This window comes from Chiloscyllium punctatum, chromosome 11 (assembly GCF_047496795.1).
Source record: "Chiloscyllium punctatum isolate Juve2018m chromosome 11, sChiPun1.3, whole genome shotgun sequence".
NCBI lineage: Eukaryota > Metazoa > Chordata > Chondrichthyes > Orectolobiformes > Hemiscylliidae > Chiloscyllium > Chiloscyllium punctatum.
Genome location: NC_092749.1, coordinates 47,781,601 through 47,893,934, shown reverse-complemented (window position 1 = coordinate 47,893,934; position 112,334 = coordinate 47,781,601). Strand labels below are relative to the sequence as shown.

At 40.6% G+C, this 112,334-nt stretch overlaps 1 protein-coding gene across 2 annotated transcripts; it reads left to right on the top strand.

Moving 5' to 3' along the window:
• The first annotated feature begins 1,683 nt into the window (after positions 1 to 1,683).
• tgfb2 (transforming growth factor, beta 2) lies at positions 1,684 to 98,030 on the top strand. Of its 2 annotated transcripts, XM_072580762.1 has the most exons (8): positions 1,684 to 2,223; positions 2,412 to 2,765; positions 33,105 to 33,268; positions 85,707 to 85,839; positions 85,975 to 86,085; positions 89,787 to 89,964; positions 94,862 to 95,015; positions 97,595 to 98,030. In XM_072580762.1, exons 2-8 carry the CDS (start codon positions 2,420 to 2,422, stop codon positions 97,751 to 97,753), a joined length of 1,245 nt encoding a protein of 414 aa, XP_072436863.1. In that variant the 5' UTR covers positions 1,684 to 2,223; positions 2,412 to 2,419; the 3' UTR covers positions 97,754 to 98,030. The 2 variants fall into 2 exon arrangements, with proteins under 2 accessions (XP_072436863.1, XP_072436862.1); XM_072580761.1 differs by having other exon boundaries at positions 1,684 to 2,765.
• Positions 98,031 to 112,334: the final 14,304 nt, after the last annotated feature.

Sequence of the window (112,334 nt, the reverse complement as noted above, 5' to 3'; positions counted from 1 at the left end):
TAGTTGGATAGTGAGCATCCACCTGTGTAGATACTCAGGCATTAGCACGGCCTTAGTGCTGCATCCAAATATTGACAGTTGGATACTATGATACTAGTGATTTAGAAGCACGAATGTGTTCCGTTAAATGCTGGGAACCCCAGGGCGATGCTGCCGGTCCTCAGCTGCTGGCGGGAGGTTGCTGGAGGAACTGGCATTTACTTTGTGTGACCTGTGCACTTTACTTCACTGCACGTTTCGGTCGGAGAATTCCAGCGGTGCTGCCGAGTCTGAATCACTTCATTTTCCCCTACGACGTGGAAATATTTGTCCAACTGTCTGTTGGTTTAGAAACCGGGCTACCCGTCCAACTGTCTATTCTAATTTTCTGAGTCACTTAGGTAGACTGTTTCTCAAGTGGCTACAATTGCCTGTCATGAAGCTATTCCGAAGAAAGACAGAGAAAGTGGCGTCCCCTGGGCCCTAGTGCCACTTCTCTTCCTTTAATTTTGATCATTGCTTCGCCAAGTCCCGTGTTTTCCGAGGCGAGTTTGTGCTTTGTTTTAGTTTTTAGAGCAAATATTAGTTACAAGAAGTCGAATAAGTTTGGAATGAGACAACAGAGCAATTGGGTTGCCTGTTCCTTTTAATGTTAAAATGCTTATGAAGTATCTGCAAGAATTGTGCATAACTCCACACAATAACACTTGGAGTGTGTAATATGTCCCTGAATGGAAAAGTTACAGGATGGTGAGAGAAGAGCCAGGTCTTCCTGACAGTCTTCATCTCTCAGCATGACTCACTTGGCTTGAAGCAGAAGTTCATCTTCAGTGGGTTTGTGTGGAAATCTCTCTGATCCCGTGCCCGTGCTTTGGAAACTCACAACAAAAAAAAGGGCGCGTATTTTCCTGAGTGATGGCGCTTGAGGCTACTGAAAAATCAGACCGGGTTCGGGGTCAGCACGGACTCTTAACAGCACGCATGTTTAAGGTGATAAGCACGAACTGCTTTCTTTAACCCCCAATCCCCATCTCCTGTGTAATTTCTGACAATCCATTGTTCCTGCAAAATGAAAATCGCTGGTCGGGTTTTCCAAAGTGGCAACACGGTGGAGGATCGGGAAGGGTACAAACATGTATCGATGCTACAGAGGGACAAGCTTTTAGACAAACGTGTCAGTAACAACACACACATACCCTTCCCCCAATATGTGGCTGTCGCGTTTAGTGTGGAGGGTTAAACAACTGTGCAATCTTACCTCACAGAAAAATATTCCGATCTATGAATGACCGGGAAGGAGGAGAAGGGGATGGAATTGTATCAAATCAAATCCCCCGGAAGGACAGTCGACATTAACTCTATAGATAATTTAATTTAATGTACAATGTAACTACAGTGTGCTTTAGCCGAGTCATTCAACACTGGCTTCGGTGGATTAGTCTCTTTCTCGCTCTCTCTCTCTCTCTCCCCAGGAAAGCTGGCTTTGGACAATCCAAGTGTGACTCCGATGGCCAGGAACGGAGTGGGGTGTTGAGTGAGTTTGTGTGTGTGTGGGGGAGGGGGGTGTGGGGAGGGGGGGAGACGGAGCGCTAGGAAGCCCCGCGAACCAAAATCAGGAAAATCTTCCATCGGCCGGAGCCCCACGTCACTCCATGGAGGCAACACGTGGTAAAGTGAGACATTATAAAGGTCTCCCTGTGCAGCCTGATGTTATCTGCTGGCAAGTCGCTCACTGACACGCACACTGTACAGACTGTGCTTCTCTCTCTCACTCACTCACTCACTCACTCATTCACTCACTCACTCCCCGCTTGGGCTGTCAGACTAGAGGATGGAGCAGCAAAAATAACGGTTTGCCAAGGACAAGATTCTTTCTCATATACATCAATTTTTTCCACTTCTTGCCAGTCTTTTTTTTAAAAGAAATTGAGCTCAGTTTTTTTTTGACAAATTAATTATTCTCACCCCCTCCCCCTCGTGTGTAAGATTCTCTTCCCCCTTTAACTTCACCCTGGACCGCAGGAGAATTCAACCGAGAAAAATAAAGCTGCTGTTTTATTGACTTTTTCAAAACTGGAGAAAGCAGAGACTGACACAGAGAGAGAGAGAGAGAAGTTGAAAGAATTCCTCGGGACTGCGATGAAGTGAAGGTGTGCTGAGCCTCGGCAGAAGCAGTTTTTAGCGCTTGGACTGCAGCTGCACCCAAAAGCGAGTCACTGAACTGCACAGGACTTGAGAATCAAGGTTAAACAATAGCAACAAAAAGTGCCTTTCCTCTTTATGTTTTTTTCTTTTATTGTAAATATTTAACTTGTTGATTCTTTTCGCGTGACGGTCACAAGCTGCAGCTGACTCTCTTGTTTCCCTGGCCCTTACCACCCACTCTCTCTCTCTCTCTCTCTTGCTCTCTCTTCAACTTTCCAACTGCACAGCTTTGAAAATGCACTACTCCATTTTCACGGTTTTTCTCACGCTGGATTTTGCAATGATCGCCGCTTGCTTATCGACCTGCAACACCCTCGACATGGAGCAGTTCATGAAGAAGCGGATCGAGGCGATCCGTGGGCAAATCCTCAGCAAACTGAAACTCACCAACCCCCCGGAACATTACCCGGAGCCGGAGGAGGTCTCCAACGAGGTGATCGCGATTTACAACAGCACCAGGGATTTGCTTCTTGAGAAAGCGAACGAGAGGGCAGCGACTTGTGAACGGGAGAGGAGCGAAGAGGAATATTACGCGAAAGAAGTTTACAAGATTGACATGAACCCATTTAGCTACCCTGAAAGTAAGCAAAAGCAGCAACTTAAAAGAGTTTGTATCCCTTTTTGTCAGCCTACGGGGATTAATGTATTTATATAAATCTGCTTATTTCAAAAACGCCCCAGTTTGGCTCAAGATTTATGATTGGCAATGCTTTATTTAAGACACTGATAGTTGGAATGCCAAACCTGTGTCGACAAAAAGGGATGTCATTCCTCTTTAAGACTTAAACGTTTTTGCATGTACAACCGAATTTACAAAAGCGTTCAGTTGGCAGTTTGCTTTCGTGCTATCATTATGTAATATGTTAGATATACACACATGAGGAATGTGAAGTATTCGCCTATTTGAACACCACAGTTTGAACAGGGCACACTGCGTTGACTGGACAGTTTTTTTTCTCTCTCTTGAGTTGTTTATTTTCCTGTAGCGGTAAATTGGATTGTGGGCAGTATGCACGGTCGCCTGACCACGAACCGGGTTGGGCTGATGCCCCGCGGAAATCCTATCTAAAAATATTAATCAGACAATCTCCAAGCTGCTGTCTTCAGTGGAAATGGTGAAATTTCAAGACAGGTGCTGTGTAAATAAACACGGCAGGCAGGCTCAGGGATACACAATCTGATCGCCAGCTACCATTTAACCCATTCAGTGCTGAACGACCCTCTGCAACTTTTCAAGTGCTTACTTGAGAGAATTTCGCAGTCAACTTGCCCAGCACTTGTCCATTTCTGATACAGAATGTGGAAATCCACGCTTTTTTTAAAAAAAAAGACAACCTTTTATTTTTAAATTAACTAAAATTACATTTTTTGGCTTGGAAATAATGTTGCTGCTCTCCTGTGGTTAATTTAACGGAAGGATTGTGTGAAGAACGTACGTAGAAAATCTATAAAAATCTGTTCCACATCCCTAAATTGTCAAAGGAGATTTTTCAAGGAGGTCCGCACCAGAAACCAATCCGTAGAATTGTTGCAGACTGTGGTATGCTTGTTTTTGTTCCTGAAAAAGTTCCCATTCAGTGTTAAATAGCTGATGATCTATCCTATTAACAACGCAATATCATAGTTTGGACAACTCGAAATTTGAGGTATTCCCACGGTTCAGTATTGTAACCATGGTCAATGTCAACAATTATTAGGCCAGGCTTTTATCAGTTCAGACCACAGCTCTTCACAACAGAGTTTACCCCCCCCCAACCAATGAAGTGGGATGGCTATTTCTGTCCGGAACACGTGCACGTCCAATCATTTTGCACCCGGTTAAAGGACGGAAGTGGTCTGCCTCACAATCCTCAGGGTACAGTTTCACATACAGTGATATCCTTGGCCGTTAGAGAAATACTGTCAGAATCTCAGCTTGGGCTGAACGCCAACACCATTCCGCCCCAGCATTGGGTCAAAGGGATAGTGGTGAGATAATAACGATGGTATCAGAACAGCTTAGACATTCGTTTCCCTCTTTAAAAACTCAAAAAAAAGTTGCCTTTAATGCCCTGAATCATGTCTCGATTGGCTGGTGAATTTACATCTTCTTGCTGTTTATTGGAGGGCACCTTCCTCGATATTTCTAAACAACGAGGAAGGAGTGTGGTTTGACTCAGTGGTGTTTCTGCTTTGGCTACCTTGGTGAAGGAGACTGGCCCTAAATAGTTGTTGGGTCCGAATATGAGTGCAGCCTTGGAAGGGGAAAGGCGCTTGGGATAATAAACGAGAAATCGAGGCCAGACACTGACATTGTGATATACTTCGAGTCGCCCCGAAAGCAATCTCAAACCTTTCGGAGCCCGTGAGCTTCTTTCACTTCAATTCACGTTTATGGACATGTTTCTCTCCTTATAAATATTTTCAAACTCATTTTTATGGGGGGGGGTAAATCTGATTGAGAGTGAAAGTAAGTTCAAATGCAAACTCGTGCTGCAGACAGAAGTCGCTTTCTTATCTGTAAAGCGTAATGGGAAGGGGATGTCCTCCAAAGCGCTATGTAAATACAAGGTTTCCCTATAATTCCTCAGAATTTGGCGCACATGGTGCTAAACTTGTAACTTCTTGCTCCGATTTTGCATGCTGTGTGTTCCAGGTTCAAAACTCCAGAGTGCAAATGACTTGTTCCAATCTCCAATCTGCTGCCTGGGCGGTGGTGCAGAACTTGCACTGCCCCAGGACTGAGGATGTTTTTTTGCAGGGAACAGCAGTCTCCCAGTGTGAGCCTCAGTGCTCTCTGCTCTGTGCGCCTGGCTCCGGTGAACAGGCAGAAAGTGATCCAGTGCTTTCAGTTCACGGAATGAAGGTGCAGGACTTTCAAAACAATCGGGGTGGGGGTGGGGGTTAGTGCTCACCGCGCATGGGATATACACATGCTCCACTATGAGAAACTCAGAACATAGACTTCAGCTTCTACCCCCTTAGGGCGGCGAGCTGAGTGGTTACTCACTGAAAGCCCAACGATAGCCTGGGCCGGCAGAGTTCCAAGCTTCATGAGCCACGGACTTTGCAATTTTGTTTTTTTCTACGTGTATACTTCTCGCCTCCAATGGGCACCGTCATAAAATGTGTTAGACATCAGCTACTTGACACCGCCTCCTGTTTTCTTGCATCAGTTCACGCGGTAGTGAAGGGGACTGGAAGAACTGATTGTCGAATAGGCATTTAGACACATCTTCCTTTTAAAAGACTACACGATGTTAAAAGTCCACCTTTCAGGCGTTCCTTTCCAGAGTCCCTTCACCTGCTGCCTTTTATTTGTAACCACTTTAAGGCAGCTGGCACCGGTGAAAGTCAAGTCAGGATTCCTTAGGAAATGATTTTTTTTCAATACTGTATTTGTTCAAAACCTGTAACTTCACCACTTCCTAAGGAAGTACACAATCAACTGGTTCACTTTTCAGAAATAACTCTTTTATGCTGGCATTTCCTAGATTGAATTTAACCCACATCAAAACCCCTGCTGGTTTCTGCACTCGCCATGCTGTAGAATGTAGATCCAAATTGTGGAGCCCTGGTGTGTATGGCATACTGTTAGAATCAGCATAAAACAAGTGCAAATGCAGCACCATCAACAGGTGAAATAACAAAGTGTTATCTTCTGCCATTTCACCTTTTTTTGGAGCCTTTTGCCTCCACCTGCTGCTTCATGGTTCCCAGTATTATGCAGAGTGGGAGGATGTTTTCAACAGTTTTAACCTTTCTAAGTGCGGGGACTGTTAAAGTATTTCAGATGTACGGAGAACAACACTTTGGTTAGGTATAATACACCTACCTCTCAGCAAGTGTATTGTTTCAAATTATGGGGAAAATCCTGGTCAAGCTCCAGAACTCCCATTTATGTCAATATTAGATTCCTAAATACTTGCCATTCATTCTACTCCAGGGCATTTCATTTTATTGCATAAGTCCAGGAAATGTGAGGGATAGAGGATCCAAAGTAGATTTAATAGAGTGATACCTGAGATGAGGAATTTTAGGTACGCGTTTAGCTGGGCGAAACAGGAATTGAAGTGAAGGAGATTGAGGTGCAATCTGATTAAGGAATAAATGATTATAACTAATTTAGATGAAGTGGACAAAGAAAAGCTGTTTACATTAGCAGATGGTAGGCAGGCCAACAGACACAGACTTAAGGTTTTGGGCGAGTGGTGCAAGGGGTACATGATAAAGAAATGTTTTTAATGTAGCAAGTAATAATGACAATGATTTGTTTGCTTACAATGGCATTGGAAGATAAGTTATTTCAGAAGGACATTGGATAGGCATTTAAATGCAATAAGCTGCATCAGTAGAACTGAGTAATGGGCCTGACTGGTCTGTTGCACAGAGAGCAAAGAGTATGGACACAGTGGGCCGAATGGTGTCCTTCTGCACTGATATATTTTCTGTGTGGAGCTTGGTGATTTGCATGGGATGGAGCTATGTAAATAAGCAGCAGAGAGTTTTGGCAGCTTTATTTCAGAAGTGTTGTAAGTAATTGAGGCAATTTGCACATTGTGATGTATCAGCGGTAAACTGGTGCTAATCAGCTATGCACAAATTTTCTTGGAAAAATCTGGCACACTTCCAATTTTGCAATATAATTTCACTGAAACTTTCCAGGAAATTCCAAGCCATCATTCCATCCTGTGAACCTTCTTCCAACTCATTTTCCTCACTTTTTTTTCTTCATTATTATTTGGCTCTGGAGAAATTTTTAACATTTTAGACAACAGTTGTGACCAGCAGCTTCTAGCTGCTGGTGTACTCTACACATGATAGAGAATATTCACTGTTTTATAGGTGCTGCTTTGCAATCTGATAACTTATCATATATTTGTACTTCCTAGACAAACAATGCTAAATAATTTCTCAGATTTAAAAAAAAAGTTTCTTCTTATTTAGAATATCATTTCTGTAACACGAGTATAAATTCCTAAAATACCACTGGATTATGATTTTCACAGAAGGATTTATAAAATATCCTAAAACTCTGGTAAGATTCCCAGAATCTCATGGAATCTAAACAAAGAATGACTTCAATCTTTGCAAACTTATCATCCAAATTATAGACAAAGAAAGTGCTGGATTGAAATTTCAAAACATACAGATAAGAACATAGAAAAACATAGAAAAATACAGCACAGTACAGGCCCTTTGGCCCTCAATGTTGCACCGATCCAAGCCCACCTAACCTACACTAGCCCACTATCCTCCATATGCCTATCCAATGCCCGTTTAAATGCCCATAAAGAGGGTGAGTCCACCACTGCTACTGGCAGGGCATTCCATGAACTCACAACTCGCTGAGTAAAGAGAAGTTTTGGAATCCCACAGAATAAAAACAGCTATTCATTAAATTAGTCACTACAAATAGATCATAATTAAAATATACTTTGAAAAACACCAATTAAACAAGGGTTGCATTTACAAGCATATGTAGTCTTCAAGTTTCCTATGCAAGTTTGCAATGCTGTATGGCATTCTTGTCCAATTTTTTTTTGTTAAAAAGCACAGTATCACACAGTTGACAGCAGCAATGAAAACATTTGCTGGCTTGTGGAAGCAGGCTTAGATCCAATCTATGAGTGCCATTTTATTGAATGATTTGATTATGTTGCAGTGGTTGCCTTAGGCAGAAAACTTGATTACAGATGGTATTTCTGATTGCTGCTGCCTGTTTTCAAAAATATGCAACTATCTTAGGGTTTATATATTTTATAAAATACCCCAAAACAGGTGATATTCTAAACCTCATTTTAATGACAAAAATGCATTTAGAGCATGGAAACTATATATAAAAATGTTTGTTTCACTTGCCGCCCCCCCTCAACCCCATGCCCATGAAATCCCTATAAACAACAACTGGTGATATTGCAACATAGTTAAACAACCATCTGAAATAATTCAGTGAATGAAATTTAGATTGAATCTTTTCTGTGACTGGAAATTTGGAACTGTCCTAACTGTCTTTTTCTCTGAGGAATTTGAACTGAAGATGCACAATTTTGTTTGTATTTCATCCATGTTCAAGTGGTCTGTTGCAACTTCTGAGCACTTTATCATCTTAGTATTGAATCTTTCTAACATCAAGAGCAAGTGGACACTTAAGCTCACTCTCCTAACAAAAAAAGTACCAGGGAGTGGAGCTCTAGGCATGTGTGGAAACGTGTGTATTCAGTGCTCTTTCCTGTTGGGCCGTTATGACTTTCAGCCATGTACAGTATAATACATAAGTTGGGTATTGCTGGCTGCATTTTATAGTCTGCATTTATGGGTTTTATTCACTAGTGCAGCTCAACTGAAGGCTTGCCGAAGAGAAGTGACTGCTGGAAGTTCATTTTTTACATGTTTTAATATAGTTCCACAGGAGTCATTTCAAAATATACTTATTTAACCAAGTTAATTTAGGAAGGCCAGTGACTGCAACTAAAAAGTTTTCTATTCAGGAAAATTTTTAATCATTTGCTAATTTATCACATGTTACTGTCACAAAGTAGTTTATGGAACATTATTCTGATATTTTCAAGTTTTGTCAGTGAGGAGAAGATTTGGAATAAGTTATCTCCAGCCAGATAGTAATATCTATTGAAGAATGTCTTTAATTTGTTTTATATCACTGACAACATGTAACAACATAGGAGAATTGGTAGACATATCTCTAGAATCATCCAATTACATTCACTGTGAAATTTATTGATCTGGAAAATATTCAAGAATGCAGAGTTCTTTAAACTGAAAAACTTGGAGGAGGTTGGTAAATTAACTGATGTTAGATGCTGCCTTGACATTGTGAAACCATAAAAATATAAGACATGGAAGCAGAAGTAGGCCATTCAGCCCATTGAGTCTGCTCCACCATGTAATGGGATCATGGCTGATCTGATTGCAGTCAACTCCATTTTACTGTCCTTTTCCCAATAACACTTATTCCTTTACCAATTAAAAATCTGTCTGTCTCAGCCTTGAATATGCTTAATGACCTAGCCTCAACAGTCCTTTGTGGTAATATATCCTGCAGATTCATCACCTCTGAGACAAGACATTCCTCCTTATCTCTCTGTTTATGCATGATCCCTTATTCTGAGATTATGCTGTCTGCTCCTATAATCTGCTACAAGAGGAGACAACCTTTCCATATCTAACCTATCAAGTTCCCTAAGAATCATGTATGTTTCAATCATTCTTCTATGTTCCAACAAGTACATGAATCTATTCAATCTCTCATAGAGGCACACAAGGCTACAGCAAAGAAAGTGCCTTTCAGCCCATCAAGTTTAAAATAATTCCTCTTTACCCCCCACCTCCCCAGTATCAGCCAAATGCCAGCATATGTTTCCTTTGATAAGCAGCCTAAAACAATCCTACTGATGCTGTCCACCAACGTGGACAATGACACCTGGATCCTTCTCCTCCCAGTCCAAGTTTCTGTCCAACCTGAGAAGCTGTCCTTAACCCAGATAGGCAGCATAGCTTTCAGTACCCCTGCTCATGGCTGCAGAAAACTGTACCTATTAACCAAATTATACTGTACCCTACCATAACTGCATTACTATTTCTTCCCGCCACTTGAATGATTCCCATTATCAGGATGCTGAAATCTGTTTGCTCACCCTTCCTGCAATCTTCACTTTCACCTGCTCAACATGCAAGAATCTTGTAACTGCTGGACAATTGCAGAGGTCGAGGCTCCTGAATTTTAACCTTCTGGATCCCCATACCTGCCTTAGCGTCAGTCGCACCTTCCAGTTTCTGGTCACAGGCGAACTTTACCTGTTCTGAAAGGTGTGACTGTTCTCTGGAGCAAAGTGTTCAGGTAATGTTCCCCTTCTCTGATATGGTGCAATGTCTGTAGCTCAGGCTCCAGCTCCTCCACGCAGGTCCAAAGTTCTCCGAGCTGCAAACGTTTACTCCAGATGTGTCTGCTCTGGATCACATTGGTGTCCAACAGCTTCCACATGTTGCAGCAGCAACACAACACGCACCCTGCCATCACTATCATATTTGATTTAACTTTGTCAATTATTTACTTGAGACTCCCTGTTCTTTATACTTCCCTGCAATGATATTTCCTTTTTATAAATTTAAAGGAGGAAAGAAAGACACTCACCACTATCCCTCTGATTCCGGATTGCTGCTACTTCACAGCAATATACAGGTTTTGATGTTTATATTGAGTTGTCGAGAATAGTCATGCTTCCACCTTCATTGCTTCTTTCCTACCATGTCCTTTCCAGTCTCTTAAACCCACTATTCAGAGTGCCATCTCTTCCAAACTGCAGTCTTTAGAACCTCTTTCATAATTTGATACTTGTCCATTTTTGATAAGGATGTTTTAGACAAGCTTTGACAAAATATGAAGGAAAACTGATGTGCTGAGTGTAGAACTTATTTATTAATGGGTGCAGCATGGTAAAACACATATGCAGTTCTCTGCAGAATTAGTAATACTTTTAATAGTGCCAAGCAGAAAAAGTACAGTGCAGTAGTCAGACATCTTTCCCACCATAAGGATGGAGAGATTGAGAGTGTGTCACTTCAGCCTGGTTTTGCACACCTACAAGTGACAGGTCAAATGACATGACCTAAGGTACTAAAAGTAGTTTGGGGACTGAGGGCAGCCTGCAGACTGTAAGAATCTCTGGGCCTGTGTGTCTAAAAGGCTTGGGCTCATTGGCCATGCAGCTTGTCAAACTGGGTGGTTGGTGTGCAAAGCAGCTAATCTGGCATGTGAACCATGCCAATTGTCAGGCTAATTGGCCAATGATTGCTGGGGTCTAACGAACAGCTATCATTGAGCCAATGGGATGCATCAGATTCCCCAGTCAGTGAACTGCTTCCTTTTTTCCAACGATGTGTGACTCATGTTGTGGACCATATGTTGGACAAGTGGACCTGTTTGGAAGTGCAGGCTACTGAGGACAAGTTCAATGAATAAAAATAAAGTTGCTGGTGTCTCACACCTCTCACCTGAAGGTCCTTCTCGGCCATCTCGCTTAACGGTGGTGTATGGTCCTGTGTTACCTGGATCAAACCATGTGGATCTAATATCCTGACCACTTACCTGCTCACACATGATGCTATTGGCTGATGATGACAACTTCACCTCCATGATCATCCTAAAACCCAGGACACCTTCTCAGCGTCAGACCTCCCTCCCTCTCACTCAGCATGTGTGGAATCATGGCTGATGGATCCTTCATCACCCGGCAAGGACCCTGACCTGCCACCAACCCACCCCTGGGGCCAGCTTTTCAACTAAACCGCCTCCCTATCTCGTGATGCTATATATGACATGGCTACCCTAAACCCCGGCATTTCAGCTTCCTGAATGATCTCCCTGACCTGAGGTCCTCCCTCTGACATATTACGGGAACCTATATTTCTGGCTTTGTTTATGGTGAGGACTGTAGGCTGAGGCTTTATCAATAATATGTGAAATTCCAATAATGGGGACAGATTCTTACTTGTTCCATATTCTCAAATCTCCAGTCAGAATATGAAGGTGCAGGGTTTGGAGATTTTACGACACGATCCTTGTCTACTTCCTCCTCCAAAACTTCCTCCTATGTGTCTGGTTCTGAGTATTCTTCTAAAGGTTGATATTCATACGTTTCCTCCCGATCTCAGTCTTCTCTCGATGATGAGGGTTAGCGAGGCAGTCAGCAGATGTGAAAGAGAGAAAACTTGGAAATAACTGGGTATGAGCAAGGGAGTGAATGTGACCATTAGTGAGTGAGTGTGGGAAAGCAGGTGAGTGTGAATAAGAAAGACTAAATAAGTAAGTGGATGTGAGAGACACTGAGTGAATGAGAGTAGCAGGAGAGTGAGAGAGTAAATGAGAGAGAATCTGGAGAGTGGTTGTGATTTGGGCACACACATCTGCTTGGTTTGGGGGTATGCACTCTTTTTCCCTTCCCAAAAACTTATCCACACATGCACCAAACAAGGAAAGGAGAGAAACCCAGGCTGAAAGGCAACTTACATCTGAATCCCATCTTCAAATGTATTCCATCAAGACTAGTTTAAAGGCTGAGGTACTAGAGGTGAGTGCAGGGTCTGTGTTAGTGAAACTCAACTCCATATCTTGTGCAGTTCCCTCCCCCTGTTGACCACATCTTGGGGCTGGTCTGTATACCTCTACCTTGCTTCTTGAGTGATAAAGCCAAGAAGTTTTATTGGTTAGATATCCTGACTTGCATTTTAACAATCATTTTTATTAATTATTCATTTGACAATGAATGATTTTGCCTCAGCAAGTTGTATGTGGTTTTTGTTTTGCCTACCTGGGACTTTTTTTTGAAGTTCATGTTTAATGTTGTGCCAAGCCCAATCACAGGCAACAGCTGCTGGGTTTTTTTGCTGAAGGGAAATGCAAGACTCACAAGGCGCCTGATTGATTTTTTTTTGCAAGGCTGGCAAAAATCTAATAGAGGTGGGAAGTGTTGGAAATGCTGAGCACATCTGGCAACATCTGTGCAGAGAGACACTGAGTTCACTGCCCTTCCATTTGAATTAGTGCAGATCATGAACCTGAAGTCTTATTTCTCCCTTTCTCTCTCTCTCATCATCCTGCCTGGCCTGCTGAATATTTCCAGTAATTTTCCTTAAAATTTCCAGCATTGACAGTATTTTGTTTTTCTGTTATATTTTCCCCATTGGGCAGATATAAATACGGCTTGCTTCAACTTAAACTGAGAAAATATTTATCTCTCAATGCAAGATGCAATATTTCTGTTAACAAAGCCTGCTTGTGTGGATAAAAATAACAAATTTGATGGTACTAATTTACTGGAAGGTTTTGCCATTTTTAAAACTTGGAAGTAAAACCAGGTGTTACGTGCCAACATAATATGTCACTGCTGGTTCAACATTTTTACATTTGTACAGAGGATTGTTCCTTGTTGTGCTTGTGGGGTTCAAACCTTTTTGATATTACTGCTGTCTGGATATTGCATAGAGTCAAAAAGGTGGAGCTGTAGAAAATATGAACAATCAAGTTGTGCACAATTGACTGACAAAGCCATGTTTGTAAAGTGTGTCATATTGCAATGGGGGAGCAGCAGGAGAAGCACCAGGGTCCATGATTACTCTCTGGTCTGGGAACATGTCACCCCTTGCCTGTATGTAGCATGCAGAAGCTGAATAAGTAAGAGGTGAGGTGAGGCGAGGCAATGCCCCAATTACACAAAACAAGTACAGGACTTTGGATCAGGTTCCTCATCACCACCAAACCTGGCAGGAGATGTCAGTGGGCTAAGGCTAATGCTCTGGGACATGGGATTTAATCCCACCACAATAGCTGATGGAGCAGAAATTCAATTGGTAAATCAGGAATTATAAAGATAGTCTCAGTATTAATGACCATATCATCAGTTGTTTTAAAAAGAGTCTGATATACTAGTATCCTTTACAAAAGGAAATCTGCCATCCTCATCCATTCTCATCTACATGGGACTCCAGATCCATAGCGATAACACTGACTTTTAACTGCCCTCAAATATCTAACAATTCACTTAGTTCATTAGTAATTTGGTATCCGCATACTAGTCTCATCAACAAGGCCTATCATCCCAAAAAAGGAGTTTGCTGCACGTAAAATGATTGAAATATTCACCCCAGTTACCTTTTCTTGTTTATATCGTGCATTATTTTAAAGGACTTATCATTCTCATGTAAAGTGTTTTCTCTGTGTTTCAACGTTTTGTTTTTCATTAAGAACAGTTACATTTGGAGAAAAGCAAATAGCATCGAGTATTCCAGATAACCAGTTTCAGTGTGCTGGGACAGATGGAATAAATATTTTCTCTGTCTTACTGCTGAGATAAGTGAAATGGCACAGTTTTCTTTCCAAGAAAACATTACCTAATTACCATTCAAAACTTGCCAATATATAGCAGGGCTTGTTCTTAAACTTTACTCCTTAATTTTTTTGCTTATTCGGTGCACTCACAATAAATACAAACTTCAACATTTTTCTTTCAGGTGAAGGGATATTATCAGGTTTTAATTATTAATGACCTGAGCTATAGAGAGAGGCTGAATAGGGTGGGGCTGTTTTCCCTGCAGCGTCAGAGGCTGAGGGGTGACCTTATAGAGTTTATAAAATCATGAGGGGCATGGATAGGATGAATAGACAAAGTCTTTTCCCTGGGGTCGGGGAGTCCAGAACTAGAGGGCATAGGTTTAGGATGAGAGGGGAAAAATATAAAAGGGACCTAAGAGGCATCTTTTTCATGCAGAGGGTGGTACGTGTATGGAATGAGCTGTCAGAGGAAGTGATGGAGGCTGGTACAATTGCAACATTTAAGAGGCATTTGGATGGGTATATAAAGAGGAAGGGTTTGGAGGGATATGGGCCGGGTGCTGGCAGGTGAGACTAGATTGTGTTGGGATATCTGGTCGGCATGGATGTGTTGGACCAAAGGGCCTGTTTCCATGCTGTACATCTCTATGACTCTATGACTAAAAGGAGCAATATTCCTTACAGTATGTTTAAGCCAGAGATTTCCCAAGTTGGGCTTAGGCAATCTTGGCACCTCAAATGGGGTCACAAACTAAAATGTTGGGGTTGTGTGACCTGAAGTAGTAATAGCTGCTGTGGTGCTTGGAATAAGTTCCAACAACCGTACTCTTCCTCCAGCCAGCCCTCATTCTCTCACTGAGGAGTTGTGGCAATTTTTATGCCTCTGTCTGGAATTACAAAGAAACAGGACTTAGGAAGCATAGTTTGAAGCAGTTATAATTTTAAATGAATAACAATAAGTGTTATAACATAAGCAATATTGTTTAAAAACACATTGTATTCCTTTTCATAAGATTATTCCTTGTCTTATTCGTAAAGAGTGTGTGCTCACTATGAAGATAAATGTTAATATTAGGGAATGTCACTAAAGAAGAATCTCCCAGTGGGCTTCAGAACCCCACTCTCAGGCTGAAATATTTGTGCGAAACTGGCATTGTATGAGAAGATTCACTTGCTGAAAACATTGGACTCCAGGTATACCCACAGTGCTGTTAGAGGAGGAGTTTCAGCCTTTTGACCCAGCAGCGATGATCGGACGGTGATATTGTTCCAAATTTCAAGTCTTGATGTTGGAAGGTAGCTTGGAGGGAAGCCTGTTTCAAAGTTCATTCACAGAATATGGATGTTGCTAGCTAGGCCAGAATTTATTGCCATTCTTTAATTGCACAGAGGGCAATTAAGTGTCAACAGCATTATTGTGGGTGTGGAGGCCACATCAGGTAAGGACAGCAGCTACCTTCCCTAAAGGACATTAATAAACCAGAGATGTAATAGTTAACATCAGATGCTTAATTCCAGCATCATATTGAATTCAACTTCTACTATCTGCCTTGCTGGGATTCAGACATGGGTCCCCAGAACATTACCTGTGTCTACTAATACCTCTAGATCATCACCTCCCCCAACTAATTGTGACAGTCTTCCCTCTCATAAAACAATTAAGTGAGACATACTGAACAAAAGCACATCAAAGCCATACTGTTGGATAATGGCTACCCTGATCAGATTACACCCAATTGAATAAAACAGTATATAAATTTCAGTGCCAGTGTGATGCCATGTTTGTGGACCATCTGTTCCAAAGACTGACAGACTATATCCAACAAGATGTTCCTTCTTCCATTTGTAACAAACAATTTGTTGACTGTACTCAACCAGTCTGTGCTTGCAAAACATGCAACACACTGTGCAACATTATGTGTCATTCTGCAATTCAACAATGTTTGCTGTATAATCCTGAGTGTGCAAGCAATTATATTAATAGTCAGAATACCATAAGATATAGGAGCAGAATTAGGCAATCTAGCCCATCAAATCTGCTCCATCATTCGATATGTTTCTCAGTACCATTCTCATGCCTTCTCCCACATCGTTTGATCCTTTTACTAATCAACAGCCTATCTATCTCTGTCTTAAATACACTCAATTATTTGCCTTCCATAGCCTTCCGCAACCATGAATTCCACAAATTCACCACTCCCTGGCTGAAGAAATCCTTCCACATCTCTGTTCTAAAGGGTCACTGCTTCACTCTGAGGCTGTGCTTTCAGGTCCTGGTCTCTCCTAATAATTTTGGATATCAGTCAGGCTCACAGTATGGTGAATACGTATATACTGGAGGTACACATATTAATAGAGTGGATCTTGCTCCTTACAGACAGAGCAGGTACATACACACTGTACCTATTTCAGTTTAACAAAATCAGTGACAGCCATTGACTGATTCATTTTTCAGGGCATTAATCTGACTCATTAAAGTTAATTGGCCTGGTTTAAAATTTAAACAAAGCCTTGCCGTTATTTCTCAATTGAATTCACAGTGATATTCTCCATGGCAATATTTCTATCAATCAGAGTCCTCTTGTCAAACAATCAGCACTCTCCTGTCACCTGGTATAAATGTTATTTTTTTCCATTTAATTGGTATTCTTGTGAATTGTCCTGATGAGCATTTGATGAAAAGCTTCAACAAAATAGGTCTTTTTTCAATAATACATAAATGCAAAAGTTGGTGTTACTAAGTGACTGCATCAAGTTGGCGCGAATAAGAAAGAAGTTTCTGAAATCAAAAAGTAGCCATTGAGAAAAGTGCTCAAGGAAAAAGAAAGATCCTTATTAGAAGATGTGAGGGGAGGATTAAGGTAGGGGTGAGGCAGGAGCAAGGAGCCCAGAAAAAGGACCAGAGCACATATGTCTGCCTAGGAGGTCATGGACCAGTGGCCAGTTCACCATACGTATGGTCTTTGGATGTGTAGCTGTCACTTATCCAGTGACCTTGGCTGAGTTTGTGCAGATATTGATGGCTTCCCATTCGTGTATGCTAATTGAATTTGCCTGCTTCAGGAGCAATGAGTTAGTGACCTTGTCCTTCCATGAGATGCAAAGGATGCATAGGAGATGACAAAGATGGAAACCTTCCTGCCTAGTGTACATTGTCCAGATCTTATTGTTGTAGAGGAGTGTTCTGAGGATGCTGCATAGTAAACCCTAGTTTTGATGTTCTCAGTTAGGTTGTGATTATTCATTCTCTCTTATTCAGTTGAAGCTTTTGTGATATGTGTGTTGATTTACGTACCAAGTGACATAGTGCTGCTGACTGTGGAGGCGGGAGATGAGAAGCTGGCAATATCCTCCATAGTCACATTAACAGGGCTGATCAATGGCAGTATGGCAATATCCTGCACCATGATGTTCTTCCTCATGCACGTGGTCAAATCAGTCTCTTTACACATGTGAGAGAAGCTGTCCATTTGCCACTGAATGTGTGTCTTAGCATGGAATACTAATACAGCATTAGAGTGTAGACAACCCTCCGTGAGGTCTGAATGCACTTTTATCTTGGATCTCAAATGGGCAAGGATGACTAGCTTTCTGTCTATTCTGACATCTTCTGTAGATGACCTGAAGATATATGATAGCAGCAAAGAAAAGGATGTGTCAAAGGACATCAGTATTTGATTATTCCCACTGTGAATGTTAAAGGCTTGTAATGTTGTGCTGTCCTAATTAATCTTACCCTTTACAAAAAGAGTATAATGCAGTGAGCCAGAAGTCAATTTTCTGCTGCTGTTTAAATAAACCACCTCTTCTTACATAGTTGAGAGTCTGGTGCTGGAAAAGTACAGCAGGTCAGGCAGCATCCGAGGATATTTCAGGCATAAGCCCTTCAGCCATTCCTGATGAAGGGCTTATGCCCAAAATGTCGATTCTCCTACTCCTTAGATGCTGCCTGACCTGCTGTGCTTTTCCAGCAACACATTATCGGCTCTGATCTCCACTAACTGCAGCCCTCACTTTCTCTTTCTTACATAGTTGAATGACTTGCTGTCACCAATAAAGACAATGTCTTCTTTGTTCATGGATTTTTCTCTTACTGCAGAAAATCATGCCAAATATAGATCTCCCAGTCCTGAGGCCACACTGGGAGGCAGTCAACAGCATGGTCTGGTATAGTCCCAAGATTCCCAGCAAGGAGATGCCTCAATATTTGATGCACTCACTACAGTTGACCCCGGTCATGTACAAGGGTCACAATCTACGCATCTGCTTCTCATGAGTCACTGCTCTTCCCTCTGGTAGAAACAGCAGTTTTTTCAGACACTGCCTAACTGCCAGTTCACCAAGCTTGATAAATTCCGGTGGTATATCATCAGCATGTGGAGGAAGTCAATTGCTTTGCTAATCTGCCCTGTTGTGAGTTTGATATTATCCTCTTCCATGATAGGCAGGCATTCTGTAGAGTCTAATTCTTCCTTGATGACAGAGTTCTCCCTAGGGTACAACTCAAGGCAGGGTTCCACCATCTGACCAACTGTTTACTGCAGTCAGTGATGATCCCCCCAGGCTTTGTTTTGAATGTTTTCATTTTTTTTTGTTGATGGACTTATTGCCTTTTTGATAATTTTGTACAGTTATAGCATTCCATGTGTCGAAGGACATCTGGATATTCTGGCAAAGTTACAAACTGTAGTTATTGACATGCTTTCTATTTGAGCTGCTATTATTGCATTCACTATCTTCTTTCTTGGATCTCTCTTACAAATAATGAGAACAGACCACTTGAATTCAATGACAAGTACCATCTCAATGATTTTAACCACAAAACAGTCAGCAATTTCCCATTCTTGTTTCCCATATATTTCGAGTGTTACTGTGGATGGTATCTCCCAGTATCTTTCATTTCCCTCATGCACTTTGTTTGTGAAGGCTTGAAGATACCAAGAATCAGCTAAGTTGAGGATTTGTTTTATATCTCAGCAGGCAGTACCAGTGATGTTGATGTAGAGACAGCATTTCAGCTTTCAATGAGAATCATGAAGTTTTGCACCCTAACCCTGGTGAATACCAGGTAGGGATCTGTATCACAGTATCTGTCAATCAGATTCAGTTGGTGCCAATGCGCTGAACTTCAATGTCTCCAGACACCTTGTGGAAAAGAAGCTTTGAGTTACACAAAACTATTAGCAGCATAGCACAAGTAGTCTCAGTCCATTGTCATTTATCTTTCCCAGATCATAACATCCAATGCAGGAGGGCCTTGTCTCATGCACTGTTACAACTGAATTCCCTCAGTGAGTAAAGATAATCTTACTTAGTGATTCTGGTGATAGCAGTGCCAGGCTTCTCATAGTACTGCTGTAGTGGAGCATACATTGGAGAATAAATACTTATGAGGCTAATAGCCCTGTTTGAGTTGAGATTCTGAACCATTTGTGGAGGGTTCCATCATCAATAGTGGCAAGTTACTTACAACAAAGCCTACACTTTGCTTACATGTTTCCTCTGAAGTCTTCCAGCTGTACAAGACACTGGTAAGGCCACAGCTGGAGTATTGCATGCAGTTATGGTCACCGCATTATAGGAAGGATGTGGAAGCTTTGGAAAGGGTTCAGAGGAGATTTACAAGGATGTTGCCTGGTATGGTAGGAAGGTCTTACGAGAAAAGGCTGTGGGAACTGAGGCTGTTTTCGTTGGAAAAGAAGTTGAGAGGTGACTTAATCAGATGTATTAAATAATCAGATGGTTAGATAGGGTGGGCAGTGAGAGCCTTTTTCCTTGGATGGTGAAGGATAACACCAAGAGACATAGCTTTAAATTGAGGGGTGATAAATTTAGGACAGATGTCAGAGGTAGTTTCTTCACTCAGAGAGTAGTAAGGGTGTGGAACAGCCTGCCTGAAATAGTAGTAGACTCACTGACACTAAGGCATTTAAATTGGCATTGGACATACGTATGTATAATAATGGAATGGTGTAGGTTAGATGGGCGTCAGATTATTTTCACAGGTCGGCGCAACACCAAAGGGCCTGTACTGTGCTGTAACATTCTTTGTTCTATGTTCTTCCTTTGCTGGTTGAACCTGGGATCCTTTCAGCGTTCTGCTCGTTGTGTCAGTGGTCTCTGGAAGACAAAGTGCATCTATATTCACCCTATCAGGTTCCTTATCACTTACTACAGTAAATGTGAAATGCACATTATCAACCAGCTATATTCTTCTCTCAAAGCAGTGCTTGCTGATGGAAGACTTAACTTCTTTTTTGCTTAATGTGACAGATTATGTCCACTTGTTGAGTAAAACTCTAATCTGTATTGAAGGAGAAAGGTAGAGGCAGATCAGTTCTTTATCCATTAGAGACAGTCAGATTTGAGCTGGCCAATGCTGACCAGTGGGTCACAATGGACTGTCCCACCAAGGAAGGCTACTTGAAATTCCCCTTCTCTCGACCAATAGACTGGGCTTATCGATTGTAACTTTCATGTTGTAGTGACATTCTGCAGCAAAACTGAAGTGTTCTCTCCAGGATGCAAGCCTGGGCAAAGCTTACGGAGACCTTGGGCAGCCCAAAGATTAGGTTGCCCTCGTAACCGCTCCAAATGAGTATAATGGAACACAAAGCACTGTGTTTGGGATGTGCTTGGTTTCAGGAGTTGCTGGAAAGTTGCTGCCAAATTTGTATTTAAACCAGAAAGTGACTTTGGCAGCCAAGGCAGCATGGTGAAAGGCAGCAGAGCATTCATTGATGGAATGGCCTGTAGTTACTGCTTCATGAGGCAGGCAGGATGGGTCCCTGCAGAGTACCACTTCCTTCCCCCCCCTCCACCGCCTCTCTGTCTGACACCAAGAGGCCACTTCTAAACAGTCACACTGGGTTCATTGACACCTGCATCAACCCAAAGACTGACTGAATAATCTGAATGTGGAAAGGTAGCCCTGGTGCTGCCCCCATTTCACTGCTGCAAAAATAGTCCATAAAGGGATGAAGCCAAGAAACTGGGTGTCCCTGCCACTGGAGCAACTTTGTGTCCCCCTGCCAACATGTTTTTGGAGCAGTTTTGTGCTGATGATTTTTATGCTATCAGCACCAAAATGTTGACAGTCCATCAGTATACGTGGATTAATGGTCTAAAATGATATTTCCATAGACCAGCAGGTCCCTTGGAGCTGGTCTTGATCTGCCATAAATATTTTTTCCAGAAGCATACCATGAATCTCGTTATGCCACATTCCAGGCAAAGTTATGCTGGTAGAGTACAAGCAGGTTCAAGGAATTTCCTGGCCATAGTTTCCTCCACGTGATTGGAAATGTACTGTAGGTCTCAAGAAAATGAATTCTTGTGGAGTGAGTTTTCCTGAAAAGCAGCAGTACCGTTTACAGTCAGGAGGTGACTTACCTGAGTGCAGTTTTGGGAAATAAGTTCACCGTTTCAAAGGCAGCATTAGGACATTAGTTTGTTTACAACTCCAACTTATTTAAACGCAGACTGGGGTGGAAGCTGGTGATAGTGGATTAGCTGTCTGTTTTCATATGGAACAGATATTTGAGTGGCATGGAAAACAGGCAACCATTTCATTACCTCATATTTATACCACACTGAAACAAATTAATCCAGATACAAAAGGAGCAGTTTCTGGATTTGAAGCAAATGTTCCTTGCCACCAAGGTTGGTTCAATGGCTTATACGTAGCACTGCAAAGCGTTAACTTACTTGAGCAGCATCAATTGCAAATTAATTCCACTCCTTATGAAGGATTGTGGAATTTAAAGCTCCTCTTATTTTATGAGAAAGGTGTATGGAAACTAATATTGCCAAGTGAAGTTTTTGCAAAATAAATACCACACGACATTCTGCAACCCTCCCTCAAGTCTTATTTATGGCTTCTAAAATATTTTCTAATCAGTCAGAATGACAGCACGAAACAGTTGTCATCATTTGTGTGCCTATAAAGTTAGCTTCCATTGTTCAAACTAAACGTAGATTGAAACAACTCAGAAATCCTTGAAAAGAGAAATAGTAACAATAAAGATCTAATTGATTCAATTGATCTAATTGATAAAGCTCTAATTTGATTCATTTTCTCAACATAGACTGTGGTAACTGTGGCTGAATGTTTTTGAAGGGTAGTGCTACATGAATGAATCAGGCATGTTAGATATTTTTAAGTATGTCTGCACAGGTATCCTGCTTTATTCCCTTCATTTACCTGCAGCCCATCTGAATCCCTTCTGATGCTCCATGCTGTGTTGGGTAGATAAGTGATATGATATGTGATTCCCTTTAGTTTATCTTTTGGATCAAAACAGGTTTAAATTCTTGGATTTGATATTGAGTTATAATCTTAGGACTAGAGTAATGTTTGGAACTCACATGTGGGCCATGGAATCCAGCATATTATCGTGCCATGTGCTGGACCATGTATTACAGCACATTGGTGTAACAATACACCATACCACCATGGCAATAAGCCTCCTTTCACCCTTTAAAGTCAAATATATTTTTGCGTGTTACACAAAATAAACACAAAATTAGAACTTGCTGTTATTCCTGTTAGTAAAAACCAGGATAAAGCACAAAACTTCAAACCAGGGACTGAATTTAACAGTCAGCATGTAAATCCAAAATATGAATTACATAATTTAACAATAAGAAGTTATTATTAGCAACTCAATATTTGTTTTGAAAATGTCAACACAAATGTAATGACCGTGATGATTATGTGGGAATGCAACGTTTCCTATAAACTAAAAGATTAGACTTTACCAATAGGTAGATTAGAAAAAGACCAAAATCCACCTAGTTCATATTCTATCATTTAGAAATGTTACATGATACAATGGAATGGGAATATTAACAAATCTTGGCATCCCATTTCTATCAATCAGTTTGCTATAGACCCAAACATGAGGTGAGAGAAATCAGTAATGATGGAAGGTTTTGTGAGCCACAACTCAAAGGTTATTTATTCCTCAAAAGCATGCTTCAGTTTCCATATGTCATTCCTCAAATGATTCACACACCATTCAGATGCATCAATATTATGACAGAATTCTATCTATTTTGCATTTGAAATAAGATGTAAATGTGAATTATGAAAGATGAACTGTAATTTCACATTTTTCCCTGTTAGTATAACAGCACAGCAACATAAATCAAGAACAAGCAAATGAAAAGACTTGTATTTCAAAGTTTTGCTGAAAGAAAGAGACGTGGGGGCTAAATTTTGCCAAAGATTATGTTAAGTGTCAATTTCAGGAAGTTTCACAGAGGGTCTCCCTCCATGAGCTCTAGCAAGTTATCTCACATAATGTTCCGCTGCTCACCTCATTATGGATGCACCACGCCGGAAATCGCTCACTTGCACTATCAGTCTACTGACCAGCAGCAGAAGTATTGACAAGAACTTCTGGGATTTATTCCCCTAGTGCCATATTCAAACTCCAACTGTGCACCAGGTCAAATACTGCCAGCCACAAATAACCCTTCACACAGTGGGAGGGAAGTGTAAAAGCAAGGCTTGCAAGGCCACATAGTTGGTACTGGTGACACTTCATTGGACATAGATATGCGAATTCATAGAAGGTATTGCCACTTTATATTATCACCAACTTGTTTGACTGTTCTTGTAACTGCAGCTACAAGATTGAAGTTACAAGGGTTACCCATCCTTAGCATCATACCAGTTTAAATCTTTGAAGGATTGCTACTCTTTTCTTGTCCAACATAACATCTTGTCTTGGGGGATATCAGAGCATCACGTATTGTAAAGGCGACAAACATTTGTTAACATTAACTTTTATTAAACAAAAGGAAAAGCTAAGGAGCAGCTAATATAAAAAAAAAGCTGTATTTGCTTCTGGCAATAAATAGGGGCTGCATGCCCTTCAGCCAACAACAGATTTACAGTCAATGATTGATGACCTCTTCCAACTTATACCAATTGGATCCAGATATGTGTTAAGTTCTGTCTGACATCTTGTGCCTGGGCTGTCATAGTAAAGGTACCATTCTTCCTGCTCGATATCCTCATCTTCCACCTTTGGAGACTGCTTACACTCTCACAGCACCCATTATATTCCCTCCACTTTGGCAAAGCACAGCTTGCAAAGATTATGTGGCACACTACATGTCTGGAGTATACGACAACCCTCCTCGCCCATATACAGACCCAGATATCAGAACCTAACTTTCAGGAGGCCTGTTATCTGTTCTACCACAGCCCTTGGCCTTGTCAAAGGCAGAGTAACATTATATTTGTGCTCAGCCTTAATGAGGGGAACTTCTGTAACTCCTCCTCATCCTGTGGGGACCTTCAGCTACAAATTCTTCATGTAGAGACAGTTCAATAGCTGCTAGAGTTTGCTGCTGGCCTTGGGCTTACTGGTTCATTTGTTCTTCCTCAGTTTCTCTGTGCCTTCAGTGAGGATAAACCCTGCTGTGACTGGACCCATTACCCATGATTGCAATGAACCTGAGTGAGTGATATCAGAAACAACAGGGGTCTTTAATAAAGTGAGCAGTCAGCATTTGACTTACTCACATTTGGAATAGTCCTTGTTGCATTGGCACATGGAGGACCCTGACAAGGAGGGTTTCTGTCCATGGACTTCTGGTGTAGTGGACCTTGTTTCAATGTTTGTAACACAAGCCATATCACACAAATACAGGAGGAGATTGGAGATGTGGTAGGATTACTGAAACCATGCGCCAACATCTCCCCGCCTCCCCCCCCCCCCCCCCCCCCGGCCCCAACACCCATCCCCACCTCACCCAATAAAAGGCAAAATTCCATGCACGAGTATGTTGTTAAATATTGTTAAAGGTGAGAGGATATCAGTCTGTGCCTGTGTGCAGCCTCTGAGACTGTAGATTGTCTTTGTGAATTGTGGCCTTCAGGTGACACTCTTGAGGTTAACTGCAATTACTTCAGCCTCAAGAAGATGATTGTGATCATGATGCAGTGACAATGACGTGGTCAAGGCTGCTTGTGACCAGGATTTGTCATCAACACAGTTGGTTACTGATTGTGGTTCACATACAAAATTCTATGATTATAATGTCTTTAACCTGTACTGTGTAAGTGCTTGATAAATGGTATTGGCCCTTGAAGATCCTCAAATCACTTATACACAGAGCCGGCCCTTTCAGTCAGGAGGAAAGTTTACTCTGCCCACTCCAGGCATGGTGCGGCCATTTTTAATTCCCAATGTGCATTTGCAATTGCGATTGAGATGAAGATGCAAGCTAATGCCTGTCACACTTTGCAGAGTGACTAGCAGGCTCAGCCTGCTAATATAGATGATCTTCCGAAACCTTCAAATTCCTTTCTTCTTTGCATTTCCTGTCAACGCCTTCATTCCAAATGTTCTCACCCAATATTTTCATTTAAACCTTCATTTACCAACATTATCCCCTGAGTCCCAGTCCTACAGTTTAGTTATGCCAACTGTCATGATGTACTGTTCCCCCAATGAAGCCACGGTGGTGATGAGCATTGATAAAACACCCTTCCCACAGTAAACTGTGGCCTCCAATGCATTATAGTTTCTCACCCTTCTACGTATTGAGTTATAAGCCTTTACAGTTTGTGTCCACTCAACATCCCATTTTGTGTTCTCAAATTCCCACAATTGACTTTCCCACCACAGTAGTGTACCTGATAAACCTGCTTGACTTCAAGTCAACTAGAACCCATAGTCTGACTCTGTCCCACCCCCGATCAACTTGAAAGGAGAGGTCATACTGTTGCATGATAAAACCCCTAATTGAACACTGTGCAACTCAGTGACTGACTTACTGCTAATCCCCAGATTGTCTGCACTGATCCTACAGGTCTGACCATGATCCAATCCCTGGGCTAAAGTTATACAGAATTCCTGACCTCGAATGCCCCAAGTGACTGACTGATCACATTCAAGCACATGGACTGAGATTATACAATGCTCTGAACTGAATATGGCAGAACCCCCTGACTAATGACGCCAGATCCTTAACTTGATTGAAACCTGCTTCCTTTAGACTTTGACACATGGAAATGTATTCGAAGCAAATTCAGTGAGTTTGCCACATAAGCTGCGGGCACATGTCTGTAATTGTGATATTATTGTGAAATGGTGCTGTTGACACATAGCTACACCCTTGCCTGGCAACCATGACAAACTGCCTGCCTTTGTATCTGTGCTAAAGGGCAAAGCCACACAGGGCAAAGATGCTATGAGCATGAAAGTAGGCTCAAAGTGAGTGAGTGCTAAAAGAACAGGCTAAGAGCTCTGAGATGCACTGTTCCAATGCACAAGCTGGGTGCCTGTGTCTATGTAAGAACTGGCCTGGCAGCAACATTGCCACAGAAGGTGTCAGTGAATTCCAAAGTACAATATTGAAAGGGTGAACTGTATCATATCTGAGTTGGAGATGTGCCATGTTGATGTGGTAAGGCTGGTACATGTCCAGTGCCAACCAAATGAATGAAGGATGTAGATGGTTGCTGTTCGTGAAGCATGCCATGAGATGTTGGGAAATACTGACCAAGATGGAGGTCTGGATGAGCAAGCAATGAACTGGAGGTGCTTGGTACGTGCACACACCTTCATCTCAGGAGTGACCAACATTAGTTTCTCTACACTGTGTGGGAAAATAGCAAACTGCATTGAAATAATGAGGTTATATAGTCATCATAACTTATTTGGGTAGAGTGCACCAATAATTGAGACCCACTCTTCCATTAACTGTCACAAATGTGTAATAATCCAACTAAACCCCAAGATTAGATTCCCTACAGTATGAAAAGGTCCCTACAGTGTGAAAAAGGCCCTTCAGCCCATCCAGTCCACACCAACACTCTGAAGAGTAATCCAACCTGACTCATTTCCCTCTGACTAATGCACTTAACACTATGGGCAATTTAGCTTGGCCAATTCACCTGCCTTGCACATCTTTGGATTGTGGGAGGAAACCGGAGCACCCAGACATGGGGAGACTGTGTAAACTCCACACAGTCACCCGAGGCTGGAATTGAACCTGGGACCGGAATTGAACCTGGGACCCTGGTGATGTGAGACAGCAATGCTAACTACTGAGCCACCGTGCCACCCATAGATGATCAAAATGCATGACTAACAGCTATTAAGAACAAAATGAATTCACACTGTGTTACATAGAGTCATAGAGATGTACAGCATGGAAACAGACCCTTCGGTCCAACCCGTCCATGCCGACCAAATATCCCAACCCAATCTAGTCCCACCTGCCAGCACCCAGCCCATGTCCCTCCAAACCCTTCCTATTCATATACCCATCCAAATGCCTTTTAAATGTTGGAATTGTATTAGCCTCCATCTCTTCCTCTGGCAGCTCATTCCATACATGTACCACCCTCTGCGTGAAAAAGTTGCCCCTTAGGTCTCTTTTATATCTTTTCCCTCTCACCCTAAACCTATGCCCTCTAGTTCTGGACTCCCCCACCCCAGAGAAAAGATTTTGTCTATTTATCCTATCCATGCCCCTCATAATTTTGTAAACTTCTATAAAGTCACCCCTCAACCTTTGACGCTCCATGGAAAACAGCCCCAGCCTGTTCAGCCTCTCCCTATAACTCAAATCCTCCAACCCTGGCAACAACCTTGTAAATCTTTTCTGAACCCTTTCAAGTTACATCATTAACAGGAAAATAACTGTTTATTGTAAATAAACATAGTCTTTAACAAATGGCAAACAAAACGGATTAGTCATGAATAAGATGCAGCTTAAAATATACTGCATTAAAACCCCAAACACATAACAGATTCATCCATAATTGAACAAAGACAGACAGCTTGACACAAATTTTACATGTGGGAAAATATAAACAGGAAAGCAAAAATTCTCTGGTTCAAACATCCGTACCACAATGGCAGAATGAGTGTTTTAAATTGTTACTTTGATGTTTCTTTGCGTTGATGACGTAATGTTGTCTGCAGTTGAGTGATAGTTGATCTCCCATTCAATAGCCAGTGGGGTGGATCCAGGTGTTTTTTTGTATTCAAATGTTTTCTAGTCAGAGTCTTTAAGTTCTGTCTTTTGTCACTCAGAGAGACAGAGAGAGATGCTTCTTGTTTGCAGGCTTCAGGATGTCTGAGTGCACTGCAATTACAGGTCTCTAACAAACTGCAGCCAGACCATTCCAAAGGCTGTTGTTAGGCAGTCTCTCCTGAACTCAAAGGCTCATGGTGCCACTTTGTCCCAAAATGTGTACACCTGATTCTTCTGAAAAGTGCCATAATCCCGTGCAACTGAAATGTGCACCATATAATCCCAAATGATTTTCAAGTTTCAACAATTCTCCTGGTAAATTTTATTATATAGTTATGTACAAGAAAGAGGAGGGACTAGTTCACTAGATCCATATATCCCATTGGATATGAAGCTAGATTTCAGATCTGAAATTTGAGCTCCTCTTCTGGGGTACACTGGAGAGAAGATCTGACACAGAGACAGAAGTGGTATCATGAAACCACATGCTCTTTCACTTCTGTTTGGAAACAAACTATTACATTTTTACTTCTGATTTGTCCATCACTCAAACTATTTACTTAATTTCCAAAACATAAACTAGCATTTTAGACGAAAAGAACTAATTTTGGGGAAATATTGAAGTCTGTCCAGAAAGGGTTAAGTGTGTCCTTCTGTAGTGGGAACATGAATTAGTTTAAACTGTAATTTTGTAAAAACAAGCCAAAACATCTGTTAGCCAAAGGTGTTGTCATGGTGACCTCTATATCCAAAAACATATTTCATGTAGGTTGGAGCAACTTGCTATCCAGGCCACTTACATCTGTTTTTATTGGCCAGTTTTTGTTTTGAGGTCACCTGGACTCTGTAGACTATGGAAAATAATCCAGAATGTAGGCAATGTCAAGATTTGTCTGGCAGCATTTCAAAGCCTATATTTGAAGGACTGCTGCTGATAATTGTCCGTTTGTCTTGCTACCAGATATTGAGAAGAACATACCACACGCAGCCAGGAGAACAAAATGTTACTCCATCAATATAAAGGATGGCTTAAATCAAAATGCTATATTCCCTATAATATTCCCTAAAACTAGAAAGTTGGAAGAAGAGTATGGTGTTCAATTCCTCTATTTGTCTGAGATCATGGCTAATCTGTATCTTTACCTCATTTACCCTCAGTTCATTTTGTTCCTTATCCCTTAATATATTTCTATCATAAATGTCCCTGACAAAAATCTACAAGTCTCAGCCTTGAAAATTTAAATTCATCTAGTCTTAGCAGCTTTTGGGAGGAGAGAGACCCAGACTTCTGTTACTCATTGTTTGAAGAAAAGCTTCCTGATTTCACATTACCCTGGCAATACTCTGGACTCCCCACCAGGGCTGCAGACTCCTACAATAACACTGTTAATTTGTTATGTTATCTTACATTTTATTATCCTTTTGGTTTGCTTGTACAATGTTCAGACTCTGTCATCTAGTTACAGGACTTCACTCAGAGGCTGCATTGAGCTTAATAGTATATTCTGTTAACTGTACATATATTCCCTCAACTCTAACTTCAAATGTTGAAGGTTGAAAGGTCAGAAAAGAATGGATTGATATGTATGATACCACTTCTAGAAAGTTGGATTTGTGACTGTCACAGCTTGAGAAAGGAATATTTCCTGTGTTTCCTGCTCAGTGCCTTGTGTACTTCCAGGAGAAGTATATTGCTGATTGTATTGTTTCTCAAGCTGGCTATAAGTGATGGGTGTTAAAATTGCAGTCTCATATAAGTGATACCGCTTCCTCCAAAAGGTGAAACACTACTGGACATGCACATTATTAGGATTCAAATGGACTTACAGTACATATATGGAATAATATACTGATTCGGGGAGTTAGATTTGTTCTAGTGAGTAGATAGGATGATGTCATTGACATGCATTGGTTTCTGGGGCACTTTATCAATGTCAGCTGTTATACTGAAGCTGGCACAGTTCCTCGAACACTCAGCCACCTACTCAGGAAATGTTTCTGGAGATGCAGCAGCCAAAACTCTGTATAATTGGCAACTCTCTACAATGATTTTCAAGTCAAATTTATGCGTTAAACTTGCGGTGAAAATTCCAGATAAAGCGAGTCAAATATTCACAAAGGAAGACTTGAATAAGATTGCCTCTGCAGAAAAAGACTATTCAGGACTTCACTATAAATAAGATGGAAGTTTTGTTCAAGCTGAAAGGCTTAAACAAATAGATCCTAAAGCAAAGTTGATATTTATTCCAGTATGAATCGACAGAACATCTGAGGGGCACTGAAAATCATTGAAAGAGTCATTGGGCACGATGAAGATATCAATGGATTAGAAACATTTTCATTTTCAAATGTAGAGTCAACAAGGTCATAGCTCATTAATTTTAATTTAATTTTATGCAAATTAATGTAACAATTACCAAGGATAAATTGAGGATTGTCTCTATAAACTGACCCAAGTTGACAGCAGACAACATAGCTTTCTTTGGGCAATATTCTGCCAGATTAAATTCCTTGACATCTTTTAGGATATAGCAACCCAAATAAACAGTGCTAATTCCTATCACGTGCAAAACGTGATTGAAGAATCTCTTCATAATTAGAATCTATGCTATGGGGATTAGGATAAAACTAGTGTATGGAACAGAAATTGGATAATGGATACAGCTGCTTAGGTATTGGTTATTGGGGTATTATTGGGGTCGTAGAGTTACGAATTCCGCGAGGAGTCCCAAGGCTCAGTGTTGGGGCCAGTGTCATTTCTAAAATGTACCAGTGGTGTGGATTCAGAAATTCTAATGCAAGCTTGTCAAATTTCATGACAATACCAGAAGTAAGAAGAACAGTTATTGTTTAGAATGAACAGATTAAATTAAGTTAAATGGTCTTTAATATTGGTAAATAAATTGTGACCTTGTGGTGGTAAAGCTAACATTATTTTGCTCTTTAACATTATCCACAGCACCAATGTGATGCTTATATTTGTTACAGGTTTCACTTTACTTGACTCAGAATTAAGTCCTAATATTAATATTGAATTGTTATGTTGTTAGTTAACTTATTTTTTGAGGAAAAGGGTTGAGTTTACACAAACATATTTCATATAATAATTCAACAATCAGAATGGAGAGTAGACAACAACTGAAAGAACAGCAAATGCTGTAAAACAGAAACAAAAACATAAGTTGCTGGAAAAGCTCAGCAGGTCAGGCAGCATCTGTAAAGAGAAATCACAGTTAATGTTTTAAGTCCAGTGACCCTTCCTCAGAACTGATTGTAGGTGGCATCCTTAGCTACCATCAGTTCTGAGGAAAGGACACCGACCCGAAATGTTAACATTGATTTCTCTTCATAGATGCTACCAGACCTGCTGAGCTTTTCCAGCAATTTCTGTTTTTGTTGGAGAGTAGACAAACTGTATTTATTCTTAATTTCCTCTTGTCTTTTTATTTCAAAAATTCATTGGCTCTCTATTGCATACAGTTCCATGACTTCCAATTGTTTTTCAATATAGTGCCCAAGTGTTTATAATTTGTGTATAACATTTGGCATTGAGTATTAGGAGGTTACTATACAATGGAAGTATCACAAGAGAGTCTGAACCTGTCCATTCTAAGATTCATACACATATCTCCAGCAGGGGCCACTGGATAATTTGGGTGCAGGAGCCCTAATCTACTTCATGTTAATTCTAATTATATCATACCCAACACTCTCCCAACAGAAAACAGGGAATTCAGAACACATCACATCAGGGAACTTCCTATCCTGTAACAGTAATTTGCTGAACCACTGGGAAACTGATGGAAACAGCTTGACTTTGATCTCCAGAGATGGAGGCACAATATGTTTGCACCATTCAAACTCGTCAATTATGTTTGCAGACACCTGCTATTACTTATATTACTTATTTTGCTCTAATACATAAAGGTTTTGAAAATTACCAGGAGATTTTAGTTTTTAAGTGGCTCAAGTATTGCAGTGGTTATTACAAATTAGTAGTTATCAGATTGTGGGACACCTTTGGTTAACAACTAAACCAGAGGACGGCTTTTCCATATCCACATGTTGAAGTCCTTAAGATACACTACCATTTTTCCAAAAGAAAAGGGAATTAAATTACAAGACTGGCAGAAAGAAGCCGTGAAATCAATGCCATGAATTTTAATTCAAACCGTTTCCCAACAGGAAAAGAGAACATATGTATGCAGGATAATACACAGTTGAGAAAAAGTAACAAGCTAGTTACTAAACTGAAGAATCCAGGTAATGTCAGAAGTGGCAAACGCGCAGCTCAAACTGTTCAGGGATTGAGCTGAACCTACAAGATTAAATTACAGCCTTTCACTTAATTTCTACCAATATTATTTGTTACATAATACTTTCTTCACTAATGCTTATGTTAATGCCTGATATCTTACAGAATGCAGTCTGTGCTGTTAAAATGAATTATTAGTTTGGCAGTTCCATTAGAGCAGATGTTTTATTAATATCCTGACTAACTGTGATGATACATTACTTGTGAAGTACTTGCTATGTGTTACACGGAAGGGCAAAATAAGGGGCCATTTAGAAGTTCTGAGGCAAAGTTATGGGGAATAGCGTCTTGTGTATTAGTGCTGTAGAGTTAAAGTATTGTAATAGTAACATTTTATTTTACAGTTCAGCAGTACAAATAGGTTTAGAGTGGTGCTGGAAAAGCACAGCAGGTCAGGCAGCATCCATGGAGCAGGAAAGTCGACATTTCAGGCAAAAGCCCTCCATCAGGAAAGGAGGCAGGGAGCCTGCACGGTGGAGAGAGAAATGATGCCTACTTTACATGGAAACCTGAGGCTTTTTACCCTCTGAAGCAAGTTGTTATTACATAATGCCAGGTTCAGAATGTGAAAACTATCATAATTGAATGGTTTATATTTAAATGATTGTTTACGAAACCTGGGAGCAGGGGTCATACACGATGCAATATGCAGGACATCTCTGATAACTGACTGAAACTAATACTTTGTATCCTGGCATCAATAGTTTTTACACATATACAAGCTGGTCTTTGCTGATATATTGACTTGCCATTACTCTGTGCTTTTTCATGTAGATGTCATCCCGTCCCAACAATATAACCCATACTTCAGACGTGTGTATTTAGATGTCACCTCAATGGAGAAAAATGTTTCGAACCTGGTGAAGGCAGAGTTCAGAGTGTTTCGTTTACAGAATCCAAAGGCGAAAGTAGAGGAACAACGAATAGAACTTTATCAGGTCATTTTTCATTTTCATTACGTTAATGCATTTAATGTTTATTTTATTTATAGCTAATTTAAACGTTTAGTAATTGTTGGATGTCCAAATATTGTGTATTAATTCATTGCGTAACTTTTGGAGAGACTTTTTATTGGAGAGAAACAATGTGCTCTACATATATGTATGTCAAATATTGAAATTATGTCTTTGGCATTTGGGGCTTGCTTTTATAAAATCTCACCAAAATATCCTAAACGCCTTGGAATTATTTTGTGCTGAGATTAGGTTGATGCATGATCCCAAGATGATTCAGCATAATACTTGGTAGCTGACTGGGGCGGTGATTAGCATTACTTGACATTTCTTAGTGAGCCATGTACTGCAAGACAAGAGTTTTTTTGTATTTCCAGCATTACAACCCCTCTTCTATTTTCATGATTTGCTGTAACTTTGAGATACGTCACTTTGGTATTAATGTGAGTCAGCAATCTGCTGTGTTACACTCAAAATGAAGAGACAATTGTAACATACAACAGTTGGTTTATTCTAATACTTAAAACGTTTAGAGCAAGTTTGTTTTTACTTCAAAGACTAAACTTCACTGAGTGCACTTCAAAATGCTGCCAGATTACCAACAAAATATTGCTAAAAAACTGTAACGTTTGTGGAAGGGAGTGTGTAATGCTACCAAATGTTATCTGCTTTGTACCCACATATCCCATCACAGCTTTTTGGCTTCAACAATATAACAACACATGTTCATTTCTCCTCTTTATCACAAGTAGTGAATGTATGGGGCAAACCAGCAGCGTAAATTAACTTAGGTGCCACTGCAATCTTCAGTATGACCAACTTTTTCTATGTCGTAGACAAAAGTCTTAAGTTTTAATTTATTTTCATGAACAAAAAATGAATTGTTGAAAAGCCTGAAATCTCATGGACTAAAAAATGACTTGTCTGATTTAATTATTTTAAAACAATGGCACTGGGATTCAAGGTTGTATTTAAGGTTATGTTTTGAATTGTTGATTTATATCCAAATTGTCAACTTTTTGGTGTTTATGAATTTTTAAAATATGACCTACTATACATTCAGTATTTGTGAGTTTTCAAGATCAGTATTGATGTACTGATATTTAACTAGTATAATATGGATTTACCAAAATATAAAGACAATTTATGAGGCAGAATGAGATAATAATATTTGATATGTTAAATATGATTTTCTCATTAAGCTGCGAGCCATGCTGAATATGATATTGAGAGTGTAATTTCTCTGTTCACAGTACTGGTCATAGGGGAGGGTATTTGTGTGTGTTCTTATGATATTCCTATTACACATGAGATTTAGCTACATTCATCTTGTTATGACTGTAAATGCTGGAGCAGTATGTGAAAGTAGAATGTCAGTATTGCTTCCAACTTTGGTGTTCCTAGTGAAAATGGTAGTATTATGGTGGATTAACATTGTGTCCACTTGTGTCAAACATAAAGCTGGTACACATCAGAAGCTGTGGCATGTGATGATGTCATTAGCTACATCAATGCAGCTGTCAAGATGCATATTAATTTTTGTCTGAATAAGTTTCCTTGGAAACACTTGCAAAAGTTCCTTATGTTGAAAATATGATGCAAATGCGAGTTTTTGGGGTTACTTTCAGCCTAAGGCCATATCTTGGATTAACTCCGATAACCAAGAAATGAAGAAACTATTGTGTAGAGTTAACAGCGGCTTAAATACAAAGCAAAATGGAACTGTGGCAGACTGGGAGAGCTTTAAAGCAACCACTTTATTATCAACAACTTGCCTTTATATTACACTTTCACCATTAGAAAACACTCAAAGGCACATCCCAGAACCTTTATGAAACAATATTTCACACTGAACAATGCAATAAGATATTAGGGCAGGTGATGAATGGTAGGTTTTTAAAAGCATTGTTGAGGAGGAAAGAGATGTAGAGAGGTTTTGAGAAGAAATTCCAGAGTCAAGAGACAAGGCAATGGAAGAAGTGACTACGCATAAACAACGAAATGTAGATGTGCAAGAGACCAGAACCAAAGAGGCACAGAGAGCAGTGGGGTTGCTGGAAGCTACAGAGAGAAGGAAGTGCATGGAGGGTTTTGAAAACAAGAAAGAGCATTTTGCAATCAAAACTTTACCTTTCCAAGAGCCAAAATTGGTCAGTGAGCACAGGGGTAAGTAAGACTTGGGCTGAGTTAATATACACGCAGAAGTGTTTTGGATTAAATCAAGTTCTTTTAGGGTTGATCAGGACAGTATTGGAATAATTGAGTGCACAGAAAACATAAGCCATGAGCTATGAGAAGAAGTACAGAAAGAGCTTATGAGGAATTTCAAGGCTGATAATAGAAAAGTTTCAGATGTAGGGCACATGGTTTATAATACAGATTCACCTGAATAATACTGGAAGTTAAAGGTTTATATCATGCAGACATGTTGCACAAACTAGGGGCTGATTTTCATTCAGGTTGATAGTGATAAGACCATGCCCCGCAGTTCCTATTTGCATGCCCTGACTATCATCCCCTCCATGCATTTGCAAAAGAGCTGTGGTAAGGAATAGACAGTTGATCTCCCTTTTCTAGAATGCAGCTTTGGAAAGAAGATCTGGAAGCAAATGGAGTGATTTTTGTCAAGAACCATCCCAAAGAGCACCTGTGACATGTGATACTGGGCTGTTATACAGATACACATCAGGATAAAGATCAACAAGCAGCTGTAATACTGAGCTATCATACAGATGCTCACAGTGATAAAGATCAACATACAGCTGGAATACCAACATCTCACTAAAAGATGCTGTTCGGTCTGCAGAAAGTCTGCTGGCCTATCGGTGCAAAGGCTGCATCATGACTGGGTGTTGCAGATTGGCCCATTCCATGGTCCAGTAGGAATGATTAAAACCATGATTTTTTTATGTGGATGGGTACAAATTCCCTGCCCAATTAAGGTGAATTCTCAGAACTGGCCATCCAGTTTGAGGAAAAGAGCCAGTGGAAGGCGGGTAACTGGGGCCGGGGGTGCTTCAGTCAGAAGATGCACTCTCAGAAACTTCTCTTAGACTTTATCTGAAAAAAGCAATAAAAAGCCAAGTTACCACAGTGGAGGATGGGAAGGCGTGGCTTGTGGGGTTATTGGGCCTATGTGTTGCAGCTGTCAGCTACACCCTCACTCAAGTGTGGACAAGCAGAGCAGGCTGGGGATGGTGGGGGCTGGGGGGGTGAGGCAAAGACATTGGCTTGCTGATATGTATCAGCTTCCAGGCAACTGATCCACTCCTTGCCATGTCTGCAAACAGGAGACTGGGAAATTGCAGTTGTCCTCCTCAAGGCCTACTCAGCAGACCTGTCAGTTAGCCAAGTTGTCTGACTTTCCAAGGCCCTGAATCCACATTCATCAGAATGATGTTGAGAACAGGGTCAGGATGTCAGCATGGTGGCTGGCCTTGTAATTTTCAAGTCTTGCTGCTCAGTTTCTGACGTAGTACAGCTTAAAAATTCAGCCTCTGGTTGGATTTTGTTGAGAACAGGAATTTGAGGGTTGATTTAATCAAGGTATTGGAAATGAAGACAACAATTTGCTAAGGTAGGCAAAGGGTTAGTTTAATGAGGAGAAAGTGAGGACTGTAGATGCTTGAGATCAGAGTCAAAAAGAGTGGTGCTAGAACAGCACAGCCAGTCAGGCAGCATCCGAAGAGCAGGAGAGAACCTGATGAAGGTTTTAAACAGCCCACCACAACATTGGCATCCCCTGCAGCTCCCATTGCGCTATTTCCAGACGGGGCTGACCAGATTCCAGTTTTCTCTTTCCCCCGGAGTGAGAATGCAACCTTTTGGGTAAGATTTTTCAGAGTTGGTTTTGGTAGTTGGAAATTTTCCCGATTCTGCACATCCAACAGGACAGCAGAAGTATCTGCTTGAATATGCATATGCATATGCTTGAAACAACGCCTGACCAGCTGTGCTTTTCTAGTATCACACTGAAGAAAATTATTGGTTAGATAACCTATTTCATCTGGTGGTAGAAGCCCTAACAAGGAGAAACAATCCTTAGGTTGGAGCTGAAGTATTTAGATGTTAAATCATGAAGCACTTCTTTATACAGAGGATAATAGGAATCTGGAATGTTGCAACAATCCTTAAAGGCTATGGATGCTGATCAATTGAAAACTTGAAGACTGGTTTGCGAGATTTTTCTTACAGGATCCAGATGAAAGGCAAATAGATAGAGTTGGGGAACTGAATAACCTACTCCTTTTCAAGTATTTCTGAGCTGATAACTATGACTGACCTGAGTCCAGCAATGTTCATTGCAAATTTTCTTTCCTTCCAATTTCACAATTATATCTGTACACGCAACAAATGTGGAGAATTGGAGTGTGGGCTTTCTCCTTTGTGATTCTGCCCAAAATAGCAGGGAAAATCAAAACAGCTAAGCCCCTTGCCCTAATCCGTAATCCTCAAAGGACTTTCTCCTGTTGGCCCCACTTACCCCCTTGTCCCAGGGTGGCCATGGGAAAGGTGACAGTAAAGGCCAAACTTCTGCTGTCCTGTTGGATGTGCAGAATCGGGAAAATTTCCAACTACCAAAACCAACTCTGAAAAATCTTACCCAAAAGGTTCCATTCTTACTCCGGGGGCAAGAGAAAACTGGAGTCTGGTCAGCCCCGTCTGGAAATAGTGCAATGGGAGCTGCAGGGGATGCCAATGTTGTGGTGGGCTGTTTAAAAAGCCTGTTTGTTTTTGGACCTATGCACTACAGGCAACCTTTACAAGCTTAGGAGAGTGGGAATGCGGGCATTGGATGGCAAACATGGAGGCACCAAGATGGGATATGATCTTGGTTGAGAGGGTGTAGTATTGCTGATCCACACAGGTCATTCCTTGAATGAGAAACTCACCTTCCTATCATTTCACTGAATTTGGTGGTGAAATAGCTTTCTTACCCTCTCCTGCCTTCCACTTCTCAGCATATTGTGGAAGTGGATCGAACCCTTTCATTGTCATTTAATTATGGACTTAATGGACCTAATGGCCTCATAAATACTATATTCCCCTCCCCCTTCCCTGTATTATGGGGACCAGACCATGCAAGTGTGTGAGCGTAGTAAGCCCCCAATAAAGAGTCACCGTGGGATTTTCCTTGGTGTTAAAAAGCAGGGGATTTAAATGATTTGACAGCTTGACAATTCCATCCACCTTGTGTATCGTTTATGCACATTCATGTCTCCTTTTAACAAGTCAGAAGTGCTAGTTGAACCTTTCCAAAAGGGTGTCTAACATCTGCAGAAAGACTCCTTCGGTTTAAAGCTTGTGACCTCATTCTTCAGGAATGTGGGATGAAAAATGCTTCTGACTGAAGACTGCTGTAGTTTTACTTACGGAAATGGCCAAAAATGTGAACCACCCCTGGTCCCTTGCTTTCCTCCTGTCTCCATGAAAGCTTGGACTTAAGTGCCAGGAAACAAGTGTAAAGGGCACCATTGTATTTCCTCCAGTAGAGTGACAGGATCTTGTAGCTGTCTTTCTCCCTCAAAACATTCAGCTGTTGAAGACCTCATTCTTAACAAAGGCCTTCTGAGGAGGCTTTCATGCTGCATGCTACTTTTGTTACATTTCCAATCCTTTTAGAGTTCTTTTGACCTCTTGTTCCCAATGCAGTTCTCTTAATTGCTTTGGTGATCCATCTTGAGGGAAGATATCCTGCCAAGAACCTGTTGTGTATATTCACTGAGCCCCATGGAAGGGTGTAGCAATGCACAGCATGTACCTGCATGCATGTGTACTGCGATGATGCACCAAAGGAAAAATGTGGGTGGCCGAATAGCTGTGTAGCACAAATGAACAGGCCAGGATATAGCAATATGTACCAAGGGAATTTCCGCGACCACTTCGGAATAATGACAGCATGAGGCGCAGCCTACGTTGTGATTAATTAGTGTCTCTGTTAAGCATAGCGTTATAAATCTGCCTGGAAATTCCTAAAAATGACTTCACACAAAATTTAGGCTGACCTCATTGGTGCATTGTATTAAGAATGCCATGAAAATCTTAGTAGCGTATGCCAGCTTCCTTATTTTCTCTGCATGAACATGATTTTAAGCATTCAAATTAGCACATACAAATAATTGACATGCCAGGGCTTCTTCAATGTTTAGTGCAAATCATTTTGATCCATCAAAATGCATTTAGAGACACAAAAAGATCGTTTTTCTCTGGGTGAATGGAAAAGGTTAATTCACTAACCATGAAACGCCAGAAATAACACCTTGGGTCCCACTGTGTATGAAATGTTATGGTAGACTTACTGCCCACATAGAAGTGGTGTAAGTTCAAGAAATTTGCATAAATTGCACTCTGGTACAGAATTGGGGCTCATTTAGTGAAAAACAGAGATTTACAGCAAAGATTCTATTGAATCAAAATAAGAGATTGAACTAATTTGGAGTGGAGTAAAAAAGCACTTAATGACGTACCCCTGAAATTTCTTACCTTTACACTTGAAATTGGCACTACACTGTGATTATGCTGTTTCTCTGGTAAAAATTTACAAGGCACGCTTTATATACATTAATTGTTTACAAGGAGCCATACAGTATAGGAGGGCATGTTTAATATGTTTTCTCTCCTGTTTATTGAATCTTAAATGGTCCTGTACGAGAGTTTATTTGGATTTCTTAAGTTTTGTACTTTTTATTGCAAGCTCTATCTTTAAAAGAATGCACTCATAAAGAAACTTGAAAAGGTTTATTTTGGAACTCTAAGATTTTAAACTTAATGGCCTCGTGTTTTATTGTGGATTGCTTTTACCTATTTTCATAGAAAGAAAATTACCTCAGATAGTGATGGCGAGACTTATTGATTTTTTTGGGCTGCTGTTTAATAATCTCAGTTAAGTCCTCTTATGTCAGTGCAGGAGTATCACAGTTTCATGTTTAGGTTGGAAATTGGAAAATGTCCTGATGTGATGCTGAAAATATAATTAAATCTTTGACTGCTGGATGGCTCTGTGCCATCAATATCATTTTATACTTTAAAAAAAACTAAAAATGGCTCAACAGCACAGTGATGACTTGGCATTGTGACAATATAGATAGTGGCACAGAATGATAGGATGTGCACAAATAGAAGCAGAGTAAGTCTTTGAATCTCTCAGGCCTTTTCTATCACTCACCTCAAACATTGGCTTCAAATTCTTGAACTCAGTCTGAATGTCAAGGTGAAATCGAGAACATAATCCACACTCCACACAACAGACAGGGTGGAAACTTTACAAGAGAGTCACTTGAAAGGTTGTAATTTTGCTGGTTTCCCAATTATTTGCAATTGACTCAAAACAAATTCTTTGGCCTTTCTCTCTCCTGGAGAATAGTTTACACAAGTAAAAAACATTGAAAGAAGTCAAATACTCCAGATGTTACAAGTCCATAGTAAAAGCAGAAAATGTTGGGAAAAACTCAGCAGGTCAAGCAGCATCTGCAGAGCAGGAGAAACATCAGATTAACGGTTTTAAATGTTACTTCTTCAGAAGAAGGATCACTGGACCTGAAACGTTGACTCTGCTTTCTCTCCACAAATGCTGGCAGACCTGCTGAGACTTTCTAGCAATTTTTAGAATTGTTTCTGATTTCCAGTTCTTTAGGTTTTTAAAGCATTTTACTGACAATGGAATGGCAGGAACAAACATGAAATTCCAGGAAAACAGTGGGAGCTGTGTCAGAACAGTACTGGAGTCAGGGAGGTTTTGCCAGCAGTGGGTAGAGGTCTAGGGGTGGCTTGTTTTAGCCCCTGGACGGTTCTGCACAGCCCTTTAGGAAGCCATTAGCAGTCAAATCACTTGACCAATCCTTGTGTCTTTAAAAGCACTTGAGAGCCTGATTTTCACCATAGCTTTGTAGTTCCATAGCTCATGCATGGTAAAACGCAGCACAGTGTTTCACTTTCATGAACTGTTGTTATAATTCTAACAGCATCTCCAGAAACCTCTGACTTTATTCAGCAAAAGTTAGTGTTCTTCTGCATTTACCTTTCCTGCTGCAAATTCCCCACTCAGCAAAAAGAAAAAAGGATTCTGATCACAAACTACATTGTTTCCGAATGTCCATAAGGCTATTTTTCCAGTCACTGGCTAGTTTATGTGCAAGTGGGAACTGGGAGAAAAATAGTCAATTCCACATGCAGCAAGTTTAATCTCTAACGCTGTAAACAATATAAAGCAATGAGGAAATCCAGCAATGTGTTGTGAAAGTATTGCTTATGTGCTGTAGTATAGTGCATTGCAGTCGACTAGAGTTTTCAAATCAACAGAGCTTTTATGACTGAAGAACTGGCATACTAAACAGTGTTTCTCTCCAGAAATGCTGCCAGGCCTGTTGAGTTTCTCCAGCGTTCTTTATGTTTGTTTTAGTTTCACTAACTTTTTTAATGTAAATCTTGTTGCGTGAATAAAATTTTAAACTATGACTTAAGACTTCGCTTCAAAAATGTGTATCATGCGTTTAGTCAGCCACAGATCAGTGAAGGCTGCCTTGAATCTTCCCAGAATGTGCTGCAGTGCAACCTATTAATACACAGCTCTTATATTATCTCATTTCAAGAGCTTATACATTCAAAACTAGTTTAGCTTTGTAATTATATGTTTCTAGGAAGCTTTTATTTTCACACAATAAAAGTTAAACAGTATCGCTATCCTTTGTATTGGAAGGCGAGATAGATTCGCTGCAAATAGCAGCTCTGCCAAAATTGAATTATGTCAATAATACCACTGACAGCATGTCTAGAAAATTCTAAGATTACTTCTTTTAATAAAATTCATTTTCATGGCAAGAGAAAAACACCTTTGAATAGTGATCTCTATCTGAAAAAAATAGGAGAGATATGAGGGTGGGCCAAGGCCTCCCAGAAGTGGCAGCATTCTTCACACTTTGCAGTTTGTTTTCACAAAGCAATCTCCTCATAAAATCAAATCAAAACTCTAATGTATTTTCAAGAGAAAGTGGTAGTCATTTAGGGTCAGAAAATTTGATCAAGAATCAAATATATTTTCCCAAGAGCCCCAGCCTTAAATGGTCCTGGGAGATCTGAACGTTTAGCTCATTCATAGTGGGGAAAAGATTTCTGAGACTGCAGCATTAGTCTGTGGGAATTGAAGAAGCTTTTACCTACTACAGTACACTGTATTGTGACTGTTGGATCATATACAGTCAAAATATGAATATAATCCAGAAGGGAGTCTGTTGGACAGTTTGAATTGATATTAACTTACAGCCTACATTCTACAGTTATCTGCTGGCAATAGCATTTTACTCAGCCTGGCATTGCTCTCCTTATCTACCCTGAAAATAATGATTTCCCAAAGCACAGGCAGTAAAGCTGATAGTCTCTCTACTTCTTGAAATGTGGAATGTATGAAGCCAGCCAGTATCTCAAAGAGTCAAGTTCTTGACTCCTAACCAAAAGACTGAATATTTTCATGAGCCCCTTTCACTGATTATTTTCTTTGGGAAAGTATTGTCCATTGTTAATGGGTTTGTTAGCTAAAGACACCATACAACATTCAGCTCAGGTGGGGGCCTGGTAGAATGTATTTTGACAATTAATTTTGTTGAAAGCCGTTATGGAAATGACTGCAGGTAAAATCATTCCAGCCCATCTTGTGTCAGTGGAATGGGAAGGATCAAATGGGGGCAGATGAGAAAATATATTCATTTTTAAAAAATTTAAAAGTCACATTTAAAGGATAAATATACATCCATTTTAAATGCAAAAGCATGAAATGTGAAGGTTTGTAAAGACTTTAGATCTGTACTGGGAACGTGATGCTCCTCAGACCATGTGCAAAGTAATATAGGCTGTGTTTCTACTGCAGTTCATGATGCTAACACAGTGTGGGCTAGAATCCCCTCTCGAATCCTCCTTGAAATGAGTGGGATCATGGTAGATAGTGAGAGGAAATGGGACAGTGAATTCAACTGACACTTTATTGTCCCAGCCTGAATTTTCTTAGCATGAACCCTGACAGAACCAGCCTTGGGAATGCTTTCTCTACCTCCTACATTTGAACAGGAGTTGTTATGGTGAGAGGAAAAAGGATCGTGGATAGACATTGCAGATACCCGGATCTCTTCCTGCTGGCTTCCTAGGAAAGGTGGAAGTAGATTTGAGATTTGTGGGAAGTTTCCAAAATCCTTTCAAATGGTGCGTGAGGAGGGGTGGAAAACATGTGGTGGGGGGGGGGGGGGGGGGGAGTGGAGAGGGAGAGGGAGGTGGTTTAATAGAGATATCTTATCTCTCAAATTGAAAACCTATTCAAAGCTTCCATTCTTGAAGCCTCAAATTGCAAATCCATTCAATCCCTCAAATGAGTTAGTCCAATGTTCAGAGCCCAGTGGTATTTCCCATGCTGCAGTTGTTGTCCTGATGCAACACAATCTTATTTTCCTGTGGTTCACTGGTGTGCTCTCAACTGTTGTTGGTGATTGTGGGGGAATATTGTGATGAAAATCCAATGACCTCCAGCCCAGGAAGCTGGCAGAATTTGGGGTGGTCTGTTGCAGTCTTGTCAGGTGAATTGAGGAAATCTGGCCTTCAACCTGCATATAAAAGACTTGCATTTTTAGTTCCCTCCCCTTTAATAATAATTTCATAACTTTCTGACATGGTCAGTGAAAGATGAAGATAATGTGATCACCCATATTGCACTAACGTTGCTTCTTTAACTTTGTAGGTGGCAAAACTGCAGTGACATTCTTTTTCTTATCATTGTCATTGCGGGGCAAGTTTTTCCCTTACTCATTAAAGAAGGGCTGCTAACTTGTAATTAGTAAAAGCTATTGTTGTGAATTATTTTATTCCCATACACACACTAAGTAAATCAGAGCAAGAAGCAGTAAACAAACTGTTCTAACCCATTGTAAACTTGCAAACAAAGCCACCATACAAATACTCTCTGATATACAATGCCACCACAGTTACAAGCTCTACATGGTATGTGAATATTTCTGACTTTCCATGTGGTTGACTAACTGGCATGTTTACTGTTTCTTAATTGCTGTCAATTTCCATTGGAATTGAATCAGATCATCACAATGCCAATATTGAGCTCTCCTTTGGATTCATTCAAAGTAATAATTTAAATATTATTGTATTAGCAAGTGCCTGATCTTTGATGTGCACATTGCATTTACATAGAATCCTACTTGTCAATTGCAAGACCCAATCACTGTTGCTGTCAACAACCCTTTTGATAGGTAGAATCCTTTCCATGGCAGATTTCACATAGCAAGTGCCAAGCAGCAACATGAGAGAGGGAAAAAGCAAGCTCTATGATGGCTATGCAGAAGTGGATACTGCAGATGCTGAGATTAGAGTAGTGCTGGAAAAGGACAGCAGGCCAGGCAGCATCTGAGGAGCAGGAAAATCGATGTTTTGGGCAAAAGCCCTTTATCAGGAATGATGAAGCTGATTCTGATGTAGGGCTTTTGCCCGAAACGTCGATTTTCCTGCTTCTCAGATGCTGCCTGGCCTGCTGTGCTTTTCCAGCACCACTCTAATCTTGATTATGATGGCTATGTTTATTCTTTTTGCAGCCAATATGAATTCTCAGTATGAGGGGTGGGATGATTATCATCAAAATCAATTCTGAATGACTTAGAACTGGCAAATCCTTCCTAAACATTCCTGCCTTGCTTAATTGAATAATTAAGGGTAAACATTTGGGTTCAGATATTACTGGAAGGCATGGCAGCATTGTTGGATCTGGAGCCCAGGATATCCATGAGCTGGGAAGTGAAGTCATGAACTACCAGTCCCTCTTTAAAAACGTAATGGAATTCCCACCTGTTGCCAATGGGATCTTTCAACAGCCGCGCCAGACATAGTCCCATAATAGAGCAGGGCTAAAATTAAATGCTGAACCTGCAGAACTGATTTCCATTGGATTCTACAAGCCAGGATGCTCTGTCTATGACCATAAGCAGGGCGTTTCAAATCCGAAAACGTATTTATTCATGAAGGTTTCTATTCAGTTTTTATCCACGACCACCCTGAAAATACAGAAGTTGCCTTCCAGTCAGAGATTGATTGAAGTCAGGTTGGCTATTTGTAGTAAACTGACTAGGTGTGTGTTCTGCACCAGGGAAACAGGGAGGAGAATTTGTGTCTAATAATTCCAGAAGATAGACCCAAGCCACAGGAATTCTGTGAGAACTTAATACCTTTCACTTCGCCTGCTCTCCTTCTTCTGTGGTTGCTCCCTCTGTCTTTGAGCGTTGATACATCGACCAAATATCCTTCCCTTTAGCTTCAGGTTCACCAGAGCAGCTGTGTCTTTTATATAAATTACACTTGAATCCCAAATTTCTGAGAATATTTTTCTATGGATTGTATTTCAAAACAATTCCAATTCTTTGTGCAGTATTACAGCCAACATGTACAATAGGTGCCAACTGCAAGCATTTTAGTTTACTTTAAAAATCCACTACAAAATGGTAACAATTTTACAGTGTTAATGACTGGGCAGTTAGCCCATTTCAGATTTTGATTTAGACTCGAGGTTACAAAACTTTGGTATTGCCAAATGTGTGTGTTAATGAATCATACTATAATCAACCAACAGGCATCCAAAATACATTCATTTCTCTCCTCCACACTTGTACCAGACTGCCTAGCATTAGACACACATGCAGATGTTGACACGCACACATGCTCAGACATGTAAACTCAGACACACACTCTTCCTCTCCTGCAGAGTGTCAGCTTTCCTATATTATATTATTGATTGGAAAGATTGATGGGATGTGCTGAGGCTGTGAAAGGTGCTAGGCAAATGTACGTCTTTTTTTTTCTTCTCATATTGCTCCATTTGTTGCAATGGCTCCAGGCACATAAATACAATATTTTTGTTAGATTCATGTTGGATCATTCTTTTACAAGTTTTTAAGTTTTGTTTTTAAACATTTAAGGAAGTAATTGGAATGGGGCTTGAAATACTGTAGTTGTTTTCATTGAGGTTTACATATCTCCCTACATTCAGTTTCTCGGCCCTTCAATCATTTGCCAATGATTTATCAAGATTAAAAAAAGGCCAGACAGTCAGTCCTGGCACATGTATCCCTCACACAGTGGAAAAGGTATTGCATGTGTGCACCACATTGGCATGAATTGATTCCAACTTTGAAGAAATATAATGGAGGCATGTGTGTCCTGTCTCGCCGTACAAACACTTGGCTGAATAATTACAGGACCAGACTCTTAACTCTTCAGTCTTCCAGTTGTCCCTGAATTGAACAAAAGCTAATAGTACACATCACACTGCAAGTCCATTGCTATTTACTTAACAGACCATTTAATTGCTTTAATTCTGTATATTCTTCTTTTTATTGTGTTTTTTCTTTCGCAGCTCCAGCTGTCTTCCCTGTGGAATGTACTACAGTATTACAGCATTCTTTTCTCAAACGGTCTCAGCTGTCCTTTTGTGGAGCTTCCTAGTTTCTGCTGCTGGTGTTGCCACCCGTCCAGTTTTGGATTAGACAGTTCTGTTTTTGAGTAGGCTGTCCGGAAATATCTAAGATGTAAACCAGACATCAAAAGTCTGATTTTTAAAATATAAGTCCATGTTTTCATACATTTCCATGTCTCATAACGTGGAGCCATTAATTATTAAGGTTATTAAGGATACTTTCATCACCAACACATTGAGTCTCTGAATTTAAACTATGGTCCCACGCTCTCTCCTGCCCCAATTCCACCCCCTGTCTGGTTTTGAACTTGGCAAAGGATGACTTAATCTGTTTAATTTGTCTAAAAGGCATCATGAGAGCCTGTTTCCTTATATCATTAACTTCTTGTTAGGAAGGAAGCAAACTTCACGAATGCACTAAACAAATAGAGTACTTTAGTTAAGAGTGTTCAAGGTGTAAGTCTTCTGTTTTTAACCACAACTATTCCATATGTAACTAATTTTAAAATTAGTATGGGGATGACAGATCTTACACTGTATGAAGCACACACCATAAGTGTATATCTACCATCTATACATATACTCCAGTTTCCTAGCTACAGGTACTATATGTTTAGGCTATGGATGCAGACTTCCTGTTCAAATATGTCAATTTATCATGCATTGAGACAGATTTCCTAACTATCGACTGGTGAACAAATGAATTATACTATTGTAAATATTTTTTCAAAGGATCAAAACCTAGCATTTAAACTAAAATCCAGGTATTTAGCAAAATAACCAACAAAGAAGCATGAAAAGAGAACTGTTAATCAACAAGCAAAAGCACATTCAGCTTTCTAAAGATTTGAATCTAAACCAGAGATTCTGTGGTTACGGAGTCTCTCACTGAGAGATTCTATCCATGCTAATTTAAAATTTAACATTATCTTTCTCCTTCTGTTCGATACAGCATCCTGTAGTGCAGGGAAGACTGGGAAGTGCACTCAGTTCAGGTTCTGGACTGTGGTGAGTTAAAGAAAAATGGAAACATTTTGAAACATTCTAATTTCCTTCACTAGTGCTATTTAGGGAAGGAAATCTGACCTACTTATCTGATCTGGCTTACATATGATTCCAGACTTATGGCAATGTGATTGAATTTTAACTGCCTCTGGGCAATTAGGAATGAACAATGAATGCTGCCTCAGCTAGAGATGAGCATATCCCATTAACTAATAATGGAAATTGGCCGTAGTGGACTAGATTTTCACAACCAAGACAGATTGGGGGGAATCCCCAAATGGGTAAACAAAAAGAAGTCTTCTATTTAGATAGCCAATTCTTTAATAGCCCCTTTAAACTAATAAGCTCTGAACTCAGAGCCATGTGCTGAGATATTTGAAACTCAGCCAAGTCTTCATTCTAACATAATATTAGCCCTTGGTTAAATAACAACAAAGTACTCTATTAATAAAGCATGACCAAATGGTAATCAGTTTTTCTAACTTCACCAGATGGCCTGTCGATCAAAGCAGTATGGCAAAGTTTTTTTTATTTTTAAAACTCTTGCTTTTAAACGTCTTAAACTCTTAAAAACCCAAATTTTTCATGTTTGTGAGTGGGAGAATATTTTTCATTATGACACTTAAACAGACCTATGTACCCTTCAAGGATATATACATTTACTCCAGCAATTCATAACAAACATTTGGCATTAGACCTGTGAAGCAGCACGAATGACATCTGTTTAAACTTTACATTAAGTTGGTATGGCCCTAACACAAACAGAAATTGCAGGTGAAAATGAGCAGATCTGGCACTATTTGTGGAGAGAAAGCAGAGTGAACATTTCCTGTCCAGTGACCCTTCATCAGAATCATATGGCTCTCCTGGGTTTTTGACTGTGCCTTTGTGAATCAAGTTTGGCCCATTCCTCCACTGATTAAAAATTGGATCATTGGAAACAGGGAAGGATTTCTGCATCCAGGACTTGCCCATCATCTTTTAGATCCACAGGGGCTACCTGCCTCCACATAAATTTGGCCCCTCAAGTTAAGGAGGAAAAGAAATCAGCAGGGATTCCCACACCCAATTGACAAGCGGTCATTGGAGCCAAGCTCTGCATAAGTTGTTGAAACACAGAATAATGCTGATTTCTTCTGCTTCCTTTTTAATGTGTCTTTGATGAGATTCTGGAGGACAGCAGCTGTCCATGATTTTGCAATACCTTAAAGAGAGAAGAAGAGAATTAAGAAAATTTTAGAATATAAATCACTCTTACTCATACCCATCATTAAGTGTAACCTGTTAAAAGTTAAATATTGACTCAGCAGATTCAGACTAAACTATATTTTTTACATTACATTTCGGGGTTATGATTTTGTTAGAATAACTGCTGCAGAGGTAGAGTCATACGGACTTGAAAGGCCCTTCATTCCATCACATCCATTCTGGTCAAAAACAACCACCTAATTTATATTTTAATGTAACAAACATAGGCAGGACTTATATAATTAGTGGTAGGGCTCTGGGTAATGTTGTAGAACAGACACCTAAAGGTTCAAGTACATAATTCTTTGAAATTTGCATCACAGGTGGACAGGGTGGTTAAAAAAGGAATTTAGCAATCTTGCCTTCATTGCTCAGACCTTTGAGTATTGGAGTTGAGGCGTCATGTTGACGTTATACAGGATGTCAGTGAGGCCTCTTTGGGAGTACTGGGTGCAGTTCTGGTTGCGTTGCTATAGGAAGGATATAGGAGGGTTCAGAAAAAAAATTACCAGGATGTTGCTGGAATGGAGGGTTTGAATTATAAAAATAGGCTGGGACTTTTTTCACGGGAGTGTAGGAGGTTGAGGGCGACATTATAGAAATTTATAAAATCATGAGGAGTGTAGATAAGATGAATAGCAAAGATCTTTTCCTAAGGTGAATGAGTTCAAAACTAGGCAGCATATTGTTAAGGTCAGAGGCGAAAGCTTTAAAAAGGCCAAGAGGGGCAATGTGTTTGCACAGAAAGTGCCTCGTGTGTGGAGTGTAACTGCCAGAGGAAGTGATGGATGCAGGTACAGTTGCAACATTTAAAAGATATTTGTATAAGTACACGAATAGGAAATGTTTGGAGGGATATAGGCCAAACACAGTGAGACTCTTGAATTTGGGAACACTGTTAGCGTGGACTAGTTGGATCGAAGGGTCTGTTTCCATGCTGAATGACTCTGTAACTATTCTAATCCTGTTTTCCAGAACTTGACTCATAGCCTTGTATGCTATGGCATCTCAAGTACGCATCTGAATACTTCGTAACTATACTGAGGGTTTCAGCCTCTACCAGACAATGACTTCCAGATTCCCACCACCCTGTGAATGAAAATGTTTTTCCTTCACAACTCTAAACCTCTGCTCCTTATCTTCAATCTATGTCTCCTGATCTTTGATCCCTCTATCAAGGGGAAAAGTCTCCTCTTGTCTACCCTCATAATTTCATATCTCTCAATCATGTCCCCTCTCAATCACCTCTGCTCTGAGGAAACAATCCCAGTCTGTCAGATCTCTCTTCATAACTGAAACTCTGCAGCCCAGGCAACATCCTGGCAAATCTCTCTCTGCACCTACTCCAGTGCTATAACATCCCTCCTATATGTGGATTCCAGAACTGCACACAATACTATTGCTGTGACCTAAACACCATTTTGTATAGTTCTAATGTAGCCTTCCTGCTTTTAAACTCAATGCCTCAGCTAAAAACTGCAAGTATCCCATATACCTTGTAAACCACTTTATCCACCCATCCTGATACCTTAAGGACAACTAGACATGTACACCAAGGTGCCTCTTGTGGCTTGCCAGAATCCTCCTGTTCATCATGTATTCCCTTTCCTTGTTTGTCCTGCATAAGTACATCGCCTTACATTTGTCTGGGTTGAATTCCATTTGCCAGTGATCAATCTGTCTGATCAACACATTGTTACTTTTTTCTTATGTTGCTATTGATGTTGAGCATTCTAAACTTTGCCCTAGGAGTGTGTTAGGTGAGGAACCTGTTTTAGACTGTAGAGTCATTCTGTAAGCGAACAGAAAATAGGTTTGCCTGTGTCAAAGAGAAACGTGAAATTACTGGCCAATGTGCCACTAATGAATATTTCTGTAAAGACCATTTCACAATTTCTATGGTTCCTCTTGGAGCATCATTAGTTGGTGGGTGATATGCTGGTACATTACATTTAACTCTGATGGTACTCGGAAATATTTCGGACTCTTCTGATGTGAACTGTAGACCATTATTTGTTTGACAACACAATAATTGCAAACAAATTTATTAAATCCACAACAGATTTGGTTGTTTTGGTATTAGACAAAGACACAACATTTATCCGATAATTATACATATCGATGAAAACAAGAACTCTTTCTCTTTCATTTCAAAGAAATTAATGTGTCCTCATTCCCAATGTTTACTTGTCTTTGACTGTTGAATGAAAGGACGATTGATTGAATCGTATCTAATTCTGAGATACACTTCACAATGTTTTGCCAAGTCTTCAATTTCTCAAATAAAACCTGAAGAACTGTGGATGCTATAAATCAGAAACAAAAACAGAAGTTGCTGGAAAAGCTCAGCAGGTCTGGCAGCATCTGTGCAGAGAAATCAGAATTAATGTTTCGGGTCGGGTGACCCTTCCTCAGAACTGATGGTAGCTAAAAAACTGTTGGTTTATATGCAGAAAATAGGGTGGGGGAGGGTGTTAAGGAGTAAATGATAGATAGGGATAGAGCCGAAAGAGAAGCACAGTTGAACAGACAAAGGAATGAATAATGATCTGGCTGGGAGAGTGAATAGCTGTTAATGGAAACTGTTAGTGTCTAACAATAGGGAATTTGCAATGGCAGACTCTGTGACAACAAGGCCTGATGTGTGGGGTTGGGGGCTAGGACATGTGGGACTTCAGGTCCTAAAATTATTGAACTCAGTATTGAATGCGGAAGGCTGTGGGGTCCCTAAGGGATAAATGAGGTGCTGTTCTTTCAGCTTACACTGAGGTTCGCTGGAGCACTGCAGCAAGCCTGAGAAAGAGATGTTGGCCAGGAAACAGGGTGGGGTGTTAAATCTGTTCATTGACAACTAAAGACGTGACATTGGTCGCCTTAATTTCTCTGTCCCCGTCACCCAATCTAACCAAGTCTCCCTCCGAATTGACTGCATTCCGTACACTTGGATCTAACGTGACTGGTGCTCTCAGATACCTCCTCCTATCTTCCCCTGGACCATGATCCCACCATGGAACATCAGACCATTGTATGAACCACAATCACTGATCTCATTTCATCTGGTGATCTCTCTACAGCCCCCCCAAGTACCTTCAAGCTGATACCTCTCCAGCCCCACACAGCTCACTTCTACCTCCTTCTTAAAATCCACAAGCAGGACTGCCCGGGCAGACCCATTGTTTCTGCCTGCTCCTGCCCCACAGAACTCATCTCTTCCTGCCTTGACTCAGTCTTTCTCTGCTGGTCCAGTCCTGCTTACATACATCCACGATTCCTCTGGTGTTTTACGCGAGTTTCAGATTTTCTAGTTTGCAGGATCCAGCCACCTCCTCTTTACCGTGGACAGGCAGTCCCTTTAAATGTGCATCCCCCATCAAGATGGTCTCAGGACGTCATCCTGGAGCTAAGGCCTGAACTGTCTCCACCCACCTCCACCCTCCTCCACTTGTCCTCACTTTCGACAACTTCTCTTTTAACTTGTCTTATTTTCTTCAGGTCAGAGGGGTGGCTATGGGTACGTGCGTGTGCCCCAATTATGACTGTCTCTTCACGAGATATGTGGAACATTCCTTCTTCCAGTCTTATTCTGGTCCCCACCCGTGGATTCTCACAGCTAGCTGGGCTATACATCTTTGCACCCTGTTTCCATTTCATTCTCCCAGTTCCTCCACCTCCGTCGCTTATGTTCTAAAGAGGCCAACTTCGATAAGGGAAACTCCAAAATGTCCACCTTCTTCCTCAACTGAGGATTTCCCAGCACCGTTGTCGATAAGGCCCTCTACCAGGTCCAGCCTATATCCCGCACATCCGCCCTCACCATATCTCTTCCTTCCTGCAATAGCAATAGGTCTCCCCTTGTCTTTACTTACCATCCTACCGGCATCTACATCCAGAAGATGACCCCTCCTGTGAGATAGATTAAATTAGATTAGATTCCCTACAGTGTGAAAACAGGCCCTTTGGCCCTACCAGTCCAACTGACCCTCTGAAGAGTAACACATCCAGACCCATTTCCCTCTGACTAATGCACCTAACACTATGAGCAATTTAGCATGACCAATTCACCTGATCTGCACATCTTTGGACTGTGGGAGGAAACCCACGCAGACACGGGGAGAATGTGCAAACTCCACACAGACAGTCACCTAAGGCTGGAATCGAACCTGGGACCCTGGTGCTGTGAGGCAGCAGTGCTAACCACTGAGCCACCATGCTGCCCCATGCCACCACCAAACATAATTCCTTCCCCTCCCTTGTCTGCCTTCCGCAGTGACCTTTCCTTTTGAGACACCCTGGTCCACTTTTCCTTCACTCCCAACTATGCCCCCACAGCCCCACAGCATCTTCCCCTGCAACCGTCAAAGGGTGTTGCACCTGCCTATTTATCTCTTCCATTCTCAGTATCCAAGGGCCCAAACACACCTTCCAGATGAAACAGCACTTTACCTGCACTTCTCACAATGTAGCTAACTGCATTCGCTGCTTGCAATGTGGTGTCCACTACATTGGAGAAACAAAGCATCGACTGGGTGACCACTTTGCCGAACATCTGCATTCTGCCCAGAAAAAAGTTGCCTGCCGCTTTAACACACCACCCTGTTCCCTGGTCAACATCTGTGTCTCAGGCATGCTGCAGTGCTCCAGTGAAGCTCAGTGCAAGCTGAAAGAACAGCACCTCATTTTCCACTTTGGGGATCCTGCAAACTGCAGAACTCAATACTGAGTTCAATAACGTTAGGACCTGAACTCCCACATGTCCTAGACCCCAATCCCACACATTGGCCTTGTTATCACATATTCTGCCATTACACACTATCCATTGTTAGCCACTAATGGTCTCCATTAATAGCTATTGACCCTCCCAGTCAGATCGTTACCGAATCCTTTGTCTGTCCAACTGTTCTTCTCTCTCTTTGGGCTCTATTCACACCAATCATTTATTCCTTACCCCCTCTCCTTACTTTATCTCCTACATATAAACCAACATTTTCCTACCTACCATCAGTTCTGAGGAAGGATTACTGGACCTGAAATGTTAACTCTGATTTCCCTTCACAGATGCTGCAAGACCTGATGAGCTTTTCCAGCAATTTCTGTTTTTGCTTCAATTTCACTGTCTTCGTTTGGATAACCTCTGCTACATTTTCCATACAGATTATACCTGTGTGCATTTGATTAATGCATTTTAATAATCTATCTAAACATTGGCAGTTGGATAACTCATAAACTCAATAGCAGAGAGAATTACCGTGGGGCTGTGGGGCATTCTTGGGAGTGAAGGAAGAGTGGATTAGGGTGTCCCGGAGGGAAAGGTCCCTGCGGAAGGCAGACAAGGGAGCGGAAGGTGTTATGTTTGGTTACTCAGTTCATTTCTACGTATAAAATAGTCATAGAGTCATAGAGATGTACAGCACAGAAACAGACCCTTCGGTCCAACTTGCCCCATGCCAACCAGATACCCCAACCTAATCTCGTCCCATTTGCCAGCACTTGCTCCATCTCCCTCTTAACCCTTCCAATTCATATACCCATCCAGATGCCATTCAAATGTTGCAATTGTACTAGTCTCCACTACTTCCTCTGGCAGCTCATTCCATACACACACCACCCTCTGTGTGAAAAAGTCAATCCTTAGGTCCCTTTTATATCGTTCCCCTCTCACCCTAAACCTATGCCCTCTAGTTCTGGATTCCCCCCACCCCAGGGAAAAGACTTTGTCTATTTATCCTATCCATGCCCCTCATGATTTTATAAACCTCTGTGAGGTCACCCCTCAGCCTTCGATGCTCCAGCCTATTCAGTCCTGTACATCTTTATCTTCACACTCTAAGTCAGCCATTCATGAAATAATTGAGCACTTCACTAAGCAGCACACCCTTGCGAATTTCTTCACTGACTTCTCCACTGGCATGTCATTTAAGTTTATAAAGTAATTAGCAGCTAACTCTGTCATGAAAAGTGAATCAGTCTTTACAGGAAATCCTGAAAGAACATCTACATTTACAAGATCTGCTTGACTTAGGATTTTAAACCAATGATTAATTTTATCTTTTGGTCCATTTTGTTCAAACACCACTTTTGTCTTCTTTTACCTCTTCCTCAATGACAGATGTATTCTTACTGATTCCTACTATAAATACATCAGCGCACCTGAACACTATGGGCTGAATCTTGTATTTTTTTGGAGGGATTTTGGCTAAGACCTAGCGAGTTCTGTCACCCCTCCATAACAAACTTGCTGCATTAACAAACTAGGCCTTTGCTATGGCGTTCCTCACGTCTGGTTCCTGCCCTACCTGTCATGTGCTGTTCAGAACATTGTGCACCAGCATAAGTGTTTGCAATCCGACATTGTCCCTCATCAGCAGAGTAACGGCACAGTAGCCACAAAGCTATGCTGTCCATTACATAAAGCTGGCATGGCTGACACCCCTCTCATATACAGTCCTGTTCTTTCACCCTCTTTGTTGTATACCAGGGCCACACACACTCTACCTGTCTGTGTCTACATCCCATCTGAATATTCTCTAAGACAGCTAGTCCTTCATAGATCACAGCTTGTCATTGTCCAGTAGAGGAACATCACATACAGGCAAATAATCATACAAGTGCAAAAGTGAAAACAAAGAAAACCAATAGAGGCTAAAGTTTGCTGACAACACAAACCAAATTTCAGGATCATTATCAATGACAATTTTACAGTCCACATTGGTCTGCTGTACCCAGCTCACATCTACTGGAACCGGAAATCAATCAGGTTCTGTCTGGCTTATAGTGCCAGATGCAGCTGAGCTCTGTGGTGGACCATGACAGCTTCCACATTCCAGAGTCCTTGTTGTTCTCCTCAGGAGAATTACTGCAGGAAGATGTGGTGAACTCTGTCCAGTCTATACTGGAGGGCCCCTCAGATCAATCCATGTAGCAGAACAACATCTTCAGCAGCCCTACTGTGTACTCCGTCACGACCCTGTTGAAGGAAGGGAGATATTGTATCTGTGCCCCACATCAGTCAGGGCTTTGAGCCTTGGTCACAGTGGGTAGACCTTGTCACTCAGTCACCAGCTTTGTAAGGCCCCTCGACCATCAAATATACGTGAGAGAGCTGCAGGTATAAGATACATGCTAGGTGCCAGGTTAGTGGCCATTCACCTCCAGGAAGTGCTAATGGTGCTCACAGATCACATACATGAATGGGACCCCTTCAGTTGGTGAATTCCACAGTGTTGTGATATGGCCCAAAGTGTGCCACAAGGAATACACTGTACCCAGGAAAATCCAGGGTTCCCAAAGCTCACTGCCAAGGCTGCAGCACTGACCCTATCACTGGGGGAATGAAGTGAATTGGTGTGACCTCACACAGATAGAATTGGTCACTGTCATGATACTTTTGTGGGTGCATGATCCTGCGCTAGTTTTCTTGATAGTTTTCTTGTAATGGAATCAACAAGGGAACAAGCTATCCTAGCTCTGGTCCGATGTAATGAGACAGGAATAATTAATGCTGTCATAGTTAGGGATCTTCTTGGAAGGAGCGATTATAAGATGGTTGAATTTAGAATACAGATGGACAGTGCAAAGATAAAATCCAATACTGAGGTCCTGTGCTTAAACAAGGAAGACTACAATAAGATGAGGGAGGAGTTAGTGAAGGTAAACTGGAAGCGAAGACTTTATGGTGGGACAGTTGATGTACAGTGGAGGACATTCAAAGCAATTTTTCACAGAGCTCAGCAAAAGTATATGCCAGTGAAAAGGAAGGACTGTTAGATATCTAAGGAAATAAGTGAGGCTACCAAATTGAAAGAGAAGGCATACAAAGTGGCCAAGATCAGTGGGAGATTGGGAAAGTTTTTAAGATCAACGGAAAGCCTCAAAAAAACTATAAAGAAAAGTAAGATAGATTATGAGAAAAAATGAACCCTGAATATAAAAACAGATAGATCTGATCCAAACTGCTAAATCACCCTCAATCCTATGCCTCCATATTGTATGCAATAGCCTATATACCACATCAACCACTTTCCCCTCATCCACCTGTTTCTAGTAGCCTGTATCTCAGTAACTTGAGAAAGGATGCCTTGGTTTGAGAAGGGATTCAGAGGAGGTTGACTAGATTGATTCCGGAGGTGAGGGGGGTTGGCTTATGAGGAGAGACTGAGTAGACTGGGATTATATTCATTCGAATGAGGGGGCATTTTATGTAAACATACAAAATTATGAAGGGAATAGATATGATAGAAGTAGAGAGGATCTTTCCAATGGTGAGTGCAACTAGGAGAAGAGGGCATAGCCTCAAAATTAGGAGAAGCAGATTTTAGGACTGAATTGAGAAGGAACCTTTTCACCCAGAGGATTGTGAATCAATGGAATTCCCTGACCAGTGAAGTAGGATCATAGAATCATAGAATCCCTACACTGTCAAAACAGGCCCTTCGGTCCAACAAGTCTACACTAACCATCCAAAGAGTAACCCACCCAGACCCATTCCCCTACACTATTACTCTACATTTACCCCAACTAATGCACCTACACATCCCTAAACACTATGGACAATTTAGTATGGCCAATTCACTTGGCCTGCACATTTTTGGATTGTTGGAGGAAGCCGGAGCACCTGGAGGAAACCTATGCAGACATGGGGAGAATGTGCAAACTCCACACAGTCACCCGAGGCTGGAATCGAACCCAGGTTCAATTAGTTGAGGCTTCCTCAGTAAATGCTTTTAAAGCTAAGATAGATAAATTTTTGAACAGTACAGGAATTAAGGGTTATAGTGAGAGAGCAGGTAAGTGGAGCTAAGACCACGAAAAGATCAACCATAAAGTTATTGAATGGCAGAGCAGGGTCAAAGGGTCAGATGGCCTACTCCTGCTTCTAGTTGTAATGTTCTTATGTTCTTATTATGACCTAGAGATCCCACCCAGGAAGGGGCCAGTCGTATACCCATTCAGAGCCACAGTGACCTTCACAGCCACTAGGAGAGGATGGCCTGCCACTCCTGCTGCCCTCAGATCCCGCTGTAGCATCTGGCAAAGTCTGTCACTGTGTCCTGGGATGTGGGGAGCCCATACCTTCATTGTGTGTCACTCAGCCTTAACAAGTAGAGTCAGGCTCAATAAGCTCTGGGCCTCCTGAACCTTCCACGCATCCTGAAGGGCTACAAGACAGTGACTCTCCCTGATCTGGCTGCTCTTTGTCCTCCACGGGGACCTGCTGCTGTCCCTAGGCTTACTATTCATCCTGGTCCTTCTGCATCTGACTTTGCCTTCTGAGGAAGGCAGCCACGGAGACCCACTGGTGGTTGGGTCAGTGGAACTGACCTAATACAGAAACAAAAGAAATGAAAGAGGATACTAGATCCTAGAACAGTTATCAGTGGCAGACTCTACAGATGAGGGCTGCACACTTGTCCTCACAGTGTGACATGCTGCATCCCAATAACAAGGGACATGACTCCATCCTGCACCACCCACATTCAACTTCAGCCTCCTCAGCAACTTGTTGAAGGTGTTATTCTGGTTGAGTGACCACCATATATCATTGTAAAGGAGTGTCTGAGCATTCTGATACCCCTTCAATCCCAGACACAAATCAAGCACGAGTTTCACACTGTATTCAGTAGAGACCTTTTCGACACTTTCATGGCAGAAAAGCACCGATGTTGAGTGGCTGACAGAGGATCATGGGAAGCTGTATACATCATCATTCCCGTCAAGCAGAAATGGCCTTTTGGAACAATACTGCTGCTAACTTAAATCTTATTGAGACGCCCAGGTACACTTTGTAAGCACCAATGGTACTGCAATTGGTACTTTGTAAGTACCAATTGCAGCTCACCTTTGAACAGCATCTGACAGTGGAATTCTCACCCTGAATGCATTGCAAATGGGCAAATTAAATACAGCTGAGGTTTGCAAATGGCTGCTTTCTGTATTTGCTCCTTTAATGTTTTTGCATCCATCACTTATGGATCCGGTGCTTTGCATTCACAGAGACACTTTGCCCACTCTGGGTGTTGTCCCAGCCATTTTCCAGTAGCTCTTCACATTGAGACAATGACAAGTGATGGCGAGGAACACAGGTCATGGTGGACACCATCTGCCTGGTCACCAGTGCCCACCATAAGGCTCCATATCTTCTTCCACTATGCACTACCCATGCCCCCATGCAAAAGCCTGAATCCCATCCATTGTGATCTCCCCTGTCCCCTGAACCTCGACATTATGCTTTAATGATGCCGCTATGTTCCTCTGTGCTCTTCCTAAGGAGGCCACGGTGATAGTCACTGCCATCATCTCCCTTTTTGGAGTCTACCATGGCCATCTGACACTATTCCACAATTCTCCCATTCACTTTGAGATTCCCCTGAGACTGTCATTGTCCCCACCTATGCAAATGTCACTGCTTCCACTCCCCCCCCATTAAGTTGACTCCCCCAGCATTTTGGGTAGTGATCCTCTCTGCTGACCCTACAGAGCCTGACCACCCTCCTGAGCCTTCCTGAATGATTGGTAGATGAGCATCCTGTAAAACCCGATATCCAGGACTGTAGACTGTAGATGCCCCAGACTTCTGACTGACTTTAATAAGCACGCGACCAATCAGACCCCTGTCTGCTTGCTATGTTTGGAGCTCCCTGACTGACAATACATGATTCCTCTGACAGTATTGGCCTACAGGACTCTCTGCTGCCTATTTCCTGGACTAGATTAATTACAGTGTGGAAACAGGCCCTTCGGCCCAACAAGTCCACACCGACCCACCGAAGCACAACCCACCCATACCCCTTCACCTAACACTACGGGCAATTTAGCATGGCCAATTCACCTGACCTTCACATCTTTGGACTGTGGGAGGAAACCGGAGCACCCGGGGACACGTATGGGTCCCAGCTATGCCTGTCTCTTTGTTGGCTATGTAGAACAGTTGATCTTCCGTAATTACACTGGCACCACTCCCCACCTCTTCCTCCGCTACACTGATGACTGCATTGGCGCCACCTCATGCTCCTGTGAGGAGGTTGAGCAATTCATCAACTTCGCCAACACATTCCACCCTGACCTTAAATTTACCTGGACCATCTTTGACACCTCCCTCCCCTTCCTGGACCTCTCCATCTCCATTAGTGATGACCGACTTGACACTGACATTTTTTACAAACCCACCGACTCCCACAGCTAACTGGATTACACCTCTTCCCACCCTATCTCTTGTAAAAATGCTATCCCATATTCCCAATTTTTCCGCCTCCGCCGTATCTGCTCCCAGGAGGACCAGTTCCACCATAGAACACACCAGATGGCCTCCTTCTTTAGAGACCGCAATTTCCCTTCCCACGTGGTTAAAGATGCCCTCCAATGCATCTCGTCCACATCCCGCACCTCCGCCTTCACAACCCACCCCTCCAACCGTAACAAGGACAGAACGCCCCTGGTGCTCACCTTCCACCCTACCAACCTTCGCATAAACCAAATCATCCGCTGACATTTCCGCCAACTCCAAAACGACCCCACCACCAGGGATATATTTCCCTCCCCACCCCTTTCCGCCTTCCGCAAAGACCATTCCCTCTGTGACTACCTGGTCAGGTCCACGCCCCCCTACGACCCACCCTCCCATTCTGGCACCTTCCCCTGCCACCGCAGGAACTGTAAAACCTGTGCCCATACCTCCTCCCTCACCTCTATCCAAGGCCCTAAAGGAGCCTTCCACATCCATCAAAGTTTTACCTGCACATCCACTAATATCATTTATTGTATCCGTTGCTCCCAATGTGGTCTCCTCTACATTGGGGAGACTGGGCGCCTCCTAGCAGAGCGCTTTAGGGAACATTTCCGAGACACCTGCACCAATCAACCAAACCGCCCCATGGCCCAACATTTCAACTCCCCCTCCCACTCTGCCGAGGACATGGAGGTCCTTGGCCTCCTCCACTGCCACTCGATCACCACCAGACGCCTGGAGGAAGAACGCCTCATCTTCCGCCTCGGAACACTTCAACCCCAGGGCATCAATGTGGACTTCAACAGCTTCCTCATTTCCCCTTCCCTCGCCTCATCCTAGTTTCAGGCTTCCGGCTCGGCACTGTCCCCTTGACTTGTCCGGACTTGTCCGACCTGCCTAGCTCCTTTTCCACCTATCCACTCCACCCTCCCCTCCCTGACCTATCACCTTCATCCCCTCCCCCACTCACCCATTGTACTCTATGCCTCTCTCTCCCCACCTCCACCCTCCTCTAGCTTATCTCTCCACGCTTCAGGCTCACTGCCTTTATTCCTGATGAAGGGCTTTTGCCCGAAACGTCAATTTCGCTGCTCGTTGGATGCTGCCTGAACTGCTGTGCTCTTCCAGCACCACTAATCCAGTATTTGGTTTCCAGCATCTGCAGTTATTGTTTTTACCAAGCATAACAAGAAGCCTGTCTGAATATTCTTGAAAGACCGTTGGCTATGACTGAAGTACCAACATGCTAACAGGCATGGCATGGCAAGGCAAAACATGGATGCTAAGTGAAAGGGTGCTAAGAAAGCATAGGAACAGCTTGTGATGCAGCCTGGTCCAACCAATGAGCTGGTATCTATTCATGAGTGCAACAAGTCCCTGCTGCAGCCTTTCAATGTGACTTCGAGGTGCATCCTGCATTGCAAGTCTGTACTTCCTATGGCTTGCCAGGGTATAGGAGAAGTGTCATGATGGTCTTGTGGGGTTGGTACGTTCTGATGTCAGTGTCCATAGCAAGGGGATACATGAGGCTGGGGCCTGTGAATAATTAAGGAGAAGCACTTTGATTGCATGCAACATGGAGGTTCTTTGGAGCAAGCAATTTCATGTCAAATTGTCTCAAAGTGTAGTTTGTTTCTCTAGTTTGGTGAAATAGAATATTAAATATGAATGATGTGAGTGGGGCCTTCAACTAAGTGTTTAACAAGCAATAATCCTGATTTCTTGGCAACTTGCTATTACCTGGTAAAAAATCCACCATTGTGAAAAGCATAAAAGATGGAGTAAGATCATTTTTAAGGTGGGCTTCACTAGACTTCTCATCTGATTCTGTCACAAATATCACATGATGCTCAGATCTCTATGAGATTCTATCCTACTTTCTTCAGCCATTTCCTTGCCCCTTACTACCACCAATGTCAAGTAAAGTGATGCATCACTATATTCTACCCCAACACTAACTTCCTTAAATACTGGAGTGCTCTAATTGAAATAACAATATGCTTCACAGCAAATTTGCATAAGTGAATGTGATTCCGGGACATTTTGTACTCTCCTTCTAAAGTAAAAGATGTTGCTGCAGCTGTATCAACAATAAACGTTAGTTGCGAATTTAGACTTCCATTTTTCCCTCGGCCAATGATTTATATCTTCAGCCCTTTTAGTCTCATCTTCCATGTGCTGTTTTTCTTGCTCTTTGACTGAATACAAGTCTTGATCTTTCTGCTTGATAATGTCAACTTCTGTTTCCTTGTCTGTCATATGTATTTTCAAACTTTTACAGTCCCCTGAATTAGCTTTAGATCTAACCATGATTTAATCTGGTGCGACCTGGAACTTGATTTGGAGCATTACTGTTTCCTCTCTTCCTGTACACTGTCTGGATGTGATTGACTTTCCCACAGGCGTTCCACAGTGAATAAAAAGGGGGCATTTAAATTGTTGGTTGCTGTCACAGCAACAGTAGCGTCTAAATTTCTTACTACGAACTTGAATGGTGAGCTGAAAATGTGTTGCTGGAAAAGCGCAGCAGGTCAGGCAGCATCCAAGGAACAGGAGAATCGACATTTCGGGCATCAGCCCTTCTTCAGGTGACACCTGGATCTTGCTGAAATCCTAGGATCTTCTCTACCAGCTCTGGAAATGAACTCAGTGCAATTTGCAGCTATCTTTTTCTGTCATATCTCATGGCTATGCCTTTATCACAGGTCACCTTCCTCGTGTGCTTATTGGTTTTGCTTAAAAGCATGGCCTGGCTTTTATTGTTTTTTTGGCTTCCTAAGGTTGATTTATGTTTTTAAAACATAAGAATGTAATCTACAATACTCTCATTTGACAAGTCTTTCCTTTGATAGAACATCATTCTCAGTTTAATGTCATTTTCAGTCATGGTCTCTTGTGAGTTCAGAATTTAATTAATTTCAGCATATTCCACTGAACTGGGGTCTATCCAACAACAGGAATTAAAATCTGTCTCAAAAGCATCACAGTTAGGGAAACATTTACTCTATTCTCATCTCCTAATTTATCCACTTGCTGCCAAATGTAAAACATTTATTCATAATTGTACCATTTCTCTTTGTAGTGATTGAATTCCCCCATTGTCTCAAATATGTCTTCAGAGCTATTTTGCCCATTATGTATAATGTTGACTCATTGCGTATCTGAAGACAATGTGCAACAACAGAGACCTCTTTCAAATTGTCCAAGCTCTCTAAAAAGCAACTGTAGGAGTTTAAAAACTGTCATAATGTTCTTCAGTACTTAATTTCTGAAATGAAGTGCAGAAACAAATTCCATCCCAGTTCCATCACCATCTTTCTGTTGTATTGCAGAGAGAAAAGCTCAGCAGCAGGCAGGCTTAAATGAGCTAACTTTATTTGTACCTCTCCAGCAGGGAGGGCAACAGAGAGTACAATACAATAAATACTCATACCTCACAATACACTACTGTGTCAAGCACAATGTAATGAGAGCAGTCACAATTCCTTTCATCTATTTTACACATTTTACTTTCATTGCACCGTCAGCACCATTATGAAATCTGCTGTGACCTCAGGCGAGATTGCCAAATTTAAGTTACAATCTCTGACCAGCCCACTAAATGTGTTGTTGCAATCTATTCAGGGACCAATAAACTTAACTTTTGTCTACTTTAAAAAAAGAGATTCCAGGAATGTGTTCAGAGAATAAATCCACAAGGTTCCACGGTTAAAACATCAATATGTTACTATAGGAGTTGGAACAGTCTTAAAAATTCCAAAAAAGTGCTAATCCTAACACCCAGAATCAACATATGTCAAACATAGGCAACACACTCTGATCAAACACACTCAATGCACACCAAGCATCAAATGTGACCAAGACAGTCCTGCAGATTTGTCAGCAATTCCTCTCAAAACGTAATGCCACAATGGGTCACCAGGTCCCAGTAAACCTCACAAGGGTTTGCAACTCTGCTGTCCTTGCTGATCTGTCCTTGAAACTGTCACAGAGAATGCTTTTACCTCCAGTGACCACCCTCCTTTCCTGGGCCTATAATTCCTCTGATTACCAACTTACATGCCAGCATTGCTCACAAACACTACTCCAGCTCTTTGCCAACAGCCAGTGCCGCCAAGTCAGATACACCTGTGTTTTTCCCTGAGCTCCAGATTCGGGCAGTTGTGACAAGTAAACACTGCCTTAGGAGCTCTTCAAGCCCCACTCTCTTAGCAGCGTGAATTTCTAATGCTGTCATCCAGTTCTGAGAGAGGGGAGAATGAATTTGGGAGGTAGCAACACGATCAAGGAGCTTGGTAGATTGTAAGGACTGAGGGATCAAGTGGTTCTTTTTTGAGGATAGGGAGGATGGCAGCAGATTTAAAGGAGAAGGAGCTATTTACAATGCTAGCTAACCGGGGAGGGGGGGGGAGGGGAGGCGCAGGCTTGGAGCGTGGGTAACCAGTAGTTTAGTGGGAATAGCATTAAGGGAGCAGGAAGTGGAGGAAGTAGATTTAGAGAGGCCATGAAATCAGATAGAAGAGGAGATATCTGATGTGTGCTTGGTGGAGAGCACTGGGGAGCATTAGAGGCGGAACAGAGGGGTGTGCCAGGGGCAGCTGATCAAAATATATGTAACCCATATAAGAGAACTGTTCACCTTACCAACCTCTGTTTTGCTGAACCATATCCCTCCCACCCCCAACCAAATCAATGAATTCCAGAGTGTCTAACAGTTAAAGGACAAAACTGACAACACAATCCTTTGAACTAATGATATTCAATAGCTGAAAATTCTACAAGTGTATATTTTCAAATCCTAACCTTGCGCGTCCATAAAATTAAAGTTGCTTCTAATTCCTAACATGAAGGGCTGTATTTCTTCATGTATTTCTGTACCCTCAACAGGAACTAAAGGAGTTTAATAGCCTGCACTGTGTTTGAAACAAACTCTCACCTGTGTTTTACCCTGGAACCACCAACTGATGAGTTGGTCACCATTCAATTAAGCACAATGGGCAAGCTGTTAAAACCTGAGAGCTAATCAGAAGCCTTGAGGCCTCTTGTGGCACAGTGGTAGCATACCCAATTCTGAGCTAGGAGGATCGTGTTCAAGTCTGACCACTGCAGAAGCATCTAGTAGCAAAAGTATCTATTATCCTCATCTGCCACCCTTTGCCTCAACACCAAAGAGTTAAAAACTGCTAATCCGAAGCCTGTCTGTATAAGAAGAGCAGTAGAATACCACTCTAAGTACGTGAGGGAGAGGGTGCTTCAAACTCATGGTGCCCTCTCCCAAACCTTCTTAAAACTTGTTGAAAGATTGTATTTGCAACCCGGCCATGTTATGTGGAATTGGGCAAACAGGCTAGTGGTAAGTAAGCCATTCTATGGGATAACCAGCAGCTACTGCTGCACCCAGACAGGTAGGGAAGAGCTCACAGCCTGTCTGGAGTACTGCTTTCCATTGTGTCTTGGAAACTGGATGTTGAATGGAAAATATTAGTCAAATACTTTAAGTTGGTCTTCACTGGCCACTAACATACTAAATAATCTATCTGCTGCCGAATGGTTGGGACGGGGGGAGAGTCCTTCTGTTGACACCACTTCTAGGAAAAAGCCATGGGACTGAATGGAGATAGGGACTCAGCATGCCAGCTAATGGCACTATTTTTAGCACCCACTTTGCATCTGAACCCATCTTGGTAGTAACTAAAATGCCAGTCTTCAGAATCTGTACCTAAAAAGCAAGTTTCATTGGACTTCTAAGATACTTTCAGTCCCAGTGAGTGAAACAATTTGAAATTGTTCCCGAGTAAATGTTGCCATGAAAGATTCTCAAGTGCAAGATTACATGGTTTTGACAGCTCATGTATTTCCAGTTTGGAGAGGCTTTCTGTGGAGTAGACAAGAAGAGCGTTCAGGCGGAAGAGTTCATTACGAGCATACTCTCCTCATACATTCCTTGCTATGTTATTGTCAGGAGAAGATTTTCTGTGAAGGAAAATCTGGTTGACTTTTGTTGACTTTCAGTTCAGCAACTTTACATTTGTTTTCTGTGTAGCATTCCAGTTCTTTTGAGACCATGTCCTTATGCGTCGTAAGAATGAAATGCCAGGAACGCCATTCACATTAGGAAAAAAAATTGGCTGTGTTGTGATTCTCAGAAGGCAAACTCTTTGTATGTACAACCGGCCACAAATATTCATACATGGCGATGGTGTTTGAGTGAATATGCCAAAACAATTTAACTCCTGAGGAACTGAAATATTCGAAATTCACTCATGAATGAGAATGGTGGGAAAGTAAGGCTTTAATTTCTATAGCTGAATATTGTGGAATGAAGGAATGATTTAGAATTCTGGGAAAATTCTGAACTCAAAACATTGTTTATGTGAGTCGAAACATTCTTTAATTTTGGCACAACAGTGATACTCGAGGCCTCAGAACATGCTGGGTGTTCTACAATCAGGAAGGTTGCAGAGATAAAGTCTGACGAAATGAAATAATTGTTACTATATCAACTCTGACACTCTCACTCCCCTGTGTGTGGCTCAATGAAGAAAGAATACCCAGCCAGTAAAATCAGTGAGGAAGAATGTCAGTCAAAATGTGAAGTATGACTGGCCCCATTCCCAGTTGAGAAAGCAGACAAAGTAATCTGCACCCAGAGCTTCACCGGAATCATTCAATCTTAGCAATGATAGAAATTTAATTCTTTTCTGGAGGTCACAAATCAAGAAATGTATATATGACGTTATGTTGAGTTTGTACAGGATGTTGGTGAGGCACTTTTGAACTACTGTGTACAGTCCTGGCCATCCTGCTATTGGGAGGATATTATTAAATTGGAGAGAATGCAGAAGGTTTACCAGGATGTTGCCAGGACTGGAGGGTTTGAGTTATAAGAAGAGTCTGGATAGACTGGGACTTGTTTCACTGGATTGTATAAAAGATAAGGTGAAGAGCAAAGGTCTTTTCCCAGGGTAGGGGATTTCAAAACCAGAGGGTATATTTTTTAAGGTGAGAGGAGAAAGATTTAAAAAAGGAATTGGGGCTAGTATTTTACACAGTGGGTGGTTCGTCTGTGGAATGAACTTCCAGAGGAAGTGTTAGATGCAGGTACAATTACAACATTTAAAAGCCATTTGGACAAATACGTGAATAGGAAGGGCTTCGAGGGGTTTGGGCCAAATGCAGGCAAATGGGACTAGTTTAGTTTTGGAAACTTGGTCGGCTTAACTGAGTTGGACCAAAGTGTCCGAATCCATGCTATGGATCCTGCAGTGTGTCACATTTACAGGTACCAATCCTGCCAGTAATGTTGTATCTTCTGGTTACAAGCGCTGCTGGCTTGTGAAAAACCTTTGTAATTGTTTGTGGGATGGAATAGACTACTATAGAATCTTAACAAGAAGAAGCCCTTGTTTTAAATGGCAGGATATACTTTATTACATGATAACAATAGGCCCAATTAACATTAATTAGTTAGACATAAATACAACTATCAGGAGCTGGATATGTCATTGCCTGTCTCCATTAGAAAATTGTACAAGATTAACTGTTTCTCCATCAAAATCTGTGTGACATCATCAGACTCAGTGAAACTACTGCAACCTCAACACAAACTCTTTTAGAACTATTATCAATGGATGTGTTGTTTCCAAATATTTTAAGCACAGCCAGGTGTAGTTGCTTTTAAATATATACGAGTGCCCAAACATATAATAATTGGCTTTCTGCACTGAAACAACAATGTGTTGCACTTAAGTGACACTTAGCTTAAGTCCTTGAGGTAGTTGACAAAGGGAGACAAAGGATTAGAAGATTTTGATGAGGTCATCAAAGGCAAGGCATTGTCGGTTTTTGGGGAGGACAGTGAGTAGTAGAATCTTTCAACATTTCATTCTACCCATCTCTTGTCCTTGTAATCTCAATTCATTGTAATGTCAAAAAAGTAATTTCATATTTAATCTGCCTTTCTAAGCCTTTTGTTTAAGAAAAATCTGTTTACAAAGCAAGAAATGTAAATTCCTCCAGTGGCCTCTGACAAAAGGCTTTAAGTGGCCCTTAATGTCCAGCCTGGAGCTACCCAGAGGCACCCTTCTAGTTGGCTAGATTTCCTGAATGCCCATTCCAGTTCTGGGAAAATGGCCTGAGGAAGGAAAAATGGCAGGAAGCTACACGCTATTTGGCAGCAAGAATTTTCACATTTGTCTGCATCCATACCCACTTCCATCTTGGGATGAACATCCTGACCTCAGTGTCAGCACCAAGCATACTCAGGTCGAGTAAAGCACAGCAGGAGATAGGCAAAACTAACTCTACTTTATCCCAGTCGCAAATGGGCACTCTTTATTACACGAGTGTGATCTGTTCGATTTTTAGTAGATTTTTTCACGAAAGTCGCAGTTAATGCTATACTTGGACTATAGTCCCATGGCCACTATGAAGTGACTTAAACTGCCCAAACATTTTCATGTATGAGACATTTTAAAGAGCCCAAGTGTCACTAGAGTCATTGTAGAACAGAAGAAGGTGAATCAACCCATTGAATCCACTCTGGCATAAGTTTTATTCTCCCAAAGGTTCATTGACTTAATGGACTATTGTTTGATCTGTTGCACCAGTCAATTCCCTACGAGTGTTTTCTTATTTTAAAGCTACTATTAAACCTTCATCTAGCTTTCTGTTAGCTACGCACAGTCCATTTGGAGATAAAAGCCAGTTTATACAATCCAGATCTTGAAAGAAATTCCCCTGAGTTTGTTGAAATTTTGAGTAATGTTACTATCTGAATTTCCATTCCAATATTCTTCTCGATGTCTTTAAATGCATGTGAGAGGTATCAAAAATAATGATTAACACCATTTGCCCCAGAAATTGGTGCGAGGTTGGATAGGAGAGTATAGAATTGAAGATTGAATAAAATTGTATTAACACAGGAAATCCACTTTGCATAGAAACCTTTTCAATCCAGTCCATTTATTTATTTATTTAACAATATGATTTTCACTATCATATCTTTATATTCTCTTTGGTGAACATATGTACACACTTTATAGACAGCATAATTTTGACTCAAATATCTTCAGGATATTGTATGCAAATCTGCTTCCACTGGAATCTAAGTCATGCATGTTATTATTTAATTAAGCTATGAGTTTAAAAATAATGCATTTTTAAAATTAACAAAATGATAAAATTATACATTACTTATTTGTATTCCAACAACAAATGTTGATGTGTGGCTTTCTAACAACTCAGAGGTTCATTACGTTGTCAGATATGGCACTGAATTCTAAGCACCAGGATAGTCCTACAATAAGATCCTGGATTCAGTTGAGGAAGCTTATATTAACCAGTTAAGGACAGGTCTATCACAATTAGCATCAGGATTTTGAGTTAAGGAGAAGGAAAATCATGCCTACGTCGACTAACTGACTCCACCTCGGAGTATCTGTGTGCGAATGTGAGGGTGTGGACAAGCTTGACTTTGATAGACTCTATTATTGAAACATCCAACAATCAATTGCTGATTCCACATAGGAAGAATGTGCACTAAATTCACTGCTTGAGGAGAGATGGGGAAAAAAGAGAAAACAGTCTTTAAAATAAATGATTATTACCTAGCTGCATAATAAATAACCAAGACCAGATTGGTGTAAAACCTTTGTGCTCATAGGTCTTATGCCAAAATGGGATCAGTGAGTCAATTCAACTTCTTCTGTTCTATAATGACTCTAGTGACTCCACGAGATCCTTACGATGCCAGCAAACTCCTGGATTAGATTTTTTGTTCCTTAGGCGAGGCCAAGGATGTAATGTATGATGTGCAATATAGCACTCAAGCTGCAAAGGGAGGAGATAATTCAAAATAAGTTAACTGATTAAATAAAATCATCACTGAATTTGGAAAGGTACTGGATCAATTGAGGAAAGGAAGGTTGAAGGTTGCACGGAGTTCAACAGGTTAGACATCCTGGAAAGAATGGGTAGAGTTAGGAGAAAATGTGGTGGGTCTCAATTTCAACACAGAAAGGCAGAAAGAATAGAAAATCTGTGCAGGATGATGAACTTTGAACTTAGGAGGAGCAGAAGACCTATTAATTCACTTTCAGCCATCTATTATCTTGTTGTGAATGACTTGTACTCAAGCACTGATAGTGCTTTGTTTATAATGTGTGTGGTCTGGGTTGCAGTCTAAGGCTACAGGATGACTTCATAACCATACTTGCAAGCATCAAGAGTTTGGCTTCTCTTTTCCTTCTCTTCTGACAGCACAACTGTCTTTATAGCTTGAAAACTCTCAAGCTCTGCTTTCTGCTCCTGTATGAATGGCTAAAAAGGTTGCCATTACCTAGGAAAATACTTTGAGTGAAATTTGAAAAGTTGCATGTGCTTGGAAGTCAAGTGCAAGCAGCTTTGGACTTTGGTCGATACCTCTCTCTTCTCTCTTATGTAGGCTGGCCACACGATTTAGATTTAAACATGTAAAGAAGATCAGTATTGGAATGTCACTAGTGCCCAGGAACTGAGCTGCATCTTAAGTCAGCACCTTCAAGAGAGAAGAAAGTTGATGTGAAAGTCCCTCTAATTTTATTTCCTATTAGGACTTTTTTAGGATGTTTTTCGATATGTAATATGCACTGTGTAATACTCCACAAAAAGACGAAACCAGCTTTCTTATCTTATAATTACTTTCTTTTAACACAGTGCACCAGCCTGTCTGTGAGCTGATCTTTTTATTCAAGTAATTCCAGAGATTATTTCAGTACCCATTTACTTTAATGAAAAGCACGACACAGGCTGTGTCTTAATACCAACCCGCAAGCCTTTATAATACTGTAATATCACTTTCCTGTTCCCTAAGTTTAGATTTTTGCCAAAAGTAATAGAGATAGAGGCCAATAACAACATTTTTGCAGTTAGTAAATGTAAAAACATGTGACCTTTAAATACAAAAATGAATACTGTAAAGAAAAATATTAAACACTGTGGTAATGAATTAAGATAATAGTTTGTGGTGTCTCTCTTCATCTCCAAACTCTGAACTTGTACTTCTGTACATAATTCTTCATCACTTTTTTTTTCTCTTTCTGGTCTATTTAAGTTACACTTTGAATTTTCTGTACTTTTTTAGTTGCAAATATGAAATTACTGAAATCTATATGACTTCTCTAATCTGAGTATGCCTGAAAGTTTTAAGAAAAAAGGGAGGGCTGCAGATGCTGGAGATTAGAGCTGAAAACTGTGTTGCTGGAAAAGCGCAGCAGGTCAGGCAGCATCCAAGGAGCAGGAGATTACTGAAGAAGGGCTTATGCCCGAAATGTCAATTTTCCTGCTCCTTTGACGCTGCCTGACCTGCGCTTTTCCAGCAACACATTTTTCAGCTCTGAAAGTTTTAAGACCCTTCCTTTAGACCGTTCCATTTTTTTTTAAGGTTTGGAGGTGCCGGTATTGGATTGAGGTGTAGCAAGTTAAAAATGCCACAACACCAGGTTATAATCCGACTTGTTTATTTGGAAGCATGAGCTATTGGACTGCTGCTCCTTTGTCAAGTAGCTACTGAAAGCTAGTACTTCCAAATATACCTGTTGGACTATAACCTGGTGTTGTGGCATTTTTTTAAAGGTGCTATATTTGGCCTTCTTTGTTACACATTATAGGTATAGCATCTCAAAACCAGCAACCTCGGGACTGGGTCCATGCTGGATGTCAGACCTTGCTGGGTCAGCTCAAGTGTGTGCAGTGGTGAGGGCATGTTTCTCAAATAAGGAATCCAAAGGACAATTTGGAAAGAAATATTGTAGAGACATTGTAAGAGGCAAGATAAGGCAGAGCATTTATGGGAACTGCTTCAGATCCATCAGTATTACTTTTCCAGAAGCACGGTAGCTCTGTTTATGCATTCAAATGGAGTTCCCGCTGAACTTCACTGAGGGGTTAATGGTGGAGTGGGAGTAGCTCCAAGGGATTTCCCAGCCACATAATTAAACCAAAGATGTCGGTAAGGAGGGAAAGTCAGATGACATCCAATTTTGGACATTGCCGTTTCTTGAGAGCAAAATTTGTGGTTCTGTACCATCATTTTATAATTAAGGCAGTGATGCGCTGTATGTCAGCTTCATTAATACAGATGCACCATAGAAAATTGAAAGCTTTGGGTGGTGATTATTTTCTCTGCAACTATGGAGGTTACAAATGCAGACAGTCAAATATTATAAGAGGTATGTTCTCTTGTTTTTGGGCAGTCGAGTTTATTTCAATGCTAGTATTTTCCAATTCGAAGCTTTTAATGGAGGGTGGCTTTGTTGCAAAGAGATGCTATTGATGAGACCTGCTCCCTAAATCACCAATGCTAGGATTTCGGACTGGGCGGCGAGAGTAATATGGTAAAACCACAGGGAGCCATATTGGCTCCTGATATGGTCTTGTCTTCAGGGTATTTTACTGACAGTGGGAAAGGGAGTGAGGAGACTGCCTACTTCCAGAAGGTGGACAATTTCCACAAAGACCCAAATATTGATCTGTTTACACTGCCATGTGTGGGGACCTTGCTGGCTAAATGAGTTGACCTCCCAGTTGCAGCTTAGGGCAGGGGTGGGTGTGTGTGTTGGAACAAGGGTGAAGCAGGGAAGGCAGGTCTCACTGCTTAAATATGATGTTGCTCATGGTGCTCCCATCAGACATAGGAACCTCTTTCTCTTATTTCTTTTGTTTACCATCTGTTAACTTGATTTCTCCTGTGCCACCTCTCATGGTGACACTGCTGAGGCTTCAGAGGTGTCAGCCCTCTAATTGCCAAAATGAGGAAAACTATTCTTCATTACCCAAAGACATGGTAAAAAGTTAGAACAGATTCCATTACCTGCAAGGGTGGAATTGTGACCCATGTTTCATCAAGCCGTATCTTTGCATCTACTCCCTTTGGTGAAAGCAAGTCTTCAATACTTGATACTATCTTGCATCCGACCGCCACTAGAGTCTCCTGTGCCCTTTCTCTAATGTTGATCTGCTGAGCTATCAGTTAAGGCTGTCATATTATAGCAAATGTTACTAAACACCTGTGCTCTGAGAGGGATTAAAAATCTTTTTTTAACACATATTATCCCTACATATCAATAGCAATCCATTGTTCTGATGTCTTTCCAGAAAATATTTTCTAGATCAGAGAACAAATTCAATGTGGGATCTATAATAAGTCGACTAATATACATTTGAAGAAAAAGCTTAGAATTTCCACTCTATCACATTGTTGGTAGCTTTACTTACCAATTTAAAATATATATATATTTTTAGAAGAAATAATGCATTTATTTTTTCTTTTCCTTTTCCTCGCTTCATAGCTTTCCTGTGCAAAGTTATTTAAAAAATAAAAAGGAACATTTGAGGAAAAAATGTGATACTTAACCATGTGCATGTGTGTGGACATATCCATTTTACTTTACTGGAACAGACTGTGAGAGAGGGAATGGAAAATAGATACGTGAATGGAAGAAAAAATGGGACAGAAAAGAATTCCACACTTCCCTTAAAATGGTTGCTTTAGCCGTCAGATGTATGTACAGATGTTCTATTTACCATTCTTGAGTAAGAAAATGAACCAAGATTTGTTGGATTGGTACTGCAGCAGACATTGTCTGCTTAACAGATGTTTTTCTGAATTTCCAAAAATATGCCAATCAATTGGATATTTCATTATTTGACTTGCATTTTACCTGTGCTTCAGTGCATTCCTTCATATGAACAAAAGGGAAAGTACAGAGTCAGAGTGTGACAGAAAGAGAGAGCGAGTTAAAAATGACTGAAGGCTTAAAATAGACATGGCTTTTTTAACTCCCAGTCCCTGAAGATAGCACTGGGTGGTGAAACATTTCGCATAGGATAAGCGAGGCAGGCGTGGGGAGGTACTGGCAACATAAATCTTGCTACACCAGCACTTATAGTGTTTAGCGATATATACCAAATGCCATACTTGCTGAAATAGAAACCAGGCTTACTCTGAAGTTAAATTTTTCCTCTATTAACAGATCTTGAAAAATCACTTTTTTAACTCTTTACATGTTATTACAAGTCCATTCACTTTAAAGTTCAAAGCAGCCTTTCAAGTAGACATTTATACCAGCTTGGAGAAGCCGATGGTTTCTCGTTCCAGTAGATACACTGGTGGATCATTGAACATGTTTGGGAGGCAGTGGAATAATGTTGACACTTGGTGACCAATGACTTCATTTCAAAGGGTTTAACCATTCAACTTTCTCAAGTGGAAAGGAGGAAACAAAGCCAGAAAAAATTGGAAGTACATTCATACATCAGGAAGTGAGCCCAACATTGAACCTGTATGAGGCACAACATAAAGAATCACAGAAAAATATATACTGATCCCTGCCCGCAGTTTGTTATACTGCAGAACTGATACTTTGACATAAATAAGCGTAACATATAACTTTAAATTGACATCAGATCTGATATAGCAAATATTTTGAAAATATATTTATTCATAATAACATGGCAAATGGTAGGATGTTTTAATATCATATTAGTGTAATATTTATTGGTTGCACTCTTGAGGTCATGTTAATTACCAGATGTAGCAGTTGGATTGGTTTAATACTCACTCTTCATTGCACTTGACAGTCATTCAATTTAACATTCAATGTGTGGAGTTTGCATGTTCTCCCCGTGTCTGTGTGGGTTTCCTCCGGGTGCTCCGGTTTCCTCCCACAGTCCAAAAGATGTGCAGGTTAGGTGAATTGGCCATGCTAAATTGCCCGTAGTGTTAGGTAAGGGGTAGATGTAGATGTAGGGGTATGGGTGGGTTACGCTTCGGCGGGGCGGTGTGGACTTGTTGGGCCGAAGGGCCTGTTTCCACACTGTAAAGTAATCTAATCTAATAGTTCTTCATCTCCTCTTAAAATCATAGAGTCATAGAGATGTACAACACGGAAACAGACCTTTCGGTCCAACTCGTCCATACTGACCAGACATCCCAACCTAATCTAGTCTCACTTGCCAGCACTTGGCCCATATCCCTCTGAACCCTTCCTATTCATGTAGCCATCCAGATGCCTTTCAAATGTTGCAATTGTACCAGCCTCCATCACTTCCTCTGGCAGCTCATTCCATACACAAACCAACCTCTGCATGAAAAATTTGCCCTTTTGGTCCCTTTTATATCTTTCCTCTCTCACCCTAAACCTATGCCCTCTAGTTCGGGACTCCAACACCCCAGGGAAAAGATTTTGTCTATTTATTCTATCCATGCCCCTCATGATTTTCTAAACCTCTATAAGATCACCTCTCAGCCTCAAAGGCTCCAGGGAAAACAGCCCGAGCCTATTCAACCTCTCCCTTTTGCTCAAATCCTCCAACCCTGGCAACATCCTTGTAAATCTTTTCTGAACCCTTTCAAGTTTCACAACATCCTTTCGATAGGAAGGATTCCAGAATTGCACCCAATATTCCAAAAGTGGCCTAACCAATGTCTTCATAGCTTCCAAATACTTTGAGATGTAAGTTCCACTTATCCCTTTGTCTTTGTGCCATTACCAATAATTTAAGTTAAAGGTCATTTTTTTCCTATTTCTTCTGGTGTCCAATGATCTGCCACTCCACTGCCTTCTGACATTGTCCTCCTCTTCCACCATATTCTCCACTCAACTTTTCCATTGTCTTCCTCCTTCACCATTTTTTCTCTTCCCCCTCCGCTGCCTAGGTCTGATTATCTCCTAACTATGAACGTTGCCAGGTCTGAATATTGAACTTGATCTTGATTCCATTGCAGGGCAATGGTGGCCCACAGGACAGGCTGGAAAAGAGCTGGGGCAACCCTGCCTCAGCATTCTTGGGGGGCCTGAACAAATTGTGAGGCAGTGTTAAAAGATAATAGCTGATGGTTGCTATGATGGTCAATCCTGTCCTTTCCAGGAGATCTGGCAGCTTTTTAGCAACAGCAACATCACTGGGAGGGCTGGGCAACTCATAACTGCATTCTTGATGAAGGGCTTCTGCATGAAATATCGATTCTCCTGCTCCTCGAATGTTGCCTGACCTGCTGTGCTTTTCCAGCACCACACTCCTGACTCTGATCTCCAGCATCTGCAGTCCTCACTTTCTCCAACTCATAACTGTATCCAACTTTGAGAGGCAGCATATTCACCAACTTTGGAAGAAAGTGGGGGTAACTGGGGCCAGTTAGACAGATCCTGGCAATGCCGTTTGGCACTCTTTGCTGCTGTGAGAGGACTCAGCAAAGTAAGCAGTTTCCTCACAACCTCTGAGCTCACAGACAACTTCCTGTGTTCACCAGGTGCTCTGCTCTCAGGTTAACAGCCATGGATAAAATGGTAAGAAAAGCAGAAGAGGCACTCAATTGGTCACTTAACGCTCCCATTAAGTTTGGACTGGAAGGTGGTCCTTCATTTTCCTTGTCACTGACAAACTCCTACTGCTTCATGAAGGCAACAGACATCAGCCTTCTGCTTCGTTTGTTATTATACTGACCTGTTACCCAATACCCATCCCACTCCCAACCTGCCCATCCCTAGAGGTTCCATAAAATTCAGCCCCATGTGTGATATTTAGAAAATGGGGCTTTTAAAGATGCCCATAATGGGATATTTAAGGCCTCAATGCCTGTTTACATTTCAGCTGCGCAGAGTCAGGCAAATTCCTGTTTCCGTGAACCAGATCTTGAATAATCATTACCTGGATGTTGGATTCTCTGTCTGTGGTTAGGAAGCAGGGTGAACTGTGCGACATTGATGGTGGCAGCCTACATGGAACCCAGTGCAGACTGTACTGGGGATGGAGTGATGGTGGGTGACAGGCTTGCCTCCAATCACCAAACAAAAACCTGTACATAATCAGATCACACCCCTCCACAATCCACATTACACATCAATATTAGTACAGGTATGGAACCCTTATGGCTCCTCATGCCCTCAAAACAACCAATGCACCTGCACCCAAATCCCATGGCCATCATAGTTCCACACCAATGCATGCCTCTCTACCCCATAGACATTTATAGCCCCATGCCAACTTAATACCAATTCATGTCCATCCCCCACACAGCTTCATCTCCCCTTCAAGCTACCATATCAATTTGTCTTGTATACACCATGGGCCACCCTCAGTATCTATGCAGCGATAAACAAAGTAAATTTCTACTCAATAAAATGTCTATTGTCGACTTTAGTATATTAAAAAATCTCATTCAAAAAAATCACATTTACTGTATTTACATTCTTTAAAAGATATACTACCTTAAAACAAACATACTGCCTTAGAACAAACATTTCATTAAAGTGCGCAACCTCTTATAACAACAAGCATTGGAATTCTTTTCGAGTCTCACTTCAAAGAGTCTATAACCACTCGCAGCTGTCAATCAAACTGTGAAATGGCAGGCACCCTACAGTGATAATGAATGGTTGTAAAATCAGTCAGTTGGCAATAACTCAGTAATGGAAGACCTGAGGTTTCTATCAACAGACAGAATGAAATAGCAAGTATTTTATATTTTTGTTTGGAAAATTTGAAAAACAGGCTGCTCTCCTATCATATTGTCTTGATAATTATGTTTGACACATTTGCATTTGATTTTGACAAGTCTATTGAGAGTTCCAATGAGCTTGACAGTTAATGAGTTTATGCATTTCTAATGTACATTCATGCCTACTTATAACCATTCTGAAAAGAGCCTGACTTCCTCCAGGGACACTTTTGCCTCCCATCAAAGTGCACCAGAGCCATATTCAAAGGGATACCTTCCCTCCCCAAAAATATGTACAAAGCATAGACTTGTTCATACCAGGTTTATTCTGTATACTTTGTGTTTCACAATAATGTTTCACAAATATCTGACTTGAATGAAAACAGCCAATAATTTAAATGGCCAGCTGTTTCTGTAAACCACAGAATGTGTGGTTGGCCCAGTCCTGTCTCCATTAACATAGGAAGTGCTCTGTTTGGGGAGGGTAGGAATGGTTTGGGAGGGGGAACTTGTGATTTGCAGACTCCTGCCCCATTTTTACCATGATGAAAAGGCTGTCTTTTACCATGATGAAAATGCAGGCCCTGCTGGGAATTTCCTGTCCATCACACCTCAATTTCCCCTGGCCCCTCCTGGGACCTGGATTTCAGGGTAATATTAACAGATCAGTAGAAAGTGGAATCTCAAAGGAAAATTGCCAGAGGCAAAATGCAACAATAATTTAGAACAATTTACAAGCAATACTGACGAGTAAGAATTCTGATCCTTTTGAGGGTAGTTTGCAGGGTTTAAAGATGTTTTAATCAAAACTGGTAGAACAAAGGATTTGTGTATGGGGGGTGAATAGTCATTAGACCTCCTGCTCTATGAACTGTGATTGGTCACACAGTGTCATCCCAGTAATTCGATTGGCTGTGCATTTGTGAGTGCCTTCCATTTTTTATAAATGTCCCCATCTGATAGGCAGTGGGTCTCACTTTATTTGAAACAGCAGCCTCCAAAACTGGCTCGGATTCTGAGTGAGATGGCAACGTGCAAAATCCTGCTCTGGAATTTCAATGTCTCTTTGTTGCAGCCCCATCCATCTTCATTCCCTTCAATGGGAGTCCCTGAACCAGTACAGGCCTGGTGCAACTGGTTCTCTATTGAACTCTGCCAGTCTCCCATTGGAGTGACAGCAGGAGATTACAAAGCCTGCAGTACTTCTGTCCAAATATTTGTACACTCTCTACATTGGAGAGCTCTTGGAGAGAAACTTGCCTGCCTTTGATACATGCAAACCGTATTAGGGCTAGAACACAAATTGACATTTGGTTTTGAAATAATTAACTGTAAATTCTCACAAGCTGCATGAATGCCCTCGAAAATTCCTATTTGATGCCAGAAGGAAAATGTCCAGTAACAACTTCACAAAAATAATTTCACGTAATGTTGATAATATTCTTGGTGAGTAATTACCGCTGTCTCAAATCCAAAGCAAAACCTCAAGCAACTAACATAATTTTTATTTCTCTAGATTAGAGAGCCAATAATATTCAGCAATAAGTAGGTTAGATGATACCATAGGGGCAATGTCACTGGATCAGTAACCTGGAGACCCAGCTTGTTTTCTGGGGATATAGGTTCAAAACTCACTATTGCATACATTCCAACTGTGGAGCTTAAATTCAATTAATAAACCTGGAACACAAAGTGTAATGGTAAATGGACCATTGAAACTATTGTCAAAAATCCATCTGGTTCATTAAAGTCTTTTAGAAAGGAAACCTGCTGTTTTTAAAGTGGTCTCGCCTACATAGGAATCCGGTTCCACAGCAATGTGATTGACTCTTAAATACCCTCTGAAACAAACTACGAATCATTCAATTATATGAGTCTACCATAAAAATTGGAACTAAGTCAGATGAACCATCTGCATTGAGCTAGACACTGGAACCAACAACAGTAAACCCAGCCCTGTTGACGTTGCAAGGTCCTATACTAACATCTGAGAGTTTGTGTCAAATATTAGGAGAGCTGGCCAGCAGTCTAGTCAAGCATTGGCTTGAGGTGGTGGTACAATAGTATACAGTTAAGATGGAATTCCGTTCTGAGCCCTCAGCATTGATTTCAGACCAAGAATCATGTTACTTGATAAAACATGGACAGTTCTACCTGACCAGCTCTCACCTCAACCGATTAATTAGTACTCCTCCATATTGAACGGCAGATGGAGGGTGGCAAATGCACAGAATATAGTCTGGGTGTGGGTCTCCAATGCTCATTACTAAGAGTAATACAATAGCTTCAAACTGACCCACTGGCCAAACCCTAAAGAATGTAGTAACTAGGCTGGATCCATAGCAGATGGGGAAAGAACAACAAAAGGGAGAAAGTTGCTTTATCTCTTCCTCACCAATCTGTATGTTGCACCTACATCTGTTCATGATAGAATTAGTTAGGGTTGCCACTACTCAGACTATGTGGAGATAAAGTCTGATCTTCACATTGAGGATACCCAACACTGCATTTTGTGACATTAGTGCTGCGTTAAATAAGATAGAACACCTCTAGAAAATCAAACTGGGCATCCATGAGGTGCTGTGGACCATTAGCAGCAACAATAATATACTCTGTAGCCTCAAGGTCCCAATCTACAGTCAGGCTGAGGAGCAACCCTGGTTCAGTGAAGAGTGCCAAAGGAGGAGCATCAGGCATACCTAAAATGAGGTGTCAACCTAATGAAGTTACAACAAAGAATCATTTGCCTTTCTGAAGAGCTATGCACCAAAGTTAATCACACGCTTAGGGGCTACAACATTGGCATTGACCTGGCAAATTGCTTAAATTTACCCTGTTCACAAAAAGCAGGATAGATCTGACCCAGTTAATTACTGCCCCCATCTACTCTCAATGACTAGCAAAGTGATTAAAGGGGACATTGATAGTGCTGTCAAGCTTCACTTGTGGAGTGATAACCTACTCATTGATGCTTAGTTTGGGTCTCACCAGAATTATTCAGCTCCTGACCTTATTACAGACTTGTCCTGTGATGGTTAAAGGTACTGACTCTAGAGACAATGTTGGAATATTAAGGCAGCAATGGACCAAGCCTGGCATTAAGAGGCTCCCAAGCAAATCCAAAGTCAATGGGAATCTGAAAATAAACTCCATCAGTTCAAGTCATAGAGAGAGAGAGAGAGAAGCTTTTATTTGTCATTTCTACTATATACAACTTATACAGTAAAAACGAGACAGCATTCCTCCAGGACCGAGGGTGCTACATGGACAGCACATACCATAATCATACTTGGCATAAAGTACATAAGAAGTGCAAAACACATAAGTTACAATCTAATAGAAGAATGATTAGTAATAGACATTTTTTCTAGCAGCAATTCAAAGTCATGCAAAGAACTTCAGATGGGGAAAGAGTCTAATCATATTATGTTAAGGAGCCTGATCACTTGGGGGAAGAAACCGTTGCACAGTCTGGCTTTGAGAAACCATATGCTCCGGTATCTTCTGCCAGATGACAGGAGGGAGCAGAGTTTGAGTGAGGGTTATGTGGGATCTTCCACGATGCTCTTAGTCTACACAAAGAGATATAGCTGTGGCTGTTGGAGGTCAATCACCTCATCTCCACGACACCTCTGCAGGAGTTCCTCAGTATAGTGTCCGAGACCTAACCAATTTCGGCTGCTTCATCAAGGACCTTCCCTCCATCATAAGGTCAGAAGTGGGGAGTTTTGGTGATGATTGCTCAATGTCCAGTACCATTCACAACTCCTTAGATATTGAAACAGTCCATGTTCAAGTGTAAAAAGACTTGGACAACTTTCAGGCATAGGCTGATAAGTGGCAAGTGACATTCATACCACACAAATGCCAAGCAGTGACTATCACCGCCAAGAGAGGATCCAACCATCAACTTTGATATTCAGTGGCTTTGCCCTTATTGAATCCCCGACTGTCAACAGCGTGGGGGTTACCATTAGCCAGAAACTGAACTGGACTAGCCATATAAATACTTTCACTGCAAGCACTGGTCAGATGCTGGGAACTTTGAGGTGTGTAACTCAGTTCTTGGCTCCTCAAAGACTGTTCATCATCTACGAAGCACAAGTCATGGATGTGATGATAATATGCTCCATTTGGCTAGATGAATGCAACACCGATAACATTCGAGAAGTTAATACTATCCAGGAGAAAGCCTGCTTTATTGGCTTCCTGTTCACCAGCCACAACATTCATCCCATCTACCACCAATGCAGTGGCAGAGCTGTGCATATTGTACAAGATACCCTACTCCTTTGACTGCGCCATCCAAACCTGTGACCTCCACCATTGTGAAGGAGAAGGAAAGCAAATGCATGGGAAACCACTACCTGCAAGGTCCCCTCTGTGCTACACACCATTTCTGGCTTGGAGATATATCACTGTTCCTTCACTGTTGCTTGGTCAAAATCCTAGAATCCCCCTGCTTAATAGTACTTAACCCACTTGAACCGCAGCGGTTTAAGACCGAAGCTGATTACTATAATCTCAAGGGCAAATAGGGATGCCCAATAAATGCTGGCCTAGCCAGCGATGCCCACATCCCATTGATGAATAAAAATAAATTGTTCTGCTGACAGAATAACATGCTTGACATAGTGCCTTTCCCCCAGTCCAAGTTATACCATTTTCCTCAAAGAAATTGGCGTTTAATAACTGTGTGATATTATTATTATGAAAAATAGTGCTTGCACCATGATAATACAGAGAAGGAATGCCTACCTTTTTAAACAAGTCCTGCAAAAGCAAAACAACAGTTACCTCAAAAAGTGGACTGTCGGTCTAACTCGGCAGTATTCCAGGGAATTGAGAGCCTGCCTCTTTGGGAAAGTCTGCAGGTAATTTCAGGCATTTAAGTGGCCAGTGGCAGGCCCTCTCCAGCATCAAGGACCCGACAGCCAGACCTTCTGTCTTTTTTAGAGCCAATCAGAAGTTAGTACCTGTCAAATGCAGGCAATGTCATGGGGGAGTGGTGATGGCTTCTGTCAGGAAGAGAACTCAGACTGCCTCTGGACCCATGCGCTGGTGAGTGAGGATAATGGGGCACTCATGGATGTGTAGGGGGATTGGCAGCAAAGGTGGAAGGATAATACTCAGCTGGCTCCCCTTTCCAAATGCTGGGTCTCTCAGTCAAGCACAGTGTGCCTTGGAAAATCTATCATAGTGGGAAGAAATCCTTAATTAGACACTAAATGTTGACTTGCCTGGAAGGTGGGAAAGCTGTCCAGGAACCTTGCTGTATCAGACTTAATTGGAGTTGAAGTGGGAAGCTGCCTGGGTTCACACAGAGAAAATTAAATTCCATCTTATGTATCTGCCTATTCTGTCTTCCCAGTTAAACGGCAGAATCGTCTGCACGGTAATAGCTGGCTAGTCCAAGATCAAAAATATCCAATCATACTTCTTCTCCGTGCTTGGCCTGCTGAATGCTGGTAGCTGCATTCTGCATTATTATTCATATGCTCTCCAGGAAAGGAATGGCTGCAGTAGAGAAGCCTGGAACAAGAAACAGAAAGCAAGTGATCTATCTGTCTTGCAGTTGTCAGCAACAGTAGCTTTTCCTCCACTATTGAGTATTTCAACTTTGCATAATATGCAGAGAAAGACAGAGAACTATGTTACTGTCATGCTGATTTGTAAATGTACTCTTCATATACATGTTTACAATTTTGCTACAAATGGTAAACAGTGAAAACCTTCTGTTGAGTTTGTTGGAAGAGGTACAGCTGGACTACAGTTAGTCAGTTGGATGAAATGGGTCGTAATCATCTTCAATGTACCATTCTTCAATGTAACACTATCTGATAAACCATGAAGGGTCGAGGAAAACACATTGTTCATAACTCTTTCTAATAGCAGGTTATACAAAACAGCCCTTTCAATTGATATGTCAGTGAAGTATGTTTTATGTATGATTTCAGGAAAAGCTAAGATTGCAGTATTTTGAATGGTCTCCTGTGAATATATTTCATTTGTGTTGTATATTCAAGGCTATAAAGATGTAAATATTACACAATAAACCACAACCAAAGACGTAAGATCTATTTGATTCAGGAACAAATTGCAATGTCTGCAAGATGTGGAGTAGGAGGATTGTCAATGCACAGCTGTGCATGCCTTGAGTATTTAATGAACAACTTGAATAAAATAGTTTGGAAATATGTATGACCTCCATGGATCTACTGAGTTTGCAGTCCATGGCAAAGGACAGGAGTCCTACCATCAGGTTTAATGTTCAAGGTGCTTGTCACAATTCAAACTTTTAAGATCTTAGAGCAGGTAGGTTATGCTGGAACTGCATATAACATTGGTTAGGCCACAGCTAGTGTATTGTATGAGGTTCTGGAACCCATATTATAGGAGAGATGGGATTGCACAGGAGAGGTTACTGAGGAGATTTACTGGGATGTTGCGCAGACTGGAGAGTTGTCATTTTGAATAGGGATTTTGAATAGACTGGGGTTATTTTCCTTGAAGCACGGAAGACCAGGAGGGCATGATTGAGATGTATAAAGTGATGAAGGGTAGACAGGCAGGAATGTTTCCAGTGTGGATAGATCAATGACAAGTGATTTACAGTAAGGGCAGGAGGTTTAGTGGGGATCTGAGGAAAATTTCTTTCACCCAAAGGGTGATGGGAATTTGGTACTCACTAGCTGTAAGGATAGAATCATAGAATCTCTATAGTGTGCAAACAGGCCATTTGGCCCAACAAGTCCAAACCGACCATCCAAAGAATATCCCACCCTGACACTTTCCTCCCTGACTAATGTACCTAACCTACACATCCCTGAATACTATGGTCAATTTAGCCAATCCACCTAACCTGCACATCTTTAGACTGTGGGAAGAAACTGAAGCACCTGAAGGAAACCCACGCAAATGGGGAAGAATGTGCAAACTCCACACAGACAGTCACCTGAGGCTGGAATCAAACCCGGGTCCCTAGCGCTGTGAGGCTGCAGTGCTAACCACTGAGTCACTGTGCCACCCCAGTAGTAGAGGCAGAAACCCTCATAACATTGAAGAAGGATTTAGGTGTGGCCTTGCGATGCCAAGGTAGACAAGTTACAGCCAAATATTGGAAAATGGGATTAGAATAGTTCGATGCTTGTTTTTGACTGGTGCAGACTCGATGGGTTGAAGGAACTTTGTCTGTGCTGTAGATCTCTATGACTACAACCCTATTCAAACATTTCAGAACTTTTAAATATACTGAGGAAAGTATATCACCTTGAAGTAAAAATAAATAAATCCATCCAATAAAGTCAGAACACTTAAATTTTGCTCTATCAGATTGTAAAACGTAATAGTAGTGGATGGGATTAGAGGAATATACTCTTAGAGGAATATACAACCATTCAATTAAATCATGACCGATCTGTATCTCAGTTCCATTTTTCCACTATTTATCCATATCATTCTGTACTGTAACCCAATAAAAATCTATTATCACAGTCATTAAAATTTCAATTCTCCTAGTATCCACATCAGACCTGGTTTCAGTTTTCCACCACCCATTGTGATAAATCTACTCTTTGGATAGGATTTCAATTTTTTTCAATATTGGCTCAGAATTTCACTCCCCACCCTGCTTTCCTATTCATAGTTTTGGAATTCATTATTCAAAGGCAAAATAAGATTAGTTGAGGACCTATTCACCTGAGATGTCTTAATCTGGTTGCCTCATAAATTCAGTTTAGTTCTACTGAAAGGTTCCTTTTGATTTCCTTCTCTTCACAAGTCAGCTTCCTGACAGGATTAGTTTGTTCCATCCAGCAAACCTCATTGGAAGAAATTTTCTACAATGTGCTCACTAAGGCGATACAGGCTGTCTGCTTGCCAGATTCCATGTACTGGCATTTGTATCAAAATTCTGGCCAGTAACAAAAATCTGTCCCATTCTTAGGGAAAATGAATAATCTTTGATTAAAGTGGATGTTATCAGAAAAAAAAGTTACCATTATTACATTCTTATCCTCAGATTCTAAAATCTAAAGAGCCTTCGTCTCCATCCCAACGGTATATTGACAGTAAGGTTGTACGGACGAGAACAGAAGGAGAATGGCTGTCATTTGACGTCACTGAGACAGTTAATGAATGGCTTCTCCATCGAGGTAAAGTGTTGTGATTTTAACTTTTCATTTTGTGACAATATTGTTCAAAAATATATTTTACGAGTATCAATTTTGACTTTATAACAATATGCATTATGCTGTGTGTTAAATTGTTCAATATTTTGTGTTTTGCAGACAGAAACCTTGGATTTAAGATAAGTCTACATTGCCCATGTTGTACATTTGTGCCTTCAAATAATTATATTATACCAAATAAGAGTGAAGAGCTAGAAGCCAGATTTGCAGGTAAATAATACACAATTTACAAATAATCTCACTTAAATTACAACATTTCATGCAGTCTATCCTGGGCAATGGTACTTCCTTCAGTTCTGTAAGTTGTTGGTTTCAGCTTCAATTGTCTGCTTAAGGCCTGTGTTGTAATTTCATGTAAAATTTCCTTTGGTCCTGTGATCTGTCATTTATAGCTGCCATTTTGGGTTTTACTGATAGATTGTAAAGGCTCTGGTTTTAATAGTAGGATTAGTCAGAATGACTTTGGAACAAAACCAATTCTACCTGCTAAAAACATATTGCATATGTAATTTTGAATGGATTTTGCAGCAAAATATTCATGATTTGCACTGAAAGTGTATGGCAATTGATCATTCACTACCAGAGAGATCAGGACTGAGAAATAACTATTTAACCTCCAGCTTGTAATTAAGAAGGTCTCTTAGACAGAAGATCCCTTGTAATATATTCAAATTGAACCAGGGCCTTGCCAGTGTCTGAGGTATTTGTACAAAGTAGCCATTTTGTCCTGATTGAACATTCATTAAAATTGTTTAGTTTCCTAAAAGGAAGAGGATCAAGTTTGAATAATGCCCCCAAAACATACCAACTCATACACTGATCTGTCAGAGAGAGTCCATGGTGGGGATTCTTTTGATACTTATGTAAAAAAACAGATCCTTTTTACAGCCAAGAATTTTTAAAACTTCTCCAAGGATTTTCCTTGTAACTGTTTTGGGATGAAGACATTCATTCTCCAATGTCAGCAACAACTACTTCTTAAAAACAAGAAATACATAAGTACTCGGAAAATATTTTTCCATTTTGTGACAGTGGGTCGAAGGTTCATGTTAATGGGAATGATTTGTCTGACTAGTTAGTTTACTACTATTGTTTTAATATGGCTTGTGTCTTTGATAAACAATAATTGTCCAGTTCTTCATAACATAAATATTCCAACAAAGCCAAACCAATGAATCAAAATTTGCCATTTAATAGCAGTGAGAAAATGGTAACAAAAGTGGACTAGTGCCAAAACAGTATCTGGAGAATAGTACTTTGATATTCTTAGATTAAAATGAATCAGCTACAAGCCATAATATAACTTATTAACATTTGACTTTGTCCATCATGGCACTGAGCTGTTTTTAAGCTTATGTTAGTCCTTTTTAAAACTCCATTTTATTGACTTAACTTCTCCATATCATTGCTAGGACCGCCACTGGAATTCAGGATTTTGAGCAGCTGTAACTGCATTTAGTACAGCACTACAGTAACATACATTACAGTTGCTGGAAAAATGGATCTTGCTACTGGAAACAGTAAGCATTCCAGAGATTCCTTAAGTTAACAGACCTTAGTTAGGTCATATTTATGGAATTTCACAGTAATGTAACATTGAATCTTTTAAGTTCTAACAATTAAGTAAAATATTTTAGTTACCAGGAGAAACACTTAAATCCAAGTGAAAATCTGAGAGCCCTGAACTGAAGTATTCAGTGGCCTTAATTAGTATAATCAATTATTGAAGTTATTTTCAAAGCAGTATCTAAATGGGAGTCCTGAGGAAGGACTAATGGAGAGCTTGAGAAATTAGCAATGACCCATTTAGCTCAGGTTCAGTGCCATTTGAGTTTCTTGCTTTCAAAATTTTAGCATGCTGTTATTTAATGTCAGATTTTACCCATTTAAGGTCTCTCTTGGGGTGATGAATCCTCTTAAAAATAAAGGCTGCAAGTCCAAATGGACCTAATGGACTCATTTTCTTCACTGCCCTCTGCCCAGGCATGTGACAGCCTAAGATAAATGTTCAGATAGTTATATCTACACCTCTGGTGTAGGCCCATTCCACTGACAACATCAATGAGAAGCAAACAGGGTGGGGACAGGAATACAGCTACAAAATTAAATTAAAAGACTTCTTTTGGGAAACTTCAGACCTGAAAATGTAACTGAGCTACAAAAAATGTCGCCCACTTACCTTTTGTCAGATTTTACAGTGCTGATTGGGTACCCTCAGATTTTCCAATCTAAGAGATATGAGGTAAAAGCTCACCTTTAAGGGGAACCAGTGAAAAGAGGTGCAGCTGAGATATTGAGGAAATTGAGGGCAAGACATTTTTTCACCTCATTACCATGCAAATGTTGGGCTTGCATCTCCTGTTGCCATTTGCACACTATGTAAGCACAGACTGTTCAATACAAATTTCTATATTTTAGCCAATTACAAACTGAAGCAAATATTAACATTCTGTTGCTGATTGGCAGTCCAGTGGAAAATTCTGCAGTTCCCAGTGGATTATCTGTCTGATTTCTGTTGGCTTAGTCTGGGATAAATCTTGCTCTTAAAGGGATATTTCTGCTAATTGCTAAGCACCTTCCAAGTTTAATCTTTTGTATGTCCTGAACTAGCTCCGATGTTAACATTGGTCTTAGCTCAGGGGTTGAGCCAGGGACAGGAAGAAAGGAGAATGACCCTTCCTCAACCCAAAACGTTAACTCTGATTTCTCTCCACAGATGCTGCCAGACCCACTGAGCTTTTCCAGTAGGTTTTTGTTTCTGATTTACAGCATCTGCAGTTCTTTCGGTTTTCATTCAGAAAGCTGGTCCTCAGCAGGTTTCTAAGGGGAAGGCTGCTGCTGCTGCTGAAGTTTCTGCTGCTGCTTCTCTTGTTGCTCAACAATGTTCAGAGTTGAGCTGCATTAGCTGCTCCAAGGCTGTGGAGAAGGTTGACAGCCAGACGATAATAAAGTCTAAGGGAGCACAAATGTTGTTCACATGTGAAAAATCACTTTTAAATCCAAGAAAGCAAGCTCTCAGGTTAAATTCTTTGTTTATTGCAAAAAATATACCTTTTTCCTAAAAAGACTATCCATAGTCACATACAAAATTCAGTCTGTTCCCCCATACAGTCTTTGCAGAGAGAAAAAAAGATATAAATGGCATATAGCAATTGCGAAATAAAGGCATTTTTAACTCATGCAGGAAAAATATCAGACCCATTCACTGAGGCAAGGGAGCAACTGTCATATCTTGGTATTTAAAGGCTTCTCAGTCTGACTATTTCATAGTTCCATTAACTGTAACTGTGCTTGGGTTGTTAACCCTGGTGATTGCCATGAAAACTGTGCATTGGTAGTTAAAGCGAGAATCCAGGGTTAAAGCTGCAGACATTTGTATATTTAAATCACAGACCTGCTTTTCCCACGAAGGATACCAACATGTTCAATCACATTCCAAAGTTAATTGCAGAGGTCAATGTGTTCCTACTGCATTCCCATTTTTGATGTCCTTTGCATGCTGACACCTGCAGCCCCCTTACACGTTAAAATGCCCCCAATTATCTTAGTTGCTCAGTATTAGAGGAAAACAGATACTAACCAGTTCAGATGGGCCATTCTGCTTGTGTTGATATGACTCTTACTTTATATTAGCATTCAGGAGGGGCAATTGTACAGATAACACTAATCCTACTTTTTCAGAGCGCTTCCTCTCTCTCTCAGAAACTGAAAATGAGGGAATAGCCAGAATTCATTCAATGTACATTGTTACTGGAGCATCAAATCTGTTCTGGGGAAATGTTTCAGTTTTAACATGGAATAAGTCAAGTATCTGATCTGGTTTTGCAGAAGGCCTGACTGCGATAGTGACATGTCATGAAGGAAGGAATATGCATTGTGACATTTTCTAACAAGAGTTGTTATTTTTAAAGGAATTTATGACAACTATCCAAGAGATTATTCCAGTGGTGATATGAGAAAAATGAAAAGTAATCATTATAATGGGAAAACGGCACACCTTCTCCTCATGCTACTACCAACCTATAGACTAGAATCACAACAATCTAGTCGGCGGAAGAAACGTGCACTGGATGCTGCATTTTGTTTTAGGTAATGTATATGCCCACATTGCACATCCTTCAGCCCTATGTATCATTGTAAACTCACCATGTTTTGAGGCTTGAAGTGGAATATTTTTAAAAACTGAGGCTTCGTTGCTCTATCAATCAACTTAGTTGCTACTGCTATTATTAATGATAAGTATTAATATTAAAACCCTTTCCATTGATGTTTTGTTTGGTGGGGGGGGAGACAATATTCATTAGGTTTAGATAATAACTGGGAAGATCAAAACCATTGTCTTAAGCTTTTTGTTATGAATTTATTTCTCTTGTCATTAGCAACAAGCTCACATTACTCCACTATTGTGTCAGATCCAATTGTTTATGTCTTGATTGACCCATAAGTTGAATTTTTAAACCCATAATCTCTCTATTACAATGACCAACTGCTTCCACCATTGCAACATCTTCTACTATTTCAATTTCTACACTTTTGTAGCTCTTGGAAATACTGTGGTCACTTTACAATCAATTACTGTGGTGTACTTCTGGCTGGTGTACTTCTGGCCAATGAGAATTCCACTCACCCAAAATTCTACTCCCATGCCAATTCCCAATCACTCATTGTTAACATTAGTTATGTTTAGTTGTATGCGTGTAGTGGGCATTAACTGGAGGTTAACTAGTGCTAATATAAGTAGACACAGACTGAAAGTGTGAATGTTAGGTTAGGAGGTGCAGTTTGAACTGTAAATGCAAGAATTCAGTTCGCCCTTTTTTATGTGTCCAGGTTATGCATTTTTATAGGTTTACAATTTTTTTATTTCTCTAAACTGTGTACAGATTCCATATTCAAAGCTGTAAACAATTTAGTGCTCTGCAAAATACAGGCTAAATTATAGAAATCTGCTCATTAATCTCTTAGCTGAATTTACTGACTACTTGTTTGTTACTGCCCTAGTTTCCTAATTTTATTCATTAATGTTTTTATCTACATGCATTTTTTCTCCTTATTTTATCTCTAAATTCTTATTTTTATCCCTCATAACCTGCTTAGTGTTATTTGCTTTGCATAGTTTTTATCTCATTCCGTACTACTTTTGAGGCCACCTTTATCTACTATTGACGATAAGGATTAATATTAAAACCTTTCCATAGATCTTTTGTTTGGTGGGAGGGAATAATCTCTTGCAAGCTTCAGTAATCAGGAGAACTCCTGACAAACTCAGCCTTGTTCGCCTTTTCCCCCTTACCTGCAGGTTTAAATTCACACTTATCAAGAGCAAATCAAGGTTACCCTTGTTGTACATCTTTTACTTCTACAGAATTTGCTGATGCCATTGGAAATCTGAAACCTTCATTTCTGCACCATTTTTTGACATAAGCTGCGATGAACGTAGCCCTTCTGTCCCTAACCAGTTGAGACCATGGAACCAGTGTAACCCTGTGAGGCTATCTTTGCTGGCTTGTGCTCTAGCGATTAATAGTCGAATTCCTTTTGAAAGACTACTACATTATTGTTCTCTTTGCTATGTTGATCGATCTGATATGAAGTATATCTTTTGGCTGATCACACTTGAAATGGAGCACACTCGTTGGGACTGCAAGCTTTACTGAAAACGTGTCGATCTAGCACATAATTATGGGTTTCCTACAATAATAACGGAATTGCTGTCCTCACGGTCTTATCCTTTTTGCCTGTGTAATCAGTTGGTTTTATTTGTGACAGTCTTCCCCTATGCTACCTTTTTTGTCTCAGTACAATTCAAACATGAATGCCCTTTCATGCCAGCTTTTACCAGGTGTCTGCCCCATGCTAAAGATAAAGAAATATCTTTGATATGTTGAACCAGGCAGACAAAAGGGCTGCTTCATGAAAAAGCCTAACAAGAAAATATCTCTGAAATATAAGTGAGAGGTTCAATCTTAGAATGTTATCCACCTCAGACCTTCTAAGTTCTCAAGGAACACAGATGGGATATTGGATGATGAAGTGACCTTTGTGAATGGGGATTAAGCATTCCTTAAGACCAAAGATAAAACATAACTTTCTAACAATTATAAACCTTCTTAGTATTTGAAGTAGCAAGTTAATTTTCACTAAAGAATTCACAAGGGAAAATGCTTGCCAAATAAAAGAGCAGAATTCTGTACTATTTATTTGGTAAATTAGACATTCACAAATTCATATTCAGAGCTTATCTTCTTACCATACTAAATATTTAAGTAGTTATCTTACTCTTCAACTTCCCAGGTGACAGGCCCTATTTTCTAGCCAAGACAATGGGCAAGTAACCTAATGCTAGGCTTCCCTAAAATGACCCTGAGCTAATCCCTAGCAGTTGACTCAACCACAAATTTCCCCTCGAGTATAGGAGCAAGCCTAACTTTTGTCGTATGGCTCCCTCAGATAGCCTGGAATTAGAGTGGTTCTTCTCTGCACTGTTACTTATATTGTATCTCACACTGCTAAAACTAGTTAGAGTAGTAACAAAGGACAGCATGTTGTTTATCTTTTTATAAATTCATAACCAAGGTATAAACATCAACTTTTTTTGGAAAACAAAATTGTAACAATACTGAAGGTATTGTGGACTGAAAGTCTTAGCAAGTAATTTTTGCCTGAAAGTTGCCAACATAACAAAGATTACAATTTCAAAAAATGTTCAAAAAATGAATGTTATGAAAGATTTCTCAATCAGTGTAATAGGCTATAAAGGATAGGTTGTAAAGTATTATAATTGAATATGATCTTATCATCTATTTGGGTGTCCTTTTAGAGATGAAACCTGGGTCTCATTAAAATGTGTTAAACTCACATTTTTTGCTAATTTTAGTGAAAATGTAAGCATTAGTAGAAACATAGGATTCTATATTGTACCACATCTCATTTTTCTTTCTCACATTAATAAAGACAAGCAATATTTTTTCAACTGCAACACTTAATATATTACAATCTTTCATCAGCCTTTTTTAGATTTAATTTTATTGGTCTGATAACATGACAATTGTTTTTCATTCATTTATGCAATGAGTGTCATAAGCTAGGCCAATATTTATTGCCCATTCCTATTCATCCTTGCAAAGGTGATGGTGAGTCTCCTTCTTGAAACACTGCAGTTCATGTTATGCTGAGGGAGGGGGTACCAAGATATTGACCCTGTGACTGTGAAGGAAAGGCAATATAGTCTCAAGACAAGTTGGTTTGGTGAGAATCTTGCAGGTGGTGATGTTCCCATGTATGTGCTGCCTTTTGTCCTTCTAGCTAGGAGAGGTAGCATGTTTGAAAGATGCTGTCCAAGGAGACTTCATGAGTTGCTACACTGTAGCAGTATAGATATTGGCACTGCTGTCACTGTGAATCGGTGTTGAATGGTGAAGGTATTAGATGGGGTTCGAGTTAAGTAGGCTGCTTTGTCCGAGATGATGTTGAGTTTCTTGTGTAATGTTGAAGATGCACTCACACATTCAAGTGGATTTATTCCATTGCATCTTTGACTTGTATCTTGTAGATGATGGACAGGCTTTGAGATGTCAGGAAATGCTCACTGCAGAATACCAGTCTCTGGTCACTCTTGTGCCCACCATGTTTTGATGGTTGGAAGGTCAATGATGAAGTAGCTGTAGATAGTTGGGCATAGGACAGTACCCTGAGGAACTCGTTCGGAGTGTCCTGAGGTGGTTGGCCTGATGCAACACTCGGTCAACTTGACAACAAGGACAGTGACCCTCCCTTTCTATATGGACTTCAGCTCTTTTATCCATATTTGGACAAGGTCTTAATGAAGTCAGGAGCTGAGTGGGTGGATGGAAAACAAACTGATTGTCAGGGAGCAGCTGAATAAGTGATGTTTGATAGTACTGTCAATGACATCTTCCATCATTTTGCTGTCGACTAACCATAGACTGGTGGGGCAGTAATTGGCTGGGATGATTTCAGCCTACTTTTTGTGGACTGCACAAAGCTGGGCAATTTTCCACATTGCCAGGTAGATGCCAGTATTATAACCGGACTGGAACAGGCTGGCACAAATGCACATAAATACCTATGCACCAAGTGCATTGCTTTGCTTTTCCAAAAGAAAAAATTAGGGACAGCTTCAGGCTTTTATTGTAATTATTTGCTATGTTTCATCGAAACATATCTGATTGTGCAAATTAGTTTCTGTTCCTCCAAATCTGGCAAATATGAACAATAAATGTCACTTTCATGTAAAGTATCTATCCACAGGAGAACTGGTGCTTTTAAGTGAGATCACAAATTAAACTCAAAGTACTGGATTTAATAATGGATTTGGGAAACTACTGCTTCAGTTGCATTCCTGATTGAATTCATTCAGAGCAGCTTCCTCAGTGTAGTCACTGATAGTGTAGGAAACACAGCAGCCAAGTTGCACCTAACAAGGTCACAGTCAAGTAATCAAGATGAGTACTGACCAACACCTTGTACAGGAATGATGGAATCTCCTTTGATTTATAGTCTATCTCTCTGCTTTTGCAAAACATAGCATTGTTTGTCTTTTTTTCTAATCACAGTCAAGCATTGAGTTGATAGCCTTATATAATTTTCCAGAACTGATACATTTATCCAATGAATTTTGCTAGTTTTGGAAACAAAAAGCAAACAGCTTTTAAAAAAAAAATTCTGTTTCATATTTAATTTGAGTCTCCAACACCACTGCAACATTGTTGAATCTTTACTGCCCTCTGGAGTGGTACAATAAGCCACTCAGTTGTACCAGTTGTATGAAAGTTCAGGGAGAGAAAGGCAGTAAATGCCAGCCTTTCCAGTGCTGCCTGCATCCTGAGAACTATACTTAAAGGAATCATGTTTTGGGCAGACCATTGCATAAGTCAGAAACTTCAGGAGATAAGGGGAAAGAAAAGCAGAAATTGAAAAAAAAAGGTGCCTGTTATTTAAATGTGAATATTTGTCTATTGAACAGAAGTGTACAGGACAATTGCTGCCTACGCCCACTATACATTGATTTCCGGAGAGACCTGGGGTGGAAATGGATTCATGAACCCAAGGGCTATCAGGCTAACTTCTGTGCTGGGGCCTGTCCTTACTTGTGGAGTTCAGATACTCAACACAGCCGGGTGAGTACTGTTTGTGAGTGAAACAAAGGCATTCTCACTATTACATTGAAAACTTTAAACAATATTTGTCTTTTACATTGCTGTTAAATTGCACTTGTATCATGCAGTTCGATTACTTTTGAGCCAATACCAGAAAAACATGCTATCATTTTATATTTTCTCCAATCAATTTTTAATGATTAAAGATGTATAAAAATGAACAGTTACTCTGTGGAAGTATGACGATTGAGCAATGCAAACACAATTTTATCATCCACAATCCGAAAATTTGTTTTTGAAGGAGAAAAGAGTTGGGGTGTGGTCCACCTTGGCCCAATTTCTATGAAATTCTTTTCTCGAATTAGTAAGCTTTGTCAGGTTGGAAGCAGTATCATTTTTCATCTGCACAGTGTTCTGTAGGTTTAACTGTTCTGGGCTCAAAACATCTAGTGAGAAACCACAATGCAGTTGGAAAACTGGATGCTTGAATATACAACTCCGAGAGTAATGCAATCAAATAGCCAAATGAGGGAACAGCAAAGAAGTCAAATCTTTGGCCTTGGTGTTCTCATATTTTATATTTGAGGCTGCAGTCCAATTATTACAACTGTTATTAGCAGAATTATTAGGACTTTTAGCATAACTTTTTCAACCTATTCATTATATGACGTTTCATTAAAGCACTGTGTTCATACAGTCAGATCTACATCAGTTGTGTCTGCACTGACCTTACAAAGAGCATCCCACCCAGAACCATTCTGCTTTATCTTACTCTCTGTAATCCTGCATTTCCCAGGACTAAACCATACAACTTACATGTCCCTGGGCACTACGGGCAATGTAGCACGGCCAAACCACCTAACCATGGGAGGAAACCAGAGCACCTGGAGGAAATCCACACAGACACAGGGAGAATATGCAAACTCCACACAGCCAGTCATCTGAGGCTGGAATCGAACCCAGGTCCCTGGTGCTGTGATGCAGCAGTGCTGGCCACATTGCCACCCCATTTCCCTGTTCATGTACAACAAATGAATTTCACAGACTTCCAATACTACAGTGTTCTCATTCCATGTTGATCACATACAACTGTGTACCCACTTCAAACTGTTCTTGCACAATATTAACTATCTATATACTGTTCTTAACGAGTACCACACCTCATACTGTTTCTACACAGTAGGGTAACCCTGCACATTGCTCCTGTACAGCAGTATACAACAATATTCCATTATAGCAGTTGAACCATTCTGCAATTTTCCTGTGGAAGAGTACCTCTACTTCACATTATTTTCAGACAAATACTCATATTTTCTGAACAAAGAACCAAAAGAACTGTGGATGCTGGAAATCAGAACCATAAACAGAAATTTCTGGAAAACCTCCACAGGTCTGGCAGCATCTGTGGAGAGAAAGCAAAGTTAACATTTCGGAACATTAATTTTGCTTTCTCTCCATTGATACTGCCAGACCTGCTGAGTTTTTCCAGCAATTTCTGTTTTTGTTCCTTTTACTTTCTATCATTTTTATAGTTTCCATCATCGGAAATATTTCAATTCAGGAAAATCTCTATTTCAGCTTGTTCCTTGAAAGTTGACACTAGTTTACAACTAGTTTCCACTCTTTTCATTAGCAATCAAGGCAGACAATGCCTGAGGCAATGTAACATTTCTCAATTTTTTCTTAAAACAGCTGGTTGCCCATTTAGTTGTTAGATCTTAGGATTTCTTAGGAAGTCACTGGACCCAAAATGTTAACTGATTTCTCTCCACAGATGTGTCAGACCTGTTGAGATTTTCCAGCGATTTCTGTTTTTATTTCAGATTTGCAGCATATGCAGTTCTTTTGGTTTGTTTTGCCTATTTAATTAGTTTATCTTACATTAGTTTTGTAAAACCATTTTGAAGGAATTCTGGGGTGTTACATCTCAACCTCTGGGCAGGTTAAGATAGTAGCAGTCAAACCCGTTGAGCCAGTAGAGTTTTGGCAATCATTTTGATTACATCAAAGTCCTGAATAACAACCCATTTTGAGCCCAATCAGCACAACCATTTGCTGTTTACTTAATAAAATATACCTTTTTTTAATAAGAAGTTAAGGAATTAGAGATATAACACAGCTCTGTTTTATCCTAGGAGACAGTCAAAATATTTATAGATGCCAAAAGGTGACATACTGTAGTAATGGCAAAACTTACTTCAGCATTTCTCACATTGCCATGGATTTATATTAAATATTTTCACAGCCATCTGTGTCCATCAAAGGGTTGAGTGTTCTATAAAAGTCAAGAACACCATGTATGTGGTATCTTTTTTAGTGGTAGAATGTTTCTGTGATGTTACCATAAAATTATATTTCAGAATCTGACATGGTAGGAAAATTGCATTACAATTTCTTTTGCTTATTCAATGGGTCAATGGTCAAACTGCAAAACTACCTTTGTCCCAATAGGGCAGGATTTATTTAAGGTACTTCTCAAGTGATCGTTCACTCTTTGTTTCAGCAATTTATAAATTTCCTACTAGAATGACCCCAGGTCACCTGATTCTGTGTTTCGAAAAGATTATTCAGCAGGTTAAATGATGTTTTCTTTATTTCAGATACTTAGCCTGTACAACAATATAAACCCTGAAGCTTCTGCCTCCCCATGTTGTGTTTCTCAAGACCTGGAGCCTCTCACTATTCTCTACTTCGTTGGCAAAGTTCCCAAAATTGAACACCTTTCGAACATGGTAGTCAAGTCTTGCAAATGCAGCTAAGAATGAATACAACTCCCTTGAAAATCCCAGGTTCATCAGTGTTAAACAAACGAACAATACATGGTACTAGTTTGAACTATTTGGAACTTTTTCTTTCGTTTAACTACCAACAGAAGCAAAAGGAAATAAAATGTACATTGAAGGCTTTATTCCTATCCTTCACCTACTAATTTAGTGTGATAGATGAGACACAGAATCTTTAAATTTAAAAGACAAAAACACTGGAAAAATTGTAAGTGTTAATATGTGAAATAAAAAGAGTCCCACTTAGTGGAAATGCTGTACAGGTCCCGTGCCTTACTTGATCTCTTGTGTATTGTTATGCAATTGGCATCCTATATATACTCCTTTGTTAGGGCACCAACAAAGTCAAATGTATTACTGTTATGTCCATTGTGGGGATGTGTTATTGGTTCAAGTGATGGGAGATGACAGCAAGCTTTGTAATCAGCAAGCAAGTATGCACTTGCCATCAGTCATATATGGCATTGGTTGAAGGAATGCTGATAATTAAAATTTGGGCTTAAAAATTTGCATGTTACAAATAAGAAGGTACATCAGGTGGAGCACTTCAAACGCAAAGGCTAGCATGTTTATAGCAGATGTGTCCAATGAAGTAGATGCATTCCTGAAGAGAAAAGAGATTGAGTGACATGGTGAGAGGGTTGAAAGTTGGGTTGATTTTTCAAAAAAAAGGGACTGACTTGTTCGACTTAATACTCATTCCACTTAGTACCAAACATTTTACTCTCTGAATTAGCTTCAACAAATTCAGAAACACATTAGCCTAAAATTTGTCACCTCTGCTTCGGGTGCAGAGATTTATTCGGCAGAAGTGCTGATTGGAGAATCGTCCATGGAGGTTGACATGGTTGATTTCATTTTCCAGCTGTTAAAATCAATGACTGGAATATCAGGAATGCCATAAATTGAACTCACTACATTATGGTAAATCTTTCTAAGGCATTTTTGCTGATATTTTCCACTGAGTGTTGGTTTTCACAAATTTGTATGTGCATTTCCAGATAATAGAAATTGTGAAGCTCCACTCCAGCATAGATCAGAGAGCTGGTTACAGAGGTCAGTGTGCACAATTTGTGGGACTCATCATATTCAAGACATTAAAAACAGAAATGCAGCAACTCAGGCACATTGACCTTTCTGCCATGTCTTCAATCTGCTCTCCTGCTGAGCCAGACTGCTTATAAGGAGCAGACTACTTCAACTCTAGAGCTAATACATTTATACATTTTCAACAACAAATTCAGAGAGCAAAATACAGAGGATTATGACCTTTGATGTTTCTGTTTCTGGAGTTCCATATTTCAACTTCATCTCTAGGAGCAGTTAAGGAAATACCCCTTTCTCCCAAATACCATTTATGATATATGGTAAATTAAATTGACTTTATCCTCCCTGCAAATTGAGCATCAGCCAATTTACAACGTTCCAACTCCAACCCTGCTCATAACTTTTGTTTTTAAATGACTTGTTCTTTTCTGTTTTCACTTCATTATAAGTGAACAGTTAGCAACACAAAATTGAAATGTGTACAGTATTGTTAAAAATAAAGAAAATAGCACAACAATGTGAAAGTGATGCTTCTGTTTACACTAAGCTTGATATATTTTATCTGCAAGGGCAGCCCCTAGATGTAGCACCCATCTGATTGGAATACATGATTGCTTTTCTAGCCTGGGGTTAGGCTAACAATAACAATAGGACAATACCATTTTGGTCCAGGATCACATTAGGATTGTTGTAACATGTTGCATCATGCAATGAGAAGATGTGGGTTCTATGTCTGATGCACTTCACATGGTAAACTTCCTGTTTTAAGCCGAGACTAAACTTTTCCTTGCAGGAAGGAGAAAGAAAACCAGGTTTCATAGTTTCATAGAAACCAAGGGAATGGAAGATTATCAGCATAATGCAGCAATGTAGAGTTAAGGTTAAAATCAGATCAGTTGCGATCTTATTGAATAGTGGAGCATACTTAAAGTGCTAAGTATTTGTTTGGTATGTAAACTATATAGAAATTCCTATGATTTTAACAGAGCCTCTTAATAAACTTTATGAATACTAGGATATCCTCTTCCCCAAGACATTTTCCTTTCTTTCTCTACCTGTATAGCAATAGGAAAGGGAAGATCTGGAAACATTCTGTGGGAAGGGGAGGCATGGTGTATGTCTTCTGAGAGCTACAGGTGAAAGGACAGTGAACCGGAAATATTCCCCCTTCCCATGACACTGAAGTGCTGTCTCTTGTTCAGGAAATCTATGTTCCACTCCTGATCAATAAAAAATGGTCCAATTTTGATCAGGATTGCGAAGTTATATTCCCCATTTTTACAGCACAGTCCCTTGCAAGATATGATAGCAAAATGCTACCCCTTCACGAGGACATTGAAGGTAAATTCCAGTCAAGGATCTGCAGGCTGGTAACAAATGTAGCTAGATCACTCCTTACTGAAAATACATGCTTAGAATGCTTATCCCATGTGGGATAAAAAGGAAAAGTCACAGAGGACTGAAACTAATTGGATAGTTCCTTTAAAGAACCAGCAGGCACATTGGACCGATTGCCTCTTCTGTGCTCTATGAGTCTATGACTGGGGTCGGTGGAGGGTGCAGATACCTTTACATATGGCTTTTGGGATCTTGACATGTTTCTGGTGAGTGACAATGGAATAGCATTTACGGTGGGGGTGGAGAATAGCAGGCATCGCCTAAGTGGTTGCACCTTTTAGCTGAGAAGGACAACCTGAATATAAGGATGGAAAGACTTACTTCCGTGGGGATTTTGAAAATCCAAGTTTGATCAAACATAGACCCTTTATGCCTTTCAATAATTTTAATTCATTTGCCATTTCATAATAACTACTAAAGGTTTTTACAATGTTAAATTATGGGAATGTCCCTCTGTTGTGACTATTTCCATTCACTTGGTAAGTGTAAACATAAGGTCACTAGAAAAATATGCAAGAAACTGTGTGCTAAAATTTCACAAGTTAACTCATGGAAATAAGCAGTGACCTTTGACAGCTTCCACAAGATATACAGTGGAAAATGTGCTGATGTAGTTGTCTAAATAAAATAAATATCCAAATCCCCTTTATTACTTCTCATGACTCACTAATGTGTATAGGACACTCGTTTAAAACCATTTGGAAGCCCCTACTTCTGTGATGCTCATCATACTAGATGATAAAATCATGTGACTTGTTTCATATTACTGTCTATTCATTTCTGATCTTTTTGAATTGTTAAACTAATTCCCATATGATTTTCATTGTTCTTTGGGATATAAAGAGTAAATCATTTTAAAGGGCCATTGCCTTCAAGAAAAATGCCATTGGCCAACTGTTTTTTTTTCGTTTGGCAAAGAAGAAGACCCATGCATCATCTTCATGATTGTAATATTGCCTGAAAATGACACAATGATACATTTTGGCTGGGTTTGCATCCATGAGGTAATTGTGTCAGACAAATGAAAAGATGTTTGCCAAATACTATTTTCATGAAGACAGTGGCCTCAATTTAGCTCTAATCTAACACTTTTAAGCATTGTTTGAAATTCACAACGTATACATTGTAGATAAATACCTGAAAATAGCTTCTGACATCTGGAATGCCAGTCGTAAGCACTTTTGTTGGGGATAGCCTATGTTAAACTCTTATGAATGTCATTCATTGTGGATGGTTTGTGGTCCTATATATGAATGGCATGATAATTTGTCTTTTAGCTCCAATAGAAGGAGATGGGATGCCAGAATGTCGAACTATACTTGATTGCGCTGGACGCAGCCAAATGTTAAATGCTTTTTTTAGAAAAAAAAATCTGTATTTTGCTCAATATTTCCTTTTTTTTTGCCCCATTAAAATGAAGTTTCTTTTCCTCAGGATTGCACTGATACTAGTATTAAGCTTCTTCTTGTAATGCTGACGTCTTTGAAACTATTGTTTTTAAATATTGTACACTTATTTCTTGATCCTTAGTAAATGTTGGACATTTGATGATCTTACCACTTGGGTGGGAGGGTGGGTGCTTTCTCCTTGTTTTATCTTTCAAACGTACATTTTGGTCAAACATACATATTTGTTGGCTAATTACTATGTATTTTAACACATGGTATGTCTGTGAAGCCTGCAAATTTTGTGGTGCTCTAGTGGTTAAATAAATTATTTCAGTTTTACTTTTTTTGGCTTTCCTTGACTTATTATATAAAAAAGTATTTTACAGATGTATCACAGACTTAGGTCCAAGATGTTCCTACTCAGATTTCTAGAGAGATCATAGTCCAGGTGTCTGTTGACTGAAAACTGGCTTAAAACTCTTAGTTGAAATACAACTTATCTCAGTTCTCAAAGACACATTATATAAAATGCAGGATTAGTATTATAATCTAATTAGTGAATTATTTAAGTGGACAATTCCCTATCTTGCCCAAAGTGGGTTGATTAGCTAATTTACTATTGGCAGTCGAAATTTTGAACACCAGGTCTTCTTTGAATACTTCAAACATTTGTGGGAAGTCCTCACAATATTATATTTCTAAACTGATAATTAACAATTCATATCAATTGTAAAATGAGGCAATACTTCAAACACTTGGGATATTTTAAACAACCAATACTTGCTAGGTTGATTCCAATTATAATGATTAACCCATCCCTGGTCTGAAAAAAAATTGTTGAAATTTTCACTCTAATGCATTTGACAGATGGTATTAATTGAGGCATCGGTGCCAAGTGAAGTGAGGTAGACCATGGACAGATGTGCAGAAATTGTTGTTGACTATCTTATGCTCCATTACATACAATTTAAGTCTGCAGAGTTTTGGGTTCAGTTATTAATCTGCCTTAATTGAATGTATCCTGTTGCTGGAAGAACCATTCCATTTGCCCAATTTGTAGCCTCTGCCTTTACCTTTACAGACCTGAGAAACGAGCCTCAGATTGGCCTGATAGTGTAATTCCATCTATTGTGAAATATGTATTGCTGTATTTTCTTACAATAAAGTAAGTGTTAAAATAGCAATAGTTTCGATGTTACTCAAACTTCCAGATTAGGTAGTGGGATTGGTAAGCAAAAGGTGAGTACAAATCTTAAATAATGTTATTTATTAGATAGAGTAATTTGGAAGCTCAACCTAAAAATTGAACAAAAAACGAATGGAGAAGTCAAGAGACTGGGTTCAATTCAATGACTGAATTCTCTGAGCAGCAAACTGTATATTTAAAAGGAGTGCAGCTATGAGTTGATGCAATACCATTGTAGTCAGTGCTTTGGTCCTGCAATTCCTTTGACTTTGCCTTGAATGTCACTTGTTCACCCAAGCCTGGACATTATCCATATCCTGGACTGAAGTGGTTTGCTTCATTATCAGAAGGGATGTGGGTATCGCTGAAAATTACGGAACTACGGATGATCAGGCCCAACTCCTGACTGTATGATGGAGTTGGACCACTGATAAACCAACCGTTGATGATTAGGTTAAAGAATCAGAGCTGAGAAATTCCTGTAGTGATGTTCTTGGAATATAATTATTGGCAGCCTAAAAACAGAAACCATCTTTATGAACCAGTACTGTTCCTTTGACACTAATTACCTCAACTTTATCAGAATGGCTTGGGTGCCATATTTTGTAAAATGACATCTCGATGCCATCAGAAATTGTTCTCATTATTCTTTGACATTAAAGTTTTGTGCCGTCACCTGCGATGAGAGCTGGAGCTAATTGCTTTTAGTGGAAGCTGAATTGAGTATCATTGACCTCAGTTATTGGTGAACAGGTGTCATTTGATGGCAGAAAAATTGACCTTTCCAACTGAAACTTCAAAAACATGGAAAATAATTCTACTCCCCCTGTATACCAGGCTACACACATGTAAATCTTGGACCAGAACATGTGCATTTTAAAGTCATTAAAAGATTATTCTGATGTGACTTTAGGAAGGAACCTATTGAGTATCTAATTAAAATGTATTATTTTTTTCTTGATATTATAGCCGGCTCTCTCATGCTGCCGTTCAGAAGCATCATCCAGAAATAAATCTTCAGGTACCACATGTCCACTGGTGACATCCAGCTCTACCTAACCACGATCACATGTCTCTGCCCATCTCTGATCTCTCACTTGTAATATGCTTGTCCACTGTGCAGTGCTTTTAACATTTATTCAATAACGGGATGTGGAAGTCGCTTGCTGGACTAACATTTGTGCCCATTACTTTCCCTCAACATATACGAGGAAAACCCAAATTCCCTGCAACTAAATTTGCAGAAGACCAAATCTGGATTTTGGACTGAATTTTCCCACTTCCAAGGTGGAAGCAGGAGTGTAAGAAATGTGCATCATATAGTATTTCCAACATGTTCCCACCTCAGAACACTCTGCCCAGTTGTGACAGATATCCAATTAAGGATGATAACAAGCCACCTTATTGTCTTGGTCCAAGTGATTTTCCCAATGGTGATTGAAGCTTCCCCAGTGTCTCAGAAACCTGAAAATGGATCAGAGGTGTTCTAATATGTTCCAACAGTGATCCACAAGGATATCTGTACTCCAGCATCAGACATTCCCTTGCTGCCGTTTCATAGAGACTGATGTCTCAGATAATCCCAATCCTACTTCAGTGACATCTAATTCCCTTCCACTGGAAAGTGTCCATGGCACTTCTGTTGCTTTTGCTGATGGAGAGGCATTGTCCACATTATAAAGGATTCTGGCAACCCTTTTAACAAGATATGTTGCAGGCACCTCCTAAGATGGAGTCCAGCGATCATCCCTAATTAGATAAGGCTACAGGAGGTAGTTTGTTCATGAAGCTTATTTTTATTATTCACCAGTACTCATTTTCAGGATCCCCCACTTTGAATTCATCCTGCTATCAGGATTGTAATGCATTGTACAAAACTTTATGGCTATCTTCACTCACAACCACAAACTCCACTTGCTAGCCACTGAATCTATCCCTCTCCCTCCACCCGCCTGAGGCCAAACCAGATTATTTGCAATCTCACTGTATTACATAACCTCAAGACAAAGTTCTGACAACATATCAGCTCTGTCACCAGGAATCATGGAATCCCTACAGTGTGTAAAGGCCTACATTTTGCCCTCGAGTCTGCACTGATCCTCCAAAGGGCATCCCACCCAGACCCAGTCCCCTTAACCCCATATTTACCATGGCTAATCTACCTAGTCTGCACATCCCTGGACACTATGGACAATATCAGCATGGCCAATCCTCCGAACCTGCACATCTTTGCACTGCGTGAGGAAACCAGAGCACCACCCCACACAGCCATGGGGAGAATGTGCAAAATCCACACAAACAGGCAAGAATCAAACCTGGGTCCCTGATGCTGTGAGGCAGCAGTGCTAACCACTGAGCCATCATGCCATCCAAAGACTTTTTAGTTCCACTTTTGCATCATCAACCAACTCTGACTCGACCTTAGCTGATTTGTTACTGAAATCCTAATCCATCCTTTGCTACCTCAAGATTTGATCATTCTAAAGCACACCTCGCCAGTGAACATTTTCTTCTACCCTCTCACTTCAACTTATCTAAAAATCAGTCACATGTATTCTAACTCATGCCAAGTTCTATTCATCATTTACCCCTATAGTTTCTGACCTATGGGCTCCAGATTGAAAAATGCCTTGATTTTAAGTTTTATTTTAAAATACATCCATTACCTCTCTCTATCCCTGATATCCCATCCAGTCTCACAATGCTTTGAGATATATGTGCTATTTGAGTAACCCTGATTTTATTAGCTTAGTTACTGGGAGCATGCCTTCAGCTGTATAGTTTGCAATCTGTGGATTCCTCTTCCTAACTCACTCAGTCTCTCCCTCCTCCTCTTAAAAAAAACTTCTTAAAGACTACGTCTTGCTTTTGGACATGTGTCTGCCTGAGTATCTCCTTATGCAGCTCAGTGTCAAATGTCTTGTCAAACACCCATGGATATTTCATCAAGTTAAAGATGCTAGGAGATTTGAACAATCCTTAGATTAGCACAATGATGACTTTAGGATAGTGTAGGGGAACAAGCTGAGAATAGTTCACAGGTCAGCGCAACATCGAGGGCCGAAGGGCCTGTTCTGCGCTGTATTGTTCTTTGTTCTATGTTCTAAATGCAATATGCTTTGCTTTAAAAATAATTAGAGGCATTTTTGACAGTCTCATTTCTAATCATTTACAAACATCACTGAATATTCCAGAAAGCATCAACATAACGATTTGGCTTTTTAACGGTGTGCCTAGCCAGATGACCTATTCCCAGCCTTTGCCTGCCCTGTTCTTTGTTTGCAATGAGGTGCAGAAGAATAGTCCTCAATGATTCCATTCAATTACTCCATCTGTAGGGCAGTATTTGGTCTTTGTTTAGCATGGCTGAGATTGATAACATGTATTGAAACAAAACTTTAAATTCTGAAAACTCTTTGGCATCCAAATGTCACACTGAACATTTTTTTCACTAACTTTGTCATAGCTTTTAGTACTGCGATTGATTTTCATTTCTTTTTTGTCTTTTTCAGAGGCTGCTACATGACTTTAAAACGGGATTAATAGTTACTTTTGAAAGTGTCAAAGCCTGCTAAAATGCTTTGTAAAAAAATCACACTTAGAAAAGAATGATTACAATGCAGATGCTCCTTTGATAAATTTTGTCAGGCAAATTTTAATAGAAATGATGCAATCCTTTTGTTCCTGGCCAAATAAAACTGCAGCCTTTCAGATCTTCTATACTCGGCCTGTGTAAATAACATGAACATAGTTGATGACTGAATTCAAAACTTAGAAACCCCAGAAAATGGGAGAGCTTGTCCACCAGCATAAATGCAGGGAATTGTACTCCTAGGAAACAAGTGGCAGGCAATCCCATCAATTGATTACCTTATTGTGGAAAGGTTCTGGTTAGGCCTAGGCTGAAGCCTTTTAAAGATGAAGGGGACATCATGATCTGGGAAAAATCAAGATTTAACCAGGTATGTCCCTTTGGCTGGCTCAAGGCCCTCCTATCAAATCAACAGGCTGGTACTAAAGGGATGAGTTCTGTTTGAGTAAGTTCTGTCCCAAATTCCAGATCCTTCCCAGGCAAAACTTTTGTTTTACATCTTCCCCCAAATTCCAGGAATTTTACAGAGTATTTTTCACAAAATGAATGAAAATTCAGTTGTCACAAATGCGTAATGCTCTGTGAACCATTCTCCAGCTGTCTGGATCTGTGAACTGCAACAATTTATACAGTGAGCAAACAACATTCATGATTCTAAACCTTTAGCTCTAAGAATCACAAAAAGCTGTGCTGCTGTGCAAAGTTGTTTACTCTGTGGCTCTGAACAGATATCATTTCCTGGCCATTGATGACATTCTAGGTTAAGAATTTTATCAAGCCCTTCCTGCACGGCTATGAATATGATGTAAGTTTGGTTTTCATTATCATTTCAATCATTGGGATAAAGGGGGTTGAGCAACATTTCAAGTCAGAACGCAGTTATGTACAAAGGAAAAACAGACGTTTGATTCCATTTAACCACTATGCTGGCGAAGAGTGCTACTGAATTACACGCAAGATCAACTCACAGCAACACAAAGCAGTCTATGGGTTGTATAATCATCTGTGAGCCATAGAAAAACATAATACACATAAGCATTACCACATGTGTGGAGGAAATATATTCCAGCCTGTATCTTCCACTTCATTTGTCCGCTCATGTTGAGATGTTTTTACTGTTGACTTATCTTCCCCAGCGTGAAACAGGTTGTGGATAGCACAAATAGACAGGGCAAATTGTATTCAGCTAGGTGCTGGCAATCCTCATAGTTCCATGACAAAACAACAAAAAGGATCACTGAATCCACATACATGCTAATTCATTACTGTGCTCCTTACCTACAAAATACTCAGCCTGTCAGGCAGCTTGTGTGCAGAGAAAAATCAAAGTTCAGGCTGAAGATCTTTTTTGCAGAATTAGAACATAGAACATAGAAAAGTACAGCACTGAACAGACCCTTTGACCCACGATGTTGTGCCAAGGTTTAATCCTAATATAAAGTATAATAATTAAACTATGCACCCCTCAACTCACTGCTATCCATGTGCATGTCCAGCAGTCACTTAAATGTCCCTAATGACTGCTTCCACTACCACAGCTGGCAATGCGTTCCATGCATTCACAACTCTGAAGAACCTACCTCTGATGTCTCCTCTATACCTTTCTCTTAATATCTTAAAACTATGACCCCTCGTACCAGTCAGTCCTGTCCTGGGGAAAAGTCTCTGGCTATTGACTCTACCTATTCCTCTCATTACCTTGTATACCTCGATCAAGTCTCTTCTCTTCCTCCTTCTCTCCAGAGAGAAAAGTCTGAGCTTATTCAACCTTTCTTCATAAGGCAAGCCCTCCAGTCCAGGCAGCATCCTGGGAAACCTTCTTTGCATCCTCTCTAAAGCCTGTGTATCTTTCCTATAGTAGGGCGACCAGAACTGGACACAATATTCCAAGTGTGGTCTCGCCAGGGACTTGTAGAACTGTAGCAAAACCTCGCGACTCTTAAACTCGATCCCCTGTTATTGAAAGCCAAAACACCATATGCTTTCTTAACAACCCTATCCACTTAGGTGGTAACTTTGAGAGATCAATGTACTTGCACACCCAGATCCCTCTGTTCCTCCACGCTGCCAAGAATCTTGTCTTTAATCCCATATTCAGCATTCGGGTTCGACCTTCCAAAATGCATCACTTCGCATTTATCCAGGTTGAACTCCATCTGCCATTTCTCAGCCCAGCTCTGCATCCTGTTTATGTCGTGCTGCAGCCTGCAATAGCCCTCTATACTATCGACGGCACCTCCAACCTTTGTGTCATCTGAAGATTTACTAACCCAGCCTTCAACCTCTTTATCCAAGTCATTTATAAAAACTACAAAGAGGCCCAAGAACAGAGCCCTGAGGGACCCCACTCAACACTGACCTCCAGGCAGAATACTTTCCATCTACAACCACTCTCTGCCTTCTGTCAGCCAACCAATTCTGAGTCCAGATAGCCAAATCTCCCTGTATCCCATACTTCCTGACTTTATGAATGAGCCTACCATGGGGAACCTTATCAAATGCCTTGCGGATGTTCACATACACCACATCCACTGCTCGACCTTCGTCGACCTGACTTGTCACCTCCTCAAATAATTGCTGGTGTCATTTGTTGTTCACCAGAACTGCTTCTACTTTACAAAAAAGCCTGACTACATGGACATATTTGTTCCCATTATATGCTTCTAAACAAGCCACTACAATATTTATGATAGAATAGATACAGCACAGAAGGAGACAATTCAGCCCATTGTGCTCTTGTTGGCTAGCTGCAGGAGGAATGCACTTACTGCCATCTGTCTGCCTTTGCCCCAATGACCTGTATAATCTTTCTTTTCAGATAATGATCTAACACCTTCTGATTAGCTGACTAAACCCGCTATTCCTACATTCTGAGGCATATCATTCCAGATCTTAGCAACCCCCTGCATGAGAAAAGTTTTTCTTCCTTTTGCAATTGCTTCTTTTGCCAATTACCTGAATCTCCTTCCATCAAAGGGAATAGTTTCTCGCCGACTGCTCTTTCCAGACCCCTGTTCTGATTATGAATGCCTCCATCAATCTCCCCTCGACTTTGCATTCTGTGGGTGACTGTGCCAACTTCTCCAGTTTACGTATCGAACTGAAGACCCTATCCCTGCAACCATTTTATGAATCTTTGCTGCACTCTGCCAAATACCTTCAAATCCTTCTCAAATTGTGGTAATCAAACTGGATGCAATACTTTAGTTGAAACCAATATTTTCTATAGGTTGCACAGGATTTCCTTGTTTTGTACTTTATGTTCCCTATTGATAGAGGCGTCATATGCTTTTTTAAATGCTCTCTCAGCCTGTCTTGCCACCTTCAATGATATGTGTACCCGAGTTCCTCAGCTCCTGCATCTGTCCTAAAATACTCTATTGTCTCTTTGCATTCTTCCTACAAAAAAAAGCTTTGCACTTCAGTGCATTCAATTTCATCTGTCAGTTGTCCGCACACATTATAACAAACGGTGTATTTTTGAAGTTCTACATTTTCCTCCTCATAGTTTGCACTATTTCACAAGTTCGGGTAGTTGCGTGGTTTGGTTATTTACAAACTACTTATATCAAGTGAGCCTTGAGCATGCAAGGTGCCAAGTCACACCACTAGATTTCCACCTTGACTGCCTCTAATTCACTACAAATATGACTTGAATTGGTATTTAATGAAAAAGTATTTCCATGTTTGCTAAATAGAGTAACATCTTTAAGAAACATTCACTTCATTTGATCCAAACGTCAAACATTTTAATTGAAGTCGATCAAAACACATGAATCAGCATCCAAGGATAAAAATAACACTTAGTACTTCTGGCTATATTTCATGCATAGTATGAACTGCTTGTATATTAATATATATCATTGCTTATGCAAGTGCCTTGGTTTATTCTCTCACTCCCATCTTGAACTTGGATGGCTCAAAATCTAGGTTTTGAAATGCATTTTGATGAGACATGAGGATTAAGCAGAGAGAGCATTCCCAGACTGTCAGGGAAATTCATGATACACCTTGGATGAATAGACTTCCCAAGTATCAGTGAAATGGACAGCTCAACTACTTTATATTCACTGACAGAAACATCCCCTGAGGTGGTTTGGATATTTCATTGTGTCATTTGATTCCTATCTCTGTAACACCCTCTGTGCCAGTTAATGATTATATTTACAGCAGTACAAGTTTTTTTTTTAAAATGTAGGGCTATAGCTTTCACTGTTATACTAAAAACCAGATTTAGGGGCAGAATGTTTTGGGGAGTAATTCAGTTTTATCTAACATTGTGTGAATTTTTTGTTTTAAGTATTGTCGTCTGTGCAAATTGAGACTTGGAGAGGTTTGGCTTTGCCAGTGTCAACCAGTTCCATATTTTTCACTTTCAATCAAACTTGCAAAATGCAGGCACTGTCAGAAATAGTAAACTGTGAGCCTGCCTGCTTCCAGTGCCAGGATTCATACTGCATGCATTCTGCCATTCTGAGTGACAGCAGGAAACATGAACACAGCCAATACCAACAAATTCAGGTTATCGAAGCAGGAACCAATCAAGCGCTGTGGAGTATTCTATATGTAAACTAGCATAGCAAGAAGAAACCTCTTCATTTTAGTGAGGACCAGTTGTTTTTTCCATGTTTAGGATGCCCGATCTGAAGAGTGCTTTTGGGCATAGACATTGTAAATTATGCTTAAAGGGTTAATAGAAGTATTATTGCAACTTGTTGAAAAATGATGGCCAGTACTCTACGATACCAGTACTATATACCACTCATAGTCGTGGAAGAAACAGTCATGGAAGTCAGTTTCCCGCAGGCTGATCTGACTTGTGGCCTGAGCATACAAGGCCTGAATGTAGTAGGTGAGCTGTGAAAATAATGCAGAGCATTGCAAATTATCTGACTGTGGTCACCAATATAGAAGCCTTGTGAATAACTTCAAATTGGGGCCAATGATATCATTTAGGATTCAAGCATCTGCAAGTATTGGCACAACATAAATTCCCTATTGTATATTGGCCTGTTTAATTTAGATCTGATCTGATCCATGATCCAATGAAAACATGTTGGAGTAACCTTTCCTCCTACCCAACACTTATCTAGTTACTGCCTTCTGTACAACTCTCCTAGTTAACACAACACTACCCAATCCTCCTGCTCTCCACTGCAAGTGTGAGAGTCTGGCAGTGACTCTGTGAATGTGAGTCTGACAGTGACACTGTGAGTGTGGGATTCTGGCAGTGACTCTGCGAGTGTGAGAGTCTGGCAGTGACACAGTGAGTGTGAGAGTCTGGCAGTAACACTGCGAGTGTGAGAGTCTGGGAACGGATTGGAATGGAATGCAATGGAATGGAATTTATTGTCACATTTACTGAGGCACAATGAAAAGCTTTGTCTTGCGAGCAATACAGGCAGATCACAGAGTTAAGTAGCGTAAGTAGTAAATAACAGGTAAACAGTGGCAAAAACAAAAACACAGGTACAGGCGAATGTTAAGAGTTTGTGAGTCCATTCAGTATTCTAACAACAGTAAGATAGAAACTGTTACGAAACCTGGTGCGTGTGTTCAGGCTTCTATACCTTCTCCCCAATGGTACAGTTTGTAGAAAAACATTGTCAGGGTGGGATGGATGTTTGAGAATGCTAGCGGCCTTTCCTTGACAACGGGCCTGTAGATGGGAGGTTTGGCCTTTGTGATTGTCCGGGTTGAGTTCACCGCTCTTTGTAACCGTCTCCGATCTTGAATGGTATAGTTGCCATACCAGGTAGTGATACATCCAGGCAGAATGCTCTCAATGGCACACCTATAAAAATTGGCAAGGGTATTTGCCATCATGCCAAATTTCCTCAGCTGCCTGAGGAAGAAGAGGTGTTGTTGGACCTTTGGAACCAGTGCATCCACAGGAAGAGTCCAAGGAAGCTTGTTGTGGATGACCACTCCTAGGCGCTTGACACT

Coding starts and splice junctions, on each gene's coding strand:
- tgfb2 (XM_072580762.1), top strand. CDS start 2,420: ATGCACTACTCCATTTTCACGGTTTTTCTCACGCTGGATTTTGCAATG. Junction 86,086..89,786: donor GCTAGAAGCCAGATTTGCAG/GTAAATAATACA, acceptor TTATTTTTAAAG/GAATTTATGACAACTATCCA. Junction 95,016..97,594: donor CAGATACTCAACACAGCCGG/GTGAGTACTGTT, acceptor TCTTTATTTCAG/ATACTTAGCCTGTACAACAA.